This window comes from Lontra canadensis, unplaced genomic scaffold, assembly GCF_010015895.1.
Source record: "Lontra canadensis isolate GAN:19392208 unplaced genomic scaffold, GSC_riverotter_1.0 scaffold94, whole genome shotgun sequence".
Classification (NCBI taxonomy): domain Eukaryota; kingdom Metazoa; phylum Chordata; class Mammalia; order Carnivora; family Mustelidae; genus Lontra; species Lontra canadensis.
In genome coordinates, this window is record NW_022631088.1 from 4386059 (window position 1) to 4525550 (window position 139492).

The following is a 139492-nucleotide window of genomic DNA, read 5'->3' on the forward strand; positions in this document are numbered from 1 at the left end:
CCAACAAGAAATCTAGTGTTGAGTGTGACTTAGTGTTTAGAGTGACTTGGGTTTCTCTGAGGGGTTTCATCACTGTCTGGTGCCTTCTTTGGACAGGATCCTAGTGGTCTACCCACTAAGGCAAGCAGCCTTACCTTGGTCACTCTCAGGTTACTTGTCCCGTCCCTATATACCCCACAAACCAATTTGTTTGATGATCCCTTGCACATTCATCTAGAGCGTGCAGACTTTCATAAAAACATGAACACAACGTTTAAAGGAGGATTAAAAAAGGGCGAAACCAAAACATGCAGAACAAGGGCTCTGGGGCTGGGGGCCAGCGGACGTGTGGGCTGACTTCCACTTTACTCCTTCAGAGGAGTTATTCTGTCTTACCCTCCCGACGTTCTTTCTTAGCTCCTGATGACCAAGTTCCCTCATGTTCTGCTTTCACTTCCCCTCTGAGGCAGAAACAGGCATGGTGAGGGCTGCTTCAGTTGAATTCCTGATCTGTCAATTATTTTGAATCAATGTGACAAAAATCTGTGTCTTTCTTACCACAGAACGGTGCGTACCTCCACGGGTCTATTTTTGCTTGCTTGCAGGAAGCTTGGAGTCAAGTTTCACAGCTACAATATTAGTCTCCATGGCTTGCAAGATGGATGCTCCTAAAAAACATACATACACACAAACTCACAACAAAATAAAAAACCAAACTACTCTGTTGTCTGAATACCATTTAAGTCATATCCAGCCCTTTTTCAAGATGGGAATTTAATTCCTACTGATTGGCATGGAATAGAGCTCCGGACCTCAGCTTCCTGAGCAAGGAGGCAGCTGGCTAAGCCTGTAGCGCGTCCATCCACCATTTCTAAGGTGTCCAACGTGGTGCTCAGTGAGCTGTGGCAACGTGGGTCTAAGGGCTTAGATTCAGTCACTGGGCATAGATTCACGGATATAGTGACTGAATTCAAGTTCACCCTCTCTCTTAGCCTTTTGACCTTGGGCAAGTCACGTCGCCTCTTTGAGCTTCACTTTCTCCATCATAAAGGGCTCTCTCTCTTCTTCAGAGAGCTGCTGTGAAGCTTAAAAGAGATAATATTAGTGGAAATACCCTTGACCCTGGAACAACATGGGTTTGGACTGCATGGACCCACTTATACGTGGATTTCTTTTTTTGTAAATACAGTTCAGTTCTGTAAATGTATTTTTTCTTCTTTATGATTTTCTTAACGTTTTCTTTTCCCTGGTTTACTTGATCATAAGAAAATAGTGTAGAATACAGATAACATACAAAATATGCATGAATCAACCATTTATGTTATTGGTAAGGCTTCTGGTCAACAGTTTCTGGGGAGTCAAAAGGTATATGCAGATTTTTGACTGAGCGGGTGGAGGGGGTCCCTAACCCCCCTGCATTATTCAAAGGTTAACTACACTTTGGAGTCTCCACAGTACAGTAGTGTTGTGGAATGAGATTATCTTCACTGGGTTTGCGCAGGTTGCCGGGGAGGGTTTCTAGCACACAGGCTCCTCGACTACAAGAGTTCTGGCTACTCAAACTTTCAGCATTAAGAGAAACTATTATCAAGAAAATCATAATCTCCAACATGTATATCACAGCACCTGAGCTTTGAGGTGGCCCCCGGGTCTCTTGCGGACTCTGAGGGAACAGCTCCTGAGGTTGGGGTGCTGAACGCCTATGCCACTGCGTTCAGATGCCCTTGGGCTGCTCTGCTGGGGGCAGGGCTACCACCCGCTCTCTGGCCGTGTCTGTTACTATTCTCTTTGTCTCTACCCTCTTCCTGGGACAGGGAAATCATCTCCTTGCTATTCAGCAACATCTCCAGGCTCCTGACCCCCCAGATCTACATGTTTGTACCTCTCTTGGTGCCACAGGCTGTATCCCCAGTTGCCAATAAGACCATTCCTCCTGGGAACCCATGGGCACTGGCAGCCCCACGTGTCTGAAACCAAACCTGTGCTAAGCCCCCACCTCCCAACTTTCTCCCCTTATGATCCCTCTCCAGACCCTTTTCTTCCTCGAACTTCCTTGGTTCGGGTCCTCATGATCTCTCGCTGGACCATTGTCCCAGCTTCCTAGTTGGCCTTCCTGCCTCCTGTCTCTCCTCTTTCTAAACCATGGTCCCCACCAGCTGCCAGGCGGGGCTTTGAAGATGGTACTCTCTCACACTCATGAACCTTACATGTTCCCTGCACTTGAGGTCTTCCGAGATCGAGTCCCGGGTCACCTGTCCACCTTTACCTCCTGCCAGCCCCTTTGTGCATGACATCCTGGTATTTTCAAGCAAAGCAAGTGACTTGAAGTACACCAAGTGGCATGTGCCCACCCATTTCTGCCATCACGTGTGTGCTGTCTCCACTGCCTGGGAAGCCCCACCCGTTCTTGGTCTGCTTGGCCAGCTTCTACTTGCTCTTCAAGTCTGGGCGCAAGCCTCACCTCCTCCTCGTAGCTTTTCTTGACTCCTCCAAACAGAACCGGTGGCTCCTCTAACAAGCTGTACATACATCTTTGACGCCTTTTATGGTAATTGTTTACATATCTCTTTCTCGCACCAGATTGTGGCCTTCTTGGGAAGATGTGTTTATAATTCATCTTTGCATGACCATGTCTTAGAACAATGCTAGAAACATGGTAGACTCTCTGAGGACACTTGAATAAGCTTATAAGTGATTTAATATCACACCCATTCTTGACAGTAGCCAGCAGAGAGCACAGCTGAAGCCAGGACAGTACGAGAGGGGGAGAAAGTTCTAGAACCATGATTCCGATATAGATGCTACTTGTCACATGTGGCTGTTGAGTGCTTGAAATGTGACTAGTCTGAAACAGAATATACTGTTACGTGTAAAATACATGAAATTTGAAAGACTTAGTGTAAAATATCTCAATATCCTTGACACTGATGACTTGTTGAAACAATAATCTTTTGGACATATGGCTTCAATAGACTATATCATGAAAAATAATTTCACCTGTGTTCTTCTTCTTTTGTAATGTGGCTGCTAGAAAATTTAAGATTACAGGGGCACCTGGCTGGCTCGGTTGGTGGAGCATGTGACTCTTGACCTCGGGGTCTTCAGTTCAAGCCTTATGTTGAATATAGAGTTTACCTAAAAAAAAATAAAATTATGATTACACATGCGGCTCACATATTTCCAATGCACAATGATGACTTGAGCATTCATTCACTGAACAATGATTTCTTGAGCACCTCTTCTGCTAATAGAAAGGATAGGAATAGAACTATAAACACGACGGGTGCGTTCCTGACCTCGCCGAGCTTACGTCATAATGGAGAGAGAGACACAGAACAGAAAGCAGACACGTAAGCAAGTTAATCTGGAAGAGTGGAAGCGCTCTGAAGAAAGCAAAGCTTGATGCAGGGGGAGGGAGGCCCAGGATGGGGGTCAGGTGAGGTCTTCTAGAATTGGCAGGATCAGAGCCGGAGAGACGAGGGAAGGGGTAGGACACGGGAGACAGACCCCGACAAACGGTGGGGGCACAGACTTGAGAAGCATTTGGAAGGGAGCGCCGGCGGTGCTGCCGGAACCAGAGGAAGGGAGATCGGCCAGAACTGAGGTGCATTCCCAGGTGTCTGGCTTGGCCCGCTGGGTGAGGGGTGGTGCCACCAGATGAGAGGAACCCGGTCTTGTGGACGATGAGGAAATCCATTTTGGCCATGTTGACTGTGATGAGTCTGTGGGACGCCCATGCGGCAGCACTGAGGGGAGACGCCAGCAGGAGGACCGTAATTTGGGATCTCTCAGCAGAGCTCCGGCATTAAATTGGAGCGAGCGTGAGAAAGGAGAGAAGGTGGCGAACAGAGAGGAGCCGCTGACCCAGGGAGCCATGTCTACACTGGGACATAGTCATGCGTGTGCCTAGGTTGAGGGGAGGGAACCAGGGCAGCCAGAGGGGTTTAAGGTATAAGAGAGAAGGCAAAACTCATGCAGCAGGGTTTGGGCGGTGAGGGAGGGGCTGGGCTGGCCTCAGGGATGGGCTGGGAGGAGAGTGGGGGGCTCAGAAGGGGGTTTTGTTGTCTGGAGGAAGAGAGAGTTTAAGGACAGTGACAAACACCCCGAGTAGTTGTGAAGGAGGGTGACATCCAGGTCAGAGGTAAGGATGTCCCTTGGGAAAACTTCGGCTGTGTCACGATTTGGGCCAAGGTTTTATCATTACCTCCTCAGAGTTAGACCCAAGCCTCCCGGGAGCACCCGGGTAGGGGATCAGGAGAGCTGGCTTGGGAAAGTGCAGTAGCCCCAGAGGGCTAGGTCTCGGCCTCCCTGTGGCTCACCTCCGTCCTCTCTAAAAGGAGCCGAATGATGCCTTCAGGCCTTGGGCCGCTGCAGGCTTAGTACTGAGTGCCGCTCTCCTCTCCGGGTCGCCCGGGCTGCTGTCTGTCTGGCACTCGTTGTCCTTCGCTTTCCCGGGACAGCACACCATGCCAGGCCGAGTCCCGGGGGTTCTGAGACCTCGCCCCAGCACGGTCAAGCAGCCTCGGGCATACTTGGTGCCCGTCTGGCAGTCTGAGCCCTCAGCCCTGGCCTCCCTGTGCTCGTTCCCCGCGCAGGGCCCCGCGCCTCGGGTCCCGCAGAAACCCGGCCTCCGGAACGCTGTCTCTCAAATCATAGGGTTTCTCCCAGGGTGAGTTTCAACCCCCAGAAACGAGAATTGCAGGAGACCCCGGTGTTCCGAGCGGCGGGGGCGGGGTCAGTCCAGACACAGCGGCTCAGTTCATCGCCTCCTGCGCTGCGCGCGCCATTCCCATCGGGCAGAGAAGGGAAAAGACCGGAGAGCTAAGTCACTTGACCAAGGTCAGCGGCAGGCGAGCGAGCAGCCCGGGTTTGACCCGGTTCTCTGCACCGAGCTGTGCCCGCTGCCCGCTGTCGATCCACGGTCTCGGCATCATCGTCCCTCCCGACCTCCCGGCCTAGGGCTCCCCACGTGGATGATCTCGCGGGGCCCTTCCCGCTCCGACGCCGGCGGGTCCGACTCCACCCCCCGCCCCACCCCCGCCGCCCGCAGCGCTGCCCAGAGCCTCTCCAGGTCGTCGAGGATCCGCGACCAGCCGTGCCCGCCTCCCAAGCCGCCGCCGCCTTCCCGCAGAGCGCGCGCCCCCGGGACACCTGTCCCGCGCCGCGGGCTGTCGCCGCTCCCGGGCCGGGGCGCGGCCAGGGCGCCCCCCGGGACCGCACCGCGGCGCTGCGCTCCCGGGCGGCTGCGGGCAGGCGCGCCGAGGGGGCGCTGCTGAGGGCGCGGCGCGGGACGCCCCGAAGGGCACGGCCGAGGGGCGCGGGCGCTGCCGGAAGCTGGGGCGGGGCGCCGCGCGGGATGCGCTGAAGGGCGAGCGGCGCGGCGGCGGCGATGAGTGCCTCTGCGGCCACCGGGGTCTTCGTGCTGTCCCTCTCGGCCATCCCGGTCACCTATGTCTTCAACCACCTGGCGGCCCAGCACGAGTGAGTGGGCGCGCGCGGCGGGGGGCGGCGCCGGGGCCGGGGGTGGGCGGCCAAGTGGCCTCGGCGCCGCGCGAGCTCCGGGCAACTTTTCCGATGGGGCTCGAGCCGCCAACCGCAGGGCTTGGGCCGGCGGCCTGTGGGGGCTCCCCGCTCCGGGCCGGGGGAGGGGAGGCGCGCCGGGGGCGCGCGGGCCGGAGGAGGGCGGGGGGCTGGGCTCGGGCGGGCGTCCCGGCCGTTCGGTGAGGTTCTGGAGCCCAGTGCGGGGCGCGCGCGCGCCGGCCCGGGTGCCCGGGGTGACGGAGGTCAATGAGGCAATGCCCCTGCCCTTGAGCCCAGGGGCCGGGGTGTGGGGGCGCAGACGCCGCCAGCTGCGAGCGTGGCTGTGTTCCCTCGGGTTGTGCCGGGTTCGTTTCGCATTTCACAGGGACGTTTCCATGTATGGACACGCACAGACTTCTCGTTTCCTATTAATTTTAGAAACTGTTGTGAATGACTAGCAGAAATAGCCCCGGGCCGACAAGCAAAGACCCGGGTTCTAGTCGTGCCTTTGGCACGACCCGTGTGGCGTGGCCTCAGTTTTCTGGTCTATGAAATGGCCTATATTTGTATCCTATTGTCAGGATCCAGAGAGACCGTTTTGTGTAGAGGCGCCGGTAAGACGGCACGGGGAAGGGAGGCCGAGCAGCTCATGGCCAAGGAAATGGGTGGGGCTGACAGGCCACAGATGGGTTGGTTCAAAGCCCCGCCTCAGTCTGGTGTGAGGGATCCCAGGCTATTACACCCTGCACCAGGCAGCTGCGGGCCTGCCCGGATGGTGGGAGAGGTGCCAGGCCTCCGTGCCTGCTGGTGTTCCCTGCTGTCCGTGGGGGCGAAGAAGTTAACCTGTTAGGTTCCCCCAGCAGTTGGTGCTGAGGAAATTGCATCAGTCTGCGTGTGGCAAACCCCCTCCAGTCTTTGAGCTGGGGATAAGGGTCTGCCTCCAAGGCGGTGACTTCCTTCCCCCTTCTCTCTCTCTGCTGGGGCTACCACTTGCTGACAGCCTTATCCAGATGGCCCCCATCCATACGGAGCACTGCCTGGACATTGGCCGTGACTGCCCTTGGTCTGACCCCGTCTCGGGGTACATCTCCTGGCAGCTGCAGCTCCGGGCAGCAGATGTCACGTGTCTGTGAATACAGTGTCCACAGTGGCATTGTGCGCAGTGCAACAAATATTTATTGAGGACATATTCTGTGCTTGACGCTGTTCCAGGTGTTGGGGATATAGCTATGGACAAGCTAGGAAAGGTTAGGGAAGCGAGTGTTGAAACAGACATCAAAAAATGGGGTGACATGAGTGACTGGGAAGGTGACTGGTGGTCAGGGGAGGCTTCTTGGAGGAGGTGGCTTGAAGTGCAGGAGGTGGGCATGGGAAGAGGTGGGGACAGAGCCTTCCAGATAGGGGAACAGGGAGCAGAAGGAGGAGAGGGGTGCGGTGGCTGGGTGCAGGGTATCTGGGAGGGAGAGCAGTGCGGCTTACTGAAGGTCTGCATGTCCTGGAGAGGGTTTGGGGATGACTCTGAGATTTTGGCCTCAGCCCCTGGCAGGATGGTGATGGCATTTACTAAGCACACACTGAATTACGTATTGCCTTGTAGTATTGAGCACATCGCTAAGCCCTGCAGAGTTTTGAATAATTGGTTCCAGTCATTCTTCCCATCACCCTGCAGGTAAAATCCCAGTGACCTCTGGCTCCTCTGTCCTCTTCCTCCACTCCCCCCTCCCACTGTCCCCTTCCACACTGGCCCCAGGCCTGGGCTAACATCTGTTTCCTCCCTGCGGTTCCCCACCCCAGGCCCTGCCAAGCCTCCCCCAGGAACTTCTCTGCCCCAGCCCTTGCCTCCTTGCCCTGGTTCATGCTCTCGCCTCTGACTGGGAGGACTTCCTCTCTGACCTGACTGTGGAAGCCATCCCTGATTTGATAGCCTCAGGTACCACGCCACCTCCACGTTTTCCAGACCCTCCCTCCAAGCACGCAGGATCTCTCCGTCTACCTGGCCCCCTGGGATTGCGCTTCTCCCACGAGAATTCCCTCGCTGTGGTCAGAACTCACCTTCCCAGGCCACAGCTCACCGTGGCGTCGTGTGGCCCAGCCCGGGGCCTTGTGCGTAGCAGGCATGCGGTCAGGTTGAAATCAGCTCGATTAGTTGAAGCTTCCTTCCCACCAGGCAGTTTACGAAAGCCTGAAAACCAGAAAAAGCAAGGCAGGTTACGGAGTCAGGAAAGAGTTAGGATCCGTTAGTCTCATCGTCTCTCTCTAACACACACACACACACACACACACACACACACTTTATCTCTCTTCTCATGCTCACCCATACACGTCCCCTTCATGGAAGGGCATCAGTAACCCCCTCGCCCCCAGTCCAAGACTAGCAAAGTTTTTACCCTTTGTTGTGTCTCAGCAGCCCCCCGCCCCCACCAAGTCCTGCCAGATCCTTCTCTCTCGGTTCTGAGCTGGTCTTGCACTTGGTGGTCCCTGGGATATGCACGGAATCTGTGGCCCCAGTTTCTCTTCGCTCCTTGCTCCTCTGCCAGGTGGCAATTGTGAGAGCGCAGTTTACACGACCCTCACACTCCCCCGAGGGCGTCCGCTGTGCGACGGTGCATAGGTCCTTGTAGGAGCAGGGATGGGGGCCATTTCCTGGCCACCACCTGCCTTGGGCGGTGATTAAAGTGCTTGTCAGCTTACATAGCACACCGGACCTCTTCGCTTCTCACAGGATGCTTCGGTCCAGCATCATGTTCCTGACCCACATCAGCTTCCTCCTCCATCCTTTGCTCTTTTGGCTTATCTCTACAGGAAGAGCCACGGATGTGCACCACTAGAAATTTCCTACTTCAGCATCCTACCTGGACATTGACACAGTCATCCTCATTCTTATCATAGAAGTGTGTCATCCTTCCGTCATCTGTCATCCATCCATCCCATCATCCATCATTCATTCATCCATTCATTTGCCATCCATTATCCATCCATCCATGAAACCACCATATATCCATCCATCGTCCATCCATCTGTCCATTCACTATCCACCATTCATCATCTGTCCACTATTATCCATCTATCCATCCACCATCCATCCACCCGTCCATCTATTATCCATCTATCCATCCACCATCCATCCATCCGTCCATCTACCATCCATCCGTCCATCCATCCATCCATTCATTCACCATTTGCCATCCCCCATCTGTCCATTCATTCATTATCCACCATCCACCATCCATCCATTTCTCCTTCTTGGCTTCTTCTCCCCCTCCTTCCCTCCTTCATCCATTCATGAATTCCCAAATACCCTGACAGGAGTTCTCAGGCGGACTTTCTTTGTCATACTCATCCAGGAATCTTGAAAAAAAGCTGCATATTCCCTTGCCCCAGCCCAACGGATTCTGATTCTGTAGGTGGAAGACGGCATTTGGAAATCTGGGTGTTCCTGAGGCCCAGAGCCCATTCCCTGACTCTGTGTGGGCCTGGGGGCAGGGGCTGGGGATACAGCTCTCCTGCACCTGCAACCAGTCTCCTGGGGGCCCATTTACCTACAGCCTGGGTGGCTTGCTTCCCACTTCTTCACTGAGCTTTCTTACGCTGGGGGCAGGTTTCTAACACCCATTCCAGCTGCAGGGAGGGCGGGTGGAGCGAGCTTCAGCATGAGTTTGCCCCTCAGCTGTTGGTAGGTATTGTTGGGTCCTGGTGGAAGCTGTGACTGAGGAAGGTACTTTCCAGAAGCCCCAGGGGCATATAGCAAAGGTGATCCAGAAGATGCTCTTGGGCTGTGATGGTGTGGATGGGGTTTCAGCGGAGGAGGCTGTGGTATAGTGGACCATTGGAGAGGGCCACGTGATCCTGTGTCTAGCCCTGCCAGCCCTGCTGGGTGCCGGGGTGTGAGAGAGAGCGCAGCTCTGCAGGACTGGAGGTGACCTCCTGGGTGAGAGCGCTCAGAGTCCACTGAGACTGGACCCTCCATGAGACAGGGATGGATGACCTCCATTCATCCACAGTGCCTGGCCCGCAGGGTACACAATACATTTTACCCTTAATGTGTTTTAAAGTGAGTTATAAGCAGATGATGAAATGACATGGCTTTCTCAAGTCGCTCAGTCGGGCAGTGGCAAAGGGGGTCCTAGACTCCAGGTGTCTCGACTGCTAACTCAACCAAGCCTCACGCCCTAGGGCTGCCCCACGGGGAAGGGGCCTTGGACCCTGGTCTCCTTGGTACCATGTCTTTTGTGCCCACCCCAGCCTCCCCTTACCTTCTGGGTGTGGGGTTGGACTCTGGCTTGATGGCCCTGGTGTGGGGAGCTGGCTTCCTTCCTTTGGGCCGCAGCTCTGGCCCAAACTCCTTCCTCCTTGGATTGGCCTTATTCTTTGGTCCCTTTGATTATACACGTGGCCTGGGGCCCTTCCTCCTGGTCTTTCTGGAAGGTGTGTGTAGCTGAGACTCCTCTGTGCTCCCTGGAGCGCAGTCCAAGGGTTTCCGGCCCTGAGAGAGGCGACAGATTCAGCGGTTAGGCCTGTCAGTCACCGGGGAACAGGATTTGGAGGTGCCGGGGTGAGCTGGGGGGGGTGGGGCAGGGACCGTCTTCAGGGGGCGTGGGATGGCGTGCAGGGTGCAGGTGCGCAGGTTAGGACGAGTGGGGAGCTGGTGCTTCCAGTCCCTGAAAGTCGCACGGGTGACCCGCAGGGGCCAGAGGGCTGCAGGCCCACCCAGCTCAGCCTGCGTCACTGGAGCTGGAGGCAGAGGCAGACGTGGGGGCGAGAGCATTCACAGCCAGGAAATTCCACGTATCCACATGTTTATTTCGATAAGTGACTGCCTCCCTGTTCTGGTTGTTGCAGTTCCTGGACAACCGTGGGGGTTGCTGCCCTCATCTTGCTCCTGGTGGCCCTGCTGGCACGTGTCCTGGTCAAAAGAAAACCACCCCGGGACCCACTGTTCTATGGTACGTCTCCGCGGGAGGGAGGCGGTTGGTGTCCCCCTCACAGCGCAGTGCTCGGCCTTCGCCTTCCTCACGTCCCCAGTGAAGCAGTCGCCTGCCTCCAGTACCCTGAGCCCCACTGGGGAAGTGGCAGAAGCAGGAGTGTTTCAGGGCAACAGTCCTCCCCTCTAGACGAACACCTCCTCTGGGCCGTGGACCCCACCCTTCCCCAGCGGGGATCGTGGCAGAAGGTCGATGCCAGGGCCAGGCAGGAGGCGCCTCTGTTCCTTGCCCCCACCCCCAGCCGTGCTCTGACCTCTGCCCTCGACTCTTGCAGTAGCTCCTTCCCGGGCTTCCTGCCTTTGCCTCGCTTCTGGCCACTCCCTCCCCCTGGCATGGAGCTGAGCTGCACAGTGTTCTGGTCCGCACGTTTGCATGATGAGGAAATAATAATGCTCCCTGTGGGGGTTGCTGCATTCAGTGATATTAGTCGAATATTTAAGCAGTGCCTGAAGAATACCCACGTACATCACATAAATAAAAACACCCCGATCCAGCACTTACTACATGCCTGGTGTGGCCCTGAGCGCGGGCCCCGTATTAGCTTATTTAATCCTCGAGACAAGTCCTCTCCACTTACAGACGAAGAAGCTGCGGCTCGGGGCCACTGAGACAGGTGGTCAAGGTCATGCAGTGAGAACATCACTGACCCCAGAAGCCAGGCTCCTCTTTGCCCCACGCTGCTTCCGCCAAAGCCGTCCCCGCCTTCGAGCGCTTCCCCTGCTGGGAGCTGGGCTGGGCCTTCCCTGGTTCCGTGTCTGCGTCAGTGATGCTGCGGGTCAGAGCCCCCCAGACCTCGGTGTCCTGCAACAGACGTTCCTCATGTTTCCGCCGCTTTGCTGAGACACACTTGACATCCGACACTGGGCGGGTGTAAGGGCTACCCTGGGATGGTGTGACACAGGGCCACACCGTGAGACCGTGACCCCGACAAGGTCGTTCACCGTAGGGTCCCTCACGTCCCATCATTACTTTCATGGCCTGTGGTGAGAACACTGAGTGTACAGTGAGGCCTCGTTAACCACCGTTGCCGCACTGACCACTTACTCATCTTGTCACTGTCAGTGACATGCCCCATGTCCCCCCCTCGCCAGCCGCTCAGCCACCGTTCCAGCCTCTGTTCCCGTGAGCTCAGCTTGCTCGGGTTCCACGTCCGTGAGGGAGACCATACAGCCTCGGTCCTTCTCTGCTGGCTCGTCTCACTTAGCGTAACGCCCTCCAAGTCCACCGGGTTGTTGGAAACGGCAGGACTTCCCTCCTCCTTTCTTACGGCTCAGTAATACTCCATTGTGTTTACATGTATCTTCTTTATCCACTTGTCCATCGACAGACTCTCCAGGTGTTTCCAGTCCTGGGTGTAAACATTTAGTGTCCATGCTCATGGGTCTGCCCATCGGCTGGGACTGCTGTGCGTCAGGCTGTGGGCCACGTCCAGAGCTGCCCCACGTCTCCTTGTTCTTGGACCAGCAGATCCCCACGGTGGGCCTTTCTCATGGCAGAGGAGACGGGGACGTGGTCATTGTCACTTTCACGCACATTCCACTGGCCAAACCACGTTGTGTGGCTGCATCCATCATCAGTGGCATATGGGGAATATTCTCTGCCCACTGTGGGTCTTGGCAAAGGTGGGGAGGGAAAGAATTGTAAGTAACTAATTTCTCCCACCTTGCGTGTAAAAGATCCCGAGGCTTTGGTAAATGATGCGACTTGTCTGAGGTTGGACAACCAGGGGGTAGAGAAGCTGGCCCTGAGTTCAAGGCCCACATCGTTTCTCCTGCCGCCCACCACCTGCCTGCGCTCTGACCCCAGCCCAGCTTTCAAGAGTGCTCTCCTGCTGCTGTCTTTCCACCCATTCCGTGGAGTTCATGCTTAGCTGACTTGGGTCTCTCCCAGCCCCCCAGGACTGAGCACGGTTTCGACACCCGCAGCCGTCTGGTCTCGTCTGTGTCCTAGCCCGAGCATGCTACATCCTTGGGGCCAGGCTGGTTGCCTCAGACCCAGCACAGGACGCCCCCGTCAGCCTCAGTGATCTGATGCGAGTGCTTTCTTTTGGGGGGACATTTGGTGGCTGATCCTGACAGCAAGATCTGGAGCACAGGCCTGGGAGGGCACGGGGAGGCCGGGTCTGCAGGGCAGGGCGCCCGCGTGGTCCTTGCAGCCTGGAGAGGACGTGAACGCCGCGGGCCCGGCTGCGGACTCGGCGAGGCCGGCTCCCCTTCTCTGGGAAGCAACCTCCCGTTGATTCTATCATGGCTGTTCTTCTGTCCACCTTCGAATTCTTGTCCTGCCCGTGCCCGCCACATGGCCTGTGATGGGATGCAGCTTGAAAACGCAGCCTTGCTGATAAACTAACACGCGCTAAGTTTGACCCCTTGCCGTGTAAAGGCCTCGTTCCATAGCTGGCTGCTGCTGGGAGCTCGTGGGCCGTTTGGGAGATTCTCACAACCTGAGTGAGAGTCTCTTGAGACGCTGTAGCTGGGCTTGTTTCACATTCAATGTGCCATCTTGTCCCCATTTTAAAAATCACCGGCCTTTCTTCTTCCAACTTGCCCGTCGGTCACTGTCCGTCTTCGGGCTCTTAAGTGTGGAACAGGCGAGCATCGGGCGAGCTGGCTGCAGGGGAGATGCGGGTGTGGCCCATGGCAGCCACTGGGAGGTTGTGGAGGATGGACGGGGTGGCTGGGTAGGCTCCTGTGGCACAGAGTTAGCGGGCGAGTGTGTGATTCTGTCCCCGCGGGGCGTGTCCCCTCAAAGAGCACTCCGGCAATGACGCGGAGATCCATGACAAGGACGAGGGTCCTTCTGCTAGTCCATCTTGACGGTGCCCACAGCGTCTTCTGGAAAAGATGAAGCCCAAGTCACTGTTTTCGGTGAATGCCAAGCTCTACGTCATTGCCTCCCGAGCTGCTGCTTTTTAAATCCGGGCACCTGGCTGGCTCAGGCATGTAGCGTGTTGACTCTTGATCTCGGGGATTCTGGGTTCAAGCCCCACAGTGGGTGTAGAGCTTACTTGGCAGAGAGATAAAGACATAAATAACAGCTTCTTCCTTTGCTCTAGTGTATGCGGTGTTTGGATTCACCAGCGTGGTGAGCCTCATCATAGGCCTGGAACAGGACGGAGTCATTGATGGGTTCATGACGCACTACTTGAGAGAGGTACGGAATCGCTTAGTGACCTTAGCCTTACGCCAAAGGGTCGGCCACCCACGTCCCGTCACTCAGAGATGTCAGAGGAGATGCCTGCATTTAGTGTAAGGGGGTAGGACCCATGGTATTTCATTTACTGCCACAGACGTAGGTGGTTTATTCCTGTGGAGAGTGAGGCAGAAAGTTGGGATTAAATCATGGGAGGCACTTTTCAGCGTTGGGTCTGATCCCTCCTCCCTCACACCTGGTCCACTAACTTTCTCCTTTGCTTCTATTTAATATAAATGGTACACTCTAAAGGAGTTTAGTGTTTGGTGTCTTATTACAACATTATCATATCCAGAAGCCCAGGCCATTCTTAGGTGTGTTAGAGAACACCGAGGCACTGAAGGGAGCCATTTGGTGTTGAAGATCCTCCCCTCCCTGTCATCATATTGTAGGGCTACCTGCCCTTGAGGGAGCTAGTCCTCTTTCCTTGTTTCATGGGGTGAGGAATCCAGCCCGAGAGGTTAAGTAACTTACTCAGGGTCACACAGGAAAGTAGTCTTGCATCTCTGTTTCAAACAATGAGGAGCTTCGTATGTTAAGCAAAGGGAATTTGGACTTTATCTCATATTTGAGGGAAGATTTTAAGTCAGGGAACAATGCAGTCAGCTCTGGGAAGGATGGGCTTAAAGGCGACTGTCAGGGCTAGGAGCTGGGACACAAGTCAGGAGGCTTTGCAGGGCTGGCAAGGGTGTGGGGATGGCTTAGGCAGAGCCAAGCACAGGAGGTGGGGAGGAGGAAAGAATTCCAGAGGCTCTGAGTGGTTGGAGGGGATGGGACTCAGGGATAAATTGGGGGTGATGGGGAGACGGTTGAAGAAGACATCTGCCTCCTGCTTTGGGGAAAATGCTAGTGTTATTAAACCCAAGGGATTACAGGGGGAATTCTCTCCCACAGACAGGAGTTGGGCAGTCAGGGCCCACTGTGGAGACAGTGCGGGTTTGGTCCCAGACGGTCCCGATAAAGCAAATTTCACAGCACAGCAAGCCACGTGAAGTTTTTGGCTTCCTGATGCATCTAGAAGTTATATTTACACGATGCTGTAGTGTGAGATCTACAGTCTAAAGCCCGCATATACCTTAATATTGAAATACTTTTTTTTTGCTAAAAACTTGCTATTATCTGAGCTTTCGGGAAGTCCTCATCTATTTGCTGGTGGAGGGTCTTTGCCGTGAAGTCGCTGGCTGTTGACTGATCAGGATGGTGGCTGCTGAAGGTTGGGGTGGCTGTGACAGTTTCTTAAAATACGACAACAGTGAAGTTTGCTGTGGACAGGGAGAGAGAGGGCGGGCTGCAGGGAGGTGGAGCAGTCAGACCACACCCGACAGTCGCCTTCGTGTGTGGGGCCCGCACACGGTCACAGCAGTAACATCAGAGGTCACCGGTCCAGATCACCGTCACAGATATAATAATGGAAAAGTTTGAAATATCATCAGGATTGCCCGAACGTGGCCCAGAGACACAAAGCGAGCAAATGCCGTTGGAGGAACGGCATTTCCTGAGAGACTTGTGACGCGGAGCTGCCGCAGACCTTCAGCGTGTGAAAACACCATGTCTGCAGGCACCGTAAAGCCGAGGGCGAGAACGCAAGGTCTGCCTGTACGCAGGGAAGAGCTGGGGTGGAAGCGGTCAGGGGAGGCCCCACTGATTTAGTGACGCTGCTCTAGCAGTTTTTTAAATGGCAATGACATTGGAGGGTGAACATTTTCCAGATGGACAAGGGGGTGAAGGGCCCTCCAAGGAGAAGGGATGGCTTGAGCAAGAGCCTGGAGGTGAGAAACAGCCCGGGTCTCCCCAGGTCAGCCCGGGTGCAGGTGTGCAGTGATGACGCAGAGTTCATGTGGGGACATGTCGCGTTTCGGGTGGTGGAGGGACATCCGGCAGATGTCTCTGTTGGCACGGCTTTGCAGGTCTCGAGCTCTGAGGAACGTTCCTGACGGAGAGGTTTGGGGGCCTTCGGAGTATACACGGTACCTGAAGTCTTGCTGGGGAGAAGGGGGAGCGCTAGGATGGCCGAGGCCGGAATGAGTGGAGGCCATGGTCAGAAGAGCCCCCGCACTCAGCGCACTGTGAGGCCAAGAGGGAGGTGGAAGAGCTGGAGAGCTTGGGACCTCCTGAGTCCGGGACAGGGAGGTTTTGGGGACGAGGTGGCTGCTGAAGGGCGCAGACGCTGGGCTGGTGACGGTGGCAAGCGGTGAGGCACAAAGGGTGTGAGAAGGTGGGAGGGGGTGTTGCTCTGGGCAGGCCTGCAGGGCCAGGTTCTGGGCGCCCGGCTGCCAGATGGGGGAGGCAGGGCCGGGCCTGCAGGCGACACCCAGCCTCGGGAGGTTTTTGAGCACAAGAGCAATGTGTTAAGAACCAGGCCTCATGACCCTTCGTTTGGCTGGTGGATTGGAGAGGAAGGGGACAGAGAGACAGTGCGGGACTGGCTCCGTGAGGGGTACCGAGGGCTTGAACGGGGCTGTGTGGAGAGGGAGGGTGGCCCGTGGGGAGCTCAGAGAGAGAGAATTGACCGGACTTGCCCACAGACTGCAGAGGAGAGAGGAACGACACAGACGGCCTGTGGCTTCGAGCCAGGCAGGCTGGGTGCTGGGCTTGGCAGAGGGCAGAAGCTGCGGAGGGAAAGGAGTTCAGGGGGTTGGAAGGGCCCGCGGGCCGTCCAGTTCAAGACGCCCATCCGGCTGCCAGGAGAGGCCAGCTCCGGCTCTGAGGGCCAGGTGTGTCGGCGGGAAATGAAGTCATGACATTGGATTGGATTGTCCAGCCAGAGCACGTTGGAGAGAGAGGATGCGGGCCAGGCATGAACACACAAGTCCAGCTGCTGTGTTACTGCCACTTCCTCCACGGTCTTTATTCCATCTGATTCGTGGGGACAGACGACAGGGCTGCCCCTGACCCGGGAGCGTGAGGCTTCAGTGGGGCCCCCTCTTGGCTGCTGCAGATGGGACGGAGGGCATCTCGGGGGATACACAGGGCAGGAGAGCATGAACGTGGAGGAGAGGAGAAAGGAGAACGAGGGGGTGTCAGAATGACACTAAAACCTCCTGCGAGTTGGACCGTGACTTTCTGGGAGCCGTCTGGAGGAGGGAAACGTAGCACGTGCCATAATCTCATGTTGATAAAATTAATTTCTCAGAAGTATGGCTTTTGATGGTATGCTGCATGCTGATGTTCGCCATGTGACCTTAGGCCAGTCCTAGTCCTCGGAGCCCTGTTTTCTCGTGCGTAGAGTGGACGGAGCTGTGTGTGTCCGTAGGATGGCTAGGAAGGTTGAGGGCGGTGAGGTGCCCGTCTGTCTGTCTGTCTGAGAGCCCGGGTGCAGAGCAGCCTCAGCCCCACGAGCCTGGGGATCGGCACGTGGGGCAGCTGGTGGCTGGGCGGGCAGGGTCCTCTCTGCAGCCCCTCCGGCCAGAGCCATGCACCTGGTCATAGATCTGAGTCAGCCTCGTGAGTTAGCTGTGCCACCCTGGTTGCCTGTGATGTCACCTGCCTCGTGTCCCCGCCCACGCGTGTCACCCAATGCATCAGACGATGGCCAGGCAGGCTCTTCAGCAATAGCAGCTTCAGGGTAAAGTTTGGGATTCGGCCTGGGTTCGTCTCCGCGGACAAACACAAGCCAGCTCCCTGCTCCGCTCTCCTCGGAGCCCGGGCCGGTGTATGCGGGGCGGTCTGCATCCGACTGAAAGCCGACCCCTCTTTGACTCTCTCCTTAGGGTGAGCCGTATCTGAACACGGCGTACGGGCACATGATCTGCTACTGGGACGGCTCCGCTCATTATCTGATGTATCTGGTGATGGTGGCGGCCATCGCATGGGAGTAAGTCCGTCCGTCTGCTTGTGTGTCCCTGTGTCAGCTTAGCCACCGAGACGTGCTTGTGTAAGGAAACCACAGGCGGGGCAAAGGCACGAACAGGTACCCAGGAATGGGGAGATGCGCTCCAGGGACACAGGCTAGATGGCGTCAACACAAGGTCTTTCCTTGGCGCCGCTGCCTTTGAGCATGTCCCTTTGGATGATCCCCAGCCATAGGGACAGCTTGGGCAGACCCTTCCGCTTCTGACTGTCGTCTTGTAAGGACAGTCTCGTCTCCAGCGGGCTCCTCGCATGTTCATGCACGTGGGGCTGAGGCACGAGGGCAGTCTTACGTGAGGATTTCTGGTTTCTGGGGATCTGTGCCCTCAGCTGTGACATGCCAGGCCTGTGGGGCACGGAGGTGCGCTCTCCGGAGACCCCGGGCCAGGACACGGCATGGCACGGAGCCCTCGCGTGAGCGGTGCTCTCACCAGCTGAATCCGTGGGACTTCCCCGCCCGCGGTGGCATGCCCACTGCTGCTTCTGCTGGCGTCCCTGTTCCCAAGAACGTGTACCCTTTGGGGCAGGATCCTCTCAAGCCTGGCCACCTTCCCAGGCCTCCCCAGGGCTCCAGGTTGGAGAAAACGATGGATTCTTGCCCAGACAAGGTGGAAATTCACCTTGACCCACCGCCTGCCCCGAGCCTCTGCACCCTGAGTCATAAGCCCAGGGACAGCTCCAGTCATTCTGGGACTCTTCCCGGTCCTAGCCTGTCTCTTCACGAACATTCCCAGGCCTCCAGGGCGCACATGAGGTATTTCTGAGAATGCCTGGGCTCTGCTTGGAGGCGGCCGGGAGTGGGTTGGGGCTTCTTTGGGTCCGTTAATCTCTGCTGGGAAGGTTCTCGCCGGTCCTGCTGACAATCCCAGCCGTCGTGAACTGGCCTCTTGGGAAGCAGCAGCCCTTGGCTTGGGGCGTGGGGAAGGGCAGAAAGCGCAGTGTGGCCCCTCTGCCCCCCTTCAGAGAGTCTCCCTGCGGTCTCTCATCGCCCCTTACGGAGTGGGGATGAGCAGAGTTACCAGCCGGAAGAGCTTCTGGCCACCCTCGCCGGTGAGGATTCGGGGCCTGTGCCCGCCGCTCCGTTAGGACACGGGCTGGACGGCCCTGAACCCTTCATCCTTCTGACACCAGGGAAAGTCCACTTAACATCCTGTTACTCGTACTTACAATGCCTTAAAGCATGGGTCCAGTTTCCTTTCCGTCTCGAACCTTCTTTTTCCTTCCCTGCCGTGAGCTTCACAGGACACAGTGAAACGCAGGCCTCCCTGGACCGTGACTGACCTGTTGTAGTTTAACAGGTGATCAGGGTAGAAGTGTACTTCCTATTCAAAAGGACACAAATAGGGTTCTGTCGTATCACAGATGGGGATGAAATTTGACCAGTAGGGCCCCTTAGGGTTGACTGATTACTATCGGTTCAGTAAGCTGCGATTCGTACACTTTACTAGTTAGGGTAATGCTAATCACGTGGGTCATCTTTTGCTAATTGTATCCTAACTCGAGTGCACTAAGCCAAGATTTTTTCGTTGCAGGGAAAGTTATAGAACCATTGGCCTCTATTGGGTTGGATCTATTATCATGAGCATTGTCGTTTTTGTGCCGGGAAACATTGTGGGTAAGAAACTTCACCTTAAAATTCATTCTGCTCTTCTGGAACAATGTTCATAGACAGAGAAACTGTCTTGGTTGTTATTCCAAGCCTACAGGATAGCGGTATGCCGAATTCTTCCTTTTCCCCTCTGTCATCTCACCTGTTAAGAAATACTTTTGAGCAACTTTCAAGAAGTGTACACTGATCGATGAGACAATCAGCGACTCCTGAAATTTAGGATTTAGAGGGGGTATTTGTGTCTGTGGCTCCCTGCAGTGTGCAAATATTTCTTACAACTTTTTTTAATCATATGTAACTCTTTGACACATTCGATAAATGTATTTTATTTAGTATTAAGAGTACTAAGGCTCTCGAAAGCTAATGTGAAAGAGGTTATCATTTATGTGTGTAAACAATCAGGGCATTATATTAAATATTCTTTAAAAAATACGGTAGCTAGGACATGCTGGTAATGAGCACCTTGTAGTTTTAAATTGATGTGTTTTATTTGGTATCATAAAGAATATTGCCTGGTCCACAGCACAGTGTTAAAATTACTTGAGATGAGTGTCCTGAATGTTACTCGTGTTTAGAGATGCTTTTTGGCAAATTTTGGACTTTGACTTTTTCTTTCTTTCTTTTAAATAGGGAAGTATGGAACCCGCATTTGTCCTGCTTTTATCTTAAGCATACCGTATACTTGTCTTCCTGTCTGGGCTGGTTTCAGAATCTATAATCAGCCATCAGAAAGTTATAATTATCCCTCAAAGGTGATTTTATTATGTTAACTGTAACCTGTTCCCAAACTCACGGGGCTCGCTGTCATCTCCTGGCTACTGGCTCGAACGGTGCCTCTGCGCACTGGACCATCTGGGCCAGTCCATTTGACGGTGCTGATTCTGTGCACTGATCACACCTCAGTTACAGTGGCAGAGATGGTCTGTTTCTGTCTGAACCCATTTGCTTCAGCTGGACGGTCTGGGCTTTCTGGAACTCCCTGTGCCACCTGTCACATTGGCTGTTCCCATCAGATCCTGCTTTAGTGCGTGGACTGTATGGTTTGTCTGGGGCGCTTAAAGGCCTGGTGTTTAGGCCTCTGGGCACCCTTGCAGAGAAGCCAGTGCCTTTACCGCCCCAAGGGGAGGCTGTAGGGGTCCTGCTGGGTAGAGTGGCACACACAGCCTCAGGGTCTAATTTACCAAGGGATCCAGGCATCCGGAGACTGGCTACGGGACGTCTTCTAAGACACTTCCCTTGCATTCATGGCCAAGGTGGTCAAGGTGAAGCAACGCTGGCCGGGCAGGTACTCTGTTAAGGTCTTCACTTCTAAGCTAGTGACATCTAAGTTTCCTTTCCTCTTACAGGTATTAGACCCTTAAGCAAGATCCATAAAGCAAAGTGAAACATGCAATGTAAATTACTAGCAATCTTCAAAACCTGATTATTTGGGTGACTATAAGACTTAGTGGAGTTCATTGAATGCATTGTAATTTATAAACCTCATTTGTAAACAATTAGACACCTGCTGTGCACACTCAGGATGACACACTGACATCCTTTTGAGGAATGAGGTGGTTGTTAAACAGCAGGAAATACCCACAGCCTTGGGCTCCACCACTTTTAAAAAAGTCTCCACATCAGTGTGTCAACACCACTCATGCCGTGAGACACAGAAGACTGTTCAATATCATTTTGTAAATGTCCAAACACAGTGATGGCGAGGGAGAAATGGCCATCGTCACACAGCACGGACAGGAACATAAATCCACACTCGCTCCGCGAGGCAGTTTGGGGCTGTCATTAGCCTTAGCAAATTTCACCCCATTACCCAGTAATCCCACGAGAGCCCTGTCCTCGGACGGTCGTCAGAGAGATGCGGTCAAGATTTTCATACAGGATCGCTTATCATCACATGAACGGTGCAAGTGCCCAGATGTCCGACAGTGAGAGAAGGGCTGAAATATGGTGCTTCCACGTGACACAACGTGTCAGGAGAGGTTTTAGTAACGTGGGAAAGTGCTTGTAAAATAGGTAGATGTTAAGTGTCAAAAGGACAAATACAAAATTGGTTATACATAAAGTCATAATTTTGTTAAAAAAATACACGTAGATCAGATAGGTAAGTAGACGGATATCTCCAGAGAAACAGAGTGGCTCCTAATAATGTGCTGGGTTTATGGTTGACCTTTTTAAATGAATGTATCTTACATTTATAATCACAAAACTGTTACTGCAAGAAAAAAACAAAAAACAAAAAACCATTCATAGAGTGCAAAGGGCCCTTCAAGACGGCCCGGCCCCATCTCCTCATTTCACATGAGCAGAGCAGAAGCAGAGAGGAGGCGGGACACGATTTTCCTAGGTTGGGCAGCTGGTGGTTTATGACACGAATCACCCATCCAGAGAATTCTCTCCCCGTCTAGCACCAGAGCGCTTCCGCGTCCATGGATCTCTGATGCTTCTCTGGCGCTCGGGGCCTGCTCATTGGTACAAACTCTTGTTTTAGGTCATTCACGAAGCCCAAGCAAAGGACCTGATGAGAAGACCATTGGATTTAATGCTGGTCGTGTGTCTCCTCCTCGCAACTGGATTTTGTCTGTTTAGAGGACTGGTAAGCGGCACAGATCACAGGAACGTTAAAGAAAACATATATTTAATCAGGAGTCCTAGTGACCCAACAAAACCCGGCCCGGCTTGCTGCCGCTCTCCCACCCGGCAGGTCGACCCCCAGCCTTCCTCCCTCGGGGGTGGGGGGCGCTGGGCTGTCACGTGTACCTCCTTTGCCACCTTGCACTAAGCCCACCCAGAAGTCTCTTCCTGCCCTGATGTCAGGGTCCCTGAAAAATGAGCTCGTAGAGTCTCATTCTTTTGGTTTCTTTGTTGTTTCTGCTTTAAATGTCATTGTCTTTGGGAAGGGTCGTTCCTGAAGTTGCCAGTGACACTGTGGCACAGAGCATGCCTCGTGTTCTCAGGGGTAGGGACAGGGTAGTGAGGCGGGGTCCAGAGCAAGGAGTTAGAGTCCTGGCTGTTTACCCGCTGTGTAGCCTTGTTAAAATGACTTAACCTCTCTGAGCTCAGTTTCTTCTGCTGTAAAGTAACAGCACCTACCTTGCGGTGCCGGTTTGACCATTAAATGAGAGAACAAACATCAAACACTTAACAGAGGGCCTTAGACGTGGTAAGTCTTGGCCACATAGGGTTACTAGTTACGATCTTTATTGATGGACAGTCCTTCGCAATGCCGAGTACCATGATTTGTTCTTAGTGGAAACAAATCCCAGCAGCCAACATCATATGAGTAATTATACTCCGCTTCGGTGACAATGGCTGCTCTCAGCCTGCTGGCTTGCACAGCAAGTGTGAGGCGAGTGGCAAGTGTGAGCTAATGTACCTGACCCACTGTCTTGGGGTCCTTGAACCGTACACTCTGTGCGGCTGGCTGGGTTCAGAGCAAGAAGCTCTGATCTCCAGCAGTAGAGCATCAGAAATTTCCCGGAGTCAAGTCAGCTAATGGAGGAGTGGCACAGGGAAGGGATGTAAAGGAGAAGGCAGGGCTGGAGGGTTTGCTCAGAGTACAGAGCAGTAAAACTGTTTCGTTTTTCTTAACTAATCTCCATGCCCAACATGGGGTTCGAACCTAGGCCCCCAAGATCAGCAGTCACTCGTGCTACCAGCGGAGCCAGCCAGGCAACCTTAAAACTGTTCCTTGGTTAGTTTGTGTCCCAAAGAGAAGAGAACAGCAACAACAAAAACGAGCTCCGGCTGTATCCCTGCAGAGCCGTGTCCGCGCCTCTGTGCACAAGGAGGATGTGGGCACGGGGGCGGGACTTGTGCAGAAGGGCTTTTCTGCCTGGGCCCGTTTGTATCCATTCTGTCACTGGCCCGCGTTCCCAGATGTCATCTAGGCAGGACATTTATGACCGGGGACACGAGCGATGCAGGAGAGAGGTGACTCAGAGGGACCTGATGATGTGCCAGGGAGACGGTGTCTCTTCCATGGCCAGGAGTCTGCTGGGACCAACTCTGCTTTGCTCTGCTCTGTTCCCTCTCAAGGCGGACACGGGACGTGGCTTCGCACAGGACCCTGCTTTCGGCTCACCCTTTACTGCCCCCAGAGGCCATGTGCTCCGTGAGGTGCTGCAGAGCGCAGGAGGCTGTTTTAAATTCTGCAAAGCACAGTGAGAGGAGTTTGGGCTAGCAATGTCCTTTTCTTCCCGCACAGAACAGCTGGCTAGTTATTTCTTCCCGGGAAGAGGGAACCTGGTCATCCGGTGGGAGCCGTGTTTTGGCCAGTGGGAGTCTTGGCACTGAAGGAGCACCCAGAGATAGGGCATCACGTATTTCCTGCTCCACTGTTAACCTCTTCGTCTCTTCAGAGCAGATCTGCAGAACATTGCTTTTCTCTTCCCTCCTACTGATAAGCTTCTACCATATGCCGTTAAAATGGCCTGTGGCTGAACCTGGAACCTTTAGCCCTCCCAGCGAACGCTGAGAATCCGATGTGATTGCAACTATGTAATGAATTTGTTTTTGTTCCCAGATTGCTTTGGATTGCCCGGCTGAGCTCTGCCGATTTTACACGCAATTTCAAGAGCCCTACCTAAAGGATCCCACTGCTTATCCTAAAGTCCAGGTCAAGTAGTTATGAAGCCCATGGTCTTTCTAACATGGGTGTTCGGTTCTTTAAGAATGGGAACGTGGGGACCCACGTAGGAAATGGGAGTGAATATTCTCAGAGATAAAAACGTTCATCTTTTGTGCTTTTCGTCAGGCGGGGCTGACTGTGAAGTTGCTGACGATGTTATTTCTCTGTTCAATGCAGATGCTGGCGTATCTGTTCTACTCTGTCCCTTACTTCGTGATTGCGCTCTATGGCTTGGTGGTTCCTGGATGCTCCTGGATGCCCGACGTCACGCTGATGCACGCCGGAGGTCTAGCTCAGGTACTACACATACGCTCTGTTCACAACGTCCGCTGCGGGTCTGGCTGTCCTTGTTGGGAATCTGAGAAACGTCTCTGCTTGGTGTTTCCAGGGGGTGGGAAGCAGGTCCTAGACTCGTCCCCCTCGGTTCCCCAGTGCCTTGGGAGGCGTTTCTGCATATGCATTTCATTCAGATCCCGCTAGAACCATGTGGCAGTGTGTCACCCGGCTGTACAGGTGAGGAAGCTGAGGCCCGGGGAGGTTAGCGATCTGTCCCAGGTCACACGCCCAGCAAGGGGCCCTGCTGGTTCCCTGGGGTGGTTTCCCCGTCTCTGAACACCATGGCTACTAACAAGAATGGAGAGCTGTCACCTTGTAGGTGTCTGTCTCACACCAAAGATGTCAGAATTCTGTTGTGCTACCCTGCACTGAGCCAGGGAAACCGGGCTGGAGAACATTCTGCTCCCAGTCATGCCTCTCTTTGCCCCTCCACTCAGTCCAGCCCCTGGCCTCTTAGCACGGAACACTTAGTGGGCGTTCAGTGAATGCTTACTTCATTGAACTGGAAATAAAATTATCTGTGGAGGTGCATTCTTACTCAAAGTACATTTTTACAAGCTAACAGTTGGCAAGACAAACTGATCTTATGAACAGGGAAGAAAATTATTCAGTAATTTTATCTCCCCCCCCACTATAAATAAAAAAGAAACAAACGAATCTACCTTGTAAAGTCACTCTTGCATCTTGCTCTTTTCAAGCAGAACAAGGCTCATCTGGAAAGTGTCAGTCATAGTCCTGGTGTGGGACGGCAGCATGACGCCCTGGTGTTTACAGGCTGGAAAATAGCTGTGGCAGTCAGGGGTTAACACTTTGAGCTAAATCCTTCTAGTCTGAGGTAATTCTCAATTACAGAATTAGAATATTAGTATCAAAAAAGTTGGTACAGCACCTGGAAGTAAGGGTTCCTGTCCTTTCCTTGAAGGACTTAAGACGGAAGAGAACTACTATTTGCTCTTTGCAGGCCTCGGAACAGCCGATTCCTCAGGCCAGTATCTTTCAATACTAACTCTAAGCGGACTTTTAAAAAGTTTTATTTATTTATTTGTCAGAGAGAGAGAGTGAGCAAGCACAAGCAGGGAGAGTGGCGGGCAGAGGGAGAAGCAGGCTCCCCATTGAGTAAGGAGCCTGATGCAGGACTTGATCCCAAGACTCTAGGATCATGACCTGAGCTGAAGGCAGACGTTTAACTGACTGAGCCACCCAGGCGCCCCTGTAAGCTGACTTTTAATTTTCTGTCTTTAGGCCAAGTTGTTCCCAGACTCCTAGACCAAATCCTAAACTCAGTCTTTCACTTGGCTGTCTTGGAGTTAGTGTCTAAAACAGCCCTCCCGACCTTCCCTACGCCTTATCCTCCACGTCCCCCATCCCTGCAAACAGCCTTTGCCATGCCCTCACCCCTACGTGTAGCACGTTGCTAGGTCCAGTTAGTTCTGTCTCCAGAGTAATCGCACACCCGCTGCTTACAGCTCCTGGCCCTGCAGTGGTCGGTGCGCGCGTCCGCTTACTTTGTGGGAGGCAGAGCAGGCTAAGTGTTCTGCTCACTTGTCTGGGTGAGGCCAGGCTGTGTGCTCTCCTGGCATAGCAAATACGCAGTGGTTTAGCACAGTGAAGTCCGCCTTCTTGCTTGGGCAAAGGGCATGGGGGGTATTTTCAGGAGCCAGGCCTGGCATCAACATGAGTGCAGGGGAAGCAGATCCTGTGGTCTTCCTGTGCGCCCCAGGAGGCCTGGAGTGATGAACACAGCACAAGCCCTGCAGTTCTGTTTGGTTTTCAAAGCCTCACTGAGAGATAAGAAAGCGGAGGCTCAGGGCAGCTTGTTACTTGCCTGGGGTCACAGTTACTAAATGGCAGAAGAGGGATCTGGAATCCTGTCTGACCCCAGTGCCCACGTTTTTCTCCACCCGTATCCTTCCTCTCATGCAGACGTTAGCCATGGTGGAGTCCTACCCATTGGCACAAAGCCAGACCTTGTATGGGCACGGGGGAGCCGGAGAGTCCCCGGGGCTGGGAGGCAGGAACGTAGGAGCGGGCCTGCGAGTGCCGGGCTAGGCCAGGGTAGGCCGGGGTAGGCCGCGTTAGGCGGGGAGAGCGCTTAGGAGCTGCGGCAGGTCACAGGGGAGTAAACCTTGGCTTTTGCCTTCCTGGCTTCATTCTCCTGCGCCGCCCAGGAGAGAGGGGCTCCCACCAGCCTCACTCTTACCGGTCCCTTCCTCGAGGTTAGCTTGCTCAGAGTTGACAGTCACGGTCCCTCTCCAAGCCTGGGGACCTGTGTCTGCCCCGTAGCAGGCCCGGCTGCAGAACCCGGACTATCCCCGTCGAGGAGGCTAACAAGAGTGAGGCCACTGCTGGACCCAGTCGGGTGGACAGGGGGCAGTCAGGAGGCTTGGGAAGGTCACACCTTGGGGGCCTGGGGGTGTGCTTGAAGTGACAGCACTAAGACGAACCCGGGACTGTAGCTGCTGGTGAGGGCTAGGCTTGCAGCCAGGCCAGCAGCTCTGGCCCAGCGCTCCTGGGAAGGCCAGGGGGCCAGCAGACAGCTCTGGGCAGCAGCACTGGCGGCTTCAGCCAGAGCCCCGGCCTCGCAGGAACTCTTCGGCTTGCCCACCACAGCCCAGTGCCACAAGGTAGCCGGAGGCTACAGACTAGATCCTACAAGTGCCAGGAGCCGGTTTCTCCCCACCCAGAAATGGCGTCGTCTGGGAACTGGGTGTCCGATCGTCCCGACTCTGCGCTGGGCCTCAGTATCCAGCCATAGTATCTAGCTACTCCAGAGTTAGCCAAAGGAAAAGTTATAAATCACCGTGGAAACAAAGTGCCCACGATGAGAATGTTCCGTAACTGGTTTTCTGCCTAGCCAGTACTTGCTTACAAAACGAATTCTTGTCCTGGGAGGGCATCAGACACACTGATCACAGAAAACACCCTCCATAACCCACCTCGCATCCCTCGCCTACTAAAACTGCCGCATTCCTCGTTTAGAAGCTTTATGCACTCACGATCCCACTAATTTTATCAAAGTTTGCATTTCTTGAAAGGCCTAGTGGACTCCTAAGACTCTGATTTAATAGAAAAAAAAGTGAAAAATTTCTAGATCAGTACAAGTCAGTGGAAAAAACATGTGAAGTCCTTACAGGGTCCCTGATTTCAGATCCTATACGGATCTGTAAAATCTGCAGTCTTTAAAAATCAAAAACCTAAATCAAAAAGTAAAAGAAACCGCACCTGGGTGGCTTAGTGGGTTAAAGCCTCTGCCTTCAGTCAGGTCATGATCCCAGGGTCCTGGGATTGAGCCCCGCAATGGGGCTCTCTGCTCAGCAGGAAGCCTGCCTCTCCCTCTCTCTCTGCCTACTTGTGATCTCTCTCTCTCTGTGTCAAATAAATAAATAAAATCGTTAAAAAAAGTAAATAAATAAAATTAAATTAAAACCAGGTCACATTTTTAGACCAAAGAACCAGTGGGGACTTATTCATAACTCAAGTGTCTTTTCCTATAAAATTGTTATTGTAGGATTGAAGTTCAAGTCTAGTTTGAAAAGTATTCCAGGTTGCTTAGATCCACTTATTATTGGTAACTTCCAGCAACTGAAGGATTTTTCTCTGCTAAAACATCACTGAGCATTAGAAGAAAACAATCTAGTCAGTATGGTTAAGAGCACAATCTCTGGAGAGACTGTGTCGTGTCTCAGCCTGTCCTTGGGGAGCTCGTGACCTTGGCCACCTTGGATTCCTCTGCTGTGAAAGTGAGGATAATATAGGAGCTTTCTGCTAAAGCTGCTGGGAGGGGACTGAATGAGGGCCTCTGTGTACAAGGCTTAGAACAGGGCCTGGCACAGAAAGCGCCGTGGGTCTTTGTTGCTGTTCTCGTCGTTGGTTTAAGATTCCCAACAGGAGTCTGGAGAGGAAGTGCGTTGTCTTGCTCAAAGACTCATTCATCTGAAGCCATGTGTAACAGATGTTATTACCTAAAGATCAGAGGGACTGGGAAAAAGATTTGGGACGGACTCCCAGTGGACTTTGGCAGGGAGCCCGCCGCCCGTCCAGTAATACCCACAGCCCTGCAAACGGAACAGTCCCGCCTTGGCTGGGGTGGTGCCCCTTCCCACTCACAGTTCAGACTCTCGCACTCCCTGGCTACAGCGGGTGCTGTGTCCTTTTCTCACAAACGGGTCTAGAAGCTTATCTGTGGAGAATCTGGTTGCAGAGTTGACCCTACTGAAGGGGAATTTTATGTTTTTCCCTTATGGAAACCATTAGGAAAAACCTGAAAGATTTCAGAACATGGATAATTGGGAATACTAATGCAAATTCTAATTTAATAGTTTGCTTCAGTGTAATTCATCAGTAAACATCTTTATTTAGCATTAAGATTAGAGACAGACCGTCTTGAAATAGTCAAAAGGTCAGCAGGGGGACCTAAAAAAGAAGAGCCCACCTGAGTTGTCAGCAAAGGAGAATGCCAGATCATGAATAGGTGATTCTCCTGGCACTGTCCTAAGCACTCCACAAAGATCAGCTCATTGAGCGGGCATAGCAACCCTTATGAGGTAGGCTCCATTATTATCCGACTTTTCTAGATGAGGAAGCCAAAAAGGTTACATACCTAACCCAAGGTCATGCTGCTGGTGGAGCTGGGATCGGACACTGGCCGTCTGCTTCAGATGCAGTGTTCTTAACCCCTGGACTGTGCTGCTCAGAAAACCCTAAAAAATGACATAGTTCTGGATTAACTATTCATATTTGTATCAGCCAAATAGCCTGGCTGCTGTCCCAGGGCTCACATCAGTTTTGGCCTATGATACTTATGTGGACACAGGGTAACTTTCACCTCTCCTTTCGCATTCAAGATCATGACTTTTAGTTATCCTTTCCATGTTGTCTCTAAATACAAGAAAAGGGAGTTATTAAAATTTAACCATTCTTTGCTTTTTTTTTTTTTTTTGGCCTCATTTTCCATTCTAATCATCCACTAATAAAAGGATCAAAGCCTATCTTTGAAATTTACTTGAGGTGAAAGCAGGTTTAGAATGGCAAGAAAGATTAGGGGCTCAATGTCACATCACTGAATTTGGCAGAAATGTCTGGGCTCCACAAGTTGTACCTGTGAGCCTGGGTGACAGCTCAGCCGCACGGAGCCCAGAGCCAGCGGGTGCCAGGCTGAGCTCTCGGCCCTGCCGTCCGCAGGCCTCGTGTGCTGGGAGCAGCATCACACGGGACGCCCGTGCAGGCCCTTAGCAGCTGTGTGCTCGGGGAGGAAACCGTTCTCCAGGGAGATGGAGGTTTTTCTGAAACTTCGCAACTCTGGAAAGGGGACAGCACGGGTGTTGGAAGGAAGCAGTGGTTGGGGGCTTACTCAGCGGGAGGTGTGGCCACTGTAAACACACCTGTTAGAGCTGCAGGCAGTGCCAGAAACTGCAGCCACCTCTCTGCATTAGGAACGTAGATCTGTACCCCTCGGTTAATAATTCTGGAGAAGACAGGCCTACCGAAATAGGTATAAAAATAGAGAAGTGCTTTGTAGAACCTTTTTGTATTTTGACAGTCACAAGACCATTGTTGTTTAATGTTTATTGAGCTCTAACAATGCGAGAGGCGCCACACGAAACATTAGACACGGTACCTGCCCGGTGGGCTTACAATCTAATCTAAGGACATGATCATTTTGTAACGTTGCCATGATTTTGCGGTTTTTGAAAATGAGGTATTAACTGCACTGGGGAGTGCAGGAAAAGACCCTACGGAATTCACTGACTTCTTATGCAGGTTTCCCTATGCAAGGAGGCATGATTGCTCCTATTAATCTCTCAAAGGATGGTTGGCATTTCCCCAAACCTGGTGATTTTTGTCATGTGTACAAGCGTCTTTAAAGACAGAGACACCAAACCCACATTTCTGAAGATCAAGATTCATATCTGGTCTCTAGTCCAGAAGTTTGGTTATATTATTCAGAAAAACACTGTTACTCAAAAGAGGCCCTAGGGAAAAACAGCAACAGGGGCCAAGCTCCTGGTCTGTGTTCCTAGAACCGCCCAAGAGCGGCTTCTCAGGCAGCCTCTCCAGTGCCCTTAACTCGCAAGGTCTTTTGTCTTCAGAGCCTGGAGGTGGAATGCTTACCATCTGCTGGGCGCCGTCTGGGCATCTGCCTGGGGGACGTGTGTTTGGGGGCCGAGCCCTCCCAGAGCCTCCTGGGTCACAACGCAGGGGTGGACAGTTTCTGTGTTGGTCCTCGGTAACACACCACACTAATTTCTTATCTCCAGAGAGTAGCAAAACTGTACTGTGAGGTCCCTAGAATGTACCAGTAATTTTGTAAAAATGTAGCCTGTTAAAGTACCCATCACTGATAGAAATCCATACACATGCCACCGATGAAAGCGTGTCCTTTTCTTCCCATGATAAAGTCAGGTGCTAAGGAACACTTTTATCTGTGAACCACTTAGCAGAACAGACTGATCTCATACAGAAGGAAGTGTAAGGTAACTCGTATGTATGTGAAGCAAATTATTTAGTTTTTCATTCTTATTATTCTTCTGTGACTTCTTTGGATTATAATATCTTCTCTCTTCACTTTGATCCTGATGAACTAATAATCCATCACTTGGATATATTTAATTTCCAATCCTTTATTCACATACAGTTTAGATTTCAGTGAGATATGAAAACGCAGACTCCAGGGTTGCATTTTGTAACAATATGAGAACCCTGAGAAATCCTCACTGGACGCCTTTTCTGATACAGTTTTCCCCTGTGCTTACGAAAAGTATCAAAAAAGATACATCCTGAAAGCACGTTATAACAAGTATGGACGGACCAACCGGAAGCTCTAGCTCAGATGATGCTGACCGGGACTGGTTCTACTTCTAAATAGACTAGACTTCGACTTGAAAAGGTTGCCGGCAGGTACATTTACCATTTTATAAAGAGCAACCACAGTCCTACCCCCATCCAAGTTGGTGACAACCCTACATACTAGTATTTTTAAAGTTGCATAAAAAACCAATGCTTGAAGAGACCAACAAAAAATATATAACAAAGGGCTCTGAGCTCTTGTTGCAAGGAAAAGGTCAAAGACTGATTTAGGACGCCGAGGTCCTCAGTGCTTCTCTTTAAATAGTTGTATTAAAAATATTTCCACTTTGTAAACTCTGTACTTTCTTCATCTTTATTGGAACACATTTAGTAAGCCACAAGTGACGGCCTATATAGATCTCCAGAATGCAAATCAGAAAAAAAAACAAAAACAAAAACACCGAGATTTTGCTCAATTTTTCTTTTAAACTGAGCCACTGGTGTTTGGAACGGGGCACCGGACAGGTGAATAAACAGCGGCATGATAAAGCCTCGCTAAGGAAGGTTTACTTTATTTGAACAGTTAAGACTGGCCCTAAATTCAATGAAATCCTGAAGACTATGGATTGCTTGAGCACTGGTTTCGAGGGCACAGGAAGCAGGGTCTGAATGAATCACCCAGAACACACTGTGAATCCAACTGAACACAGAATTCATGCTTACCTCCCCCCCCCTTTTTTTTAAATGCAACAGGCTCAGTTTTCTCACATCGGTGCTTCTCTTCATGCTAGAACTGCTTATGTCTACAGAGTCCCCGAAGAAGCGAAAACCCTTTTTCTAGCATTAAACATAGCATATGGAGTTCTTCCTCAGCTCTTGGCCTATCGTTGTATCTACAAACCAGAGTTCTTTATAAAAACAAAGGCAGATGAAAAAGTTGAATAAAAATATTATTTCATGTTCTTCCTCTCTAGATTACTGACTTTTGTTATCCTGATACTGTTATATTGTCCCATTTCACTCCCTTCTCATACAGGAATACTTAAGAATACATAAATTCTTGTTCGGCACTGTATATGAGCTCTCATATGGTTTTGTGTGGGTAAAATTTTCTTTCTTTGAAGGAAAAGTGAAGTTGAGAAACGGTTTGCTTAAAGAAATATATTCAAAATTATCTGTGAATAAACTTGACCATCTATTTCCATATTGTTTGCACATATTAAATATAACTGTAAACAATTACAATTAAGTTCCTACAATAGTGAGAATGAAAATGAAACTATTCAAAAGTGAATATGGCCTACGCATATTAAAAAATTCAAAACAACAAATACATACTGGAGAGATACTTTTTGCATATAAGACATATATGCATCATTATTAACCTCAATATAACAAGCAAATCAATCACAGTATTTCAAAATGTTATTTGAAAATGTTTTCTCAAGGAAAGTCTATTATATTCACTGCTGTTTTAAAAATTGCTTTTAGTAAAATTTTTTTGTGAGCCTAAATAGCTAAGGAGAGATCGATAACTTTATCATTACTCTTAATGAATACTGGTTTTATCGGTGACTGGAAATATTTCTATTGTATTTCTGTGTATATTTTTAATAAATTTTTTTGGCCTTTTATGAAAACAAATCTTATTAAACTGGAAACATTTTGTATTTTTTTTTTTTTTTCAGAAACAGTTTCGTAGTCTCTAGGGTTTTTTTTTTTAAAATCTGTCAGTTACATGTTCCAATTCAAAATGTCATCTACATTCTCCTTATGTTTTAGTGTGAGCAATGAAGGGGATTTCTGATGAATTAATTAAATTTCGTTAATTTAAAATTAAATTACAGCACTCAAAACTAAAAAGTACTTCTAAGGGAGAAAGAACTGGATTGGCATCCCTTTTATCTTCTAAAGAACCTTTCATATTTGGAATTATGAGTATAGAGAAAAAAGTTGGTATTTGTTAAGCGAGAGAAGCAAACTAAAAATCCGTGCGCCCTGGAGGGGTAAGCAGACTGGTGCTTTCCATCCATTTGGGCGCGCTGCCACCAGCACCAGCACCATCGCTGTCCTCAATGGCCTCGGGCTTTCAGAGCAGCTCACATTTTCTCTTCATGTTATTTATTAGCTCTTCACCACAGTAAGAAAACAAAAAAGAAATGGGAGTCCAAATCAGTGCATGGATAATGTCAAGTGTGCGAATTTAGGGTCCACTGAGCTGGTAAATATTATCTGAGACGTGCAAGCAATCATGTAGCCATTCCTCTCCCTCCTCCATGTTTACAAAAAACTTAACACCCAGACAGTGTGCAAAAAAGAAAAAGAAAAAGAAAAACCCTCACCTGCACTTGATTCTATTGTCAACTTGCTGTTAACAATTTTTGCTTTAATATATGAATTACATTAATACCTCACATTACATAGATGAAGCCAAATTACACTAACTTCGTTGTTTACAACCTCAAATCTTACTCCCAGTACACATTCCAATAAATTTATTCTGTAAAAACAATACATTTTTTTGTTTTTGATTTTTTTTTTACAGTAAACTTTTCAACTACAAACCTCGAATACGCGAAAGATGTTCCAAGGACAAGCATAACAGGATTGATAAAACCCAAACTGACTAAATGTGTTCTCACAATATAAGCTGGCATAAAAATAAATAAAATTCTCTATTATCACAATAGCAACAATAATGTACACATAATAATGGTTTGTGGATGATTATCAACTATTCTAACTCTAGTTCCAAAAGAAAACAATGGTTCATTTAAAGTCAATGCTTGGTCTGGTTTCCCATAGGGCTACTGCTGATTCCAGCTTTAAAATGTAAATTATCCACCTTGAGTGATTAGCTCAAATTGTATTGGCATTGGGGAAAAAATAAATCATTGCCTTTATTTTGGAATAACACAAAAGACTCACTAACTTCACATATAAAAACTGAGTTTGTGTACGTAACAATGAGTTTTGAGAAGTATAAGCTGTCGACTAGCTATTTCTAATACGGAATAGATATTTTACAATGTGATTAAACTTTACACATGGCCTCAAAACTGAAGGACAATTTAATTTCATCTTCAATATGCCAACATTATGTGTTTAGGAACTGGTTCCTGGGTTCTGTCACAGAGAGGAAATCCCGTAAGCATTATGTTGAGTGGTCATTTTTAAAAAGTGCTAATTTATATTTAATGGAGTGTCTGGTGACAGTGGAGTAAAGGCAGGAGAATGATGAACGTAACTGCCTTGATAAAAGGATCCTAGACATGTATAAGTCTGTGCAAAAATCTTGATAATCCTTAGTGGTTAAGGGCAACTTCATGCAACCAAATAACATGAAATTAAATCAATAACCTTAAAAAAGGCTAAAATGTCTTTTTTTCCCCCAAACACAACAGAGAGGAATGTGAATAATGTACATACAAACTGGGGTTCTGTCAATGACAACAAGGAGTATGTGTTGGTTCATATCAAATCCAAGATTATTAGACAACCAAATGTATAACCTTCTTATGGTTTTTCTTAATATGCAGCATTCATTATGGTAGTTAGGTCTGTAAAAAAAAAAAGAAAGAAAACAAGACTTTAGATGATTTGGGACATTAACAATAAAAGCTCCATACCTGTAAAGTACATAAGTGGGATTTCCTGAGATTTTAATCTGTACTGCAGCATTACCAATACTCAGCAAGAACAGCCCGGTGAGGCTGTGCTTGATACCGGTCAGCTCAGCAAGCTAGGTGCTAGGGCATCTGTAGTATGCCATTCAAAAAAAGGAAACAAAACAATAAACTCTGTCTACTGTCTGGCAGGGACAGAGTGCAGTAGCGTGCACTCGTACAGCTCAGGACAATGTATTGCTGGGATAAAGTCACTGGAGAAATTGAGATAATCCATCTTTGTGAGGACTGTGGTGTCAGAAAGAAAGGTAAGCTGCTTCAAATTTAAAAAGCATTTGGAATGTATGCAAATTACTCTGTATAGTATTTATAACTTAATTACTTGGGACATATGGTTCGAAGACATACAAGATTTAACAAAATCAAGATGTACGATAAGAAAGGAAGTCTAGATTTCTTTGAAAATTTAGATGGCATCTGTGTGACAAAATATTTCCATTTCAGAAAAGAATTGTTTCAATCTGGGTCCTACCATAAATCCTACCAGGTTACATTTCTTCATAGGGATGCTGTTTTTGTTTTCTTCATCATTAACCCAAATACCTTACTCCCCCTACTCCCCATGCTCTCAAGGGACAAAGGAAAGAGGGATTTCGGGCCCTCCGTATTTCTTCCTAAAACAGCCTGTTTCCATTCTTTGCTAAGTGAATGAACTCACTTGTGAGCTCATGAGTACTCACTCGTGGGTATGTTCTCACATATATAGTCCAAATCTATAGTGTACATTATGCCATATATAAATAATTCCAGGACCTTCAAATAGGAAAAGCTACTAAACCTCAAGATGGCAGAAATACTTTTCTTGGGGCACCTGGGTGGCTCCGTGGGTTAAGTGTCTGCCTTCGGCTCAGGTCATGATCTCAGGGTCCTGGGATCAAGCTCTGCATCGGGCTCTCTGCTCAGCAGGGAGCCTGCTTTCCCCCCTTCTCTGCCTACCTGTGATCTCTGTCAAATAAATAAATAAAATCTTAAAAAAAAAAAAAAAAAAAAAGGAGAAACACTTCTCTTACAGCCAGCCTGCTCTGTTCCTACCTGAATGAGAAAGTCAACTAAAAAAAACAATAAAAATCATATTTCAAATCTGTGAACCTGCAAAATGCAGTGACTAGTGACTCCTAATAATTAACACATAAAAATACTAGATATGATTATACTCACAGACTTTGGGGGATTTTCCTCCCTTGTGAAGGAGGAAGACACCCATTTAAATCAATGAAAAATTATTAACCAAAGGAATTTATTTAACAATGTCTTTTCACTAATACCAATGTGAAAGGCGATAAAATCTGTGTGGACATTGGTGGAATATTCACAGCGCCGACGACTCAAGCCGTACTGAAGAACATTTTTGGGACAGATGGTCCCAGAGCCGCCTCGGAATAGAATTAATGCTCCCAACGAAGAAAAGGTGATACCAGAATGTGACCACAACTGTAAGGACATGGGATTTGGTGTGTGTGTGTGTGGGGGGGCGTGGTGTCTTTCAACAAGGTACTGTTGAATGGGTGCTTATAAAAAGCGAATTACAAATCCATTTTTTAACTTGTCATATACCACCACGACTCTATTGGCGCCTCCGCATCAAAAACCGTCTTGCTGATTCACAATGGTACGTATCCTGGACATGGTGCTCGGAGCACGTGCTAGCCTGGACGTCTCCTCCAAGTCCGCAGCAAGAAGTGGTTCCCTCTGTGCCGGCGGCCGTGCTCTGCGCCAGGCCGCCCTCGGTCAGATGCCGGCCGACTAACGCAACCAGGCCCCCCGAGGCCCACGGACGCGAGGCCCAGGAAGAGGCTGTGGGTGGGCGCGGAGCTGAAGGAGCCCCGAACACAGCGGAAATGATGAGATGGTGGAAGTCACAGGGTCTTTTCACGGAGCACCATTGTCACTTGACAAAATGATGACAGGTAAACTATGGTTATTCGGACGCTTTCTCAGAAGTAAGTGAAATGAGCCTATTCCCTCAAGGAAGACAAGTGGAAGTATTTGTTGCCAACGACGAAACTTGAGCTTTTAAGTGAAACTTAGAATTCTGGAAAACTTAATCCTCTACAGTCAAGACTTCCCAATAAGGATTTTTCTGACAAGATATACCTGGTATTTAAAAATGTCATTAAAAATACTTGATAATGAAAGATTTGGAAGACCCAACTAATTCAGGGAGCCAGTATCTTCCAAATGGGTAAGAGCTATTCACAGTGCCAGACAGTCCGACAGACTTTATTAACAGAATACAGAAAGTTCAGACTGCACATGGCTAGTAACCTTTCAGAAAATACCTCTTACACAGAGCTGGTGTAATTTCAAAGAAGAACATTCACAATGATCTGAAGAAACTATTAAAACACTTGTATCTCCACTTTCCAACTACATATCTATGTGAGGCCACGTTTTTTCATATAACTCAACCAGAGACTGAAAACAGAAGCAGATATGAGAACCCTGATGTCTCGTGTTAAGCCAGACATTAAAGAAATTTTAAAATGCAAAACATTACGGGGCACCTGGCTCGCTTTCAGTAGAGCGTGTGACTCTTTGATCTCAGGGTCGTGAGCTCGAGCCCCATGCTGGGTACAGAGGTTGCTAAAAAAAATTAAATAAAAACTTAAAAAAAAAATGTAAAGCAATGTCTTTCTTCTCAAAACACTTTCTAAAAAATGTATTTTTCATAAAAATGTTATTTATATTGAGTATTATTTTACAAATTAATAAATATCTTAAGTTTTTATTCCTAATAAATGCTACACCTGTGAGCATTAAGTAAATGCTCACAGGTGTAACAGAAGCTCTTTGGGGCCCTCAATAACTTCTAAGTGAATTAAAGGGGTGCCGAGACCAAAAAGTTGGATGAACCACTGGCTGAGCAGATACTGAGTACACGGTTAGAAGGAAGGTGGCACAGATAACTGGGATCTCAGTATCTCCGTACAAAGGCCAACATGTGCCGAAGTAAGGAGTCTGGACTTGATCTTGAGGGCACTGGGGAGACTAAGGATATAGCCCCTTACTGCAGAAAGAAAAGGTCAGGGCTTGAAGGATAAAAGCATGGACACTGCTTAGTGGTTACAGCAAACGCAGCGGCTGTCCTCCCAATGTTTATTCTATCCTCTGCTCTTGCCTGCTATTATGGTGGCCTTGTGGTTTAGGGACCTGAGTCCAGCTCCAGGAGTGGGGAGAAACTGACTGGTCCCAGTCTCAATCATCAGTGGTTGGTTCAGGGGTGGGTGACTTTCGAACAGGGTCTCCAGCACACCCTTGTGTAACGCCCTCTCCCCCTGAGTGTGGGCCGGACCTCGTGAGTTACTTCTAATGAACAGGATGAGGACAAAGTGATGGGAATGTCACGTCTGCGATGAGATTACGGAGGACTGGCTTCTGTCTTGCTAGCACTCTCTCTCATGGATGAAGCTTTCTGGCATGACGCAGCTGCTTTAGGGGGAGGCTCACGTGTCAAGGAACCTAGGGGGCCTCTGGCCAAAGTTAGGGAGGAACTGAACCCCGGCAACATCTACTGAGTGTGCCTGGAAGAGGACCAACGCCCCAGCTGAGCCTCAAAATGATTTGAGCCTCTAACACCTTCTTCGCAGCTTTGGAAACCCAGAGATGGAGGGCTTAACAAGTTATGCCTGTCCGGATTCCTGATCCAAGGAAAATACCAGATAATAAATGCTGTTCTAAGCCACTACGTCTTGAGGTAATTTGTTACACGGCGTCCTTGCCACAGCAGGCCCGAGCCAATCGGTGCACGGTCCTCTTGCCACAAAGATTAGTGACTACTTCACAGCCCCGTGGATCAAGAAGGGACGCTCCAAGTGTTCTGGAGCCTGCCCTTGTCTGCCTCATGCTTCGAACTGTCAGGAGCGAGGATGTTGTGAGAGTCTCTGGAAGTAAAGGGGTCCCCAGAAGTCTGTGGGTTCCTCCTAAGAGCCTCTTCTCTCCTTCCCTCACCAGTACTTATAACCACAACACCATCTGCCTCGAGACCCTCAAACCTTTTATCCTGATGGCCGATGCTTACTGTAGTCACCAAAGACGGGCTCCTGGGCATGTCACCTCCTATATGCTCACCCCCACTCAGCGGTGTCCATGCTGGTCTATGACTTCATCTCTTAAACTCTCCTGCCCCAGCCAGATTCCTTGATCTCTTCCACCAGGCCCCTTGGAAATCCGTCAGCCACGAGCAAGTCTCCCATATTCCCAACTTGCATTTCTCGGCTATTCTGCCCCCTAATTTGTTCCAACAGAAACCTAGTTCTCCCTGAGGACTGTGCTGCTGCTTCTCCCGCAGGCCTCCCGTGGTAGCTCTTGTACCATGGGCCCGGCCCGGAGGCGGGGAAGGCGTCCTTCCTGATCATCACTGCTGTTCCTAAGCCGTTCCTCCTCTCCCCTGTGCTCCCCTCCGACCACCCAGTCCTCCCAGTTCTGAACTGCCATCCCTCCTGCCTACAGGCCGCCCCACACCGCCAGGGCTACTCCTTACTCCCACTGTCATTCGGTATCATCACCACTGGGAAGTCGCTCCGTGCAGAACTGTCTTTCCAAAACTCCGACCTCTCAGTGCCTTGATTCTCTCTCCTCCTCCACGCCTCACTCAGTCACTCACTGGGGCAAGTGTTTCTCACGCCCCGGAAGTACAGGAGTCCCCCACAGATCTGCACTTTCACTTTCTTCGGTCAGCTGTGGTCGGGAAGCAGACGATCTTCCCTCTGACTTTCCTTCCATCAGAAGGTCAACGGCAGCCTCCGTTACAGGGGCTACGTCACTCTCCTCACTTCTCTTCTCATCTCATAGGCGCTCTGTCCTCTCCCTTCATCAACCACAGCAAGAAGGGTGAGTACCGCACAGGAGGTATTTTGAGGGAGGTCACTTTCACTTAACTTCTATTACAGGATATTGTTACAGTAGTTGTATTTTATTAGCTACTGTTGTTACTGTCTTACTGTGCCTAACTTACACATTAAGCTTTATGACAGGCACATACATGTAGGTAAAACTACAGTATATATGGGGTTCATACCATCCACGGTTTCAGGCATCCACAGGGGCTCTGGCAATAGAGCTCCTGCAGATAAAGGGGGGACAGCTGTATTTGCAAACATGGTTTTAAGCCGCTCTTTTGGGGAGTGGAATTATGAAGGCAGTTTTGGTTGTCCTAAGAACTTGGGGGCTGTCTGGTATTTTACAGGCAGGCGTCAAGGGACCTGTGCCACGAACAGCGCTCACCCAGTGAAACGTCCCACTCAAGTACCAGCCCCACCGGTAGGGCGACCACCACCGCAGCTCTTCCACAACCTGATGGAACACCGCACTCGTCCACCACCACTTGTCCCCGGTTCTCTCTCTTAAGCTAGGACTCTACCTTCAATAATTCTCTGACACTGAAAATCTGTTGACCCACTCCCTTCCTCATGCCTTTTTTCCTCCTTCCAAACATATTTTGGTTCAACGATCCATCACTGTAACTGCTCCCTTCCTTGCACAAAATCCATTCCTGCCTCCATCCCCCTCCATCCTAGTTGCACTCGATTCTCTGCGTTTCTGTGGTTGCATAGTTGAATACGCCTGGAGAGGGTCGCACACCCATCCTGACGACTGTTCTCACTTTAAGTCACGGCCACTAACCTCAAGTGAGCCCTCACTTCATTGCCCAAGTCTATCCACTCTTCTCATCTTCTAGGGGACTACTTTGTCCCATTTCCTCTCTCTCAAAATTTCCAACACTGCTTCCCAGTATCAACTCTCAGATGCTGACCTCACTTCCTGAGAAAACAGAAACAATCAGATGAGAACTTTTACAAGCTCTCACCCTAAGTACCCACTTACCTGCCTTCCCTCCCACCTCAGCGGGGGAGCCAAGGGAGCCCTCCAGATGTGCTCTAGATCTTACACCTCCTTGTCTTCTGAAGAGCACTGCTTTGGCAATTCCTGCCTTCATTATCATTTTGTGCTCATTCATTCCTCATGTGAATCCTTCTTAGCAGCACATGGGCTGTAAATTCTCCCATAGGAAAAAAAAAAGCCCCTTTTGACTCTCTCGGACCATGACCATTAAGTATTTGAAAAGAAGTTTAAGATTAGTCTACTAGCCATACAAGGCATCAGGACTCATTGTACAGCTACTATAACTAAGAAAAGTATGATCCTGACCGAAAGAACATAACCGAGAACCCAGAGAGTGACCCATGGCTGTGAGAGATGACACTGCAGGTCAGAGAGGGAAGGAGGGATAATTTAACAAATGGTTCTCGTTCCCATGGTTATTCTGTGGGGAAAAAAGGCAATAGTCCTACTTCATCTTATAGCCCCAAATCTTCCGGATGGATTAAACACTAAAATATTAAAAACAAAACTTACAAATTTAAAAGGAAATACAGGGGAGTATCTTTCCGATCTTGGGAAAGGGACAGGTTTCTTAAACAAGACAGAAAGAATGCTAACCACAACAGGAAAAGTTTGAGACATTTGATTACTAGAGAGAAAGTCTGTTCACCAAAAGGTATCATAAAATAATCAGACAAGCTGCAAGTGCGGAGAAGATTATGTACAAATGCACACGACCGACCGCACTAGTCAGAATCCAGAGTCTGTAAAGGAGTCCTACAAATCAGTCACCAAAAATAGTCCAATAGGAGAATGGGCAGAGATACAAAATCAAGGAGATGCCAGAAGCAACCTGGATGGTAGATAAATGAGTGAAAAGAAGCTCAACCTCACTATTCATCAAAGAATTGCAAACTAAGACTATAATTTACGCTTGTGATTATAAGCAAAATTTTAAAGTCTGACAATGACACGTCAGTCACAAGAAAGCCGTACGCGGACGGCCAGAGTGTGAACTGGCCCAGATACTTAAGGATGTCCTTGGGCTTTCTCTTCTAAAGTTAGCAACCGTGAGCTCCTGAGCTGGCCCGGCCAGCTCTCGTGTGCCGTAAAGACCCTCTCGCTTCTGTGCACGAGGAGGCGAACAGGAGGGTGTTCACAGCGGTGCAGTTCAGAATTGTGAAAACCCGGGAACAACCGACATGACCGTCAAGAGGAGACTGAATCAAGTGTGGTGTATTCGCAAGGCTGAGTGTCACACAGCAGCGGAGCGGCAACAAGCTACTCCGCGCACAACCGTGTGAGGGGCTCCTGGAAGCGCACGAGTAAGGGAACGTCACTGTTGTTTAAACAGCTCAAAAAGGAGCAAAACTAAACAATGTATTATTTAAGGATATACCGATACAGTAGGAGCAAAAATTCTGAAAATGAAAGGAAATAATACAACACTAGTGATTATCCCTGGGCAGGAAGAAGATGGGTCAAGGGAAGAGTATGGAATTAGATGTAAGTCACTGTTCTGTTTTAGGCTGAGGGTAGGGTTACTGGTATTCCTCAGAATATCATATTAAATGTATAGCACATATAGATTCTTCTGAATATGACAAAAGTTTTATTAAACATGGGTTAAAAATAAAAGGATCTGACTTTGCACAGAGTGGGTCTAGAGGGAACATACGTCAACATAATAAAGGCCATATAGGAAAAACCCACAGCTAATTAAGAGCTGTTCCTTTAAGATCAGGAATAAGACAAGGATGTCCATTCTTGCCATTTTAATTCATGTAGTACCAATGTCCTAGCCACAGCAATTGAACAAGAAAACAAAAAGGCATCCAGACCGGTAAGGAAAAAGTAAATCTGTCACTATCAGCAGATGATGTGATAGAGCAGAAAGAAAACCCTAAAGACTCCACCAAAAAACGATCAGAATAAATGAATTTGGTAAAATTGTAAGACAAAATTAACATACAGAAATCTGTTGTTTCTACATACTAATAACAAAGTAACAGAAAGAGAAATTTAGAAGGTAATCCCATGTATAGTTGTTCCAGAAAGAATAAAATACCTAGGAGGAAACTTAACCAAGTTCCTGACAGACCTGTACTCTGAAAACAATAAATCACTGATGAAAGAAATTGAAGATGACATCAACAGAAAGATATTCCATCTCGTTGACCGGAAGAACAAATATTCTCAAAATGTCTCTACTACCCCGAGCAATCCACAGATGCAATGCATTCCCCATCACATTACCAACATTTTTCACAGAACTAGCACAAATAACTACTAAAATCTGTACTGAACCACAAAAGATCCCAAATAGCCAAGGCCATCTTGAGAAAGAAGAACAATGCTAAAGGTATCACGATCCCAGACTTCAAGATATACTACAAAGCTACATTAATCAAAGAGTATGGTGCTGGCACAAACAGAGATACATATGTATCAATGGAACAGAAAAGAAAAACCAAAAATCAACCCATACTTACATGGTCAGTTAATCTTTGACAGAGGCAAGAATGTACAATGGGGAAAAAACAGTCTCAATAAATGGTGCTGGGAAAACCGCAAAGCTCCATGCAAAAGAGTGAACATGGACCACATTCTTACACTATACACATAAATAAACTCAAAATGGATTAAAGACCTAGATTTGAGACCTGAAACCATAAAACCCCTAAAAGAAAGCCTAGGCAGTCATCTTGGACATGAGGCTTAACATTTTTCTAGATGTGTCTCCTTAGAAAAAGGAAACAAAAGCAAAAATAAACCACTGACACTTCACCAAAATAAAAAGCTTTTGTACAGCAAAGGAAGCCATCAACAAAATAACAGGGAACCTATGGATCGGGAGAAGATACCTGCAAATGATGTATCTGATAAGAGGTTAATATACATATATCTATATCTATATCTGTCTCCTACAACTCAACAGCCAATATATATATAAGAACTCATACAACTCAAAACCAGAAAAACCAAATACTCCTATTAAAAAATGGGCAGAGGACCTCAATAGACATTTTTCCAAAGACATCCAGATGGCCAACAGACACATGAAAAAATATTCAGCATCACTATTCATCAGAGAAATGCAAATCAAGACCACAAGGAGATAGCCTCAGACTGGTCAGAATGGTGATATCAAAAGGACAAGAAACAACAGGTGTTGGCAAAAATGTGGAGAAAAAGGAACCCTTGTGCACTGCTGGTGGGAACGTAAACTGGTGCAGCCCTTGTGGAAAACAGTCAGAGGTTCCTTAAAAAATTAACAGTAGAACTACCACATGATCCAGTAATTCTACTAAAATAAAGTCACTAATTCAAAAAGATATATGGGGGTGCCTGGGTGGCTCAGTCAGTTAAATGGCCAACTCTTGATTTCTGCTCAGGTCATGACCTCAGTGTCCTGGGATCAAGCCCCACGTGAGGCTCCGCGCTCAGCAGGGAGAGTCTGTTTGAGGTTTCTCTCTTGCTCTCTCCTTCCGCACTCCCCAGCCCCTTACTCTCGCTCTCAAATAAATACATAAATAAATCTTAAAAAAAAAAAAAAAAAGATCTATGCACTCTTATGTATACTGCAGCATTATTTATGAAAGCCAAGTTGTGGGAACAAACTAAGTATCCATCCATAGATGAACAGATAAAGATGCGGTATCAGTGGAAGCTGACTGAGCCATAAAGGAAGGCGATCTTGCCATTTGTGACAACACGCGTGGACCTAGTGAGGATTATGCTAAGTGAATTAAGTGAGACAAAGAAAGACAAATAGCGTATGATTTCACTTCTATGTGGGATCTAAACAGAAGCAGACCCATAAAGACAGAGAACAAACGGGCAGCTGCCACGAGGAGGAGGGCCAGGGGATGGGCAAAATGGGCCCATTTTGTCCAGGCTTCTAGTTCTGGAATGAATGAGTATGGGACAAGGTACAGCAGAGAGAATACAGTGAATGCTACCGTACTGGTGCTGTGTGTTGACAGGTGGTGGTTACACTCGTGGTGAGCACAGCGCAAGTACAGACCTGTCAAATCACCATGTTGTACACCGGAAACTACTGTAGCATGTGTCAACCGTGCTTCAACTTAAACAAAAACTGAATGAATAAATGAACAGATCTCAGGCTCCTTCTTTACAATCAGGCTCTCACCAGCTATGTGACCCTGCGCCAGTCTCTCCAGCCTGAGTTTCCCCAGGTACAAACGGAGATGATACATCCTGGGATTTGTGTGGAATCAAGTGGGACAACGCACAGATGGCATTAAGCAATCTATGGCACAGAGTAAGACGTCAGCCGTCACTACTCCCGAGTCTGCTGCTGCTGCTACTTCTAACAGCAAGTATTTTCTGAAGTGCTTTCAAGACATCTGAGTTGAAATGGTTTCATGAACCATTAGGAAAATGGATATACAGGAGATACAGGGTGGGAAGTCACCAGTAATACATAATGGCTGAAACCAGGAGCGGGGAGCAGATGAACACAGGGGAAGCTTTCTGAACAGCAGGACACCAAGACAGACGGAAGGAAGGGGCTCTGGGAAGGAAATGATGCAGGAGCAGGAGAGGCCGGTGACCTAGAGGCAAAGTCAGGAGGGAAGGTGGCTAGTGGCTTTAAATGCTGCACAGATAAAATAAAAACTAACGACGACCCTGACCCTGCATCTGGCAATGAGAGAACCGCCATGGACCTTTACAAGAGCGATTTCTGTCGATGGGGACGAAGCAACACGAACGCCTGGAGGAAGGCAGGAGAGGGTGAGGGACCGGACACTGGAGCCAACAAACTCGATCTGGAAGTTTAGAGATGAAGAGAAGAGCGGGGAGAGTAGTATACGTGGGGGGAGGGACGCCTAACACTGTTTCTAGGCAGAGGGAAAAGAAGATAAAGGTCCAGGGTGATAGGTGACCACTGACCAGGTGAGGCCTTGGAGAAAGGAGGAGAAGGAGACACAACGCTGGACCGTGGGAACAGACAGGTGCAGAATAATGCTTCTCAGACTTCCATGTGCATGTGAGTGACCTGGGGGTTAGTTAAAATGATTCGCACAGCCTGGGGTCAGGCCTGGGATTCTGTATCTCTAACAGGCCTGCAGGTGACACTGATGCCTGCCCACCAACCACACTCTGAGCAATACGGGTGGAGATCACCGCTTCCTCTGGCACAGACGTGCAGACAGAAGGGAGTTCATAAAGGGAGACGAGTTGTGAGGGTTTTGCTGTATGCGTACTGAAGCCAGCTGGGATGAAGACGGCAGGTGCGATAAAGAGAAAATCAAACGAGTCAGGTACTCAAGCCTTTGGTGACTGTTAACATGACTGTTCCCAGGAGCACTACTCGCAAAGGTTAACGACAGAGGACTTGTTACTGGAAAGTGGTCAAGGGAAGAACGATACGCAGAGGACAGAGTAAAGCTGAGTGGCTAAGAGGGATGAGTGAACAATGAGAATCACAACTGGGGAGTGACTCTGGATAACGGCAGGAAGGAGATGTTGAGAGGTCAACAGTACTGACAAGAACGGCCCAGCACTCAGCTGAAACCAGAACCTCACGGGACAACAGTAACAATGTATTTTGTGGATTACTGTTTCAAAATGATTTGCCACTGTCCCATTCGTCTTCACAGAGAAAAGACTAACAGAAAATGACCAGGGGCAAAATGTGCCTTCACTAACACTTTTAAATTAATAGAGGTTAACAGAAGTTAAGATCGAAGACATCCACATGGCCAACAGACACATGAAAAAATGCTCACCACCTCTGCTCCGGGGAAGCACATATCAAAACCACAGGGAGCTATCACTTCAGACCTGTCAGCACGGCTGGAATCCAAAAGTGAGAGGTAACGAGTGCTGGCAAGGATGTGGGAAAACGGAAACCGCGGTGCACTGCTGGAGGGAGTGCTTACAGACTGGTGCGGCCACCGTGGAAAATAGCAGGGAGGGTCCTTAAAAGGTGAGAAATACTGGCAATTCCACTCGTGGGTATTTATCTGAAGAAAATGAAAACACCAATGTCAAGAGATCTATGCACCGTTCTGCTCCCCGCGGCACTATTTACAGCAGCCACGGTACGGAAGCAGCCCACGCATCCAGCGACAGGTAAGTGGATAAAGACGTGGTGTCCGTGTACAATGGACGGTTACTGAGCTGTAAAAGGAACGGGAGCTCGCCATCTGTGACAACGTGGACAATCTAGAGGGTGCCATGTTAACTGAAACAAGTCAAACAAAGAGACAAATACCATCTGATTTCATTCGTCCATGGAATCTACAAAATAAAACAAAACTCCGAGTCCCAGATACAGGAGACAGACTTTGGTTACCACCAGCGGAGTGGGTGAGATGTTGAACCAGGTGAAAGGGACAGAGAGGTACCAACTTCCATCATACAGCAAGTCAGTCACAGGGATGCAAAGGGCAGCATGGGGAACGGGGATGGTAATGTTGGTGTAACTGGGTATGATGATGGATGGAACCAGACTATCACGTGAGCATTTAGTACCGTCTGTCAGTGTGGGCTCACTGTTGTGTACCTGAAAGTCATATGCTATTGTACGTCACCTACACCTTAAGACAGAGTTAACAAAATTTAAAGTGGACAAGTCTTCCCCTTCTGTACTTTAAATACCAGTCTTCACGTATTATTGGAATACTTAAATATTTAAAGTCCCCGTGGGGACATTAAAGTCCAAACTCCTAGGAAAGAAGCTGTAGTATGAAATCCCCTATTGTGCACGTGCCGTCTTATAATAAAAGAAATATAATTATAAAATTTTAAGGTGGCATTTCATGATTTCAATATTGCCCACCTTCCTTTTTAAAAGACTATCAAGTTGCGGCAGTTAGTTTAAAAAAGAATAGACCTGTTCCTAGAGTCCAAACTGAGAGGCAGGTGTAGACCCCCGCCCTATTGAGCTCTGGATCATTATGTACCCAGGAGCAGTGTGGGAGCCCCCCGGAGGCTGCTGGCCCCCTGCGTCCACTCGTCTACGGGTAAAGGGCTTGCCGCCGGCGGCTCTGAAGCACCCGGTCTTCTAGGTAGAAGAAGCGTGAGACCACGCGCCGTCCTTACCCCTTCACTGGTTTTCTGCAAGTCTGAAGTCGTGTTCCTTGTGTCATTGCCGGCGTCTCCGCCCTCAGAGCTGCTTTTGTTTTCCTCTTCTTTGCAGTCCTTGTCATCTTCATCTCCTGGAGATTTCCGGGACTGTTTAGAGGATTTCTAAACGTTTGGACAAGTTAAAAATGATAGTCAAAAGCACAACTCCAATGCACAAGTGTAGGTAAGAAACACAGAAGTGGCTGACTTACATCCAATCATGGGGCTCACTACGGACATACCAGCACCACAGTGCGGTGTGCCGAGGCTGGGCCAGGTGACCTGGGACACACCGTGTCACCTCACTGGGCCTCAGTGTAACCAGCTGGAAAAGGAGGTACAGGTGCACTCGATGACTTGTTCGTTCTTTCCAGCAGTGCAATGGAAAAGCAGAAAAGAAAGATTCATGTCCCCGGGGCACTGCCAAAGGATGAATGACAGCCAGATGGACAGCCCGGCGCCACCTTTGGGGGCTACTGGGCTAGAAGGCTTCCCCGAATTTCACAGCAGAAACTCAGGTCTCAGGAGAGTGAGCTGAACTAGCTAAGACAATAGATGAATATTCATGTTAGGACACCTGTTGAAGCTGCCTGGTAAAGAGCAGAAAACATTTATATCACCCTGTGATAGCAACTAACTTTAATCTTTTTAAATTAGGGATGATTATTGAAGAGCCTGAGGGAACCCGCCCTTTTTTCTTATCACCTTGCCTTTGAAATCAAGATGAACTCCAAGGAAGATGAAAATACAGTTCTAGTTTACAGCCAGAGCTGTTTTGCAGAAAGCTTTAAAATGATCAAAGGCTGGCCCCGCTGTGCACCTTTAAGAAAGTTTTTACTTTTTTTTTTTTTTTTTACCATTTCACTAACATGTCCTCTCCAGAATTTTAAGAATCTTTAAGCACACGGCAAATAAGAGCTGAGGCAAAACTGATTTAGCCATGTCACTTTCGGTCTTCCAGAAATAATTAGCAAATTGGAGCTTCCTCAGACAATCAGTATTTTAAACCCAACTTCCAAAGAGAAAGTATCTTCTAGCTACGTGATGGAGCATGTAATTACACTGCTTCTATTTTACTTAACTGAAATCACCAACCAAGCCCAAATGTCAGTTTAAAATGAGGTCATCTTTACTTTTTACAGGAAGGAAAAGCAGAGGTTTAATAATCCAAATGTGGAGTGTCTACGGTAAAGCTAAGATCAAGTATGACAATACAGAAAGCAAACTACTTTTTGTTTTCCTAGTAAATACAGTATGGTTACTGAAATGTAGTAACTGCTTTAGGTAGTAATTCTCAAGTAATGGTTTCTGGCCTACAGTTCTTCGAGGTAGTAACACACAACTCCCTAAAGTTCACAATGCTTACCAACGATCCTAACGAGCAACCCCACCGTGAAACTGTAAGTGCTATCGTTTGGCACATGGACCAGAATTAGGACAGTACAGAAGTTCTGCTCAAGGGTCACATTCAGTACTCGAAGAAATCTGGCTGCCCAGCTAGATTTGGTAACGCTGCAAAGCTCTTAGCAAACTCAGATCACGGCAATTTTCCGGGGAAGGACCCTCCAACTGTTTCGGCACTATAGTCTTGAATTGGTTGGGGGTCCAACTCTTGCCACCTTTGTTTTTTTAACTAAGATGACTAGTGGGGTTAGCATCATCACCAGTGTTGTGAGGCTCTCTGACCTGCCCTACTTTATACAGTAAATAACGTGTGTGTAAAATATTCTGACCAGCACCTGTCATGGCTCAGATAGGAATCATTCGTATACTTACTGCCAAAGAGATAGACACATAACTTCCTTCAAATCTGCTTGCTGACTGAGATGCAGTTAAAAGTTTGTGAACCACTGGTTTTCAGTGGCAAAGGAAGATACTCAACCTTAAGAAGAAGGTGTAAAAAAAGATAACCATACTCAACAAAAAGGAAACATTTGGGAAGCCAAGGGGAAAGGAGATTATGTCAGGAAAGTGCTTCTCTACATGTGGTTCCCAGATCAGCAGCACCAGCCTTAACTGAAAATTTAATTCTCAGACCCACACACCCAAGACCTACTCAAACAGAAATTTAGGCAGTGGCTTAGCAATGTGTGTTTTTAATAAGCCCTCCAGGTAATTCTGATGCGTGTGCAATTTTGAGAACCACTGTGCTAAGTTTCTCAGTCAATACTAAAAATTAAAAATCATCTATGCACTTCCAAAATTTTTGTGTTTGTGCATAATTTATCTCGACAATAAAGAAAATAGTAAAAAGTCAAATTTAAAAATCATGGTTCTTTAGTGATCATGGAATTTGTGATCTTTGGACGAAAAAGATGATTCCTTAATCTAAAACACGTAAACCTTAGTAAGTAAAGTATGTCTTTACCCCTTCACTGCTTTGATATTATATATCCACATCAGGTCTGAGCCCCATGACTTCCGGTCTTCACAACGAATGAGGAAATAATGACACCGAAAAGCCGCATATCCACACTAACAAATGCCTCAGATACCTCAGGTAGCTTACGCAATTTAGAAGGGTACAACACATCACACAGCTCAGCAGGCAATCATAAATTAAAAATATCAACTGAATTGTGCATTTAAGTGAAATCCAAAATACTAAAAAACAAACAAACAAAACAAAACAAAACCATCTTTTAAAAAATGCAATGGAAGATACAGTCTGACAAGGAAAATTCTAATTATTTTGTTGTGATTTGCAAACTTTATCCCCATTCAAGGCAGATACCATGTTTCTCATTAGGTCCGCAGGAAGTAATACGTGATCACACAGTTCCACCTGTATGCTAGCTGGGTGGACTTTATAGATGGTAAAATAAAATGCTGATAATCCAATCAGCTCCTGGTACTTGGTTTTTAAGGAGCTGCCTAAGTCTGGCCAGCCACTAAATACCAGAATCTAAAGGGAAATAATTTATCCAAGTTGTCAATCGTGTGAAAGAACAATTACCGTGAAACCTGTACCAATCTCTGGTCTTCAAAGATGTATTTATCTTGCTTTCAGTTTCTAAAGGTGAACAATTTTTACAATCTCATAGTTTGTTCAACTGCATGTCTAAATTACTGTATGAAAAACCTAGACTTTCAGTGTGTATATCTAAGATCATGTCACTCCTCTGTTTAAAGCCTTCATTAAACTATCATTACATTGGGAATAAACCCAAATTCTTTCAAAGGCTCAATCACTGAGCCTTTGCCTGCCTCTCTCCCTCTTGGTCACGATGTTCCAACCATGCTCGTCTTCCTTCAATTTAGGACACGCCAGACACTTGCTGCCTCAGATTTTAGCTGCTCTGCCCCATCCAGCCCTCCTCCTCTCCTCTTTCTTCAGGCCTCGGCATGAACTTTGCCTCTTCAGAAAAGCCTGACCACTCTATCTGAACTACATGCTCTTCCCACTCACTGCCTTCAGACCCCCTCATAATTTGTATTTATTATTTGCACAGTCTTTAAAGCAGAAAGACAGGTTAGGAGTAGATCTTTCTCTTTTCATAGACGTGTTGTGAATGGTACCGGGTCTCTTACATTCCTAAGTTCTTCCAAGTTCATCTGGAGGTTCCTATAGGAGGCATACCTACTCTTGTACCCTTGACGAAAGAACAGTCCTTCTCTAACTGAGAAGCGGTATTTTCAGTGCCAGATCAGCCCTGAAGATGCCCTCACGTCTAAGGTTACCTGTCCTATTCCCCTTGGCTATCTTACTGTCTCTGGAGGCAGAGGTCCACAGAGCTAGGATACTTCCCTGCACCCAAGGAATGAATTAAGAATCATCTAAAACCTTAAAGAACATGCACATAACATTAATAACAACGGAAAGGGTTCTCAGTCACCTTTGAAGTGTAGGACTTTTTCCGTTTTGAGCCTGCTTTTTCATTCTTTCTTTTGCCTTTTCCATCTTCTTCTACTCTATCGCCTTCCTCCTCACTGCTTGCATCTGCAGTGTTCCCACCTTCTCCCTCAGTTTCTGAGGAGCTCTGCTGCTGAATTGCCTAAGAAATAGCAAGATAGTGGCTAATTACATTTTTGAAAAAATAGTAAAGAATACAGACTGTGAAAAGAATCGTTCTATTTTAACCTGAAAAGGTTCAGCTTACTTTTAAGATTTTCAAAATAAAGGACTGTCAATTTCAATTTTTCCATGACTACTTGACTTGAACCCTCTTGGGTAACAGAATAATACTTAATCCAAAATGTTACTGGAGCTAAAAAGAATTCTGATTTCAAATAGATGGAGGGTAACTACCCGTACAAAGGACATGTAAGAAAGACCCCAAAGAGAGTTAAAAACCAAAGAAATGAGATCTAACAATGAAGCAAATCATTACCTGGTACCCAGTAAACTTCACTCCTGGGTTATTCTCTATTTCCCACAATCCTTCATTAAATCCTTTCCGCTTGTTTGACTTTCCAAACTTGTCTTTGTATTCCTTATATGGAAAAAGGTCTTTCGGACCTAAAAATGCACTGTAGAGATAGATTAGAAATAAAATTGATACTGTGACCTTCAAATACAAACTATTTTTAATATCACTATGGACTAAAGTGTCACAGTATATTTTAGTAAACAAATTAAAAGTATACATAAACCCTCTGAGTTGTGCACATATCATAAAACAGTTTACATATAAATATATAAATATATAAGGTGCCTGGGTGGCTCAGTCGGTTAAGTGTCTGACTTCGGCTCAGGTCATGATCTCAGAGTCCTGGGACGCAGCCCCATATTGGGCTCATATACTCACCAGGGAGTCTGCTTCCTCCTCAATCTCTCTCTCTCTCTCTGTGTGGCACCCCCCGCCCCCGGCTCGTACTCTTGCTCTCCCTCTAATAAATACAATCTTAAAAAGTTTATAAATATACTTCTAGGCAGAAAAAAATGGCCGGCTATATAAGCCAGCAATTCTAGACCATGTAACTTGGATTTTACTTTTAAATTAGCAATTTATTTTTTGTTTTAAAACTTTCGGTTACACACGTAATTTTAAAGATGACCACTTAGATCATCACCTTAAACTAAGACTTATTTATGTTAATCTTCCATAGGTAAGGGTTTTGTGAGATTTACAGTAAAATACAAACACTGGTTATAAAAAGTGACTTTAACTCTATATATCACATTAGTATATTTATTCACTATTATTTTGATAAATTAAAAAATCATTTCAGTGATTAATGAGGCACAAACAAGAAAAAACTCAGATGTAGCAAACACAGAATGTTATGCAATTTAACTTTTTTTAAAAAAATTAATTAATTTATTTGACAGACAGAGATCACAAGTAGGCAGAGAGGCAGGCAGAGAGAGGGGGGAAGCAGGCTCCTTGCTGAGCAGAGAGCCCGATGAGGGGCTCGATCCCAGGATCCTGGGGTCATGACCCAAGCTGAAAGCAGAGGTTTTAACCCACTGAGCCACCCAGGCGCCCCTTAAGCTTTATCCTAATGTAATCATAACCAGAGAAAGAAAATGAGTTTGAATAAATCCTGGGGCCGGCTAAGAGATCTGAGCATTGGGACCAGAGTCCTCAGTATCACCTGCAACATATCAAGCTGGTAAATGAGACGGGAGAGGCCCACATCCTGGCGGACACCCAAGAAGCTTCCATTTCAAACTGAGATTCAGAGAACCTTCCGTCCGACAGACCTGACCGAACACCCGTGAAGGGTCAGGCCCTGCTGCCGTGCTGTGGATTCTGTGCGGACGAGCGGATGAGCACCTCTGCGCTCAAAGAGCACACGTGCTAGGAGGGCGAGCAGGGTTTGGACAGACACAGAGAGCAGAGAGCACAGTACCGTGTGCCAACATAGAGAATGCAGAGAAGGGGGATGGCGAGGCTGGGGGTGCCATGTGGTCGCTTCAGATACATGGATCACAGAAGGCCTCCCTGGCCCGGGAGGTGAGGAAGCAGGCCGGGCAGTATTCCGGGACCAGGGGCACATTTAAGGAAGAGTGAGTACGACAGGCCCCGAGGTGGGAATGCCTACTGTGCTGAGGAAATGAAGAGGCCGGCGTGGCTAGAGTGAGAGCAGGGTGAGAGGAGGTCCGAGAGGGGACCGGCTGGGGGTACAGAGTACGTGGGGCCTTGAAGGCTGCTATCGAGGCTCAGAGTCAGATGAGCAACCATGAAAGGTCTGAGAAGACACGTGACGATTTGTGTCTTAACAGGATCATTCTGGCTGCTGAGCTGAAGAGAGACCCAAGAAGTGGGCACTAGGGTAGAAGCAGGGGGACCCACCAGCCCCCCGGAGTGATGACAGTGACTCGGGCCAGGGTGTGCAGGGTGCAGTGGGCGAGGGGCTGCTGGACCCTGGACTCGTGCCCGTGAAAGAGCCGACGTGACTGTTACTGGGCTGGAGACGCCATGCGAGAGAAAGGAAGGAGGTGAGGCTATCTCCAAGGTGCCAGGCTGGGAGATGAGAACACAGTGGCATTTACCGAATTGAAAGATCTTTGAGAGAACAAGACTGGAAGGTGAAAAGCTCAGTTTGAGATGTTAAGTTTGAAACCCTGGTTTGACATCCAAGTGAGGAGGTCAAGTAGGCAGCTGGAGATGTGATTCTGGAACTCAGAGGAAACGTCTGAGCTAGAGATATCAAAGCTCTGAGAGGTGAGGTAACAGTGTACTGTTGATCTTTATCAATTCCATTTTCTGGGCCATCTTCTCGGGTGCCCTCCCTCATCAGGAGCTTTGTACTATCGCTTGATGCCATTGCTCAAAAAACTTTGTTTCCCACCAAAATATATATATTTTATACTTACATATATGTATATGTATGTATGGATATGTACACACACACACACACACACACACACACACACACACACACACACTCCATTTTCTGACTGGGTCTTAGTACTGATTTCCTCATTGCCTAGCTGATCAAAAACTTTAATTTGACAAAAATATCTGGGGAAGTTTTCTGACCCCAACCACCAAAACTCCCTTGACCTTTAATTGCTTGGTCAACATGATTCTATCTCACTGAATCCAGACATAACTTACTAGGTTACTGGACATTTTAATCAAAGTCATGTCACAGTCTTGTGTGACAAATGGAACGTGAGAAAAGAAATGGACTTTAGGCATGCCCGTCTGACTTTCTGAGAAGTTTGTCAGGCCTTATTCAACTATGGTTTTGACCTTCCTCCAGCAACGGACTCCGAGTGTAGGAATTAGCCATGGGCAAGGCTACGGAGGGCCCATGAGCTGCCGCTGCTAACCAGAGCCTGCCTGTGCTTTTCTGAGGCAGGGCTCATGGTTCCAGTGGCCATCACAGCTGTGGCCAGAAACAAGAGCCCTGAAGGAACTGTCTTAAAACAACGTATTTTTGACACACAACCTTGTTTTCTCCTAGATTACAGAAAGATAATTCCGCACATTGAATTTTCTCCCAACTGGTTAGTGACCCCGCATGTTTCACAAGTCTTAAAGTGTGGGCCAGGAAACAAAACCGTTCGCAGCTCCATGCTCTGCGGGTGGTTTCCCTCCAGGCTAAGGCACCTTGAGAAGTGTCCGAACTAAACCTGCTGGGCTGTTACACGGCGGAGACTGGGGGCTTCGACGACCCGTCTGTCTGGGCACCAGAATAAATTCAAGGCGATGTTCTGAGGAAACCTCTAGTCTGCTTGGGGTGCTCCTCTGGCTGACCAGCACACAGCTTTCTTGTGAAGTTCCTCACCTTTCCTATACTTTTCCCTCTTTCTTTTAGGTCTTTTTAATTTAATTTCCCCCAACAGCGATTGTTTTAAACACTGACCATTGGCCAGGCACCGTGCTGGGCACTGTGCCCACGGGAGTAAGCCACGCCCACACCATCTCCGCCTCTGCAGAGAGGCTGAACACTGGGTATGTGCCAGGCATACAGCTTCAGGCTCGGGGCACCTAATCCTAATACCCAGTCTGCTGAAACTTGAACTCACTGCTGGTTTTGTGAAGTTCATTTTCCTCTAGATGTTTAAAAATCTACCTCTGGATGATCAAACCAGCAAAAAACTCACATATGGATTGTGTAATACCTCTCCTTGGTAGCAGAACCACGTTCACTGAACTGAGGCCTGGAATGACGCCACTGGCTTCCCTTAGGGATGCTATAAAAAACTGCGCTGTGAAACCTTCACACTGTTCACTGGAAGGATCCTATTACGTTCACCAGCAAGACACCCGGTGGCAAGCTCTTCGTTCTACAGTGCATTAAGGAATGCCTAGAAAATGTTTACTAAGTAAATAAAAGTGACCACATAATGTCAGTAAATGGTTGATTTGTCCTATATGGTGGAAATGTGATAATCTTTTTTATTAATGTCTGCCTGGTCCCAGGGATACAATACAATCATCTGGAAATAGGTCCTAGAGAAAAAGCACAGTAATGGTATAGATGTAAACTGGAGACAGGAATGGAGCAAATAGAAAAATATGTATCATAAAGCCCTTTGCACTTATTATAGGTAAAACATCAATCTCTAAACTTTCTAGCAACCTCTATGGAAGAAAACATGGTAATGGTGCATAGTATGTACGCAGTGTCTTTTTTTTTAAGATTTTATTTATTTATTTGACACACAGAGATCGCAAGTAGGCAGAGAGGCAGGCAGAGAAAGAGGGGGAAGCATATCCTCATTGAGCAGGGAGCCCAGTGTGGGGCTCAATCCCAGGACCCTGAGATCATGACCTGAGCCGAAGGCAGACACCTAATGACTGAGCCACCCAGGCGCCCCTACACAGTGTTTTTTAGATAAAAACAAAAGAAAATAAAACCAACTTTCTGAAAGAAACAAAACTATGTCTCACATGAAGCCAAGAAATAAATATGTCTTACGGGCCTTCGGTCTCCTAGCTAGCTCTCTTTCTTTTTTTAATTTTTGTTTTAATTTTTTTAAAGATTTTATTTATTTTTATTGAGAGAGAGAGAGGGAGCATGAGTTCAGGGAGGGACAGAGGGAGATGGAGAGAGAGAATCTCTAGCAGACTCCACGGCGAGCACAGAGCCCGATGCAGGGCTCGATCTCATGACCCTGAGATCGTGACCCAGCTGAAATCAAGTCAGATGCTCAACCAGCTGAGCCACCCAGGCACCCCGTGTCTAGCTCTTCCAGGTAAGAATGAAGATGTCAGAGCGGCAGAGACCGCAAGCTAAGAAGTTCGCGCCTGGCTCTACTACTTCAGATGAACACAAGGGAGGGCCCTGAACCTGAAGACTGTAAGAGACAGTGTTTAGCTTTCCCCCACATCTGCAGTTCCTACTCCATTATGTCCTTGCTCTGACGGACCACAAATATTTCCATTGTGTCAAGACTGCCAACTGTCTCCTAGTATCTACTGTCTTCTTTCTTTTTATTAATGGATTACTCCTTCCAATTATTTCCCCATTAAGAGTTGCCCAGCTGGTGGCCAATTCCAATTCCTGACAGCAAAACGTGGCCACATGACCCAGTCTGTGCCACTGCACTGAATGCAAGTGTATGTGATATACGCAACTTTCTTGTCATTTCCTTACAAAGAAGTTACCTGTTCTTCATGTTCTCTCTTTTCCCCTTCCCTCTACCTGTTAGATGCACAGATGCTGCTAAGCCCTGTTTCGTTTGTTTGTTTTTAAATAAGCAGAAAGGAGCAACACTCCAGGCAATGATAGGATAATGTGACAGAAGGAACCTGGGTCCCTAGAGCACAGTAGTAGTCTACTCACCTCCATCTACCTGCCTATCTCTGGATTGTTTCAGAGAAAGAATATTCTGTATTATTTGAGACACTGTATTTTGAGGTTCCTTTATTTAGCAGTTTAGCCTGTATTCTAACCAATGCAATTTAAAAACCTTATTAAGGTGGTTATGTTTGCTTCAGGGTTCAACAAAATGAAAGAGCCTGAGACAACATAACTTTGTTGTACAATATATAAATGGATGAAGTTTCTCTAAAAGGAAATGTACAAGAGCAACAGAAGAAATTCACTGGGAGTGGTAAGGAGATACCTTAGGACTTAAAAGTGTCCTAAAGGAGATTCTGGGTGATGTCCAACATTTACACAGAAATAACATTTGAAAGCAAAATCAATGAAAAATCTTCACATTAAGAAAAATACATTATTGGGGCGCCTGGGTGGCTCAGTGGGTTAAGCCTCTGCCTTTGGCTCAGGTCATGATCTCAGGGTCCTGGGATCGAGCCCTGCATCGGGCTCTCTGCTCAGCGGGGAGCCTGCTTCCCCCTCTCCCTCTGCCTGCCTCTCTGCCTACTTGTGATCTCTGTCAAATAAATAAATAAAATCTTTAAAAAAAAGAAAAAAGAAAAATACATTATTAAGCTTGGTAATTTTATACAATTGTGATCCTTTTATATAATTGTGATCCTTTATATAACACATAAAATGTCGTAGAACAGGTATAAACATCGTAGTCTAGTAGAGTCAAATTAGAGTTGCTGAAGTTTTAAGTTGTTTTGCTGACTTACGTTTCATGGGTGCCAAAAAAGAAGATAGGATACTTGTTTGCTGGGGGCTTCACAGCTCCCTCTGGGAGTTCATCAATCTGTTAAAAATAAATTTAGTTATTAAATATTCAGTGAAATCATGTAAAATAGCATAAGCATGATATAAACATTGTTCTGATAATTTCAAAATAAAATTATTCTAATCAAAATCCCAATAATTTTTCTTTTTTGAATCTTACAAATGATTCCAAAGTTCCTATCTGGCCCACCATGTGGAGAGTAACACTGTAAATTGATTATAACCATTATAATACATAACCAGGAGCCAAAACTACTCATTTCCTTTGACTTGACAGAACTGCTGCTGGGAATCTGTCCTAGTGAAATAGTTAAAAAGAGTAGTATTAAGAACAAAAAACCCCAAAGATGCACCTTCTGGAGATAACAGTGAATTTTTACACACACACACCCCCACACCCCCAGAAACATGTGCTGTAAGATAAAGAATTATTATGAAAATTAACTCATGAAATATATTGTCATTAAAAATTATCATCTCTTGCCTGGACTTTTGCAAGTCTCTCTTACCACCCATTTAAGCTAGAATTACCTTTGTAAATTTCATTTTATTTTTTAAGTAGTCTCCACCCCAGCGTGGAGCCCAGTATGGAGCTTAAACTCATGACCCTGAGATCATGACTTGAGCTGAGATCAAGAGTCTGATGCCCAACTGACTGAGCCACTCTGGAGCCCTCCTGTTTATTTTTATTTTTAAATATTTTATTTATTTGTCAGAGGGACAGACTGAGAGACAGCAAGCAAGCACAAGCAGGGGCAGCGACAGGCAGAGGGAGAAGCAGGCTCCCCACTGAGCAAGTAGCCCAACACAGGACACGATCCCAAGACCCTGGAATCAGAACCTGAGCCGAATGCAAATGCTTAACTGACTGAGCCACCCAGGTGTCCCTAGAAACCTTTTAAAACAGACATTTGATTATCTCACTTTCTTGCTTCAAATCCTTCTATAACTTTTCATTGCTTATAGCATTCTTAGCTGTGCATATGAAACCTCTGGAACTTTAAAAAAAATATACTTCGGGGGCGCCTGGGTGGCTCAGTTAAGTGTCTGCCTTTGGCTCAGGTCATGATCTCAGGGTCCTGAGATCGAGCCCCACATGGAGCTCTCCTCCCGTGGCCTGCCTGCAGCTCCTCCTGCTTGTGCTCTCTAATAAATCAATGAAATCTTAAAATATATATATTGTATACACACACACACACACACACACTTCAGTCCTCCCCCAGGGACTTACTGATTCCTACATATAGCCGGGCTTGAGGTCCTCTAGTAAGATAAAGTTGAAACCCTTCAGCTATTAGATACTTTTACATCCACAATTCCTTACAGGGTGTCAGGAAGTGGTCCTTGCCTCACAAATCTCCATCCGCAGCCCCAGCCTTGCCTCTGAACTCCTATGACTCGGGCAGGACCACACGGACCTGCAGGCAGGAGACTGCCGAGGTCTACAAACCACTTCCACTCACAGGTCCTCCAAGCAGCTCAAGCTGAAGGAAGCCTATGAAGAGGAGAAGGGGCCCAACTGCAGTTCAGAGAGCAAGAGGCAGGGCGTGGGGCCCGGTCCCCCGAGGAGCTGTGCAGGCCCCCCTCACTCACACACGGCGGCAGCCTGGGGAGGACACCAGCACACGCTCACCCGGAACCTGAGGAAGCCCGTGTCAGAACAGACACCGGGTGTGCGGAGCAAAGGGGAACTTCGAGTCTAGAACATGTAAAGTCCTGCTTCTGATTTAAACTGCGACATCAAAGGTATCACCTCATCTCTTGGGGCCTTGACTTTCACATCTGTAAAATGAGGTGGTTGCACTTGGTGACCTCTCGATTTCCTTCAAGTCCTGAAATACCATGGCTTGTCTAAAACGGAACTAACTTCCCTTGAATCTGTTTTTCTTAATCTTAATTATTGGTATAATCTGTTACTAAGAAAGAAACCTTCATCTTTTTATTATCTCCTCAAGCCCCATATTCAGTTTTTCATCTAATTCTCCCAGATTAGCTCCGGAGATGTCTCTCAAATTGATCACCACTCCCATTGGTAAATTTAGTTCCCTGAACAAGCTCTCATGATCTTTCAACAAGGCCGCTATAGCGGTCTAAGTATCTCCTTGTCTCCAGGCTTCCCCCCCATCCCACCCCGTTACATTCAATACTGCCCTACAAAGACAGTTTAAAATGAATTAATTTAATTTATTATTTATTTATTATTATAATATATTATTATATATATTGTATAATATATATATTATATATTATATAATTATAGTATACTATATTTATATTATTATTATTATCAATATAATTGACTAAACATTCAATAATACATGTGTGTGGCAATATATGGTAAAAGCCATAATTTTATGGGGCATCTGGGTGACTCAGTGGGTTAAAGCCTCTGCCTTTGGCTCAGGTCATGATCCCAGGTCCTGGGATCGAGCCCCGCATCAGGCTCTCTGCTAAGCGGGGAGCCTGCTTCCCCTTCTCTCTCTGCCTGCCTCTCTGCCTACGTGCAATCTCTCTGTCAAATAAATACATAAAATCTTTAAAAAAAAAAAACCATAAAATTTTCCATCTTAACCATGTTTAAATGTATAGTTCAGTAGTAACAATATTCATTGTTGTGACATAGATCTCCAGAAAGTGAATAACTGTATTTTTAATGGACCAAAAAATGGAACTTAAAATGGAAATACATGTTAAATATGCGGTGGGCATACTGTTTTGTCGCTCTTATAAAAAAAAAACTGAAAGTATACAATTTAAAAAGAAATCTTTTAAAACCTTCTTTCCAACAAAAATACAACTTTTGGTTAAACTCTTCTTTTGCTATAATGGTACATAAGTAGCATCTACTGCAGACGTCGCAAAGTGATGGCCCTTGGGCCATTTTTGGCCGGAAAATAAATTTTGTTTGGCTCATAGAGTTTTTTGCTTTTTAACTGAATTAGTTACCAACACTTTAAAATGGGAAGATTCACATTTAAATCCACGTTAATAGCTTCTGTCAAAATAATATAAAAGACGGGGATAAGCAAGAATTCCCACAGGGCGACACTTTCCAACATTTTCAACGGTTGCCACCTTTAGACAAAGTATGTGCCCTCAAGTATGTTTGTTACTAGAAACATAAAAGCCCACCGCTTTCTAGATAATGTAAATGCTTGTGTTCCTTATTTATATTGTTTACCTGGCCCTTTGGAATATTTGAGTCTGTGTCCCTGTAATAAATACTGTCAAAAATAGCATAACCAGCCTTACCACCAGGAAGCTGTTACTCACTGCATTTTATTGAGAATCTTTGTTTTTTTTTAAATTTTTTAAATTTTATTTATTTCTTTGACAGAGACAGATCACAAGTAGTCAGAGAGGCAGGCAGAGAGAGAGGAGGAAGCAGGCTCCCTGCTGAGCAGAGAGCCCGATACGGGACTTGATCCCAGGACCCTGAGATCATGACCCGAGCCGACGGCAGAGGCTTCAACCCACTGAGCCACCCAGGCGCCCTGAGAATCTTTGTTTTTAACTCTTTTGAAAATTAAGACTTTGGCAATTCTGGAGTAACAAGTTGTTCAAGTAGATACATCTTCCTGAACTAATTAAAAAATGTACCTCCCAGGCACTGTTTTTTGGCTCCCAAGTGAATGGCAAGTGGCTACAGGACTTTATCTTCAGTTTGTTTTTCTCTACTGTTTCTGTTTTCCTGACTTTGTACTTTGTATTTTTACTTTTGTTTCTCGTTCTTGGCTCTGTTTGGTTTTGATTCTGGTTTGTACACAGCCAAATGTTATGCCCTATTATAGGATGCTGATGACCTCTTGCCTTTCAGAATGACATGGCCAAAAAAAAAAATCTGGTGTATTAGTCTTTTCGTTTGCAGAAGAATATCTGGCTTCTATTAGAAAGAAGAAAAGCCCTTTGGAGACCTAGATCAGTGAATGTGTGTGTTCTGTGCCTCCTTTAACCTGGACCTGAACCTGTAGACCTGAAGCCACAAGCTCTCTGTTTGTACTTGACAGTACAAACCCCTCCTTTTGTGATTTTGAAACATTTTTCTACCCAGAAAAGGATCTTAACAAATTATATATAATTTTCTTAAAATAAAAGAGCTCTTTTTATTGGTTTGCAGATACTAATATGACTTACAAAAATGTGATATAAAGGAAAAATAAAAATACACGTATTACATAAACCTAAGGTTTCTTTACATTACATTCCTATATAATATGAAGGAATATAAAACCTAAGATATCCTCAGGAGGAAAAAAAGTGAATGTACAGTATGTTCAATATGATAGCCCTATTGTTCTTTATTTATTTGTCTGCTTTGATCATTAGAGAGACACTCAGGGATGTCAGTTAGAGACCAAGCCTCTATCCCTTGAAGTCTACAGGTCTACAGCCCTATGGGAGGAAGGCAACCTCTTATTTCCTAGAAAACCGAAGAGTTTCATCCCTGGACCGTCACCCTTAGTGTTTCCTGGGGACTCGCTAGAAATGCTAGTTCTCATTCCAGAATCCTAACCAACTGACTTAGACACCTTGGGAGTTAAGCCCAAGAATCGAATCGATGTTTTAAGAAGACGCCAGCTGATTCTGAATTACACTGTAAGATGTTCCAGCCTCTTGCTGTGGTTCCTGCGGGTGGACTGCCTTCATTTCTTGTGATTAATATGGCTCACTTTATCTGCAGGACTTTTGCACCAAGATTGCAAAAATGCCCCAATGCAGGATTGTTTTCCTAATGCTTTAAAATGTATAAAATGCCAACATTTCTGTTTTTTATTAAAGGAGTACTGTATTATGTTTAATGTGGTGACCATCTAAGAAAAAAATCCTTCTCACAGAAACTGATAGGTCAGAGGCAACTATATAAAAAATCCAAATTTAACTAATCAAAGTGAACAAATCAGACTGGTGATAATTTTGGTGTAAAAACAACTTTGTGTGGATTTAATCATTGTAGAATGTGATATAAGCAAATGTTTTATTTTAAGTAAAATTTGGGTTGGTTTTCTAATGAAGACACTAATTACACTGGAACTTCTTATACAGGTCTACTGATACCAAGCTAATATTAGCTTAATATTGTCACTAAGTTTGTACCCTCAATCCTCTTCAACTATTTGCCTGCCCCATCTCCACCCCTCCCCACTCTCGTAACCAACAGTTTCCTCTATCTATGAGTCTCTTCAATTTTATAAGTTTCTGGATTTTATTCATTTGTCTTTTAGATTCCACATAAAAGTGGAATCATATGGTATTTGTCTTTCTCTGTCTGACTTATTTCACTTATCATAAAACCCTCCAGATCTACCCATGTTGTCACAAATGGCAAAGGTTCACTTTTTATGGGCAAGTAATATTCCACCATATACACACGCTGCATCTTCTTTACCCAAGCACCTCTCGACACACACACTTCCATATCTTGGCTATTCTAAATGATGCTACAATAAACAGGGATGCATAGATCTCTACAAATTGATATTTTCATTTTCTTTGGATAAATACCAGTGGAATTGCTGGATCGTATAGTATTTCTATTTTCAGTTTTTTGAGGAACCTCCTTACTGTTTTCCATAGCAACTGCACCAATTTACATTCTTACGACAGGGTATGAGTGTTCCCTCTTTCCTACATCCTTGCCAACACTTGTTATTTTGTCTTTTTGATATAACTGGCTCATTTTTTATTACTTATTCATAAGATTAAAAAGGGTGAGCTTATAAATTCATTAATATCGAGTATTTATTAAGATAAAACAAGAAGTTGGCTTTCTCTGTTATAACAAATTGGGTCTTGGAGTATCCTGTCTGTTCCTAACACGATGTGGTTAAAAAAACCAGTATTCTCAGAATAACTCACGTAGCTAGCAGAGATGCTGTATTTCACTAGACTTCCTAGTGACTTCCTAGAATTTATACTGTCATATCCTTAAATTTGTTTTTAAACAAACAAAAGTTCCTTGCTAAAGAATTATGGTTCTTAAAAAAAACAAAACAAAACTGGATTACCATCTTCCATGTTCACTTAAAACATTGTTTTTTTAAGTCATTATTCATTATTTTCAGAAATACAAGTTCCTATCTTAATCAAGAGATCAGAGAACTCTCTCTGAGAACTCTCGTGATGCCGCTGAGGTCAGAGTACTTCCGGGAAATAAATTATTCTGCTCAGGCTGTGGTGTAAGACCTGAAGCTCAATACTGCCAGCCCTCCAAATGATGAAAACAAGGCTACCACACTCTTTCGTGGGAGCCCCACTCTCTTGGTACCACGAAGCCCCCCGCCCACTGCCCCTGGTTGTTCACTCTACGCCTCACTGCAACCCCCACGTGGCCCTGTATGGCAGGCGGTGTCCTCTTCCTCTCAGATGTGAGTTCATGTAATTAAGCTGCGGCCTAGCTCGTCTGTCCAGGGATGTGTGTTGAGGCATTCCCATAACCATCTGGTGGGAATCCCTCTCTCAGCAACAGGGTGAACAGGAGGGTATGAAAACCCTGGAACCAACATTAGGGGAGTCTAATCAGGATACTAGGGGTTAGGGGTTCCACGCTGGTAGCTTACTGGTTCCGTTCACTGTAGTCCACGCAGCAGTCGGGGGTGGGGGTGCAGGGGTCCTAAGAGCCAGAAGGGTAGGCAAACGGAGTCAAGCTCCCTCCTTTGGCAAGGCCTTTTCTCTCAGAAGTGCCCTTGGCCCATTCCCTTACTTTGTTCAAATCTTGGCTCATATACTACCTCATCAGAGAGACTTCCTTACAACCCAATTAAAAATAGCACCTCTCTGGGACACCTAGGTGGCTCAGTTGGTTAGGCGTCCACCTTCGAGGGTCCTGGGATCGAGTCCCACATCGGGCTTCTTGCTCGGCGGGGAGCCTGCTTCTCCCTCTGCCTGCTGCTCTCACTGCTTGTACTCACTCGTGCACGCTCTCGCTCTCTCTCTCACAAATAAATAATTAAAATCTTAGAAGAATAAAAAAGAATATAATCTCTGTGCAGGGGAAACGTGTTCTTTACACAATAGCCCAAATGCCTAAAACAGTGCCTGATACATGCATAATAAATACTCCTTGAGGACCAAGGTTTCCTTACTGACTTAGGACGTGAAGAAGTCTACACTCGCACATGGAGAGAATCAGTGATTCCAACCACGACGGGGAAGAGAAAGCATATCATGGAACACTTTCAATAACAGGTTACTAAGAAAAAACTATTCTGAGGTTATAGTATAAAGGAGTCTCTACGCTTAAGAAAAAAAAAATAGGAATGACAAGCAAACTTGTCTCTGAGTATGCCAATAAAGATTTGAGGGGCTAGCAGAAAAGAATAATGAAAAGAATAGAGGAAAAAAAAGACTATTTTAGGTATCAAAGTGTATACAATGAAGTTAAATTACAGAGGGAAGAAAAAAACTTGTGATGTTATTCTAAAAATGGCTTTAGATAAAGAGTTCTACAAACAAGTCAACAGATTTACTGCAGACTAAAATGAGGAAAGCACATTACAGAAAACAGAAATGTGCACAAGATAAAGGGGAAAGAATTCTTAAAATGTGACTATATTTGGCTTAATCAACAGGTTATTCATCAATTTAATATTTGAAAATAACACTCTGTTAAAGAATCACAAGCATGACTATATGGAAATCGTTCCCAAAATAACAATTCAAAAAAATCTCTAGAAAAGCAGTCCCTAATAACTTTAAGTATGTAAAAACTATCACCTCTTAGTTGATAGAGCAATTTTATAGACATTTTGTTTTTTACTCCACAGAGCTTTGGAAACCTTGACAATTTTATCTTTAAAAGAATTATAAGTAATTTTGAGAGGTCATGATATACTCAGAATGCAGGGCTTTTAACCTTGTGGTAGGCTCTCTAGGGGGCAGGCTGGACAATTAACTGCAAACATTCATGAGGACTGCTGATTCTGGAGACGGGGCATGTGCTGGGTATTAACTCATCCCTCATCCTCATGGTACACCGTAGGGAAGGCCAGGTTCCAAAAAGGAAGGGATTTGGTTTATGATTGTCACAGAAGATCTTCACTTAAACCTCCAGGCCCTCAGTTTTTTGTTTTTGTTTTTTTTTTTTTAATTTCATAAGTCACATTTTAAATTGAAAGGTCTAAAAATTTGGCCTATTCCTTCAGCTCTCCCTCAGTCCCCACAGTCTTCTAAGCAACTGTCCACATGGGTTCAATTTTGAAAAGGTATGAAATACACTTGTTTTTTAGGTTTCACTTTTACTGAGGTAAAAATTTATATATATAGTGAATTACACTGATCTTAAATGAATAAGAATTTGATACATCATAGACCCATATAACCCATCCTAATCAAGTGTATAACATTAAGTCAGCTCGGAAAGCCTCCTCATCCTCCCTACCAGTTACTGCAGGCCCACCAAAGACAACCACTTCCCAGATTTCTGTCACCAGAGATCAGTTTTGCCTGTTTCTCAACTTAAAATTTAAAAATAATAATAATAAAAATTTTTAAAAGGGAAGAAGTCTTTGTTATTGGCCTCTTCTACTTAATGTGTTTTGTTGTTTTTTGTTTTTTAAGATCCATTTATTTTTGAAAGAGAGTGAGAGAGAGTACAGGTACAAGGGAGAGGCAGAGGGAGAGCGAAACTCAAGTGGAATCCACACCAAACTTGGACCCTAACACGGGGCTTGATCCCATGACCCTGGGCTGAGATCATGACCTGAGCCGGAGCCAGCAGCTGCCTGCTTAACCAACTGCACCACCCAGGCACCCATTCAATGCGTTTTTGAGATGACTTCACATTATTTAAGTAGTTTGTTGTCTTCCACTATACCCATTTCCCTGGGGGTGTACTGATGGGACATTTGTATTGTTTCCAGGTTTGGCTATTGTGAATAAAACTGCTATACACATTCTTGCACTCTTTTTTTTTTTTTTTTTAAATATATGCTTTCAGTTCTCTTGGATAAATACCCATGAGCGTGATTACAGGGTAAAGCCTAGGTAAATGTTTACCTGTGTAAGAAAACTGCCAGACTATTTTCCGAAGTGGTTACTGTATCGTATTGTTCTTTCAAACAATATATGCGAGCTCTCCTTGCTCCCCATCCTGACCGACCCGGTACGGCAGTACAGCCAGCCTTTCCAATTTCAGCCATTCTGTTCGGTATGAAGCGGAATCTATTGTGATGATCTTTTAACACACCAAACTGCCACAATACTCTGTGCACCAATCCAAGAGAAATCAAAGCACATGACCACACAAAGATCTATACGAGGAGGTACACAGCAGTTTTACTCACAAGAGCCCAGCCTGAAAGCAGCCAGGCCTTCACCAGCAGGAGAGTGGCCAAGCGAACTGCGGTGTTCTCATACACGGGAATAATATTCAACAATAAACAAGATGTCGCGATAATCATATAATAACATGGATGAACCTTAAAAACATGTTAAATGAGAGAAGTCTTACCATAAAAGAATACTGCGTGATGCCATTTACATGATGTTCTAGAAAAGGAAAAGCTACTTTATGGTGAAAAAAATCTTAACATTGCTAACTTCGGGGACTTAGGGATTTGAAAGAAGCATGGGAAAATTTTCTGGGACAATGGCAATACCCCATATGCTGATTGGGATTTGGGTTACGTAGGTGTATATATCTGTTTCATCCTATGAAACACTTAAGACTTAGGCATTCATTGTGTATTAGTTTTCCTCAAAAAATGTAAATAAATGTTAAATTCCAGTTAATTATATGCATGCTAAAGTGTACGGGATGAAATTCTATGCAAATTCATTTAAAATACATAAAAAATAAAGTGGATTGATGGATAGAGAGAGATTGTTAGAAGGATAGAAGTGTGATAAAACCAACCTAGGAAAATGTTAACTGTAGAATCTAGGTTGTGGGTATACAGTGTTCACTTTGTATTTTAACTTTTCTGTATTTTCAAAATACTTTGGTAAAAATATGTAGAATGGAGATAATAGGAGGGTAGTAGACCAAGTTGGTTATATCCTTGTCTTTTTTTTTTTTTTTTAAAGATTTTATGTATTTATTTGACAGAGATCACAAGTAGGCAGAGAGGCAGGCAGAGAGAGAGAGAGGGAAGCAGGCTCCCCGCTGAGCAGAGAGCCCGATGCAGGGCTCGATCCCAGGACCCTGAGATCATGACCTGAGCTGAAGGCAGAGGCTTTAACCCACTGAGTCACCCAGGTGCCCCATATATCCTTGTCTTTTAAGATAGAAAGTCAACAGACACTGTCTAGTCAATAAATTCAGATGAGAAAGGAAACTGTTGTACTTCATTATAAGCAAAGGTTGATTTGTAAAACTGTACATACAATACTTTAGCTAAAAACAATTCAAAAAGTAAAACCACCAAAATGTCAATTACAGAGACTATACCAATTACACTGCCATATGTGAGTCCATATTCCTGTATCTTCACTAATAATGGGGATCTCAATTTGCTATGTGAAAAATGGTGTTTTAATTTGCCCTTTCTCAATTATAGAGGACGTTGGACACCTTTTCATATGTTGAGTTATCTGTTTTATGTTTTCTATAAGCTGCTTTTCCAAGTCCAATACTCATGCCTCTACCGGGTTATTGATCTGTAAAAGCTCATTTTGTGCATATCTATATCTCAGGCCTTTTCTTATTTTTAGATTTTTAAAAAATGTATTCATTCGAGAGAGAGAATGAAGAGATAGAGAGGGAAGGAGAGGGTCAGAAGGAGAAGCAGACTCACTGCTGAGTGAGTGAGTGCTTTTCCAAGTCCAATACTCATGCTTCTACTGCTGACGGCAGTCACTTAACCAACTGCGCCACCCAGGTGCCCTCTCAGCCCTTTTTCTATCATACTCTACAAGTGTTTTTTACTCATTTATCATTTTTCTTGATTTCATCTGCAACACTTTTTTTGGCCAGCCGAAATTCTAAATTTTTATATAGTAATATAGTAAAAGCTATTAATCTTTTTATTTAAGGCTTATGGGTTTATATCTTGCCTAATAGGCCTTTCCTATTCCAAGACTACAAAAAAATTTTCTCATATTTTCCCTTGTATCACTTTTGTGGTTATAATGAATTATTTTCTTAAGCTAGAAATGTGCTCAACTTTAAGTGTGGGGAAATCGGCACCCACATAAACGATTACATAAATGAAATATAAATTGCTACAAACGTTTAAGAAGTGGATATGATTTCATATATTACAAAATTAAAAACACACATACCACATGTCTAGCAATTCTACTTCTAGGATCCAATCTATTCTATAGAAGAGCAGGAGCATGTAAAGATAAACCATCCAAGATGTTCACCGAAGTTCTCCTGCCAAAAGAAGAAACAACTAACGGGCCATCAGTATAGAAATGATTAACTAAATGATGCCACAGCCATACTCGGCATATCCATAGCCAAGATCTGTATGTATTGACTTGGAAAGCTAGCAGCATTATCAAGGACAAGTGAAAAGAGCAAGCTAAAAATGAGAAAATGGTAACTGCATCAAATTATGTGTGTGTGTATCTGCACCTACCTATCTCTATCTATCTACAAACGCTTACATAAGCGTAAGAAAACATTAGGAAGGATATAGTGCCAACTATCACTGCTAGTTACATCAGGGCAGGAGGACTGGTAGTGTTACAGAACTACATTTCTGAAACTAAAAACAAACCAAAACATTATTTTCTAAGAGTAAATCAATCAAACTATAAATGCTTAGGGCTTGCCCCAGAAAGTCTGATTTCCAAAAACAAGAACTGCAGAATGGAATTTTTATTGGGTAAAGAATACTTGGACGATTAAACTTCTCAGACTCAGAAATCTTTGTCAGCTGAAGATGACTTCTTTACACCCACGAGAACCTTGTCTAACTGGATAGAAACAGCGTCTTTTCCCACAGCAAAGGGGGTTCGGCACAAGCGTCCAGTTCCAAACCCAGTTTAAATTCCTAGGAAACGGTATTTGTAGAACTTTACCCTTGCCTTCTGCATTTCCCCAGCAAGGATTCTTGGCAGGTTCTCCACCAGTGAAACTTTCATTATTACACACAAAGATTTAGGTAGCATGTTTTAATAGAAAGAGAATTTATTGCTTCATCCAGATCTTCCAAACCCTGCTTCCCCCACCAAAAAGCTTAAAGAAAGATAATTATGTAAAACAATATTTGGATACTTGTAAATCCAATTCACAAGACTTATGCCAATTTGGGCATATCTTTTATTTTTGGTGTCAATTTCATTGGGCTTTATGTTGTCAATATAAAGTGATATGCACTGTCTTTTTTTCCCTTACATTTTATTTTGCCTGATAATAAAATTACTGTCATCTTTCTGTTCAGGTCTGATAAACAGATCTTTCTAATTTGGGAGTAATCTTTACCTCCCATTATTTTGTGTTAGGTTGGTCTCTTACAAACATTATATTGGATTTTATTTATGGGTCTAAATGGAGAACATCTATGCTTCTAGTATAATATTTGGCTTTTTATGCCTCTTTTCTCTCTTCATATTTACCTTTATTCTATGAATTAAACTCAAATATCTCAATTTTAATTCTACAAGTGCCTCAAACATTTCAAGGACACTATTAAAACAACAGTAATTACACAATAACATTAAGACAATATTTACCTATTTATCCTAATCTGAAACCAAATAAGGTATCTAGTGCTTTCTCCTATCTTCTTCCCTTCCCTTTCTCATTATTAATCTTTCTGCCATCTCTTATTATGTTCCACTGTTTGATTTAATAAATTGGTAATCATTTTCCTTGTTACAATAACTATAAGCAACCACCCAAAGCAAATGCCTTCAAAGGATTAGGAAGAAAGCAAACAGCAGTAGAAGCAGGATGTCAATATGGACTACTTGAGTGTCAGTTTTAGCTGCAGATCCAAGAATGTGGTCAAAACTCCTTGTAGGGGTACCTGGGTAGTTTGGTCGGGTGAGCCTTTGGCTCAGGTCATGATTTCAGGTTCCTTGGATGGAGCCCGATGGAGTCAGCTTCTCCTTCTGTTCTTTCCCCCTGCTAGTCCTCTCAGTCTCAAATAAATAAAAAATCTAAACCAAACCAAACCAAACCTCCTTGTGAACTTCAGCTCTAGCCAAATTAAAAAAGAAAAAAAAAAGTTGGAGGTAAACAGAGTTGATAAAAGGCTCTCCTTTCCCCTAGCACCTTGATGTAGGGGAAAAAGCATCAACAAGACCACTTGGAAGAGCTTATGATATGTCTTCTAGAACTAGAGTCATAGAAGACCAGTGATTGACTCAAGACTAAGAAATCTTGGGAAAGAGTGCAGATTTGCTGGTGGTTGTTCTCATGGCAGACTGAAATGGGTGATGATTATACTGGCATTGGCTTGTACCCCCGAATTTTCTTGTGGTTAAGGATGCAAGTTTTCCATGCACCATTAGCTAGAGATAGATAGTATGGGGGTTGTCTTAAATCCTGTTCAGGAGGGCCACCTGGAGGTGAGGGGACCAAGCAGAAAGATGTCCAAGGAGGAGGGAGTTTTAAGTGACTACTCAAAAAAGAGATACAATTGCCTGTATCAAGAGAAGTGAAAATGAGATAATCCCAGGAATACTGGTGGTGGGGTGGTACGCTGCTTCTAAAATGGCTCCCAATGATCTTTATTTCCTAGTACTCATGGTCTGTGTACTTCTCTCTCAAGTGTGTGCTACATCTCGTTACTTTCTTCCAATGAATAGAATATGGCGAAAGTGATAGGATTTAACTTCCAAGATTGGGTTACAAAAGACTGTCACTTCCATCTTTTTGACTCTTCCCCTCTTGCTTGAAGGAAGCCAGCTGCCATATTGTGAGTTGCACTGTGGAGAAGCCTATATGGCAAGGTACCAAGGGAAGGCTCTAGCCAATAGCTTGTGAAGAAATGAAGCAGTTGGGCTATTGGCGCATGAGGAACTGAATCCTGCCAACAACTACTGGAGTAGGCTCGGAAGCAAGTCTATCCCCGAGTCAGGCCTTAATAGGACTCTGATCTTGTGAGAGACATAGAGGTAGAAGATCCAGGTAAGCCATGTCTAGATTCCAGATCCACAGAAACTGTGAGATAACAAACGTGTTGTTTTAAGCCACTAAGTTTTGGAGAGATGTGTCATGTGCCTAAAGATAATTAATACTGGGGGCTCTGAAGAAACTGTGAAAGAATTTATAAGCAAAATGATCAGCTGTACACAGTTGCTAAGTCCAGACAGCATCAACACCGCCTCACAACAGTCACAGTCAGGTAAGAACTTTCCTGCCACCTTCTGCTCCACTTCCTGCCTCGGGGGCTGCAGAAATGCTGGAAGAGCAGTATGTCATGTAAAGTCAGAAAAAGTAGCTGACCCCTCCTCCTTCCCACTGTGGTAGGCCAACCTACTTCAGGAGTTAGAAGATTCTTTGGAAGGGTGAAATTTTGGCTTTAAATAAAGTCTGAACTTTTAAAATTATCACACAGAATTGACCATATTTCTTACAGAACTTGGTTTGCTTTTGTGACTAGAACTGATCTGGGGGCTTTTCTTTCTTTATTTTTTTTTAAAGATTTTACTTATTTATTTGACAGACAGAGATCAAAGGTAGGCAGAGAGGGAAGCAGAGAGAGAGGAGGAAGCAGGCTTCCTGCTGAGCAGAGAGCCCAATGCAGGGCTTGATCCCAGGACCCTGGGATCATGACCTGAGCCGAAGGCAGAGGCTTTAACCCACTGAGCCACCCAGGCGCCCTGCTTTTCATTAGCAAAGTGACCAGAATAGTTATAGGACCTTATCCAAAGAGACAGGAATGATGCTAGCATCATGAAATGGCTTTGAACACAGAGTAGAAGCAAAACAAAGCTTCAGGTAAGTAAAATGAGGCAAGACGACACAGCAGTTAAATCACAGAGTAAGAGCAAAGGTGGGAGACCTGTCAAGATGAATACGAAGTAATACATGAAGGTAAGACTTAAGAGAAAATCAGCCAGGCTAGCCCCAATCTTCTGTAAATGGTAGCCTCCCAACCCACAGGCTCCCACACTGCTCTAGAAGTTCACATAATTAATGACAGTCATGATGTTCATTTTAATCTCAATGTAAAAATCAATAAATACACTTACATCTATCAGAATGGCCAGAATCAAAAAAGACAAGACATAACAAGTGTTAGCCAGGATGTGAAGGAAAAGGAACACTTGTTCACTGCTGGTGATAACCCAAACTGGTGCAGCCACTATGAAGGTTCCTCCAAAAATTAAAAATAGAACCGCCATATGATCCAATAATTCCACTCCTGGGTATCTACCCAAAGCAAATGAAAACACTAACGTGAAAAGAGATGTGCCCCCCTGTGTTTACGGCAGCACTATTTACAATAGCCAAGATAAGGAAGCAAGTCAAGTGTCTAAAGCAATAGATGATGACTGGATAAAGACACAGTAATGCAGGCACGAGGCAGTCAGACTCAGCCAAAGAAAGAGTGATATCTTGCCACTGTGACAACATGGATGGACCAGCGGGAATTTTACTGTCAAGTAAGTCAGAGAAAAACAAATACTCTATGATTTCACTGTATGATTTCACGATGAATACGGAGAACGAACTGACGGCTGCTAGAGGGGAGGGGAGTCAGGGGGCGGGCGAAATGGGTGAAGGGGAGTGGGAGGTCCAGGCTTCCAGTTACGGGATGAGTAAGTCACAGGAATACAAAGTGTTGCACAGAGAATATAGCCAATGACACTGTAATAGAGCTCTACGGTGACAGGTGCTAGCTACAGGCCCGGTGAGCCCCGCATAAGGTACAGAGTGTCAAATCAATACGTTGTGCGCCTGAAACTAACATCACATGTGTGTCAGCCATACTCACATTTTTAAAAAAGCATATAATACATAATATTTTAAAAAATCAATAAATATCACAAATATTTTCTAAAACTGAACAGTATGAAAGTATCTTCATACCTATTGAACAGATACATACAGTAAATGCTAAATAACTGTGCTCATGATTCAGATATTCAGTGAGGTTTCTCACTCAACTGAACATAGCTACCTGTGGGCTTGACCACTAATCTGTTCTAATTTCTATTCTTAGTTTATACCCGAAACAAGCTGGTTAAAGACCAAAAGCTAAGAAAACAAGAGGAAGATGAATGTTTAACAGAAGTTAATGAAGGGAATAAAATGGTACTAATCTTGTAAATTTACTTAAAAATTATTCTTACAAAAATAAAAATAAAAAGTATTCTTTTGAAAATGGAATTTATCTGGTCAATATCAAGATTCTCCATTTGGACTAGCACTGAAAGGAGAAAAAATGGTGAAAGTACACCCCAATTTAGCATTTTATTTTTAAAAAAGTTAATTATACTTTAGGATTATAATTTTGGTAACTGTCTTTCCCCATCTTTATATATAGGCACATATACTTTACACAAATGGGATATATCACGGAAATGATTTTATCCTGGCGATCCTTCTTCTTTTAAACAGAGATGAGTGTGTTTGTTTATTGAGTGAATGAATGAGTAGAGACTTACCTCCACAATCTCCCTCAGATTTACTTATCCCCAGACAAGAACTATCTAGAACTATGCTTTTCTCTACCTTCTTATAGATACAAATGTATACACAGGCAGAAGTTTTTCTGGAAAGAGGGAGGCTACTGTGTTTCACATGTGTACACACAATGAATCATATTTTATAACATTGTCTGCATCATTCAAGGTCCTTGACTTCAACCAGCTGCATAATAATCTAATGACTGGATAACCTATAATCATTAAACTTTTCCCTGAGGGATTGGGCATTTACCCTATTTTTAGTGTTTTTGCCCTTTAAAAAGGCTATAGTAAACATACTTAGATTTTTATGCACTGGTGCTTCTATTTCCAGGAGACAGATTTCTAGGAGTGAAATTGTTGGATCATAGATTAGAGATATTTTTCATTTTAACAGATATTGCCAGGCTGCTTTCAAAGAAGGCTGTAATAATTCACATTTCCACTAAGGTATGAAAACGACCTCCCTTCCAATCTTTGACAGCATTAGGTATTACTGTTCTTTTAAATTTGCATTTCCCTGATTAATGATGAGGTTAAGCATCTTTTCATAGGTGTACTCACCATTAGAACTTACCCTTCAGTGAACTGCCTATTCAGATCATTTTTGCATTTCTCTACCTAAGACTGTGTTTTTACTATTCGCTTGTGATATATTGACCTGATATCTGTAATTTCTATTACAAATATATTTTTCTGTTACATAGCATGTCTACTGACCCATTTTCTTCTTTTGAGTTCCTGGACACCACATCTCAAGGCACCTTCCCCTTCTCCCCGCATCCACTTCTTGGCCTCCTTTCCTAGTTCCTCTTCTCTGTCTACACTCACCCTCCCAGTGGTCTCTTTGGACTTCAAGGTTTTGAATGCCATCTGTATGCTGATGAATCCCGTATTTCTACCCCTTGAACTCTAGACCTCCCTTCTGAGGGCTTCACACTCACATATTGGGTGTCTAACAGGCATTTTAAATTCAAGGGATTTAAGAACAAACTCTTAACCTTATGGCCCAACCTGCTTACATTTCAGTATTCCCCAGGTGAGTAAATGGTATTACTGTCCAACCAGTTGCTCTCAGTAGAAAGCAGGAGGTCTTTATTGATTTACTTCTCTCCCATATAGATATATTTCATCTAATACTGAATCCTTCTGATTATAACCCCCCAATATATCACCGAACTAGCCACTTCCTTCTGTATTTGTTGCTGTCCCCCCACCTCTGGTCTACCCCACCATCATCTAAAGTCGGCACTTCAATAAAAGCCTCCTAACTGGGCCCTTTGTATCCACCTCCCAACCCCCTACCTCTGCCCCCCAACAATCAGTTCGGACTCTAAACATGATTCAGATTATGTCATTCTGCCCCAAATTCTCCAAGGACTTTCCATATTTTTTAAAACCCTAAACTTAGTACTAAAATTGTAAGACCCTACATGATATGAATTTTGTCCATGCCCTTGAACTCCTCTCCTGCCCTCTTCCCCTAGTCCTGGCTCTTTATCCAACTCACACTTCGCTTCTTCAACTCCCTTAAACGCCAGGCTCATTCCTACTTTCCCCAAGAAAGTAGTTAACACTCTTTCCCATAGGACGTCCAACTCTTTTCAAATGTTACGTTTTCAAAAAACCTTTCCTCAATCCGCAGAAACACAAACACACAAATCAAATTATATGCTGTCCTCTTACCTTGCTTCATCTTTTTCCACAGCTTTTATGAATTATATTAAGTTACATATCGCTTTGCTTACTTTATTTATCTGTCCCCTCGGAACTAAAATGTAAGCTTCATGAGGATAGGAAATTTGTCCACCTTGTTCACTACAAAATCCTTAGCACCCCAAATGCTGTCCGGCACATGGCAGGAATTCAGTAAGTTATTTTTTTTAAACCAATTTGTAAGTGTTTATTATTTTTTGACACTGATCATTGTAAAGCTAGCCTGCCTATGCTGAAAGCAGCCAACGCACAGCTGTAGCTCATTCATTTTAATGTTGTATAATATTCTTACGTCAATATACCAAAACTTAATTTTCCATTCTTTGTCAAAGGGCATTTGGGTTATTTCCAAGTTTCTTTTTCCCATTATGAATCATGCTGGTGTGAATATTCTTTTTATACATCTTCTAGCGAGCATGTTTATGTGTTTCTAGGGTGTAAACCTAGGAACAGAAATGCTGAGTCAGTGGACCCCGGTGACTCAGTCCATTACAGGTCCGACTCCTGATCTCAGCTCAGGTCCTGATCTCAGGGTCATGAAATCAAACCCTGCGTCGGGCTCCATGCTTAGAGTTTCAAGTTCATTAAAGGAACTTTTTTTGTTGAACACAGCACTTGATTTTAACATACTCAAATTTATTAATCTTTACTTTCATGGATAGCTCTGTGTCTTGACAGGTAATTCTTCCCTATTCTAGGGACACAATATATTCCCCATATGCCCTAAAAACTTTTCCCACTTTTATCTATGTAGAAATGATTTTTGTACACTGTATGAAACAGGGGTCTAATTTCTTTTTTTCTTTTTAAAGATTTTATTTATTTATTTGACAGAGAGAGATCACAAGTAGGCAGAGAGGCAGGCAGAGAGAGGGGGAAGCAGGCTCCCTGCTGAGCAGAGAGCCCGATGCGGGGCTCTATCCCAGGACCCTGGGATCATGACCTGAGCCGAAGGCAGAGGCTTTAACCCTCTGAGCCACCCAGGCGCCCCTGATAACCAGTTTTGATTTGTCCTGTCTTCTGCTAGAGTCCATGATGTTTGCAAGCTGACTCTCTCTGAAAGATATTTATTTGATGCTTATTTTATTTGTCTCTAACTTCTTTTGCTTTCTAGATACATTCTCCAGAGTCTGTCTTCTATTTGGCTATTTTCTGGAGCACTGATTCTGCTTGCTATTTGGGGTATCTATGTACTCTCTACTTTGGCCTTTTTATTTAAGAGACTCACTATACACATACTATTTTTCTTCACTGGAAAAAACACCTGAGAAACACAAGTGTGGTAGACTACCAGAAAGAAGGGCTTTCTCTCATAAGGCATAGCATGAAGGAAGAAAATACATGCTTTTGTATCTAGGATAGCAGCCATTAACACTGAATGCCTCTGTAAAGTAACCTGTGCTTCCGACTGCGGATACCAGACGAAAGACAAAATCATTGAATCGATGTACAAGTATGATAACTCATCAAATGCCTCAAAAATTTAACCTAAGGTAGCATTATGATTGTAAAGGTTTAGAACCACCTGTTCAAAATGCATTCTACTGTAATCTATCTATTTTTACAGATAAAAATGGGAAGATAGTTTGTCTTTCTGCCAAAAACACCAATGTAAAAATAAAGAACAAAACAAAACAAATTTTGATGGACACGTGCTCCTGACAGGGTTGCTCAATAAATACTTAGTGACAGAAGGAAGGCCACAGGGCGAGCACAGCAACCTACGCCACCGTGAAGAGCCGACGACGGCAAGTACGCTGATGAGGAAACTAATGTTAACTTATCAGGTTTCGGTGTAATTGTCCATAAAATAAGAACAAAACAAAACACAATGAGCAAACTGTTATATTTCTGTAAGTGGAGGACAAGACTTAGTTCCTGTCACAATAGTGTTCCCAAAATACAACACTTTTTGGTTAATTTTCTCAGAGACTCCTTCCTTTAGTTTTTGCCTCAGGGATGAAATTCATCACATGAAAATTTCAATTAATTCTTGGTATAAAACAAAATTAAACCATATTAAGTCTTTTTTTTTTTTTTTTTACATTAAGTAGGCTCTGCAACCAACAGGGCTTAAACTAATGACCCTGAGATCAAGCGCTGTGTGCTCTACCGACTGAGCCAGCCAGGCGCTCCATAAACCATATTTAGTCTTTTTTAAAAAGATTTAATTTATTTACTTGACTGAGAAAGAGAGAGAGACAGCGAGAGAGGGAACACAGGCAGGGGGAGTGGGAGAGGGAGAAGCAGGCTGAGCAAGGAGACCCATATGGGACTCGATCCAGGACCCTGGGATCATCACCTGAGCCAAAGGCAGATGCTTAACAACTGAGCCACCCAGGCACCCCTACCATATTTAGTCTTAAAATATGATTGTGGTTTTTTAATTTTTTTTTAATTTGACAGACAGAGATCACAAGTAGGCAGAGAGGCAGGCAGAGAGAGAGAGAGGAGGAAGCAGGCTCCCTGCAGAGGAGAGAGCCTGATGAGGGGCTCGATCCCAGGACCCTGGGATCATGACCTGAGCCGAAGGCAGAGGCTTTAACTCACTGAGCCACCCAGGCGCCCCAAAATATGATTGTTTTTGACAAATAAAGGTAGTGGCTTAGCTGAACCATCTTGACCACCTTATCTATGCAAAAACTTATTTGATCACTTAGATAATCAGTCACAGTTATTTTCTAAACACGATCTTGTTTTCCTTGTTCTCAATTCTATCCAACTGCCTCATCTAAGGCTAAACCTGGACAAACTAGGTAGGTTTGCCTTTAGTCTTACTTTTTTTTTGAAGATTTTATTTATTTGACAGACAGAGATCACAAGCAGGCAGAGAGGCAGGCAGAGGGAGAGCAGGAAGCAGGCTCCCCGCTGAGCAGAGAGCCCGATGCAGGGCTCGATCCCAGGACCCTAAGATCATGACCTGAACCGAAGGCAGAGGCTCTAACCCACTGAGTCACCCAGGCGCCCCTAGTCTTCCGTTTTTATCTGTCAGTAACTTCCTCTCTTGTTCCAGTCTACGCATACGATAACACATCACAATGACCCTAGTACCTAATTTCCTAGCTCTTGCCTGCTGTACATGTGCTACCATAGAATCTCACTGTCTTGAAAACATCTCATTCAGAGTCCTGTACTTTGCTTGTATACATAAATTACAATAAGCACAACAATCAACAGAATAAAAAGGCAGCCCACATAACAGGAAAAAATATTTGCAAATCATGTTTCTGATGAGTAGTTAACATCCAGAGTATATAAAGAACTCCCATAACTCAAAAGCCAAAACAACCCAATTAAAAAATGGGCAAAGAACTTGAACAGATATTTCTCCAAAGATATACAAATGTCCAACAAGCACACAAGATGATGCTCAAAATCACCAATCACTAGGGAAATGCAAATCAAACCCACAATGAGATAGATACCATCTCACATCCACTAGGATGGCAACTACCAAAAAATAAAATAAAATAAAATAAAATAAAATAAAATAAAATAAAATAAAATAACCCAGGACTCCTGGGCGGATCAATTGGTGAGGAGTCTGCCTTTGGCTCAGGTCATGATCCCAGGGTCCTGGAATTGAGTCCTGCATCTGGCTCCTTGCTTAGCAGGGAGCCTGCTTCTCCCTCTGCCTGCCAAGCCCCCTGCTTGTGCGCTCTCTCTGTCTCTGACAAATAAATAAAATCTTAAAGAAAAAGAAATCCAGAAAATAGCAAGTGTTGGCAAAGATATGGAGAAACTGGAACTTTTGTGCACTGTTGGTGAGAATGTAAGATGGTATATATAGTTCCTATGAAAAAAAGTCCCTATGGCATTCCCTCAAAAAATTAAAAATAGAATTATCATATAATCTAGCAGTTCTACTTCTAGACTCATACCCATAAGAATTAAAAGCAAGGTCTCAAAGACATATCTGTACCCTTATGTTTATAGCAACATTATTTATAATAGCTAAAAAGTGGAAGCAACAAGGTTTTCACCATTGTCTGAGTGGATAAACAAAATGTGGTACTACATATAATGAAATATTATTTAGGCTTAAAAAGGAAGAAATTCTGACAAATGCTACAACACGGATGGACCATGAGGACATCATGCCAAGTGAAATAAGCCAGTTGCAAGATGACAAGTACTGTATGATTTCACTTATAGGAGGTACTGAGTCAAATTCATAGAGACAGAAAGTGGAACAGTGGTTGCCAGGGCTGGGGGTGAGGGGAGAGGAGTTACTGTCTAACAGGTGCAGAGTTTCACTTTGGTGAGATGAAAGGAGTGTTAGATGGTGGTGATGGCTGCTGAATTACACACTTACAAATGGTTAAGACGGTAAATTTTGTTATGCATATTTTGCCACAATTAAAAAGAAAAGAAAGTGAAAAACACATAAATAGCTCATCCCAAGTCTGGTTTTGATCCTTTCCCTACCTGAACTTTTAATTTTCTAAATTAAATCAGGTTTCTCCCTAACTGTCAAAATACTGTGAATTCCACATGTCCTCTTCTTCCTCTCATCCCATAAAGGTGAGTAAAGAGGAAAATGGATTTTAGAGCAGCTCTTTCTACTAATTTGCTCTGTAACCTCGAGCAAATCACTCAATCAAAAAGATTAATGAATTTTAGTTTTCTTATCCATCCCCCCAAATAACACAACAATAATATAACAATATTGGAAGTCATCTTAAATCTTGTCTTAGGAGGTACTATCATTTAACTTTCTTCTCTCTTTTTTTTAAAGATTTTATTTATTTATTGGACAGAGAGAGACACGGTGAGAGAGGGAACACAAGCTGGGGAAGTGGGAGAAGGAGAAGTGGACCCCCAGCTGAGCAGGGAGTCCAAGTCAGGGCTGGATCCTAGGACGCTGGGATCATGACCTGAGCCGAAGGCAGACTGTTTAACGAGGCCACCCAGGCATCCCAACTTTTCATTAAAGACTTCAAAATTATCTGCAGCAAGTGAAGAAGCAATAGAACAAAATGTAAGGTAAAATTCATTTAGGACGCAGTGTTATGTCTCTCTGATGAATAAGAGTACATAATCCTATCATAAATACTACAGAAATAAATTTTCAAAAAATAGACAAGAAACATTCCCTAACTCATTTTTTGAGAGGGGGCCAATATTCCTCTGATACCAAAACCAGGCACAGACATCACAACAAAATAGATCAATATCGCTTATGATTAAAATGCAAAAATCTTCAACAAAATACCAACTAGCAAACTGAATCCAGCAACATAAAAAGAATTATACCCCACTTATATCAATGGACAGACCATCCAGACAGAAAATCAATAAGGAAATAGTGGCTTTGAATGACGACACATCAGACCTGATGGACTTAACAGATATATACAGAACATTTCTATCCCCAAACAGCAGAATACACATACTTTTCAAGCGCACACGGAACATTCTCCAGGACAGATCACACATTAGATCAGTATATTTAATATAGATCAGTATATTTAAGAAGATATTGAAATCCTATCAAGTGTCTTTTCTACCACAGTGGTATGAAACTAGAAATCAATTACAAGGAAAAAAAATGGAAAAAAACACAAACATGTGGAAGCTAAACAATATGCTACTAAACAACCAGTGGGTCAATAAGGAAATCAAAGATGAAATAAAAAACACAGGGAGAGAGATGAAGATGAAAACACAACAGCCAAAATCTCTGGGAAGCACAAAAGCAGTTCTAAGAGGGAAGTTTATAGCAATATAGGCCTACCTCAAGCAGCAAGAAAAATCTCAAACAACCTAACCATACACCTAAAGAATCAGAGAAAGCACAAAGCCCATAGCAGAAGTAAGGAAATAATAATAATAATAAATAATAAAGATAATAAAATAATAAGGATAATAAAAATAAATAATAAAGATCAGAGCAGAAATAAACAAAGTAGAGACTAACAACAACAGGAGAAAAAAATCAACGAAACCATAAGATGATTCTTTGAAAAAATAAGACTGATAAACCTTTAGCCAGACTCATCAAGAAAAAAAGAGAGAGGACTCTAAGTCAGAAACGACAGAGAAGCAACAACCAACATCACGGAAATACAAAGGGTTATAAGAGATTACTATGAAAATGATATGCCAACAAACACAAGTCCAGGACCAGATGGCTTCACAGTTTTATTCTAGCAAACACTTAAAGAACTAATACTTTTTCTTCTCAAGCTATTACAAAAAAATAGAAGAGAAAGGAAAGCTTCCAAATTCATTCCATGGTACTACAACTGCAGAGAGACATTACAAAAACAAATACACAAACAACAAAAAACCCACTACAAGCCAACATTTCTGATGAACACAGATGCAAAAATCTCCCAAAAAATATTAGCAAACTAAATTCAATAATACTTTAAAAGGATCATTCACCACGATTAAGTGGGATTTATCCCAGGGATGCGAGGATGGTTCAGTATCTGCAATGTGATATATTACATTAACAAAATGAAGGATAAGAACCATATGATCATCTCAATACAGGAAAAGCATATGAAAAAATCCAACAACCATTCATGATAAAAAGTGTCAACAGAGTGGTTTTGGAGGGAACATACCTCCACTTAATAAAGGCCACATATGCCAAATTCACAGCTAATATAATACCAATGGTGAAAAACAGAGCTTTCCTCTAAGATCAGGAACAAGACAAGGATGTCCACTCTCACCACTTCTAGTCAACACAATCCTGAATGTTGTAGCAGTAATCAGAAAAGAAAAAAAACAAAAGGCATCCAAATCGGTAAAAAGTAAGTAAAACTATCACTATTTGCAGAGGACCTATTATATATAGAAAACTCTAAAGACTCCATCAAAAAAACTACTAGAATAAATGAATTCAGTAAAGTTGTAGGATACAAAATTAATATACAGAAATATCTGTTGTGTTTCCATATACTAATAATGATGCCGCAAAAGAAAGATTAACAATCCCATTTATATTTGCACCAAAAATAAAATACCTAGAAATAAATTTAACCAAAGAGGCGAAAAGACTTGTCCTGTGAAAACTATAAAACACTGATTAAAAAAAAACTGAAGACAACACAATGGAAAGATATACTGTATTCATGGACTGGAGGAGTTAATATTGTTAAAATGTCCATAACTGCCCAAAGAAATGTACAGATTCAATGAATCCCTTTCAAAATACCAGTGGCATCTTTCACAGAACTCGAATAATCATAAAATTTGTACGGAACCACAAAAGACCCCAAATAGCCAAAGCAATCTTGACAAAGAAAAACAAAGCTGGAGGTAACACAATCTGGCTTTCAAGATACACTGTAACAAAACAGTATGGCCCTGGCACAAAAACAGACACACAAATCAATTTAACAGAATACAGACCTCAGAAATAAGCCCAGGCTTATATGATCAATTAAACTATGACCAAGGAAGCAAGAGCATACAATGAGTAAAAGATAGTCCCTTCAATAAATGATGTTGGGAAAACTGGACAGCTACATGCAGAAGAATGAAACTGGACCTCTCTCCTACGCCATACATAAAAATAAACTCAAAATGAATTGAGACCTAAATGTGAGACCTGAAACCATAAAACTTCTAAAAGAAAACAGATAGTCACCTCTTGAACACTGGCAACATTTCCCTAGGTATGTGTCCTCTGGCAAAGGAAACGAAAGTAAAAATAAATTACTGAGACTACACCAAAATAAGCTTTCAGAGAAGGAAACCAGCAACCTACTGAATGGGAGAAGAATATCTGGAAATGATATATGCAATAATGGGTTAATATCCAAAATATTTAAATAACTTCTACTACTCAACAGCCAACAAAAAATCTGATTAAAAAGTCAGCAGAGGGGACGCCTGGGTGGCTCAGTTGGTTGGACGACTGCTTTCGGCTCAGGTCATGATCCCGGAGTCCCGGGATCGAGTCCCACATCGGGCTCCCAGCTCCATGGGGAGTCCGCTTCTCCCTCTGACCTTCTCCTCGCTCATGCTGTCTCTCACTGCCTCTCTCTCAAATAAATAAATAAAATCTTTAAAAAAAAAAAAAAAGTCAGCAGAGGACACAAATAGACATTTCTCCAAAGAAGACATTCTGATGGCCAACAGACACATGAAAAGACGCTCCGTGTCACCAGTCATTAGGGACATGCAAATCCAAATCACAATGAGAGATCACCTCACACCTGCTAGAACGGCTATATCAAGAAGATAAGAAATAACAAGCATTAGCAAGGATGTGGAGAAAAGGGAACCCTCATGCACTGTTGGTGGGAATGTAAATTGGTATAATCACTGTGGGAAAACAGTATGGAGGTTCCTCAAAAAATTAAAAATAGAAATACCCCATGACTCCAGTAATTATACTACGGGGTATTTACCCAAATAAAATGAAATTCGGTAACATAATATGACCCCTGTATTTACTGCGGCATTATTTACATTAGCCACGTTATACAAGCAAACCAAGTGTCCGCCAACAGACGATGGATGAAGATGAGGTACACATATACAATTATTACTCAGCCATAAAAAAGGATAAATCTTGCTATCTGCGATGCCATGGATGGATCTAGATGGTATTACGCTAAGTGAAATAACTCAGACAGAGAAAGGCAAATACCACACAATTTCACATATATTTGGAATCTAAAAAACAAAACAAACAATACAAACAATCTTAAATACAGAGAACAAACTGGTTGTTGCATGAGGGGACAGGGTTATAAAAAGTGACAGGAAAATAATCAGATTGGCTAAAACTAGAACTAATGTTCAGCATAACAGAACATTATAAAACAAAGAAACTAAACCAAATCATTTAAGAAGTGAAGGAAATAAACTCACCTTTAGGAAGAAAGACCAAAATAGAAGACAGTTTGTAAGCACATTATTTGGAATGGGGAAAGCATTTAATTCTACCGAACAGGGGGGAATGAGCTAGACACTGACTGACTGACAAGGAGAAACAGCTAATAAAAGAGGACACTTTTAAGATTAATGGGTTAGCACTGTTATTGGGTTTCATGTTCATGGAACAACGTGTAAGAAGGGTCAATCAGTAATCAATGTCATGTGTACCAACCATGTGTGACGGCGGATTGGGAAAGCTAGAATGATAGGGAAGGAAATGACTCAAACTTCTTTAATAAAACTGGTTCTGATTTTTTTTTTTAATTATGTACCATAACCCAAAGACTTTATCTCAGGAATGTAAGGTTGGTTCAACATATCAAAATCAATCAACACAATACACCCTATTAATAGAACCAAAGACAAAGACCACATGATAATCTCAATAGACACAGGAAAAACATTTGAAAAGATCCAACATCTTTTCTTGATAAAAACATTCGACCAACTGGGAATAAAGGAAATATCCTTAAGCTGATAAAGGGCATCTATTAAAAAAACCAACAACAACACAAAACCTTCGTTAACATCATACTTAATGGTGAAACACTAAAAATGTCCCCATAGGATCAGGAACAAGATGAGGACATTCACTCTGATTTCTTGTCAACACTGTACTAGAGGTTCAGCCAGGGCAATCAGGCTACTGGGAGTGTAACGTAGGAAGCAGCAGTGGAAAAGAGTCCAGCAATTTTTCAAACATAGAGTAATAATATGACCCAGCCATTCGATTTATAGGTATATGGCCAAAAGACTGAAAACATTAAGTCCACACTAAAAACTGTAACACGAATGTTCATCGCAGCAATATCTGTAAGCCAAAAGCAGAAGCAACCCAGATACCCACCAACTGATGAGTGATTTTAAGAAATGTGGAATATCCACACAGTGGAATGTTATTCAGCTATGAAAAGGAATGAAGGACTGATGTCTGCTCTACACGGATGGAATACGGACAAACATGACACTAAGTGAGAGAAGCCAGACACAAAAGGCCACACACCCTATGATTCCACTTCAGTGAAATACCCAGAACAAGCAAATTCATAGAGATAAAGTAGATTTCTGATTGGCAGGGGTATGGGTAGATGGGGAATGACAGCTTCATGAATACAGGGTTTCCTTTTGGAGTGGTAAAATGTTCTGGAGTTGCCAACAACGGTTGCACAAGCGTGTGAATGTAATAAAAACCACTGAATTACATCATTTTAAAGGGTGAATTTTATGGTATCTGAATTCTATCTCAACAAAAAAAGAAACACACATATACATACTGGGACAGAGTAAGGTAAATTCTAGGTACGCAAGCACAATTTAACATTTAATATCTGTTTATATAATTAATACAAAGGCTAAAAGAGAAAATGTTATGATTATTACAATGGATGGTAAAAAAGGCATTTGACAAAATGTAACTTCTTTATAAGAATTCCTCGAAAAACAGGAATACAAGAATATTTCAACATGATAAAGACTATCTATCTGAAAACAGACAAAACCATAGAGTAATAAAATACGACATACTCCTAAAAACCAAGGAGACAAGAACGTCAATTATCTCCAATGCTTACCACTGTTCTGAAAGTTCTAGTTAATGTATTAAGAGAATTCGCAGCCTGCGTAACAAGTGTTGAAACAGAGAAGACAAAAGAATTATCTGCATATGATTTAAGAAAAAGTGTATCACTAGAAAAACAGAATTAAAAAGTATAGTAGAATGGGGCCCCTGGGTGACTTGGGGTTATGCAGCTGACTCTTGACTTCAGCTCAGGTCATGATCTCAGGGTCCTGGGATCGAGCCCTAGGTCATGCTCCAAACTCAGCAGGAGCCAGCTTCAGGATTCTCTCTCCCTCTACCCCTCTCGCCGATCACTCACTCCCTATAATAAATCTTTTTTGAGAAATAAAGTATAGCAGGATGACAAATAAGTAAAAATAAAAAGCTCTGGCATGTAACATCAGAGACCAGGTTGAAAAATATAAAAGACTGAACTTAGTCCTTCAACAAATATTTAGTTTTGTTTTTTTTTTTTGTGAGCCAGACACTGTTAAAGGCATTAAGGATACACCAACAAACAAGGGGCAAAATAAAATAGAAAATAACTCTATTAAATAAGTAAATTATTTAGTATATAAGAAAGCAAATAAAGAGCTATACAAAATCAGAGCCAAGGATGAAGATGGGGTTATATTTTAAATGGATGGTAAAATTTCTCGTTGGCGCCTACGTAGAGACTTAGAAGCGGTCTGGGAGGGATGTAGGAAGAGCCTGGGCAAAGTCCCTGAGGCAGCAGCATGACTGGCACATTAAGGAGCAGGGAGGAGGCCCTAGGCTGCACTGAAGCAGAGAAGAGAGGAGGTTGATGTCCACTCCGTTTTAACATGTGGCAGTGCCCACACTGCTGAGAACAGATCTTCAGAGCGCAAGAATGGAAAGGAAGACCAGCTATAAACTGACTCAAATAATATATTTAAGAGACAATACTGGCTTGGATAAGGATAGTGGCTGTAGAAGTTTTGGATTCTGCACATACTCTGAAGTTAGAATTAAGAGGATTTGCCAGCACACTAGGTGTGAGAGAAAGCTACGATGTCGGGGGGACACCAAGGTGCTTGTGTTCTGAGCTACTCAGATTCCATTTATAAAAGCACCAGCAACAGGAAACAACACCCAGTAATTTTTAAAAACTGTGTGGATCCTTTAGGAAGAAAACCCACAAAACTCTACTGAGATAGAAAAGTAAACAGAAACATTCCATACCTCTGGCAGGCATGTTTCAATGTTTCAATATGGAAAAAGGGTCATTTCTCCTATTAATTTACAATTTAATTCACTCACAACTAAAATTCCATTGTGATTTCTCTTGAAACTCAAGGTATTGCTAAAGTCAATCTAGAAAAACAAGTGGAAATGGTTCAGAATAATTATCCTTAATAAAAAGATTAATTATGAGAAACTTGCTCTTCTCTACCTAAAATGAATATCCACAGGGCTTCCTCCCTTCCTTCGATTCCCTGTTTGAATGCCATGTGATGAGAGGCTTTCCCTGAACATTCTTGAATAAAACACAGCAAGATCCTCTCTTCACTCTGTACCACTGCTAGCACTTCCTGTCCCCTTCAACTACCTTCTTGCCTTAGAGAAGAATCACTGGACGGCAGGTTCTTTGTCATGTTCTGTACCGGGCACTCGGCCTGTGTGGGGGACAGTGCCTGCCGTAGAGTAGGTGCTCACTAAACAGTGTTGGATGAGTGGCTCAATACATGTGCGTTGCCACAGACAAAACGCACCGCGCACTGTAGTGGTTCAGAGCACAGGTTCCAGAGCCAGGGATCAAGTTTATCATTTACTATAACTGGGCAATCTTTGGAAAGATACTTAAAATCTCTCTGAACTTCAGGTTTTTCATCTGTAAAGAAGGGGCATCAACATGAATCACACAGGGTTACGTGCTGACAGATGAAGTTAATGGCATATAAGTTCTCGATAATTAGTCCTAAGACTTTCTCTTAACTGTTCTTCCTTGCAATAAGCCTACTTTTAGATCAATTTCTATCCCATATTCTAGTTCCACCCTTTTTAAAAAACTACCCAGGAAAGGAACAAACTATCATTGGCTTAGCTTCAACTATGTGTCAGGTACTAAGTTCTCTCACCAACCTCGTGGGGGGAGGGGATACCAAGTCCACTTCAGAGAAAAGGAACCAGAGGCTAAGGGAGATTAGGTAATCTACCCAAGACCACAGTCAGCAAGTGGTAGAGCTTCATTTGAACCTATACTTTTGGCTCCAAAGTAGACGCTCTTTCTGCTACCCCACACTTCCTATTTCTTCTTGCATGTGAGTCCCTTAAATATTTGAAAATCACTATCAGCACGTACATCTTTCCTTCTTTGACTAAACATTCAAATCCCTGATTATGTCCTTATATGTCTTTCTCTCTAGGTCCCTCATTGTCACGAATTCATTCTAATTTGTTGAGGTCTCTTAATCTGTGGCATCTTAAATTACATCTGACCCTTGAACATGGATTTGAACTGCAAGGGCCCCACATTATATACATTATGTGAGGTTTTTCTAATGCAGTACTGTACATGTATTTTCTCTTCCTTATCATTTTCTTAACAATATTTTCTTTCTCTTATTTTATCGTAAGGCTAAACATATATATATGTGTTAATCAACTGTTTATGTTATTGGTAAGGCTTTTGGTCAACAGTAGGCTACCTGTACTTAAGTTTTTGGAAAGTCAAAAGTTATACTTGGGTTTCTGACCATGGGGGTCATTGCCCCTAACTCCCACTCCCTCACTGTTCAAGGGGCAATTGTAATTATTTTTATTTTTTTTAAAGACTTTATTTATTTGACAGAGAGATGATCACAAGTAGGCAGTGAGGCAGGCAGAGAGAGGGGGAAGCAGGCTCCCCGCTGAGCACAAAGCCCTATGCGGGGCTCGATCCCAGGACCCTGAGATCATGACCTGAGCTGAAGGCAGAGGCTTAACCCATGAGCCACCCAGGCATCCCTGTAATTATTTTTAAACTTTTTTAAAAAAAGATTTTATTTATTTATTTATTTATTTGACAGAGAGGGATCACAAGTAGGCAGAGAGGCAGGCAAAGGGAGAGAGAAGGAAGCAGGCTCCTTGTTGCACAGAGAACCCAATGTGGGGCTCGATCCCAGGACCCTGAGATCATGACCTGAGCCGAAGGCAGAGGCTTAAGCCACTGAGCCACCCAGGCGCCCCGTCTGTAATTATTTTTAAAGGGAACAAAATCTTGTAGAACCCCAGCTGTCATAAAATTTTATCATGTTCTAAAACATGCTCAAATATAGCAACAATATATTATAACCATATACTATAAAACCAAGGTTAATTTATATATTAAGTAGAAATGAAGTAACATCAATAAAATCCAAATTAATGATATCAATATCTTATCATTTTACTGAAATTATATCCTGTTTACAACATGAATATGTCTCGGTTCTCTTGCATTTAGCATCCTTACTATGCCGTGGGCTGTGTGATGAATCAGACTTCACACCACTTTTCTCTATCTGAACGACCAGCAGGCCTGCATTTGCATGGCCATCTAGACATCGTTAGTGACCAGTAAAACGTGGGAGATGAGGGAAAAAGAGCACCTAGGATAATCTGAGGTCTCTGTCTTTTGGGGTGACTGTCTGAATTGTCATCTTTCACGGAAACAGAAATATTTAGGCGGGGAGGGGCGGCTAGATTTGTCTTGACAATGAATTTGTGGTACCCAAGAGATGGCTAGATGGAGCTGCCGAGATGGTAAATGGACGTATGGGTCTAAAGCCCACAACAGTTGATTCTGGGCCTGAAACGGGGTTTAGGAGATATTAAATGGTGGCTTGAAGACAAAGAAGATCCTGCAAAGGCACAGTCAGAGAAGTGGAAGAACCTTTCGAGAAAAGAAATACAGGAAGGAAGCCAAGAGAAAAGAATTTTTTTTAAGGCAGTATTAAATTCCACAGAGGCAAAAAAGGAGGATTGAAATGTGTTCTTTGGACTGGGATATCACGGTGACCTTTGGGAAAGCGGCAGAAAGACAGTAAGGTCAGTTATTTAGGAAGCCTGGCTACCAAGGAAAGCAGAGGAAGCAGTGCCTAGAATACGGGAGAGAGGATTATTTCTGGCCAGGAGAGAAAGAGCTAGCGGAGGGGAGAAGGCTGCTGAAGTCCCTTCTGTACTCCCAGGACCTATGAGAACACCTGGGACATGGCAAACATTCCAAAAATACTTACTGAATGTTGCAGGCAAGGAGGAAAAGGGTGGAATCAAGGAAGAGGAGGGTTTTAGTAAAGAGCACAGGGAACAGGTGAACCGGAGGGAAACAAATATTTTTTAATCATGTTAAACTCCAGGCTGTTTGTGTTCAAAATCCTTGAAACAATCCGGCAAACAAGTCCTTCCTGTTTCCATTTTATAGAAGAGTCCACTGAGGCCAAGAGATTAGGTAATCGACCCAAGGTCATTCGTCTGCTCTGAGGGACAGAGGCACCATGCAGACGTGACTTCCTCTGCCCACTAAGCCCTTACTCTTCCATTTCACCTTGAAAATGAACATACGAAATATACGAAGGTAAAATGATGTGCCGAAAACGAGGGGGAGACATCTGAGTTGGAGAACAGTAAAGGGATGCTGGAACACCCAAGAAGAATGGACAGGGGCACTGAGGACCTAGAAGAAAGCAATCTGCGGCAGGGCCGGGCTGCACACTTTGTGATGACGGCCTGCCGGCTGCAGGAGGCACCCGCTGGAGCAGACAGGGACGACTGTAAGGATGACCCAGGAAGGGGTTTCTAGGATGAATGTCTCAAAGTAGAAAAGGAGACTAGGGTGGGAGAGTCTAGGTGATCTTGGAGGTGAAATCTGGGTAAGGAGAGGCAGTGGATGTGGCCAGAGGACATGGAGAGGTTCCGGGCTCACTCCGAGTGCACAGTAACATGGAGGGAGGAACAAGTGCACTGCGGCAAAGGAGGCGTCCCCCGTCACTGTCCTCTCGTGTCACTCCAGCAAGCGGCTCCAACTGCCCACTCCCGCTGAACTGCTCTACTTCTGTAATTTGCTCTTAGCACAATATAAAACAAGGGACACACTTGTTCTGGGTTACCTGATCCCTAGTAGCTAAATAAATCCTCGCCCAGACAAGGAGCTTATTAAAAACAAACAGAGGAAGCCATCATATTTCATAACTCTATCACAGGCTCTGTCTCTCCCCGCCCACCTGGCCTCCCACTGGGTAGGGCCGGCGGACCCCCACAGCAACAGAGGGACTGAGCTGGAGAACGAGCAGAGCTCGAAGTATCTGGCATAGCACAAGGGTTAACCTAATAGGATCCTTCCAGCTCCAGGATCCTTCCATTCGGTACAGCGGGGGTGTTTTCTAACAGACGTGTACTTGCTTTGTGTGAGGGAACCAGCCGGATGGGAGATCCTAAACTGTGTTTACTACACCTTTTCAGAAATGCACCTTTTATAGAAACCGAAGATGCCTTACTACCGTCAAGACTAGGTTCTCTCTACCGAGGCTGATCGAATAATAGCAAGGAAGTCTCTTTTTGATTAGACAAGTGATTTAAAAGGAAATACAGAACCACGAGGAACATTAGTCCCGTGACTACACCCACCTCAGAAGGTACCACACCATGGCTACAGCACAATCAAATGCTCGGGACTAACTCGATTCAAAACTCCTGCTGTCGTCGGGCCCTTGGGTGGCTCAGTGAAGGGTCTGCCTTCAGCTCCGGTCATGATCCCAGGGTCCTGGAACTGAGCTCCCAGCTGAGCAGGGAATCTCCTGGTCTCTCTCCCTGTGCCCCTCCCCCGGCTCATACTCTCACTCCCTCAAATGAATAAATAAAATCTTAAAAAAAAATCCAACTACTGTCATATACACACACACACACACACACACACACACACACACACAAAACTCACATAGATTAATTTCCCTTTGGCCTAACAGACCAGACCAGTGGTTTTTAAACTGTAGGAAGTGAAACTGATTTAGTGGGTTGCAACCTGATTTTATACAAAATCAAAATATAAAAATATCAGAATGCATCACATACAGTATGATTTGGTGTGTGTGTGTGTATGTGTATGAAATTAGTAGTTATTTCTTACTATGGGCTTTATTTCTTACTATAGTACAAGAAAAGTCTGAAAGCTACGGGACTAGACTGCATCAGAATCAATCAGCAACAATGACTCATTTTCAAGATCTAAACATTTTCAAAATTATTGACTGAATCCTCACGTAGCAGTTCAGTGAGGGGAAATAAGAACACTTATGTCTTATTTGAAAGTAGTTGGTCTCATTTCGAAAGTCAAACAGAGGTCTAGAGGGAATTAGTTTTCAATCTAGTCAACATATGTAACTCTAAAAAAAAAATGAACCAAGGATCTGTCATACCACTCCCTCTGAATTTGCATTTCCTCCAAAGTTAAAGACGCCATTAGCACAAAAGTTCTACTTCAGGGACAGAGAAAAAGGAAAAACAGATCTGAAGACATGAGTTTATTTTTTGACATTTCTTCCTACATAAAAATTTTTGAATCTTCTCTGACACTCATTTTTATATTGGCAACCACTTCTGAACTGAACAAACCCAGCCTTTCTAACAGCTCTCATCTTATATATATTTTGCAACAGAAACTGAGACGTTAATGTTATCAAGAACTTTCCAGTCCCCGTGGAGGCGACTTCGTTATTAGCATGGACTCCCTCCACTCTGACAACTAGATAACGTCTACTTCCGGGCAGCCTTATGGACTATGATCAGATTGAGAGAGTCCACTCAGAGCTCAAGTGTCTGTGCTCAAGTGGGAAAAGTAGTTTTCTCACAGATCCTTCCTGTGTGCCAACGCAGTCCAGTTCAGTCTGCCCCCAAAGACTTAAGCTTGAACCTCCAGAAATGGCCCACCACACTTGGGAATCTGAGGGAGGGGTGCCAATGAGAAATGCCCACAATGCTCAGAGCCTAGAGCCAAGTCAATTATTATAAAGCCACAAGAAAACTACTGAAAGACACCTGCCAACCACAAGAACATCCACTAAGACTTTACTAGGTTTCTACCACTGTATGACAAGGAGTTTGGTGCTCTCCTGGTAGGTAACTGTTAGGTACATCTTAACACGGGATTCTTAGGGAAAAAGAAGGGAAAGCAAATAAAAATTTAATAAACACAATTTTTTTTAAATTCAAGTTAGTTAACATATAGCGTGATACTTGTTTCAGGAGTAAAATATAGTGATTCATCACTTACATGTAACACCCAGGGCTCATCACAAGTGCCCTCCTTAATGCCCATCCCCCCCAACACCTCTCTTCCAACAACCGTTAGTTCTCTACAGTGAAGTCTTTTATGGCTTGCCTCTCTGTTTTTATCTTATTTTTCTTTCCCTCCCTATGTTCATCTGTTTTGTTTCTTAAATTCCACATGAGTGAAATCATATGGTATATGTCCTTCTCTGACTTATCTCACTTAGCATAACACACTCTAGTTCCATCCACATCATTGCAAATGGCAAGATTTCCTTTTTTAAAAAGATTTGATTTGAGAGAAAGAGAACACAATTAGGGGGATGGGCAAAAGGCAAAGAGAGAAGCAGGCTCCCCACTAAGAGTGGAGCCCAACATGGGCTTGATCCCAGGACCCTGAGATCATGACCTGAGCCAAGGTCAGACACTCAACCAAGTGAGCCACCCATGGGCCCCAGGATTTCACTTTTGATGGCTGAGTAATATTCCTGTGTGTGTGTATATGTGTGTGTGTGTGTACACACGGACCTTTATCCATTCATCAGTTGATGGGCATTTGGGTGCTTTCCATAATTTGGTTACTGTTGATAGTGCTGCTATAAACACTGGGGTGCATGTGCCCCTTCAAATCAGCATTTTTAATATTCTTTGGATAACACCTAGTAGTGCAATTGCTGGGTCATAGGGCAGCTCTGGTTTTTAACTTTTTGAGGAACCTCCATGCTGTTTTCCAGAGTGACTGCATCAGTTTGAGTTCCCACCAACAATGCAAAAGAGTTCCCGTTTCTCCACATCCTCACAAACATCGGTTGTTTCCAGAGTAAATTTTAGCCATTCTAATAGGTATGAGGTGGTATCTCATTGTGATTTTGATTTGTATTTCCCTGATGAGCGACACTGAGGATTTTTTCATGTGTCTGTTAGCCATTTGTACGTCTTCTTTGGAGAAATGTCTGTTCATGTTTTCTGTCCATTTCATAACTGGATTATTTATTTTTGGGATGTTGATTTTGATGAGTTCTTTATAGATTCTGGATACTAGCCTGTTATCCGATGCCATTTGCAAATATCTTCTCCCATTCCGGCAGCTGCCTTTTCATTTTGTCAATTCTTTCCTTTGCTGTGCAGAAGCTTTTTATCCTGATCAAGTCCCGATAGTTCATTTTTGCTTTTGCTTCCCTTGCCTCCAGAAACGTGTCTAGTTAGAAGTTGCTGTGGCCAAGGTCAAAGACATCGCTGTCTGTTTCTCCTCTAGGATTTTGATGGTTTCCTATCTTACATTTAGGTCTTTCATCCATTTTAAATTTATTTCAGTGTTTGGCATGAGAAAGTGGTCCACTTTCATTCTTCTGTCCAGTTTTCCCAACACCATCTGTTGAAGAGACTGTCTTTTTTTCTGGTGGATATTCTTTCCTGCTTTGTAGAAGATTAGTTGACTGCAGAGGTGAGGGTTCATTTCTACGTTCTCTATTCTGTTCCATTGATCCATGTGCCTGTTTTTGTGCCAGTACACACTGTCTTGATTACAGCTTTGTAATACAGCTTAAAGTCTGGAATTGTGATGCCTCCCACTTTGCTTTCTTTCTCAACATTACCTTGGCTATTTGGGGTCTTTTCTGGCTCCATACAAATTTTAGGATTGTTTGTTCTAGTTCTGTGAAAAATGCTGGTGTTATTTTGATCTAGATTGCACTGACTGTGTAGATTGCTTTGGGTGGGTAGTATAGACATTTAAACAATATTTTCTTCTAATCCAGGAGCATGGAATGTTTTTCCATTTCTTTGTGTCCTCTTCAATTTCTTTCATTAATGTTTTACAGTTCTCATTATACAGATCTTCTACCTCTTTGGTTAGGTTTATTCTTAGGTATCTTATGGTTTTTTATACAATTGTAAATGGGATGGATTCCTTGGTTTCTCCTTCTGCCACTTCATTACGGGTGCAGAGAAATGCAACAAATTTCTGTAGGCTGATTTTATATCCTGAGACTTTGCTAAATTCATGTATCAGCTTTAGCAGTTTTCTGGTGGAGACTCTCGGGTTTTCTATATAGAGTACCAGAGTATAGAGTATAGAGTGAAAGTTTGACTTCTTCCTTGCTGATTTGGATGCCTTTTCTTTTTGTTGTTTGACAAGGCAAGGCCTTCCAGTACTATGGTGAACAACAGTGGTGATAGTGGATGTTCTTGTCGTGTTCTTGACTTTAGGGGAAAAGCTCTCAGTTTTTCCCCACTGAGGATGATATTAGCTGCAGGACTTTGGAATATGGCCTATATGACACTGTGGTATTAATAAACACAAATCTATAACTGAATTAATGTCTGCTTACAAGTTAGGCAGAATACACACACACACACATATATATATATACACACACACACATATATGTGTGTGTGTGTATATATGTGTGTGTGTGTGTGTGTGTGTGTGTGTGTGTGTGTGTGTATATATATATATATGGTCACACACACACACACCTCCCCATATATGGTCTATGGTCCTTTTAGCAAACTTATTTCATGTACATTTCAACATTTGATTCCAAGGAAAAATGAGAAAGAAAATAAGAATTATCATCCTCCCTATTTTACAAAGAGGCTGTAATAAAAAAAAGATGTCCAAACCTGACAAGTCAAGACAGTGGTGGAATGAAGTATGTGTATTTTAACTCCTGGTGTCACTGTTCTTTCCAACATCACAGGAAATCTTACTCAGATACCTGGAGGATATCCCTTCTAAAGGCTTAAAACTCACCAGTTATCAGATTACTTCATTTTTTAAAAAAGTTTTATTTATTTATTTGACAGAGAGAGACATTAAGAGCAAGAACACAAGCAGGGGGAGTGGGAGAGGGAGAAGCAGGCTTCCTGCCAAGCAGGGAGCCCAATGCGGGGCTCAATCCCAGGACCCCGGGATCATGACCTAAGCTAACGGCAGATGCTTAACCACTGAGCCACCCAGGAACCCAGATTACTTCATTCTTTTTACCTCTATGTGGTTCCCTGTGACTATACAGCTATTCCTGACTAACTGCAGCAAATTCCTATTTGGTAAGAAAACAGAATAGAAAAATTCACTTACTAACACAGCCGAGAAGCTATTACATGTATGAATGGCAGTGAAATAACACAGGAAGATGCTGTTACAGGGATTAAGAATACAGTGGCTAGTAGCAGTTCTTATGATTCAGCTTCTAGGCTCTACTGAACCAGTAACTCTCACGACTGCTCCACCCGGTATTCAAAGTGTATGTATCCTCTCACACATAAAGGTTTTAGAACCTACACTACGTCAACACCATGCTATCCACCCGGAATTGATTTTAATGGGTCTCTGCTTTCTCTGTATGCGTAACTAATATCTTACTTAGTTTTTACTGCCTTGTGTCAAAGGGCTTGCAAAGACATACAGACTAGAGAAAAATAATTAATAAAAAAATAATGTATGATAATACAAAATAGTAATAACATAATAACGTCACAATAAATGTTCTCGGACATGAGAGTGCTGGCCTCCCTGCTGTTTCTCAGTACTACATATATACATAAATGGTCTTCTTACGCACCACCAACTGCTTCTTCAGTCCCTTTACCTACTCTTGTTACCACATTTCTTATGTTCCTGTGGCATTCTTAACGATATGGAATTAACACACTTACTCAGTACGGAACCTTAGGTGAATTTCTTAAGTTTTGGTTTTCTTACATCTTCAAGTAGCGTTATCAGATATTTGTCCTCATTTGTAATCAAGACATATATGATATATGATTTGATATGTCACATATGATATATATATATATATATATATATACACACACACTCTGCCTAACATGTAAACAAATAAATTCAATTAAATATTTGTATTTATTAAACTGACAAATACTTTTGAAAATTTGAGTCCTCTACTTACAATGAATATGTATGGAAACAGGTATTCTCTTATTCTTCTACTAGGTAAGACAGTCAAAACTTCTCTGGAAGACAATGTGACAATGTAAATCCAAAGTTTTAAATCATGCACATGCCACTTGACTGAGAAATTCCCAGAGACTTGTCCTGAGGAAGTTAACTAATGATTTAGCTTAATGCATGTTTCTCTGAGTCTTATTTTATAGTATAAAGTTGGAAATTGGGGGGCCTGGGTGGCTCAGTGGGTTAAGCCTCTGCCTTTGGCTCAGGTCGTGATCTCAGTGTCCTGGGATCAATCCCCGCTTCGGGCTCTCTGCTCAGCAGGGAGCCTGCTTCCCCTTCTCTCTCTGCCTGCAGCTCTGCCTACTTGTGATCTCTCTGTGTCAAATAAATAAATAAAATATTTTAAAAATTAAAAAAATAAAGCTGGAAATAACCTAGATGTCCCTATAAAGGAACTGGTTATAATTTATAACAAATAGGTCTATACCATAAATCACCAGATACAGCTACTACAAATAATGCTATAGGAATATATTCATTGCCATTGAAAGTTCCCAAAGGTATAGTGTTTAAATGGATAAAAGGCTACAAAACTGTATAGAACTACAAAAATTATGTACTTATACATGTAGGTTCATATTCATGATGCTTATGACAAGGCAGAGGGATAATAATTTTTCTACAATGAATATTATTACTGAAGTAATAAAAACTTTTTACACAGATGAGATACTTATAAAAGTAAATTCATTCTCTCTTTTAAATAGCTGAAGATAGTTTAAAATAGTTTACAATATGAGCAGGGGTTCCTGGCTGACTCAGTGGAGAAAGTGACTCTTGATCTTGGGGTCGTGAGTTCGAGCCACCTGTGGGGTGTAGAGATTACTTAAAAATTTTTTTTTTCTTTTTAGGAGAGCAAGCAAAAGCAAGCGAGCCAGAGTGCTAGGGGGAGAGGGACAGAAGGAGAGGGAGAGAGTCTTAAGCAGGCTCCATGCCCAGCAAAGAGTCCCATCTCATGACCCTGAAATCATGACGGGAGCAGAAATCAAGAGTCAGATGCCTAACTAACTAAGCCATCCAGGTGTCCCCAAAATAAGATCTTTAAAAAAAGTTTATCGTGGGGCGCCTGGGTGGCTCAGTGGGTTAAAGCCTCTGCCTTCGGCTCAGGTCGTGATCACAGGGTCCTGGGATCAAGCCCCGCATCAGGCTCTCTGCTCGCAGGAGCCTGCTTCCTCCCTCTCTCTCTCCCTGCCTGCCTCTCTGCCCACTTCTAGTCTCTATCTGTCAAATAAATAAATAAATAAAATCTTAAAAAAAAAAAGTTTATCGTATGAGCAGATTGTTTTATATGCAAGGAATACTGCTGGCCTTTAAGGATCCTCTATAGTCAGTACTCTGTGGTGAAAGACATTTTTTTTAAATTTCTAATTTGTTACAGACATTTTTATAAAATACACGAAAGATGAAATAGTAGAAAAATAGTCACAGAAAACATAAACTTCATTTTAAAAATTAAATTCTTAAACATGAAGTTACTCTACCAGATAGATTAAAAATTTTTTCTAAATTCTTACTTTCCATTTCTGCACCTATCTGGTCCTTGACAGGTTAATGGTCCACGGACCATGCTCCCAGTAAGCAAGGCTCTAAGTGATTAAGAAGCCTTTTGGCAGTGGACTAATCACAGCTTCAAGTAGACTGGATTCTGATTGAACATCTGGACAATCTTCTGCAACAGAAGGTAACTTTCTCCAATAAACAGGAGCATTTGGGCTCTTCCTCTATTAGGTTCACCATATTTACTAGCCTATGATGTTTTCCTATGCTAATAGATATTTTCAATACAGTCATATAATTTTAAACTATCAGTCATTTTCCAAAAGAAGGAAACACAATCTCATATAGTAGAAACCTGGCTTCAGAGAATTAACATTTTCCAAATCCCAGGGAAACAGTAGTCATTAGGGCACAGCAAAGGGGATGTGCCAGAAAAACGATTCAGCAGGTTGAAATGGGAGCAAATGTACATATTGATACTGAGGGTTTAAGCTGCCTATCCGTTCCCAGATTTAAGCAGAAGAAAATGAGACAACGTGCCAGTCCCTCAGCAACATGAATATAGTCCCCAGGGAAAGGCTGAATGAATTCCTGCCACTCTACCTGAGGGATGAACCAATGATGGGCTACTCTGGACTCATGCCAAAGAGCAGGAATATAAACATCTTACTTCATGTTGAGATTAAAAAGAATTTAAGTCCCAAGTCATTCCCTGAAATTATGTAGCTTGGTCTCCAGAAATAAAGGTTCAGAGTTTAGTAACAGCAAAGAAACTGAAAGTACTATGGATCAGAACTAAGGATTCTCAATCAGTGTTTAGGTATGGAGGGGAGCCTGAGTGGCTCAGTTGTTAAGCGTCTGCCTTTGGCTTAGGTCATGATCCTAATATCCTGGGATCAAGCCCTGCATCAGGCTCCCTGCTTAGCGGGAAGCCTGCTTCTCCCTCTTCACCCGCCCTGCTTGTGTTCCCTCTCTGTCAAATAAATAAACTCTTAAAAAAAAAAAAAAAAAGGTAGGAAACTTTAATTATGTAATTATAATATTTTTAAATTGTTGAAAATTTAATCTGTTGGTAGAAAAAATGAAAAACTATACTTAGCACAGTGCCTTAACACATAGTAGGTGCTCAGTAAAAATTTAGCTAAGAGTTTAGCTCTTCAAGCTGTCCTAGAACAGCAATCAAGTGCCTTTTTTTTTTTTAAAGATTTTATTCATTTATTTGAGAGATTAAGAGTAAGAGCAGGAGCACTGGGAAGGGGCAGAGGGAGAGGGAGAAGGCGGCTCCCCACCACGCAGGGAGCCCGATATGGGACTCAATCCCAGGACCCTGGGATCGTGACCTGAGTTGAAGGCAAACACCCAACTGACTGAGACACCCAGGCGCCCCCAAATGTTTTATCTAGCTCTCGACTTCTTACCTGATAAGAAGTCGAGAGCTAGATTAAAAATACCAGCAATGATTTAGCATGAAAGGATTAGAAAAACTAATATAGTTAAACCAAAGGACAGGCAGAAACCAGAACTAAAAAGAAATGTAAACAGAAAGCTGTAAAGTAGTAAACGAAGTTTCTCAGTCAAAAGGGAACAGGAAGATGCAAATTGGTAGCACTGAAGCCTTAAAGAAAAAATAAAATTCTCACCTGAAAGCTAAGAATGGTCAAATTCAATCCATGAAGTCTGAAGTGTTAGATTCTTTTCTCCTACTTCAAAGTATGAAGTTGAGGTAAAACTTACACACAGGATGGGGTGCAAATCTTAACTGTGCAGTCTGATAAGGTTGAGTGGATCCACATCCAGATCACGGTAACAAACATTTTCGGAGCTTCCTCCCAGTCTGTAACATCCCCTCCAACCACTACGAACTGATCCCCACTTTTGCCTGTTTTCGATGGTCATGTTATCACACAGAACCTATTCATGTTGGCTTCTTTTCACTCAATCCCAAATTTTGAAATACAGCCCTATGTTTGTGGGCCTCGGTAGTCTGTTCCTTTTTACTGCTAAGCAGTACACCACTGCATGAATGCACTACAGTTTGGTTTAGCCATTCTCCTGCTGATGGACATCTGGGTTGTTTTCAATCTTCTGCTATGATGAATAAAGCTGTCATGGGTGAGCCTTGTCGCACAAGCCTTTTGGTGGCCATAAACACTCACTTCTCTCGGGTATATGCCTAGAACAGACTGCTCAATTACAAGATAGGTGTGTGTTTAACTATGGTAGATTGGGCCAGTTTTCCCAAGTGATTGTATTTATTTCCTCTTCTATTAGCAATGCTGGAGAGATCTCATATAAGGTTTTTAAATTTAAAAAAGAGTTCTTGGTTGAAATACAAGAGTTTGGGGGACTTTTTTGTTTTGCTTTGCTTTTTACTTCCATCTTTCAGAGCAGGGGTAACATACAGAGAGTGCTCACGCCTCAGAGGATATACAAGATAATTTGAGGGAAGGGTGTGAGAAGAAAATAGTACAATTTCTATTTTAGTTTCTTATTCTTTTACCTACAAAGTAAATTTTACAGATATTTAACATATAAATGGACACTGGTGTCCTTATTCAGATGGTTGTATTTATTCACTTTGAGCACACTGTGATTTACTGCCATTTCAGAGTGCCTAGTTGAGCAAAATTATGGAATATTCACTTCTAAATGAACTCTGGCCAAATGAACAAGTGGCTAAAAGGAGTCCTGCAAAGATAATACCAATAATGTAAGCACAAGCAAAGAAGGAAATGGCCCAGCTGACAGTTCTATTATAGAAAACCTCTTCAGAAAAACTGTGACTATCTAGTCAGATCTCACAAGAAACAGGCAAAAAATATTCCAAAAGTTATTTTTAAAAATACAGACTTAATCTATTACTATCAATATTTTGCTAATAAGAATTTTAAAACATAAATTACATCATCTGTCATCTGCTTTCTTTTGTATTTATTTTACAATGTAGGTAGCAATAATGCATTTTACATGGAGATATAATTTAAAGTAAACTTATATATATTAGGGATTTTTACCAATAGAGCACATGATCAATAGGGTTCAGAGACTCTTATTTTAGCATAAGTATTTTTAATATCAAGCTAGTTAATCCATAGGTACAAATAAAACTTCTATTTTTAAGTCATATGCAATATAAAATATATTCCGTTAGAAACAGTTATTTGGCTACTGAATGCTAATAAAATGCATCTGAACAGGGAAGAGGACAGGAATTAACTGGGAAGAGCCACGAGGGAACTTTCATGGGTACTGATGCTACCGTATATCTTACAAGGGGTTTGGATTATACCAGCGTATACATTAATCAAACCTCACTGAGTGGTACATTTAAGTGTGTTTCAGTTTATATAAATTTTATCTCAAAAGGCAAAAAAAAAAAAAAAAAGAACAAGAAAGAAAGAAAGAAAAAAATACTGACCTCTAGTTAATGATAACGCACGCTGAAGTACCTAGGAGTAAATTATACTGATGCCTGCAACTTACCTTAAAATGGATTAAAATAAGATGGACTGCTGTACGGATGGAGCAATGGATCGTGAATCACAAGATAAAGCAAGTGCAGTAAATGTTAATTGTAGAATTTAAGTGGTGGATATAAAGGTGTTCACCGGACAACTGTTTTAACTTTTCTGTACACTTGAAATGATTCATGACAAAAGGTTGGAAAAAATAACCTATCTACTCAAAAGCTGAAAATTAAAAACAGTGTAGTGATACAAGGGGAAAGTCAGAAATCGAAAAAGGAAAAAAGGTAGGAATACCCAAACACCACTGCTTGGTACTTTTACACAACTGAATCTGTGCGGTGAGAATTATGCCTGTTTCACAGGCTAGTAAATTAAAACTTAGAAAGATTACAGAATATGCCTAAGGTCACAGAGTATGAAGGGCGGCCAAAAGCGGAATCCAACCTGACCAAATTTGCTAGAGGAGTGAATCCTTGGGGCCCACATTCCTCATAAGGGGCTGCCTAGGACCCAAGAGCTTCCCTACAGCAGGGAAGTTGCTTCTCCATCCAAGCATGGACCTTCTTTGATAGAAGAGTCCTCCCAAAATCTGTCTCCCCCATGTTTTTCCTCCTAGGTCTGTCTGATCCCTTGGGGCCATACAGAATCTAATCCCCACAAGACTGCCTTCATATCGAATGACAGTATTTGAAATATGAAGAAGTAGGATATTTTTTTCCAGTTAGCATTTTGTAACATCATCTACAGACATCATCTATAGTGAGGGGTAAAATGGGGATAATGCCTTTAGTGACCCGGAGTGAAAGTAACATGAGGACATCCATGGTGCATACAACACGGTAACGACAGGAGTAGGGACTGACATCTTTTTCTAACCCTTACCTTTCCTTGGAAATTACAACATGCCACTCACTATAAAATACCATTTTATAAAAAAGAAAACACATGTCCTTTCTTTGAGGAGTTTACGTTAAATGGGGAAGAGACACAGATTTTTTTCCTTCCTGTACTTATTTTATCTAACAACCTGATTCTGTTTCCTCATTTTATTTTCCATTTTGCCTTGGTTTGGAATTACAACTTCTAGGAATTTTGTGTGCAATCAGATATAGAACTAGGACTACTTCCACTGCACTTTTTTGTTTCAAAATTACTACAGGTGGCCAACCTAAGTAAGCAACTTGTTAATGAAATTTTAAGTTTTGGTTTGTTTGGTTTGGTTTTGTTTGTTTGTTTGTTGACTCTCCAAAGTTATTATCACAGCCTAATGGAACCTGAACCTCACTTGAAACCAGAGGTTATTAGTATTGGAAGAAATCCTAGAGATGATAATTTTCTAATTTCAGAAATGGATGTTCAGACAGCTGAAATGATTAGTCCATAACAGAGCCCAAACCCAATACCAGGCCCCCCAATTCCCAGGCCAACTGTTTTTTTTGGTTTTTGTTTTTTTTTTTTTTTTTTTTCTGTTTTACAATCGCGGAACTAAATGCAAGAAAAAAAAAAAAAAGTGATTATGTCCATCCATTACTTCAACTTCACTAATTTCAGCCTGGCCACCCGTGATGTCACTTCCTTTTGTGAATGGGTGCCCCCCCCCCGCCCCGTCTAGCTACCTTCACTTGACTGTAATACAACATTTTAGAGCTCACACTCTTATTTATGCCAATATCTCCCACATCTATTCTGTTCCCCAAGGATACCAACAGAGCCTCCAAGATGCCCTGACCCTCCTTTTCACTGTTATTTCTCCTTTCAAACAACTAACTGCCAACTAGCATAAAAATCAAAAGTAAACGGGGTTTATTTTTAAGACACAAAGCACACACGGCAGTGTTGATCTCCTCCTCGCCCAAAGGAACCGATTTAAAAAAAAAAAAAAATTAAGGCCGTGTATTACACGCAGATGCTTTCGAGAGAAAGCGCCAGCCACGACCTGGAAGAGAGAGCTATTGTGGGCTGTAGCGGGAGGCCGAGGCGAAGGTCTGGGATCCGACCTAAAACAAACATGGAGGTGAAAAGGCACCGGGAGCTCCGCGGACCCACCAGCCGGTGCCGGGCTGCGAGCTCCCGGCTACTCCGGGTGGGTCTGCCGAGCGACGGGCGGCGGGCAGGCGCGGACGCCAGGACAATGATGCGGCCGGCGGGGCTCAGGGGAAACTCAACAAGTCTGGAAGGCGAAGGAGGCGCCGAGGGATGGATGAACGGCTGCCAAGAGGCTCCTGCTGGCCTCTGGATGACCACTAGCCCTTTCCAGGATTCGCCGCCGCGGCCCCCGCCGGCCCGCCGCCGGCCATTTGCATCACGCTCCCCTACGTGCCCCGACGTTCGCCCGGGACCCGGCGGCCCACCCGCGACCCTGCCCGCAGCCCTGCCTCCCGCCCGGGCCCGCCGCCCCCGCGCCGCGGCTGCCCGGCTTCCCCGCGGCGGGCCTGCCCGGGCCGGAGCCGCCTTCCAGAGGGGGCGGAAGGATGGCCGCCCTCGCGGGAAGCGGGCGCGGCCCGGAACCCTCGCCTCCGGCCCGGGCACGGCCTCCGTGCGCAGCGCCGCCCGCGCCTCCAGCCCTGGCCGCGGCCGGCTCGGGGCGCCCGGGCTCCGGGCCGAGGCGGATGGAGGAAGGGGGCGGGCGCGCCATCATGAAGGGGAAAATGGTGGGCGGGCGGGCCCGCCCGCGGCCGCCGTACTCACCCGGGCCGGCCAGTGCGGGTAGCCCTTCATCTTGGCGAAGACCAGGTCGCCCGCCTTGTACTCGCGGGGCCGCGGACGCGCCATCCCGGCCGCTTCCTCCCCCGGTCGTCCTTGGTCGCCGCGAAGATGCCGGGAGGCCGCCCCCCCGTGGGCCGACGGACTGCGCCGCGCTCCCCGCGGGCCTCGAGCGGGCGGGCGAGCGGCCGCTCCGACGAGGGGAAGCGGCGAGGCGGCGGCTGAGGCGAGGGGTGGGCGGGGGGCGCAGCAGGCCCGGCAAATCACGGCCCGGCAGCGGGGGAGGGGAGCCCCCGGCCGCTCGGCTCTCGCCCGCGCCGAGGTCCCCGCCGCCGCCGCGCGCTGCTCACAGGCGCCGCGTCGCCTGCCTCATGCCGCCGCCGCCGCCGCCGCTGCCGCCGCCGCCGCCGGCCTCCCTCCCGGGCTCCCGGGCGCGGCGCGAGCGCCGGGCCTCGCGCCTCCTCCGAATTCCTCCTCGGGCAGCGACCGCAAACACGATCTTATTATTGTTCTCGCGCGCGCTCAGCATCCCCCCCGCCCCGCTTCCCGCTCCCCTCCCCTCCCGCGCCGGCCGGTTAATTCCTAGGTACACGGCCGGCTTTCGCCCAGAAACCGAGCGCGCCAGCCCGGCTGCTCCGCGGGCGGGCGGGCGGGCGGTGGGTGCGTCCTCCCCCAGCACCGAAGCCCGCGCGGGGCGGGCGGGAGCGCCTACTCCGGGGGACGCCCGCCGCCCGCTCTCTTTTGTTCTGGGCCCGGAGCTGCCTGCCGCAGCCCAGCCAATCACCACCTGGCCGCCCCCCTCCCCGCCGGCCCGCGCCGCTCTAGGGGGGCGCTCCCCCACCTCCTTGCGCCCCCCAGTCCCGCGCCCGGCCCCCGCCTGGCCGCCCCTCGCGGGCACTGCTGCGGGTGCTCTCCGGCGAGTGGGGCACAAAGGCCCTGCAGGCCTGGGGGACGGCTGCGCGAGGGGACCCGCTGCCCTGCGCATCAGGCTGCCTGCAAAGAGCCCCGCTCTGGAGTCGGCGACCTTGTTGGGTCCTCGCCCCAGGTCTGCCCTTGACAATGCACTGTGACCCACCGAGGGCAGGCTCTTCGGCCGGAGTCACAGGCGGTGGTTCTCTTTTGCCTGGCGGCACAGGCGGGATTCGAACGCGGACCTACAGGACTCCAGAGCCCAGGCGCGGTCGTGCTTCTCCAGCGCGTGGGTCTTGCAGGCCTGTAGTTTGGGGAAAGGGACTTAACTCTGGCGGGTCACTTGTTTCCAATCCTGGCAACATTTCGGACAACGTGTCTTCAATCTGCCTAATGGTGAATCTGCTTCTTTCATCATGTCGAAGCCCACCCGTAAGAAGTCACTGGCGCAGCCCTTGAGTGTAGCCTATTTGCTGTGGCCTTCGTTTGTCACGAGGACTGTTCTCATTCGCGTCTGTCCCCTCTTCTGAGCGTTCCTGCTCTTCCTTTTTATAGAAGCTATTCATTTCCATCAGTACCTGCCTCCCTCGCTTGCTTTGGAGAGAGAGAGAGAGAGAGAGAGAGAGAGAGTGTGTGTGTGTGTGTGTGTGTGTGTGTGTGTGTTGCCTGGCCGACCAACCCCTGCTCCTGTTCTTGGTGCTGGGCTTCCAGTAATGGGGCTTTGAAGTCTCTAGACTTCCTGAGGCTTGTTGACGTTGTTACTAGTGCTTGACGTGACCTACTCATGCGTTTCCTTACTACTTGTGTCTGGTGACTTTCCTTCTTAGATATCACGCCTTCCCCCATGGGTCCTGCAGGCTCACCTGTCCTCTTTTCTCACCGTAGAAGACCAGTCCAGGTCCTTTTGTCTCTATTGTCCTAGCCAGCGTCAGTCCCTTTGGGCAGCTACAACAAAATACCACAGAAGGGGGGACTGATTTCTGACAGTTTTGGAGGCTGGGAGGTCCAAGAACAAGGTGCTGGAGAGTCTGTCCACCGGTGAGGCCTCACTTCCTGGTTCCTCGAGGACAGTCTTTACTCTGGGTTCTTCCACAGGTAGGAGGGGGAGGAGGGCATGGCATGGCAGATCTCTGGGGTCTCTTTTATAAGGGCACTAATCTCATTTATCAGGGCTCCACCCTCATGACCTCATCCCCTCCCAAAGGCCTCACTTCCAAATACATGGGACATTAGGATTTACCATCTGAGTTTTGGGAGGACATCAACATTCGATTCCTAGCAGTCTGTGAACGTGTCCCACTTCTATGACCTGTCCTGTGTATCTCTCATCATGCTCCGCTCGTGAACCTGAGAACGGTTCCTATATCCTCATATGTCAAACCGAAATCCCTCTGATTAGCTGCCAAAGCCCTAGCTGTTGACTGCTTGCCCCCTCCAGTCTGGCCTCCCTGTGGGCATAGCGTGGCAACGGGGGAGAGGGAAGAAATGAGAACAGACAGGCTGTCAGTTGGAAGCCACGGGAGACTTGAAGCAGAGGAGGGACATGGTTATGGTTTCGGGCCAGACAAATTACTCCGGAGGCCAGTGTGGGGGTGGATTTGAGGGTAAGAGTCTAGAGGCACAGGCTCAGTTGTGGGAGGCGGGGGGGTCTCACCAGGAGACAGAAGGTCTGAGACAGGGCTTGGTGACTCACTGGGTGGCAACTGAGTAGGAAGAAGAAATAAAAAACCATTCCCTGGTTTCTGGCTTAAGCAACAGGATGATTCGTTTTGGCACTCAGTTGAGGAAATCCATGAAGAAAGGGCAATTTGGGGATGAGATAATGAGTGGTTTTGTGTGTCGAAATTTCCGTGGGGCATCCGGAAAGAGGTGTTTAGTGAGCAGCAGAATGTACAGCTTAGAGAAGGAAGGTGAGGCAGAATGTAGAGATTTGAGTGACGTTAATATACAGGTGGCGGTTGAAACCCTGTGGGAGGTTCCCAGGGGACTGTGTCAAATAAGAAAAGCAGTGGCCAAGGATAGAGCCAGGCAACATGAACCTTTAAGGGTCAGGCAGAAAAAGAAGAGAGTAGTGCTGGAGAAGCCAAAAAGAAAAAAAAATAATAAAGGATTTCCAAAAGGAGGGACCTGTCCAGACAGATGCCACAGGAAGGTCAAGGGAGCTACGGCAGGAGATGGGTGCGCTGAACCTGGTGATTGAGATGTCTTTGGTGACCTTGGTGGGAACTGTGTCACTGAAACAGTGATGGGACGAAACCAGGGAGCAGTGGCTTGACACGTGAGTGACAGGCAGGAAGTGTAGACACCTCATTCCTGGCAGTAGAGAAGGTCTCAAGAATGCATGAAGGGTCAGTTGTCCTGTTGTGACTGGTCGCTTGGTCAAAGATTGGAGAAATGTGAGTTTATAATGAGCAGAAGCAGTCGAGGGAGAGGTTGAAGACAAAAGCCAAAGGGGATTGTCGATAGGGTTTTTGTTTTTGTTTTTGTTTTGTTTTGTTTTGAGAATGTGGAGATTTCTCCCAGCTAGGCTTTGGTTTCGGGGTTTCTTCTAAGCCTGGTCTCATTGCTCAGCACACGTCATCTGCCTGCCCGCCGTGCCGTGACCGAGTAAGTGTCAATAACAAGCGCACAGGGGATCCCCTTCCAGGCTCCTTCTGGCTGGTCCTGGGAATCTCCTCGTGTGCGTTTGGCTCAGAGCCCATCTGTCTCCGCAGCCAGGCTGGGTGCAGACCACCTTGTCGACACAGTGTTGTGGGGTTGAAGCATTGCCCTGTGGCTGTCACTGCACACAGGGCTTTCAGACTGGTTCCTCTGCTTTTATGCAAAGGCCTCTTCCTGTGGCTATTCCAGAACAATGCTCTATTCAAATATTTAACAGATAATAACTAACCCTTTAGAGATACCACTAAGACCATTAAGAGTCTGATGTATTTTATTTTCGTTTGGCCCCAAGAGCTGGTCTCTTCGCTATGTCCGAATAGAACACATTAATTTTGCTTCTGAAACTTGGAAAGAACTCAATTCACAAATGATAATAATATCAACGTCCTTTGATCACTTTTGATTTTATTATCCTAAAATCCCTACGGGCTACTACTTCACCCCGCTCTTGGAACTTTGGTCTGCTTTTTGCTGTTCCTCTTTTCACTCACACACATCCACACAATTTGTTGACCCCGTCTGGCTTTCACCTTCACCTTTCGTATCTTGACTCAAGTTCCTAATAAAACTCCGATAGTTCCTTCAGATTTGTCCCCCAGATTTACCTACTCTCTGATGCTTCAGTTGCCTAAAATCGATTCTTTCTCCCCAAATGATGTATGAGGTGATATCTGGAAAGCACCTAGAGCAATGCCTGGCAAATGGTAAGGACTCACTAAATATTAGTTGGTAGTATTTGTGGTGGTGGTTCTTGGTAACATGGTGCAGTGGAAAGAACTGTGGAAAGGGAGTCAGGAAAATTTGGTTTTAATCTCACACACACACACACACACACACAACACACACACACACACACACACACCCATATGTCCGAGGCAGTTCCCTGCACTTTGCATCAGAGTTCATTTCTACTACTATTGCCACGAGAGGCGTCTTTCAAATGTCCCCGAGGAACTGGTCTCACATTCCTTGAAAGAGAAAGGGCTATCACATACTGACACCTTCTCGAGAGTCAGTGGAGGGGCTGTCCTGTACTACCTGCGGTGAGACCGAGTACGCCCCCTCGGTGAGTGCTGGACCATTCTGAGTCGGCAGAAGGAACCATTAAAGTCAACACGGACATGATAGGACAAGGTAGGAGTCAAGGGTTGGGTCAGTTGCGTTGCTATACTCAGGCCACTAAGGCGAGAAGAGAGCACCCCAGTACTGATCCAGAAGCGTTGTATGGTCTCTGAAGGTACTACCCGAGCCACCTGGAATCTTATTTGCAGAAGGAAAGGAGGATTGTTTCAGGCCCTGGGAACTCTACACCCGGACACCCAGAGTCCAAAGGCCATCTCCATTGCGACTGCTTTCACGCTTGCCCTCTCACTCTCCCGTCCTGACAGAGAGCAAACTGGAGGACGTTAGTGAGTTATTAAGCTTTTTGTGCAGGAGGAGAGTCAAGATGTAAAAGACATGAGAGGCCTGAAGAATTTGCAGCTTTGGCCACCATTCTGGCTAGCCTGGTTCCAGTATCAGCATAGCGCTGCCAAAGAGAGCACTGCATCCCGTTTGCATTCCTTTTCCTGTTTATTGTAAAAAATATTTGTTGAGTAGCACTATGCATCTGTCACTGTCTTAGGTCCTAGGTCTAGGAGCCATGGGGAACCAGGAGGTTGGGGAAGGAGTGGAGACCATGCCACACAGAGCAGGGTTGCAGGAGTCTGGGGAGAGTACGGTATCTGGGTCCAACCATCTGATGGACTACTCGGTGACAGAAGGATGTGGGAGAGACAATGCCTGGCTAGTTCTAGGCCTAGGCGTTGAGAGGGGTAGCAGCTTCTGTTTTCACCCTCCTGGAGTTCCAACCTACCATGTAAATACCTACAAATACGCTGCTGGTATGGGAGGGGAAGGGCACATGGAGAGAGACCCCACAGAATGAAAGAATGCAGAGAGAGAGAGGACATCGGGCCAGTCCCCAACTCTTCTGGTCCCCTCGTTGTAGTGTCAGACATGTGACTGAAGTCATTTTGGATCCACCAACCCCAGTTAAGCTACTCTAGCCCACAGCATGTCTAGCCCAGGGACATACTGTCCCTCCTGAACCTCGCCCAAATTGCAGAACCATGTGCAAATAAATGGTGGCAGTTGTTTGAAGCCATAAAATTTTGGAGTACGTTATTATGTAGCAAGAGATAACTAACCGAAGCAGAGTTTAATGGTAGGTTAGATACCGCTAAAGAGAGCTAGTGATGTGGAAAATAGGCCACAAAGAAAAATATTTAGACTGAAGCCCGGAGAGATAAAAAGAAAGGAAAAAACACCAGAAAATAACATAGTATAGCCACATCAGCTTTATACTGGTTGATATTTGTAAGGTATTTTCCATCTGTGTGATATGATTAGAAAGTCTAATATGAAGTCTCAGATGAGGAGGTAAAAAAGAGAATGGGATAGAAGCAGTATCAGAGGCCACGATGGCCAAGAATTTTCTAAAACTGATGAAAGCTGGGTGGCTCAGTGGGTTAAGCCTCTGCCTTCGGCTCAGGTCTTGATCTCAGCGTCATGGGATCGAGCCCCACATCGGGCTCTCTGCTCAGCGGGGAGCCTGCTTCCCCCTCTCTCTGCCTGCCTCTCTGCCTACTTGTGATCTCTGTCTGTCAAATAAATAAATAAATCTTTAAAAAAAAATAAAAATAAAACCGATGAAAGTTATTAAGCCATGGTTAAAAAGTATTTTGAGGCCTGATAAATACAAAGAAAACCACACCCAAGAACATTTTAGTAGAATTGAAACCTATAGGCAAAGAGAAGGCAAACACAAAACTACATTCTCTTCAATGGTGCAGCCAAAAGACTGATACCTGATTCACCAACAGAAAGAAAATAACCACAACCTGAAATCCCAAAACCAAGTGAACTGTCTTTCAAATAAAAGAGAAAGACAATTGTGAGGCAAGTATAAACCTCGAGAATTCAGCAATCATAGATGTGCATTAAGTGAAAGACTAAAGGGAGCTAGTCAGGCAGAAAGAAAATAATTCCAGATGGAGGCAGGGAGATGCAGGAAGACACGAGGAACAATGGAAAACATGAATATTTGAGTCAGTCTAAATAAACAGCGACTGTATGAAATTAAGAAATGATGAATTACTTTGGTTCTATTTATGGAGAAATAAAAATTCACAAAGTGTGAGATTGAAGGAAATGGAATAAAAACATCTAAGGTCCTAATACAGAAAGTATTAAGGTAATAACACAGAAAATGACCCAAGTACTAACATTACATTTTCATAAGTTAAAGATACATGTCGTGACCTCTCAACAACTAAGAGGATAATAAAAGAATGCTCAACTAATGGTAAGGATAGCAAAAGAGTAAAATAATACAGTACCCAAGAAAGCAGGAAAGGAGAGAAAAAAGAACCCAAGATAACAGGGATATAACAGGGATATAAAACATGGCTTCAATATAAAACAAATAGTCATATAGCATATTTAAAACCAAACATGAAGGACCACATTAAAGGCAAAAGGGACAAATACTTCAATTGCAATTAAGAGATTGTCAGACTGGGGGTGTCTGTGTGGCTCAGTCAGTTAAGCATCAGTTAAGCATTATAACTTGGCTCAAGTTATAATCCTGGGGTCCTGGGATTGAGTCCCATGTCCAGGACTCTCAGTGGGGAGCCTGCTTCTCCCTCTCCCTTTGCCTGCCCCTCTGCCTGCTTGTGATCCCTCTCTCTGTGTCAAATAAGTGAATAAAATCTAAAAAAAAAAAAAAAGATTGTCAGACTGGATTAAAAAATTAGTCAATCTAATACTGCTTATCAGAGACACATCACAAGTAGGGATATTGAAAGGTTGAATGTAGAAGTTTTTCTATTGCAAATACCAATAGAAAATGCCACTCTTAATTCAGACAAAATAGACTGGAAGACACAAAGTATTGCTGTAGATCAGTGCCTCTCAACCAGGAGTGATTTTGCCCCCCAGTGGACATAAAGCAATGTATAGAGATATTCTTGATTGTCACAACTGGGGATGGGATGCTACTGGCATCTGTTGGATACAGAGCAAGGATACTGCTAAACATCCTACAGGACCTAGGATGGCACCCCATCCCTCCAACAAAGAACGATTCTGCCCCAAATGTCAATACCCACAATTGAAAAATACTGCTATAAAGAGACATTACGTAAAAATAAAAGGTCAATTCACCAGAAATAAAATTCTTAATTTGTATACACTAATAACACAGCCTCAAAAATATATAAAGCAAAAAGTTGAAAGAAATAAAAGGAGAATAAACCAATTCACAATTATGATGAGAGATTTCAATATCGTTTTCTTGGGAGCTGATAGAACAAGTAGATAAAAAAATCAGTAAAAAGATAGATGGTTCAAATAACACAAGTAAAAAACATAATCTTATTGTAACACAGTATCAAATATCTACAGAATAACAGCATTTTAAAATATACATGGAACATTTACTAAAATTGACCATATGCTAGCTCATAGAGTTAGCCCCAACAGCTTTCAGAGGATTAAAATTAGGCATGGTATATTCTCTGACCACAGTGAAATTAAGCTAGAAATAACAGCAAAAGAGAAGCTAGGAAATCCCCAAATGTTTGGAAATAAACAATATTTTTGTTGCCTAATTAAAAATGACCTATGAGTCAAGAAAGAAATCACAATGGAAATAAAAACACATTTGAACGGAATAATGCTGGAAACACAATGTATCTAAACTTCTAAGATAAAGCTAAAGCTGTTTAGAAAGTCTTGAATGCAAATATTAGGAAAAAAAGGATAAAAAACAATGGTTTATCCATTATCCCAAGAACTTAGAAAAATAACAAAAAAGTAAACCCCCCAATAACAAAAGAGAAGGGGGGGATAACAAAAATCAGAAATTAATAATCTGTAAAAATATATCATAGAGGGGATGGGGCACCTGGGTGGCTCAGTTGGTTAAGCATCCGACTCTTGATCTCAGTTCAGGTCTTGATCTCAGGGTTCTGAGTTCAAGCCCCAAGTTCTCTTCAATCTTGGGAATAGAGTGGGCTTGGGAATGGGTGTGGAGCCTACATGAACACACACACACACACACACACACACATACACACACAGATCTGTATCTATATCTATATATATATCATCACATACCCACGTATATCTATATATATCTCATATAGATCTACAGAACCAAAGGCTGGTTTTCCAGAAAGACTAAAATGGATAAGCCTCTATCAAGACTGGGGGATGAAAAAGGGACATCATTTCAAATTCTACAGATATTTAAAATAATAAAAATTAGATGATAGAAAGTTTCATGCCTATACATTTGAAAATTTAGATGAAACTGACAATGCCTTAGGAAAATATATCTTACCAAAACTGACACAAGAAGAAAGAGAAATGTGAGTACCCTGAATCTGCTAAAGAAAGAAATCTCATCTGTAAATACAATCTCCCTTCAAAGAAAATTACAAGCCTAGATGGCTTTACTGGTGTATCATACCGCACATTTTAGGAAGAAATAGTGCCAATCTCACACAAACGTAGAGAAAAGATTTCCCAACTTCGTCTTATGAAGTCAAAACAATCTTTTTTTTAAAGATTGTTTTTAAGTAATCTCTATACCCTGTGTGGGTATAGAGATCAGCCTGAGATCAAGAGTCATACACTCTGCCAACTGAGCCAGTGAGGCACCCTCCAACACAATCTTAATATTAAAACCCAACAAGTACAACACCAAAAAGGAAAAGTACATACCAATCGCTCTTAAAATATAGATGAAAAAAAAAATCTCAACCAAAATATCAGCAAATCAAATATTGGTATATACAAAAACAAAAATATATCCTGGCAAATTTGAATCTAGTCTAGAATATAGGTTGTTTAACATTTGAGAATCAATCAACATCATTCACATTCATAGATTCAAGGAGAAACATCATATGATCCTTTCAAGAGACGCAGGAAAATGACAAAATTCAGCATGCATTTTAAAAAAATAACAACTAGAAATAGATGGGAATCTTAATGGATTAAAGGGTTTCTACTAAAAACTTATAACAAACTTCCTACTTAGTGGTAAAATTCTGAAATTTTTCCCTAAGATTGGGAACAAGACAAGAATATTTGTTATTACTTCTTTTCAAGATTCTTATCCTGTGAAATAAGGTAAGAAAAAAAAAAAGAATAAAACACTGTTATTTGCAGATGACATAATTATGTATGTAGAAAGTCTAAATAAATCTATCGATAAACACTAGTTGTAGACTAAGTGAATTCAGCAATGTCATTGCATGAAGGGTCAATGTAGAAAAAAATCAATCGCATTTCTGTATACCAGCAATAAACAACTAGAAAATGAAATTTTAGAAGTGTTACATTTGCAACAGCGTTAAAAAAAAATCAACTACGTAGGAGTAAATCTAATGAAAGATCTATAGGAACTTTACACAGAAAATTATAAAATATTATTTAGAGAAATAAAAGAAGACTAAACCGAAAAAGATACTATTTTCTTAGATAGGAAGAGTCAACATTATAAATGTGTTAATCCGGGGTGCCTGGGTGGCTGAGAGAGTTGGGCTTCTGCCTTCAGCTTGGGTCGTGGTCTCAGGGTCCTCGGATCGAGCCTCACATCCAGCTCTCTGCTCGGCGGGGAGCCTGCTTCCCCCTCTGTCTCTGCCTGCCTCCCTGCCTGCTTGTAATCACTGTCTGTCAAATAAATAAATAAATAAATAAATTTTTAAAAATGTGTTAATCCTTCCCAAACTGATCTATGGATCCCAAGCAAACCAAATTAAAACCCAACGACTTCATGTGTGTGTGATTGTGTGTGTGTGTGTGTGTGTGTGTGTGTGTGTGTGTAAAATGGCGGTCTAATTCTAAAACATATATGAAAGGCAAAGAGGCAGGCATAGCCAACACAACACTAAAGAACGAAGTTGGAGGAATTTATCAGGTATCAGTATTTATCAAGGTGAAATGTTTAAGACAGTGAAGTCATAGCACCAAGACAGATAAACAATGAGACAAAACCGGAAGAGAAACCAACCCACATATACACGTATTTGACTTATGAAAAAGACACATTTTGTGGAAAGTCCTGCCTTTTACATAAATAGTGCTGGGTTGATAAAATTTCTTTAGTTTTATCTCAAAAAATATGCAAAAATCAATTCCAGGTTTATTTTGGTTTTAAATGTGAAAAGTAGAAGAATAAAATAACAAATACGGGGTAGGCAAGTGTCTTAAATAGGATATCCTCATCCCAAATCCCTGAATAACGATAAAGGAAAGATTGGATTCACTGATGTTCACTAAAACCAGAAATTTAGACATTAAGCCAGTACAAAGACAAACTATCGAGTGTGAGAAAATATTTGCAAGACAAGTAATCATGAAGGGGCTTATACCTAGAATATGAAAAAGAACGACAAATCAGTAAGAAAAAGTAACAGCCCAGGGGCGCTTGGATGGCTCAAGTGGTTCAGCGTCTGACTCTTGATTTCAGCTCAGGTCATGATCTTATGGTCGTGGGATGGAGCCCTGCTTTGGGCTCTGCGCTCAGCACTAAGTCGGCTGCACCTCTCCCTCTGTCCCTCCTCTCTCTCCCTCTCTCACATAAGTAAATAAATAAAATCTTTAAAAAAAAAACAAAACAGCCCAAAAGAAAAATGGTTAAAAAACCTGGACAGGCGCTTCACAGAAGGTTTTGGACAGCAGGCAAGGAAACAAATGAAAAGCTTCTCAAATCATCAGTTATCAGGAAAATGCAACATACAGTCACGATGAAAGACTACTAGCTCCTGCAAGGTTAAAATTAAAAGTACCAACAATACCCAGTGTTGTCAAGGATGTGGGGTAATTGAAGCTTCCAGATGCTGCTCCCAGCAGTATAAATGGGTCCGACCCATTTGGAAAACCATTTGTCATTATTTACTAAAGTTTAAGATAGGATACACTGAAGTTAAAGATAAAAAAAATCCACTCTTTAGATATACAAATGTGAACATATGCACAACAATAGTCATGGACAAGCATTTTCTTAGAAGCATTCTTCTTAACAGTCAAAACCTAGAAACAATCCCGTTGGATAAACCATAGAATAGTCTTATAATGGAACACTTCATAGGAATGAGGAGGAACAAATTACTATCACAAGCAGTAACATCAATTAACCTTATATTATTGGACAAAGAAGCCAGACACAAGAAAAAATCAATACTGTGTGATTTTACTTACAAAAAATTCAAAACTTACCTTTGGTATTAGAATTCGGGGCAGCAACTACCTTTAGGAAGGAAGATACAGATAATTGTAGGAAAGGGGCACGAGACTTTTGCGGGCTGGTTATATTCTTCTTCTCCATCTGGGGGAGTATTCACACAATTCTGCTCACCTTACGACAATTAATTGTGCCGTTCCTGTGTTTTTTCCACATCTTTTTAGTTTCCATATTCGAACCAAGTTTATTCCAAAATAAACTGGCTGGCTTGGTCAGTGAGGCAGGTGACTCGTGATCTTGGGGTTGTGGGTTTGAGCTCTACATTGGGTATGGAGATTACTTAAAAAAAATAAAATATTAATAAAACAAAATGAATGTTGGGTTTTTGGACCACGGCTAAAAATTCCAAAATGAACTCCATTTAAAATGAAGGGGATTTCTGGCTTCCAAAGTGACTTCAAGAACTAGAGTTAATTCTTAGAAGGTATATAAATTTCCAGATCATTAAGGGCCACTTACTAATAAATTTTGAACTTCTCAAGAGGAGAAATGATTCCATTCACTCCTGGATGCCCAGCACCTATTACACGAGCTGACTCAGCTCTAGGCCAAGGGTAGCTGGTAAGTTTCACCGTGTTGACTCTAAACTATTAGTAATGGCTTCCTAACTATGCAGGAGAATGCTTCCCGAAACTGTATCCAGGATCAAGATTCTGTGATTAGCTAGCAGCGTCTGCCATGGGTACCAAAACCACGATGGGGACATATGCAACACATACAAGTCACCTGGGGCTGAAAGATGCAACCATGGGACCTTGGCTGATGATGCAGAACATCGAATTAAGAGCATCGTATACCCAGGAACTCATCATAGGACAAAAAGGCTTTGAGGCTAATGATGGCCATTATGAAAGAAAAGTCCATGAATCAATCAAGAAAACTAGTGACTGTGGAGGAAATAAAGTTTGATCGGAGAAAAGTAATAGTAAGAGAAGTTGGCGGTGAAAGGAACACGGAAAAGAGTCAGAAACGGTACTTCTGACCTTCGATGTCTACACATTAACTCTTCCCCAGTGAATGTTCTGCAGAAAACTGCCTGTTAGGACATTCATAAGCAGGTTTGCTCCTAACATTGAGAGACCCTGGGCAAGAGTAGAAAGAGAAGACACACATCAAGTGAAAATATTTAAAAACTTATAAATCAGGCTAACACACTTTCAGATGAAATGTGTTCTGCCCCCCTGTTTTGGCAAATGGACCTTCAAAAGGATAACACTGAAAAATGTGTAAGCAGCTACGGTCTGTAAGTGATTAAAAATGGCAAAAAACAAAGATAATGAATATAATTGTTATTGTGCATGTCTGGCTGTTCTGTGGATGGTGCAGTGACGTTTGGGTGAGTAATAAACTAAGGGCATACACAGTTAATCAATTGTTTTGTATTGACTCCATGACCTGTAATTCCTTGTATTCATTTCAGCAAAATCGAGATTCGTATAACATGCATTTTATTGGTAATAATCTTGAATTAGACATTACTAATGTCTGTGATATATCACCATAGTTCTTGGGTGATTTTAAAAAATTATTCCATTGGGGAGAAATACTGCTCTCCTGGGACAATAACAACTATAATTGCCAACAATATTCTCTAGACAATATCTAGACAACAAACCCAGAATGACTCTCTCAGAGATCTCTGTAGTCCCATAGTCACCGCAGCATCACTCACAGGTTCATCGAGTCCCCGTGTAAGTGATCATACAGGATTTGCTTTTCTCTGCCAGACTTATTTCACTTAACATAATGCCTTGAAGTTTCATCCATGTTGTTGCAAATGACAGCATTTCCTTCTTTTTTATGGGTGAATTATTTTCTGTTGTGTACACACACACACACACACACACACACACAGGTCCTGCACGTTTTCTTCAACCATCCATCTGTTGGTGGGCACGTAGGTAGTTTCCCAATCTTGGCTACTGTGAATAATGGGGCAATGGACTTGGGAGTATAGACGTCTCTGAGAGTGTGATTCTGTTTTCTCCAGAGAAATACCCAGAATTCCTGGGTAATTACTAGGTGCAATCATTGGGTGGAATTACAAGATCACAGGGTAGTTCTATTTTTAATTTTTGGAGGGATCTCTGTACTCTTCCCACAATGGCTGCACCAACTTGCATTCTACCAACAGCGCAGGAGGGCTCCCTTCCCCCACCACTTGTTATTTCTTTACTTTTTGATATTAGCTGTCTGACAGGTGAGGGGACCTCTCACAGTGATTTGCGTTTCTCCAGTGATTAGTGATACTGAGCACCTTGTCAAGCACCTGTTGGTCCTCTGTATATTTTTCTTTCCTTTATTTATTTTTTTTTTTGGGAAAACAGCCCTCCACAATTTTTGATGCTACGTACTTATTTGTATAAAACCGAAATGTTTTAATTTGAACTTTAATCTTTATAAAATATTTTCTTTTTCTTTTAAGATTTTATTTATTTATTTGACAGACAGAGATCACAAATAGGCAGAGAGGCAGGCAGACAGAGAGAGGAGGAAGCAGGCTCCCCACAGAGCAGAGAGCCCGATGCGGGACTCGATCCCAGGACCCTGAGATCATGACCTGAGCCAAAGGCAGAGGCTTAACCCACTGAGCCACCCAAGGGCCCCTAATCTTTAAAAAATATTTTCACGAAGATAAACCAGTTTCTCATTCAAGCATAATGTGTCTATTTTATGCTAAGATAAAGGACAAATGTAAGGACATATACACATTTATGATTAGTTTGAGAGGGAGACTCCTAACTCTAGGGAAAACTCCTAAGAGACTCCTAACTCTAGGGAAAAAACTGAGGGTTGCTGGAGGGGAGGTGGGTGGTGGGATGGGGTAACTGGGTGCTGGGCATTAAGGAGGCCACGGGATAGAACGAGCACTGGGTGTTACCTGCAAATGATGAATCACTAAATTCTACCCCTGAAAGTAATAATACACTATATGTTAACTAAATTGAATTAAAAAAAAAAAAGATTCATTTTACTTGTTTAGTCTTGCAAAATGTTCTTCAGTGGCCAGGAGCAAATGCTGGCTGGTACCTTTGTTAACGCACAGTAGAACCATGAATCAAATGCGGAAGAATGGAAAAACAGGAAGCATAGTTTTACCTGGAGAAGATATTTTGTTATGCAAAAATGTATTGGAGTCAAGCTCCCAGAGGCTTTGACAACTTCATGTTTTCTCTTGCCTTGAGTAAGCGCTTCTCCCACTCAGAAGTTCTCCACACTCCCAGCCCGTGTTTACCATTTACACCGGAGCAGAGCTTCCCACAGACCTTCGTGTTTTGACTTAGTCCCCTTTGGTTTTAGGTTGCAGGATACTGATGGACAGAAACTTTGCTCGGAGTCCAGAACACTTTTTGTGATAGGCAGGGCCCAAGGCAACGTTCTCTGTGTCCTGGGTCTGTGCCTGGCACAGTAGTAAATGTAGGGCAGAAAGAATCTCATAGTCCTGTAAGTCTGGGAAATGTTTAGTTTATGTCATCTTTACTGTGGGCATTCTTAGAGCTTCTAATTACGCTGGAGAATCTACGGAAGGGCCATAAATCTAAGAGAATTGGGAGTCTTCAAGAGGGGGACAGAGGACACGGCTCATCCCAAACAAATTCACCCGCAGGGTCCTTTGCTCTTAGAAAAACTCGTAGGACTGGTGCACTCCAGGGAGAGGAGACTGGGAGAGGTTGCTACACAGTAGTGTACCGGTTTCCTCTCCACAAGGGATGGCAGGACCAGGAAGGGCCCCTGTAGGGCAGTGTGGTGTTTGTGAAGAAGTTCTTCCCTCCATTCCGGTCAGGGAGATGAGCTGGAGAGGGAGCTCGAAGTCAGATCTGTGACTGACACATTAAAGGCAACTGGACTGAATCTTAAAAAAAACAACAACAAAAATTCCCTGAATTTAGGGAATTAGTTCGAGAAAGAGCCCTCTATCCAGTAGGAAAGGGGTTTCCCGAGAGAAGAAAAAAATACAACTATTTCTCGTAGTGGTGGTTAAAAGCATGCCAGACTACCTACACTGAAATGTTGGCTCCTCCTCTCATTAGTGGAGTGACCTGTGGCATGTTACTTAATTTCTCCAGGACTCAGTTACCTCCTCTGTAAAATGGGCTTGAAACGAGTATCATGTTCATAAGGTTATTTTGGGCATGGAAAGGTTACTTTCTGTAAGCACTTCGGAACCAGCGAGGTACGGGGTAAATTTTGTCTAAGTAAAAAATAAAATAAGTTGGATTTTTTAACAAACCAGTTATACTCCAACGGCTTCAGGGTCAAGGCAAGAAGTGGTTGAAAAACTTAGGTGTGAGAAAAGGAACAGTGGGGGCTGTGGCAAGTGGTGGGAGCTCTCGGAAAGGGTGCTTGGCTGCAACTCATTGTGACCACACTGGAATGAGGTCCAAGTATTTCTATGGCTTCTAACGTTTCAAAACAAAACAAAACAAAATAAAAACAACCAGAACCCTGTGGGACAATGAAATATAGGCAGGAGCCGAATGTGACTCAGGGGCTGCTAATTTGCATCTGGCAATCATCTGAGCTGGGCAGACCCTACTGTTGGGAGCAAGATTTTGGTGCTCTTCCATGCAAAACCAACTGGAAAAGGTTTGTAACTACTTAAAAAGGAAAAGGGGAGATGACGAAGACTTTCTTTTTAGACAGGTGTGCTAGACCCGCTCTGAGGAGTACGCTGAAGGCGTCCTGTGTCCAAGGTCTTACAAAGACCCTCGATGTGCTTTCATATCAAAGCAATAAATTGGACCTGATTAAAAAGTAATCTTACCAAAAGAATATTGATTAATGGATTCCTGGCAATCGAGGGACAAGCTCTGGTGAGAGGTATCTGGTCTCTATTTTTGGCCTTGTTCTGATCACATGTGGATTAATGATCTGATGATGATGTTTATTTATTTAAGATTTTATTTTTAAGTAATCCCTACACCCTACGTGGAGCTCAAACTCACAACCCCAAGATCAAGAGTTGTGCACTCCACTGACTGAGCCAGCCTGGTACCCCTTGATTTTTTTTTTTATAGATTGTGTCATTGGAAAACATCATTAACAACTTGGAATTGAATAAAAGATAGTTTTTCAAACTTAGTAAAAAAGGCTACAAGTAATATCTTTGTGTTAATTTTAACACAGAGAGAAGTACATAAAAGCAAAATTTCCCCTCTACCCCATCCCACTAGTCCTTACCCAATTTCACTCTCTAGTTCACTGTTAACATCTATTTGCAAAAATCATGAACATATTAAACATACTGGTCTAGAACCTGCTTGTTTCATTTAAGGATCAATTGCAGGCATCTTTCAGTGTCAGGAGATAAAGATGTATCTTAACATTGTTTCCAAATTTCCACTAACATATTGTTTCCGATGTCTCACTAACAATGCTGCAGCAAATATCCTTGTGCATGTATTTCTCCAACACGTTGGAAGTGCTTTTGAACAAAATCCCTAAAAATAAATTTGCTGGGTTACGGGTAGAGCGGACCTTTGAACAATGCAGGGGCTAAGGTTGCAATCCCCCCACCCCAACGCAGCTGAAAATCCATGTGTAATGTTTGGCTTCCCCAAAACTTAACTACCGAGCCAAGTGTTGGCTGGGAGCCTTACTGATAACGGAATCAGTTGATTAATACATATTTTGTATGTTTTATGTATTATATATTGTGTTTTTATAATAGAGTAAGCTATAGAAAAAATGTTAAGGAAATCAAAAGGAAAATACATTTACAGTACTGTATTTATCGAAAAAACTCCATGTGTAAGTGGATCCGAACTTACCCTGGTTGTTCAAGGGTCAGCTCTATATGCGTTTGAATTTTTCATCAATGTTACCTCCAAAAGTTTATCAGCGGACCCTTCTGACTGGTTGGAACGCGCCTCTTTCTCCACACATTCATTGACACCCATCTTTAAAACCTTTGTCAGCTTCGGAGGTGATAAACCTGTTTATCTTTGTCAACAGCCTCCAAGATAACCTCTGCTCATCCGAACCTCCTGGTGTATGAGTTTCCTCTCACCCCAAATCAGAGCTCTTCTGTGTGGCCTGGCTGGCTACCTAACTGAAAAGGCTTAGTGGAAAAAGTGAAAATGCTTGTTAAAAAAACAGGAAAAATTGCCAACAAAGGGACTAAAGGTACTATTAATAAAGGTTTTCTCTTTCTTCTGCAATCTCTCTCTCAACTTGTTATGGTGCTTTTATATTTGCTAATTAATGTCATCATAAGTAAAGAAAAATCACAATGTGAAAATGTTAGCAAATTTTACCATTCATCTTTATATGTGCAATGCCAGATTTAAATGCAAATAGGAGAGCATTTAACTCAGGCAGAATCACCCAAATCACATAATTCATATTTCATAGCTTGTATATGCATATGTATTTTTTTCTTACCAGAACAGTGGAAGTGATGTACAAAATTAACTTAACTCTTTTTATTTCACTTTGTGTGTGTGTGTGTGTGTGTGTGTGAGAGAGAGAGAGAGAGAGAGAGAGAGAGAACACATGTAAGCCGGAGAAAAAGGCAAAGGGAGAGAGAATTCAAGCAGGCTCCATGCCCAATGTGGAGCCCACTACGGAGCTTGATCTCACAACCCCCAGACCATAACCTGAGCCACAATCAAGATTTGGAAGCTCAACTGACTGAGCCATCCAGGCGCCCCTTTTTATTTTACTTCCTAATATATGCACATTTTCCCAGCACTCTGGAAGCTGGTGACTTCCTAAACATACTACCCTTGTCCCTGCTTTGAGTCTCACTGAATTCCCACCAAAATTCTGAGCATTGCTAACACTATAGGCAAAAGGCTGGCAAAAAATAGTGGTGCACAAACATCTTGCAAGTATCCCCTCAGCTCATGTGTCATCTTTATTGTCTTATGGACCTCCCTTATGAAAGTCCAAAGATAAAATTGTTAAGAACACCAATATGGCGGGGCACTTGGGTGGCTCAGATGGTTAAGCGTCTGCCTTTGGTTTGGGTCATGGTCCCAGGGTCCTGGGATGGAGCCCCTCATTGGGCTCCCTGCTCAGCGGGGAGTCTGGTTCTTCCTCTCCTTCTGCCTCTCCTCCTGCTCATGCTCACTCTCTCTATCTCAAATGAATAAATAAAATCTTAAAAAAAGATGATCAATATGGCAATAGCAGAACTTTAAACCAAGTGCAGGACTCTTCTGAACTCCGATCCTGCGTGACGAGCAGATTGCGTGCCCCAGGTAACCGGTAGATGTGATATGTATGACTACCAAGGTTAGGTCATAAATGTCCCTTTAGCTTCTGCCTTGCTATCTTGGATTGCTTGCGGTAGGGAAGTCAGTCCCCACATTGTGGGAGCACTCAAACCGAACTCCAGAAATGCCTACTTGGGGAGGATTGGAAGCCTTTTGCCAACAGCTGGCACAAACTTGCTAGCCATGTGAATAAGGCACCTTGCGGATGGATCCTCGGGCTCCATTCTTGCCTTCAGATGAATTCAGCTCCAGGGAACATTTTGACTACAACCTCATGAAAGGACCCAAGACAGAATAGAATATGCTAGCTTAGCCACTCTGAATTCTCACCTACAAAAATAGCAGAGATAATAAATATCAGTTGGGGCGGCTGGGTGACTCAGTTGGTTAAGCATAGGACTCTTGATTTGTGGCTCAGAGCATGATTTCTGGGTCGTGAGTTCGAGCCCCAGGTTGAACTCTGTGCTCAGTGGGGAGTCTGCTTGAGATTCTCTCTCTCCCTCCCTCTCATTCTCTTTAAAAAATCTATACCTATATATCTATTGTTTTTAGTTACTAAGCATTGCATAATTTGTCACATAGCAATAGATAACTAAAACAGTGCTTTAATTCACATTTGTTTTAATTTTAATAAGATCTGGCATCTTTTTGCATGTTTGATGGTTACTTATTTTCCTTCATCTTTGAGTTGCTCATTTATTTTCACTGGGTTATCTTTATCTTACTAATACATAAAGAGCTACACCAAGGGTTAAGTACCGCATCACATTTTTCACAGTTTATAATTTCTTTACTTTTTGTCTTTATTTTCCATTATGGGAGTTTTAAATTTTTATTGTGGCTTAATTGACCAGTTTTTTCCACTGTGCCTTTTAGATTCTGATTCAAATTTACTAAAGGTTTTTCTCAATTCACAGTACAAAAATGTTTATCCATGCCTTGTCTTAGTACTTTGATGATTTCACTTACATTAAAATTTTTTATTATTTAAAGAAAAATTTTTTTTTTGCAGGGTAGTGTGACAGAGACAGAGGAAAGAGAAATCAAATCTCTCTACTTCACAATAGCTCATTATACAATTTCAATTATTAAATAATCCTCTCCCCACTGATCTGAAACATCATCTTATTCACACCTTAGACACCTATTTTGGGGTTAATGTCTGTACTCCCAATTCTCTTCCATTGATTTGCCTATTCCCGTGCTAATGTTATTCTTCTATTTCTGGATCACCTGGGTATTTTCTTGGGTTTCATTTTTCTAGAGTAATTTTGGAATCATTTTTCAACTTCAAGTAATTAAGTGAAGCAATATCCCTTGATATTATTATTGCACTGAATTTATGAAATCAAATATCCCTGAGATTAAAGTCTGCCTTCCCACTGGTTCACATCTATATTATATGTTCTGATAGACTTTTAAGATGTTCTTCATGTAGGTCCTGTTTATTCCTAGGACTTAAAAAAATTGAAGTGTAATTGATATACAGTAAATTGCACATTTTAAAGGCATACAACTTAATAAATTTCAACAAGTGTGTGTAATCATGAAAGCAACAATGCAATCAAGATGATGAACATATCTGTAATTCTCAAAACTCCCCCATGTCCCTTTGTCATCATCACTTCCCCGAGTAACTACTGATCTGCTTTCTGTCACTACAGACTAGTTTATATTTTCTAGAATTCCATATAAGTGGACTCAGGCAATATATACTCTTTTATGTCTGGCTTCTTTCACTCAGCATCATTATTTTGAGAGTCATTCACATTGTTCCATGTATCCATAGCTTGTCTTCTTTATTGATGAGTACTATTCCATCGTGTGAATCCACAACTTGTTTATCTGTTCAATTGTTGAAGGGCGTTAGGGTGGTTTCCAGTATTTGGTCATTTCAAATAAAGCTGCTATGAATACTTGTGTACAAATCATTTTATAGACATGTGCTTTCTTTCTTTTTTCTTTGATAAATATGGAGAAGTGAGGTGTTGGGGCCACATGATAAATGTACGTTTAATTTATTAAGAGACTGCCAGGCTATATTGCAGAGTGGCCATACCCACTCCACATTCCCACTGGCAATGTAGGAGAGTATTTTGGATCTTACTTTTTTTTTATTTAAGATTTTATTTATTTATTTGACAGAAATCACAAGTAGGCGGGCAGGCAGGCAGAGAGAGAAGGGGGGAAGCAGGCTCCCTGCCAAGCAGAGAGCCCGACATAGGACTGGATCCCAGGACCCTGAGTTCATGACCTGAACCGAAGGCAATTGCCCAACTCACTGAGCCACCCAGGTGCCCCGGATCTTACTTTTTTTTTTTTCCCCCCAAATTTCTGGTTTTATTGCATCGTTAAAACAGAATGGGGTCTGATTTTATTCTACTTTTTTGAATTGATGTAGGTTTTCTTGATGGCATTACAAAAGATTGATTTTTATAAATGTTGTGTTGAAGCTTAAGCATAGTGTTCATCGTGCTCAGGATATGGAAGGCGACCTTATTGATTATACAATCCAGAGCTTTTATAGCCCTACTTATTTTTGTGCCTATTGTATCTGTCATTTGCTCAGAGAAATGAATTATAGTCTCTTACTGCTATTATGCTTTTGCCAATTTCTTATTATTTCTTTGCAGTTTTATATTATGGAGTTTATTTTTTGCAAGAAGATTCACGACTGCTGTAACTTTATTGTGGATTGTTCCCTTTAACATTCTAAAGTCTCTTTCTTTTATAAACTACTTCTTCACTTGATTTAACCTTACCTGATTTTAAATTATTACCCTGCATATAATTTTTATTAAATTCTTAAAGGAAATTTTGATTGTGTAAATTTTCAAACATGTGCAAAATCAAAAAAGTGGTATAATGAACTCACATTGTATCTCGTATCCCGTTCCAACAATTATCGACTGATGGCCCATCTTGTCTGTTCTCTGAAAACTCCCTCTCTACCTGGATTATTTTGAAGCCAATCCCCAATATTATATAACTTCATCTATGAATATCTCAACATATATCTCCAAAAGATAAAGACTCCTTAAAAATAACCAGAATATGACATTCTTTAAACAGCTGACAGTCCTTCTCTGATACCATTATGAAATAACATCGTAGCATTCAAACTCACCTAATGGTTTCCTAGTTTTACGGTCTCTCCAAATCATGAGCTACATAAAGCCCATATATTGCAACTGCATAGGTTTTCTTCTCCAACTCTTTCTTTTCCTTGTAATATATTTGCTGGAAGTACCAGATTTTTTTTTCCTCTGTAGCATTTCCCAGAGCCTTGGTTTTGAAGAGCTCTCCTCCGTGGTACTTAGTGTGTTCCTCGGTCCTTGTATTTCCTACAAACTGGTATTTCGATCTGGAGGCTTGATGAGATTCAGATTCAACATTTTGGCAAGAATACTTCACAGGTGGTGTTATGTACTTTCAACAATCAGCACATGAGGTCTACTTTTCTCATTTTAATATTATCTGATTTTTTAAAAAGACTTTATTTACTTGTCAGAGAGAGAGCACAAGCAGGCAGAGGCAGAGAGAAGCAGGCTCCCCGCTGAGCAAGGAGCCCGATGCAGGGCTTGATCCCAGGACCCTGGGATCATAACCTGAGCCGAAGGCAGCCGCTTAACTGACTGAGCCACCCAGGCATCCCTACTATCTCACTTTTAAAAGATCCACTAATTCATTTGGAGTAATAAAATGGTGTAATGTCGTATCCTATCATTTCTTCTTCGTTTGTTAACTGGATTGTTTCTCTAAGAAGAGACCTTGTAATCAACCATTTGGTTACTCTCAGGTACAGTTCACATGGGAAAGTCAGTTCCGTTTCTTTAAATTTTCAAAATGATGAATGGGTTCTCTAGCATTCACCAAAGGTAATCTATGAATTTCTCCTCTTCTTTTTCTATTCTGTAGTGTTATTATGAACTTAGAGATTTAAAAATATTTGATACGCTGCAATTCATTGGAAATTGTCATTTTTATTGGTACTGGAATTGTCTCATCTTCAGACTTCGGGAGCTCTTAAATTTACATCAAGAGTCCCTTTGATATGACAACCATAGAAGTCTTCAATATATTCCTTGCTTTCTGGTATGATAAGATGGCCCAGATTTAATTTTCTTGTCCCAGATATGGAATCAGTCATTTCCCCAAGAAGCTCTGACTCTCTTCAGTGGGTAATGATATTTAGAGATCATAACTTGGGTGCTAAGTACAGTGTTCTTTATGTTTTCACTGTCCTGCTCTGTGTCCATACTTGGCCTTTCAACATTTCAGAGATGTTTTATTTTAGATCCATGAGTTAAGCTTTGTTATTAATACATTTTGAGATTAACAAAATGAACCTGGCTACTTCCATAGTTCTTTTTTTGTTTTAATATTTTATTTGTTGGGGGCACCTGGGTGGCTCAGTGGGTTGAGCCTCTGCCTTCAGCTCTGGTCATGATCTCAGGGTCCTGGGATCGAGTCCCTCATCGGGCTCTCTGCTCTGCGGGGAGCCTGCTTCCTCCCCTCTCTCTCTCTGCTTGCCTCTCTGTCCACTTGTGATCTCTCTCTATCAAATAAATAAAATCTTAAAAAAAAAGATTTTATTTATTGGGGTGCCTGGGTGGCTCAGTCATTAAGCATCTGCCTTCGGCTCAGGTCATGATCCCAGGGTCCTGGGATCGAGCCCTGCATCAGGCTCCCTACTTGGCAAGGAGCCTGCTTCTCCCTCTCCCTCTCCTTCTCCCACTGCTTGTGTTACCTCTCTTGCTGTGTCTCTCTCTGTCAAATAAATAAAATCTTTAAAAAAAAAAAGATTTTATTTATTTATTTGAGAGAGAGAGCATGAGAGGGGGAGGGTCTGAGGGAGAATCAGACTCCTCACAGAGCAAGGAACTCAACGTGGGATGATCCTTGGACTCCAGGATCAGGACCTGAGCCGAAGGCAGTCACTTAACCGACTGAGCCACTCAGGCGCCCTAAGGTTCTTTAATGTATCATTGAAATGGACACATTTAGCAGCTGCAAGACCCCTACATTGACTCCCAGATCTATTTTGTGAGGACTGTTATGATAGGAAGAGCCAAGTAGATGACCTTGGAACCTCCCTCCCCTACCAGGATGTAAGCCAAAAGCATCTGGGGGAATTTCTGAGGTCAGTGCCTCCTCAAAGCGTTAAAAGCTCCAGGGATGTTAATTCTAGGGGATGTCCATTTACCTTGCCCAGCTGGCCCGCACAGAGGTGGCTGGATCTTGGAGGGTCACAGATGATTATCATGTAGTTGGGTGGAGATACCAATTAATTGCAGATGTAATCTCTCTCCCGGAGCAAATCTACTCCACTCCTCATACTTAGTGCACAGCTGTTGATGTGGCAAAAGCTCTTCCTTCTTAATCAGTTTGCAAGTTCTCCTGAAGCAGTTTGCTTTCACTAGCAGGGATCATGGTACATTTGCCTCAGGGCCAGATCAATTCTTCTTCTTCTTTTTTTTTTTTTTTTAAATTTCATTTATTTATTTGTGAGAGAAAAAGAGAGAGAGAGAGAGAGAGCAGAAATAGGGGGGAGTGGCAGGCAGAGGGAGAAACTAGATCCCAGGACCCAGGGGATCATGACTTTAACCAACTGAGCCACCCAGGGGTCCTGGCCATGTCAATTCTTCTGCTCTCTACCATGATCTAATCAGCAGGGAGAACTTGGTTGTCTTGACAACCTATAGAAAATCCCAATAACCCATGACACTGACCATAAAATGATGACTGGTTCTGATGAACAGGAAGTAACAAGTACCTAGGCTGTCTTACTAACATACATGTGTGTCAGAAGATGGGAAGTAAGAACCCTGCGATGTCAGGGGCGTACTTTAACAACAGTTTTTGGAAGTTCATGGGTGTAAAGCATGTTGGGATAGCTCTTCCAAAGGGATCGACACATTACTCTCTGTTAGACTGCCCACCACCATAAAAGAGACAAAATACTTGATTTGCCACTTGGAGGTCACCTATGCTACACGACAATGTGTTTCAGCCCCAAGCCTCTGTAGCAGGTCCAAAGACTGCCTCTTGAGTACCAGTTACAGACGTGGGGTAGAGTAGCCACGCCTATTTCCCCCTTACTTGATACATGCATATACACCTGTAGGTCTGTTACTTTTCCCTTCCCACTTCTCTCTGTTATTTTATATAAGGCTTGCAGTTAGCCTTTAGGTTCCAAATGGTTCACGTGGATTCCAAATGAATTAGAAGAGAAATCAGCCTCACCCAGAGATATGTATGGGGACAGTTAGGCTGTTGTGTCTCCTTTTTTGTGGGAGGGAACGGAGGAGGCCTTTGATGTACAAGAAATGGTCCCCTCTTGTTTGGTGGAAGCATGGAGCTGCTGTTCTTGTCTTGCACCCCTGTCTTTTGGCTTTGTCCTTTTACAGACTTTGTTCCCCAGCACAGGACACAGGCGCTTGTCCATGTAGCCACACTTCAGAGCTGAGAAACGTCTTCGGGATAGATCTCAGTGTTGATGTTCATGTACCATAGTTCCCCCCAGCAACACGGTCACATTCAGTGGCCTGACTTTGAAGATAATAGTTCTTTCTTCATTTCAGGGGTGTTTTCGTCTGTCCTAATTTTGGACACTTTTTCTTTCTTTTTGCATCCCATTTGCTTATTCCTTATTTAGGGATATCATTTTGTGTGTGTGTCTTCCATAGTCTTCATTTTATCTCTAATTGCTTTCATTTGTCTGCCTTTTTTATTTTCTGTGGGATTTGTATGTGTAATACATTATCTTCCTTGAATTTTATTCTTATTTACGAATTAGTTCTATACAGACCTATTTTTGGTCTTCAGTTTCTTTCCTTGGCTCTGAAATCTTCCTACTCTTCTTAGTGTATTGTGTTCTGTTTGCACATTCAACCTTTTATTTCAGACACTCTACAGTCTCTAACTTTGAGGGCGCAACACATTTATTCCTTTTTATCCACATATTATTTCCTTTTTTCCTTAGGGTACCTTTATTGCCTGAAAGGACTTCTTACTTGTTTAAAGGTCTGGAGTCACTTCTCTAAGGAGCGTCTGTCCATTGTTTGTGAATGGTGCTACCCATGATTACACCTGCTCATCCTCACAAAGAAGTTACAAGTCAGAGTTCTCCAAAGAAACTGAACCAAACAGCATGTGTGTATGTGTATATCTGATGAGGTAGGATGGCAGGCTGGAGACTCAGGGAAGAGTTGCAGTTTGAGGCCAAAGCCAGTCTGCTGGCAGAATTCCCTCTTTCTCAGGAGAGGTCAGTCTTTGTTCTATGAAGGCCTTCAACTGATTGGACGAGGCCCACCCCCATTACAGATGGTAATCTGCTTTACTGAAAGGCCACCAATTTAAATGTTAACTTCACCAGAGCACCTGGGTGGCTCAGTTGGTTAAGCATCTGCCTCAGGGTCCTGGGATTGAGCCTCACATCCAGCTCCCTGCTCAGCGGGGAGTCTGCCTCCCTCTCTCCCTCTGCCTCTCCCCCTTGCTTGTACACACACACTCTCTCTCTCAAATAAATAAATAATAATAAAAATAAATGTTAATCTCACCACTTTCTTATACCAGACACAAAAATAAACTCAAAATGGACTGAAGGCCTACATGGGAGACTGAGACCACAAAACCCCTAAAAGAAAACAGAAATCTAAGAAGAAGGCAGAAATCTCTTGGACATCAGCCTTGGTAGCATATTTATGGATAGGTCTCCTCAGGCAAAGGAAACAAAAGCAAAAATAAACTACTGAGACGACACCAAAATAGAAAGCTTTTGCACAGCAATGGAAATTGTCAGAAAAACAAAAAGACACCCTACTGAATGGTGGGAGAGAACATTTGTGGGTGACATGTCTGATAAAGGAATTAATATCCAAAATATATGAAGAACTTATAAAATCCAATATCAAAAAACAATCCTATTAAAATGGGCAGAAGAGGATCTAAATAGACATTTTTCCAAAGCAGACACTCAGATGGCCAACAGACACATGAAAACATGCTCAACATCACTCGCATCAGGGAAATGAAAATCACAACCACAATGAGATCACCTCACACGTATCAGGATGGCTAGAATTAAAAAGACAAGAAATAACAAGTGTTGGCAAGGATGCGGAGAAAGGGGAGCCCTCTTGCACTGCTGGTAGGGATGCAAACTGGTGCAGTCACTCTGGAAACAGTAGGGAGGTTCCTCAAAAAATTACAAGTAGAACTACCCTATGATCCAGTGACTATACCACCACATGTTTATTCAAAGAAAAGGAGAACACTCATTCGAAAAGATGTGTGCACCTCTATGTTCACGACAGCATTATTTGCAAAAGTCAAGATGCGGGAGTGGTCCAAGTGTCCATTGGTAGGTGAGTGGATAGAGAAGATCTGGGGTGTGTGTGCGCATATTATATATGGATTTATATAAAATATGTATACAATGGAATATCAGCTATAAAAATGAATGTGATCTTGCCATTTGTGACAACAGGAGTGGACCTAGAGGGTGTTATGCTAAGTGAGAAAAGTCAGAACATGAAAGACAAATGCCATATAATTTCATTTACATGTGGACCCTAAAAAACAAAACAAACAGAAACAGACTCATAAATACAGAGAACAAACTAGTGTTGCTAGAGCGGGGGTGGGGGTGGTTTGGGAAGACGGTGAGACAGATGAAGGGGATAAAGAGGCACAAGCTTCCAGTTATAAAATAAGTCACAGAGATGAAATGTATAGGAAAGGGAATATAGTCATTAATACTGTCATAACGTCATTTGGTGACAGATGGTGACTCTGCTTTTCTTGGTGAGCGTCATATATATAGAACTGTGGAATCAAAGTGTTGTGCCCCTAAAGCTAACATAACATTTGTCAACTAAAATGATAAACACTAAAAAAATGTTAATCTCATCCAAGAAAAAGAAAAAAAACTTTCACAGAAGCATCCAGAATCACAGTTGATGAGGTATCTGGATGCTGTGTCCCAGCCAAGTTGACACACAGAGTTAGCTATCATGGTACTGTGCTAGTATTTTCTGAATACTGATGTTCTGAAAAAATGGGTAACCAGAAATGGACGAATTATCTTCAGACATGTAAAATGGATTTCACCAGCCAACTGTACTTTTGAGAAGCACAAAGCTTCTGATGAAAGCACCCGAGCTCTTTAATACCAGCTGATCCAGTAGGTGGCATTTTATCCATTGGAGAGGAAGGGCACAACAATTACAGAAGACGAGTCCGTAACTGTATTCACGGCTTTGGGAAGACCAGAATTTCTTCCAGGCTATCAGAGAAAGAAGGTAACTTGCATCAGCTAGTGATTAAAATACAGTACCCTTATAGCCCACCCAGATCACGCCAGATGTCCTAGTTATCACCTTTGTTCATTTTCTCTCTTCCCCAAGTTCCCTTTGGTTGAAGGTTCTCGCGCTCTGGGCCCCAATTCTGTTCATTTCTCCAGCACCAAAATTCCTCTGTATGATTCAGGCGCCCCCTCAAATGCTGTAGCGTCTGGTGTCCACACCAGGCATTTCATCACTGCCTGTTATTCTCCTACATAGTCACCCTTCCCCTGCTGAGCAAGAGCAGAAGTTTCTTGAAGACCACATCTTATCTCTAGAGTCAGCACACACGGTGGGCCGTTAATGAGCTGTTAACATCTCGTAAAAATGACACTGTACCCTTTTTCTTAATGTTGTATTGAGACGTTGCTGTAAAAGTATACTATCTTTATATATGATTTCAGGGCTAAATGTGGACTTGAGTAAAGGCAACCTACTCCTGTCTAAATCCCAATGGAAATAAACAAGGAAACAAAACCACTGGAAACCATCTTATTCCTTTCTGTGGAAGAGGACTATCAAACGACAGAAAATGAATTTCTGGAAGTCACAGTGAGCTGGGACATGAGCAAGAATACCAAGAATTAACCTGTAATTCCAGAGCAGTCTGAACTTGTGCGTTCTCAAATCCAAGGATATTCCCTAGGTTTTTTTTTTCTTTTCTTTTAAGATTTATTTATTTGAGAGAGAGAGAGAATGAGAGTATGAGTGAGCCTGCAGGAGGAGGAGCAGAGGGAGAATTTTCAAGCAGACTCCTCACTGAGTGCGGAGCCCAGCCTGGGGCTCAATCACACAGCCCATGAGACCAGGACCCGAGCTGAAACCAAGAGTCAAATCTGAACCAACTGAGCCACCCAGGCGCCCCTCTTTTCTTTCCCTTCTTTAAGGTAGGAGGAAACAGAGTGGGCTATAGGACACATTGGCAGCACTCAACCCAGTACCTTCTTGCCTATAAATATCAGTAACATTTATGGGTCTTGGTTCATGGTGCAGAGTCTCTAAGAGATACAGAGAATATAGAGACCTTCGGCCACAGCTCTGGCTCCCTCCTTGTTCCCTTTGAGGTCTTGATCACAGAACCATAACAAGGTCTTGACCTTAAGATACGAAGGAAGAAAGCCATCAGCACTGAGTCATGCATGCGATGATCGAAGAAGAATGTCAGGGGCAAATACAGGCATGGATGGAACTCTCAGCATCCAAATTGAAATAAACACTTCTGCAGACACAGATAAGCAGTATTGCAGGACTTGAAAGGATTCTAGCAAAATGCTCATAAGCCAGCAAAGCACGTGTTTGTAGCAGGCATTTTTGTTTTGGGTTCTCAAAGTGCAGGACAACTTCCAGGTGTCCCTGCATGATGGTGGGTCCCTAAATTGATATCTCTCCACATTTCCTTCAAAACACAGTACACAACAACAGGAACAAATAAAACCATCATTAACCTATACCTGTAGCATACTAGAAGACAAAGAATACTATAAATGCAAATTCATTTAGCTTATTTAACAGTAGCCCTAAGACTAAAACAAAGGGGAAGGGATGGGTGGAAGAAAAATATACAAAAGGATGGTAAACTAAGTTTATGGACTGTTGTGTAGGTGATAGGGAGGAGTCAGCAAACACTTTTCATAGCTGACAAACCAAATGAATAAAGAATATAGGACAGAGATTATGGTAAAAAGTTTAGCTATAAAGGTAACTAAACAAATATTCTATGATTTGGCCAACCTTCCTAAATATCAAAACAAACTTAAAAATTAGAACAAAGGAAAATATATTATATGTTTATAAAAAATAAAATTAAAAAAAATTAGAACAAAGAAAATACACTGAGTAGAGAAATATAATAAATACAGACATGTAGCAACTATAAAGCAATAAGACAGAATTGAGGCCAAACATATAAACCATATCAATAAATGTTAATGGACTTAATTCACCTAACAAAAGGATTTTCAAGTTGGCTCATAAAGTCAATATATATACAAGAGACATACCTCAAACAAAGTTTTTCAAGAAAGCTTTTTTAAAAAAGGCAAAAATAAAACAGGTAAATGGAAACGAAAAGAAAGCTGGAGTTGTGATCCTGATATCAGACAAAACAGTATTCAATTAAAAAAAATAAGCATAACAAATAAAGATGTTAAAACCACACTAATGGTTAAAATAGAATAATGAATAGCTATGCACCAAATAACACAGCAACCAGCTATAAAATAAGGAAGTATGGAGAGGCAAGGAGCTACATTAACACGTTAATAAGAGGAGATTTTAACATACCACTGTAAGTATGAGACAGATCAAATGGAGAAAAAATAAGCAAAAATAATGACTTAACATAACCAATAAGGTAGATTTTATGCATATACAAGAGTTTTACCCTGATTATGGGGAAATGCATTTTCTCAAGCACACATGAGTCATTAGCAAAAGCTGGTCATATATAACATCACAAGGAAAATATTGTTAAACTCCATTAAGTAGAAAATTACTAATAGTACTCTCTGATCATGAAATTAAACTATAAATTAAAAAAATAATTTAAAAGACCCTTCCATTTAGAAATTTAAAAATATTCTATAAGGCTTAATTTTTCCAATGTCTATGGAACATCCACAAAAACTGATTGCATATTGGGCTACACAGGAAATTCCAATTATTTCTTCAAAGCTGTAAATGAACAGATCACACTACCTTACCTCCATGTAATAGAGTCAGAGAGTAAAAATCCAAGATTAAATAAAAATCTTGTAAAACTTAGAAATAAAAACAAAACAAAATGCTTTTTATTAAATCAATCAATTAAATCAATTAAATAAAAAAAAACAATCAAGGGGCGCCTGGGTGGCTCAATCGTTAAGCATCTGCCTTCGGCTCAGGTCATGATCTCAGGGTCCTGGGATCGAGCCCCGCATCAGGCTCTCTGCTCACCAGGGAGCCTGCTTCCTCTTCTCTCTGCCTGCCTCTCTGCCTACTGGTGATCTCTGTCTGTCAAATAAATAAATAAAATCCTTAAAAAAAAAAACAACCCCACAGCTAACATTATCCTCAATGGTGAAAAACAGAACTTCCCCTCTAAGGTCAGGAACAAAACAAGGATGCTCACTCTTGCCACTGTTATTCAGTATAGTACTAAAAGTCCTAGCCATAGTAGTTGGAGGAGAAAAAGAAATGAGAGGCATCCAAATTGGTAAAGAAGAACTTAAACTGTCACTATTTGCCGACAACATGATATTATACATAGAAAATCCTCAAGATTCCACTGAAAAACTGCTGTAAGTCAATAAACGAATTCAGGGAAGTGGCAAGATACAAAATTAATACCCAGAAATTGGTAGCATTTCTGTACAGTAAAGTTGCATAAAGAGAAATGTTTAAAAATCACCATTACAACTATACCAAAAATAATAACATACTTAGGAATAAACTTAGCCAAAGAGGTGAAGGACCTGTATTCTGAAAATTACAAAACACTGATAGCAGAAATTGAAGAAGATAAAAAAAAAAAATGGAAAAATACACCACGCTCATGGATTGGAAGAATTAATATGTTAAAATGTCTATACTACCTAAAGCAATCTACAGATTCAATGCAATCTCTATCAAAATACCAATAGCACTTTTCACAAAAGTAGAACAAATAATACTAAAATATGTGTGGAAACACAGCAGACCTGAATAGCCAAAGCAATCCTGAGAAAGAAGAACAAAGCCAGAGGTATCACAATTCCAGATTTCAAAATACATCACAAAGCTATAGTAATCAAAACAGTATGGTATTGGCACAAAAACAGACCCATTGATCAACAGAACAGGATAGAAACCTCAGAAATAAACTCACACATATGTAGTCAATTAATCTATGACAAAGGAGACAAGAATATATAGTGGGGAAAAGACAGTCTTTTCAATAAACAGTGTTGGGAAAACTGGACAGTTACATGCCAAAGAATGAAGACACTTTCTAACACCATATGTAAAAACAACCTCAAAAATGTATTAAAGATCTAAACGTGAGACTTGAAACCATAAAAATCCTAGAAGAAAACACAGGCAATAATTTCTTTGACATCAGCCACAGCAACATTTTTCTGGATACATTTCCTAAGGCAGGAGAAACAAAAGCAGAAATAAACTAACGGGACTACATAAAAAAAACCAACTTTTATACAGCAAAGAAAACAATCAACAAAACAAAAGACGTATTGAACGGGAGAAAATATTTGCAAATGACATATCTAATAAGGGATTAGTAGCCAACATATATAAAGAACTTATAAAATCCAACATTAAAGAACAAATAATCTGATTAAAAATGGGCAGAGGACCTGAGTAGACATTTTTCTAAAGAAGACACACAGATGGCCCCCACAGACGCATGAGAAGATGCTCAGTGTCACTCATCATCAGGGAAATGCAAATCAAAACCACAGTGAGATGACCTCATCCTTGTTAGAATGGATAAAATAAAAAACACAAGAAATAACAAGTGTTGGTGGGGATGTGGAGAAAAACAACCCTTGTACACTGTTGGTGGGAATGAAAATTAGTGTAGCTACTGTAGAAAACAATATGGGGGTTCACCAGAAAATTAAAAATAGAACTACCATATGACCCAGTAATTCCACTTCTGGGTATTGACCCAGGGAAAATGAAAACACTAATTCAAAAAGATATAGGCACCCCTGGGGCGCCTGGGTGGCTCAGTCAGTTGGGAGTCTGCCTTCAGGTCAGGTCATGATTCCAGGGGCCTGGGACGGAGCCCCACGTGGGGTTCCTTGCTCAGTGGGGAGCCCACTTCTCCCTCTTCCTCTGCTGCTCCCCCTTCTTATGCTCTCTATCAAATAAATAAAATAAAGTAAAATAGAAAAGATACACACACCCTTATGTTTTTGCAGAATTATTTATAATAGCCAGGGCATGGAAGCAACCTAAGCATCCATTGATCAATGAATAAGTAAACTATGCTCAAATAAAAAAATAAATAGCCAAAATTAGAGAATTGCTGTTAGAATTGGCAAAATCAAGTCATTTTTCCTCCTCTTACTACTCCCTCTCTCAAAACTCACCAAAAAGAATGTAATTTAGGCTCTGCAAAGGGATGAGACTTTCTTTGATCTGAAACAGAGCCCAGGGTAAAGCAGTGAATTCCATTTTCTGGAAGGTTGGATTTGGTTCTAGTGTGGAGGAGTTTCAGGGCATCCAGACGAGTGACCAAGGTCCCAGGTGGTACAGGATGTTCAGTAGGAGAAGAAAGGTCTTTGCTGGGTGAGTCCTGCTGTGGGACAGGCAAGCATTGCTTCTAACTGTGTAGTTTCCAAATTTGACTGACTTACCTAAACGTTTTGTGAACTACTTTACAACCTTTGATAAGGTCCTTTTCTGGTTAAAATCGCTACAGTGGGTTTTGCACTTAATGGCCAAGAACCCTTACTGATAGGAACAAAGTCAGAGCCCTGAAGGTCCACTGATTGGG

The 139492-nt window shown here is 43.7% G+C and overlaps 2 protein-coding genes across 5 annotated transcripts; one reads left to right on the forward strand and one right to left on the reverse strand.

Annotated features, from left to right (window-relative positions):
• The first annotated feature begins 5104 nt into the window (after positions 1-5104).
• Positions 5105-34814, forward strand: TM6SF1 (transmembrane 6 superfamily member 1). 4 transcript variants are annotated; one of them, XM_032836896.1, is made up of 10 exons: positions 5105-5460; positions 10339-10442; positions 13537-13634; positions 17384-17487; positions 19055-19137; positions 19762-19883; positions 21620-21724; positions 23654-23746; positions 23936-24055; positions 34699-34814. In XM_032836896.1, the coding sequence occupies exons 1-10, from the start codon at positions 5369-5371 to the stop codon at positions 34753-34755; spliced, it is 978 nt and encodes a 325-aa protein (XP_032692787.1). In that variant the 5' UTR covers positions 5105-5368; the 3' UTR covers positions 34756-34814. The 4 variants fall into 4 exon arrangements, with proteins under 4 accessions (XP_032692787.1, XP_032692786.1, XP_032692785.1 ...); XM_032836894.1 differs by lacking the exon at positions 34699-34814 and adding an exon at positions 31634-32541 and having other exon boundaries at positions 5120-5460; XM_032836895.1 differs by lacking the exons at positions 21620-21724; positions 34699-34814 and adding an exon at positions 31634-32541 and having other exon boundaries at positions 5111-5460.
• Positions 34208-105778, reverse strand: HDGFL3 (HDGF like 3). Its single transcript, XM_032836898.1, has 6 exons — positions 105566-105778; positions 57930-58006; positions 51816-51954; positions 51321-51479; positions 47461-47607; positions 34208-34440 (listed from the first exon to the last, which is right to left on the reverse strand). The coding sequence occupies exons 1-6, from the start codon at positions 105647-105649 to the stop codon at positions 34435-34437; spliced, it is 612 nt and encodes a 203-aa protein (XP_032692789.1). The 5' UTR covers positions 105650-105778; the 3' UTR covers positions 34208-34434.
• Positions 105779-139492: the final 33714 nt, after the last annotated feature.

Coding starts and splice junctions, on each gene's coding strand:
- TM6SF1 (XM_032836894.1), top strand. CDS start 5,369: ATGAGTGCCTCTGCGGCCACCGGGGTCTTCGTGCTGTCCCTCTCGGCC. Junction 13,635..17,383: donor TGACGCACTACTTGAGAGAG/GTACGGAATCGC, acceptor CTCTCTCCTTAG/GGTGAGCCGTATCTGAACAC. Junction 19,884..21,619: donor GTTATAATTATCCCTCAAAG/GTGATTTTATTA, acceptor CTCTTGTTTTAG/GTCATTCACGAAGCCCAAGC.
- HDGFL3 (XM_032836898.1), bottom strand. CDS start 105,649: ATGGCGCGTCCGCGGCCCCGCGAGTACAAGGCGGGCGACCTGGTCTTC. Junction 51,955..57,929: donor TTTTTTGGCACCCATGAAAC/GTAAGTCAGCAA, acceptor CTATCTCTACAG/TGCATTTTTAGGTCCGAAAG. Junction 51,480..51,815: donor TGAAGTTTACTGGGTACCAG/GTAATGATTTGC, acceptor GCTATTTCTTAG/GCAATTCAGCAGCAGAGCTC.